The sequence below is a fragment of the Blennius ocellaris genome (genome assembly GCF_963422515.1).
Source record: "Blennius ocellaris genome assembly, chromosome: 21".
Classification (NCBI taxonomy): Eukaryota; Metazoa; Chordata; class Actinopteri; order Blenniiformes; family Blenniidae; genus Blennius; species Blennius ocellaris.
The window spans coordinates 13,374,899-13,519,077 of NC_137670.1; the positions used below are offsets into that span (position 1 = coordinate 13,374,899).

Genomic DNA, 144,179 nt, shown 5'->3' on the forward strand with positions numbered 1-144,179 from the left:
CGAGGATATTCAATTGCTAGAAAGAAGAATAATTTACATATTTGACCCTCTTTTAGGGTGGCACATTAAAATATTAATTTCAAAAGTCCCCTCAATGAGTCACAGTGGAAAAACTAAAATGATCTATCTCTGTTACTGTTTGTGAAACCCCCACTGGCTTTAAAAAGAATATAATACTTGATTGACCATAAAATGGTCATAAAAGAAGATTATATTATGAGTTCACATTTGTTTTGGCCCGAGCGTTGCAGTTATTGCCTTTTAGTGGTTTATAGAGATGTTTGTGAAATCACAAGAGAAACAATCACAGTGAAAGCGAAAGCAAGAGGGAGGCAAAAAATACAACATTGAAAGGATTCAACGAGAATATTTATTCATCGGAGGATATGCGATCATCTGTTGCAGAGATCGGTGCTGCAGCAATCAGCAGATGACACACCAGGCCGGTTCATCATGAAGCAGTCTGCTGCCGACATGCAACTCTTGAAGAAGCGAACGGCTGTGAAAAGGCAAAATATAGGGAGTAAACTCCTCTTTTCTTATTTTACAGCAGGCCATCTCAGCACACTGTGCAAATACTTACTGGATCCAGCAAAAATCATTACGCTGGCACAGACATCACTTGAGCCATAGCAGGTCACCACAGGAGTCGAACAATGTCTTATTCCCCCGCAGTTGCACTGTAAAGCTTCACCTGCAAGATTCAATCGAACTTGTCAACCTCTCTGATCAAGTAAAATAAATTATTGCATTTTGTTGGTGTTTGAAAAGTAGTAGGCTGCATAATTGCAGATGAACTCACTTTTGGGGACCGCCACCAACACCAGAAGAGCAAGTACCACAGTCTTCATGTTTCTTTTTCACTCAAAAGCTCTTAAGGTGCAAATTTGTGAGAAAAAACAGACATCATTTTAAGAATAATACACATACACACACTCACTCACCCTGAGAAGGAAAAATAAAGCATCTTACCTGATGACCAAGCTGTCCTACTTTAACTAATACCTTGGCTTTCCTTTTTATATTGTCCCATTGTGCAACTGTTACAGCTGCATGTTCAGTGTATTATTAACTCAGAATAAATCATCTGGGGTGTTTCCCAGTGACTTATCAAGGCCAGACACGGATGCAAGGAAACTGCAGGCTCACACAAATGACTCACTATAAAAAAGGCACTGTCAGGTATATTTCTAAATAAACCATAAATAACATTACAGGTGCTGAAACAAGACTTTTTGAGGAGCAGGCTAATCCCTGTTCTTTAATCATCAGATGTACAAGTTCATTAAATTTTTAAGAAAAAGGGCTGTTGTTATCGTGGCATTTAACCTATTTTTTGGTTGTTTTTTTTCTTATTTATAACTGAAGCTTCCACTGAGGGGGGTCAAAAAGTGATTTCTGAAGTTCATTAGTGAGTTATAAACTACTTAGCACTTTTAACCAAAATCACACACTGATTACAACGTGGACCCGCTGGAGGAATGATTCAGTCACTGGTGGCTCAAAGTATTGTGGAAGATGTGATTTACAACACTATAGATTAAGATTATGGCTTTAATGCCACCAGTCTGTTTGTTGTTGTAAATACATGATGTTGACAAAAGTGACCTGTAGGAAAACTCTGATGGAAAGCATTCAGAATAACCTGAGCATCAATGTGAACGATACTCTATTTTCCACTTATGTCACATTGAGAGTGAAAATAGCTAAAAAAGAAACTACTGGATTTAAAGACTCTATTGTACGGAGCCCCTCTGGTGACATTGGTGAAAAAAAAATTATTGCAATAATTTTTTTTTCACCAATGTCACCAGAGGGGCTCCGTAGCTTTTTCATTTTGATAGCGGAACAATACATTGCCTCTGTTTTCCTTGACGTGCAGTAATAAAATATCCCTTGTGAAGTTGAATAATTGATTCAGCATCCCCTCACAGCACTGCTCATTTCTCCTAAATCCAATTATTTATTTTATAGTTTGAGAGTGATCCCAGCTGACTACGGGCAAAGGCAGAAGCACGTCTCAGGCAAAATGGCTCCGCGGCGCCACCTGAAAACATGGAAAAATTCATATGACATCAATAGTTTCACACCAAAACGCCCCATGCCGACATAGGTGGGCATGCGAGGGCCCGTTCATCGCTGCTTGTAGTTTTAACTTCTTGTTTGGTGTAATACTTGTTTCATTAAAGTACTATTTTAGCGCCTGTTTGTAGTATTTGTTGCGCAGGTTTATACTGCTTGGTGGTAGTTCTGTAAACCGAGTGTGAAATCACCAGCAACAACTTGTCAAACGTCTTCCGACAGAGCTTTCATTAGTGGAAGGAATAGGGCAACACCATGATCTGCTTTTCAAATGACAATGAAACACCTCTGTTCCCAGCAGGAGAACATTTAACGATGTGGATAAATAGTCGTGGGTGTGACTCCACAGTAAAGTACACAACATTGTGTTTTTCAGAATATTTATTATGTCAGCCACGGAGAAATCATTCAAAAAGAATAAAGTTCCTGAATACTATAGAAGTATCTTGGTTCAATGTTTTTCCTCTGCGGCATTCGTATTTGGTAAATCGGGATAGAAATTTGGATATTTAACGGGGCCCGCTATATTTTCAGATCAATATGTATATTCCTTGATGGACTGCTGTGATGTGCGGTGTGGAGACAGTAGATGTAATGGACAGGGATGATTTGAAGATGGGGAGATAGCAGGAGGAGGAGATTATCTCATCTCGTGAAGGAGGACATGGAAAAAATGCAGGAGAGAGGGTGAGATGATACATATTTATGTTTCCCTTCATCAACAGCCCGTGTTGTGTTCATTATTCTTAAAGATTTTATAAATGCCTTGTTGAGGAAAAACTAAAGAATTCAATAAACGTTCCAATAAAAACTTCTTGATAGCGTTTAAACAAAACGGTCAATGGAAATATGACATATTATGTTCCATGTACTGCTTGGGTGAGCTTGAATGACAGGAGATGAATAACTGTGTTCACTTTAGAGAAAAAGAAGAGGTGAATATGAGAAAACATTCCATTAAAAACAACGTCTGAAAATCACATACATGCAAAGTGACGCATGTATCATGTTAGTTTTTCTGTGTATGAAAGCATCCAAAACACTGACCAGTCCTCCGTATAAATACAGTGTCTGCGTACACAATCGACAGGTTGTCATGTAGAATGCACACACAATAATCCGGGAAACCTTTTCCTTAGGAAAAAGAATAAACAACTTTACCATGCAAGGAGGTAACAGGTATCATCAACTGCAAATTGCTCTGAGGATGTTGGAGAAAATATACAGCGTAAAGTGGAAATGCACTTTTATAGAGCTCTTTGTAAAGACACACTTCAGTAAAGCCAAGGTAATGCACACATGACATGCTTTTGCATAGAGATTTCATAAATAATGCTGAGTCTGACAAACCAGAGATGACTTAAAGGGGGGAAACCGAGCACATGGTGACACAGGGTGTCTTTAAACACTGTATAAAGTGTCACGTGACGCTTCAGTCTGTGAGGTCCAGACACCATGACTGCTCTGTGCTCTGAGTCTGGACGCCAATACTGGAGCGACGAGACGACGCGCTCTCGCTGTCCCGGCTCTCCATGGAGCCCCTGTTCCCCAGTAAGCACTCCAGGCTGGTGTGTTCCTGGGCAGACGGGCTGCCCAGTGGGAGGTGGGGCTCAAGCACGCCTGACCGCGGCGATCCTGAATCCAGAGGGGAGGCGGAAGGCCGGCAGGGCAACACGGGCGACGACGCGGAGACGGGATGGCTCGGCGGGTGTGAATCCTTCGCGGGGAATATGGTAGAGTCCTCAGTCCGACTGTGAGGCGTCAGAACACAAACGGCCTCGTTGGAAGCCTTTGAAAGGTTCAGGTGGGACTCGGGCGTCGTGCAGAGATCGAAGAGCGAGCCGGGTGACGAGTCCAACAGACTCTGCGTGGAGGCGCCTGCAGGAGAGCTGGACAAAAAGCGAGGAAATTCATCAGTGTCAGCGGGGGGCTGCAGGCAGAGGGTGGGCTGGGACTGACTGATGGTGGAGGCGCCGGCTCTGAGAGGCCTGTTGCCAGAGTCTGCGTGCCCAGCATGGGGTTCAGAGGCGTCGGTCCACAGTTGAGTGACCTCGCTCTCTGAGCTCTGACGGGGGGCTGAGTTTGAGTCTGAGGGCGGACTGGAGGACTGAGGCCGGCGGAGGCTCTCCGCTTGGGTTTCAACAGATCCGCTGTAGCTCCAGTGGCCGGCGCCGACGCCGCCGTGGTAGCCGTGGCTCCCCGGGTCGTTGTGCAGCTGGCAGGCGGAGGGATTGAACGGCAGGCCGGCATTGGGGGCTGTCGGAGGAGTGGAGACCATCTGAACGCCGTATGAGTAGTAAGGGAACGAGGCGTTGCAGTGACGCACAGAGACGTGAGCCTGGAGGAGGTGCATCATGTGGTGCAGCCCCTTGGTGAGCTCCGACACTTCATGGTTTAACGCACCCATCTGAGGTGAGAGGGGCGTACAGTTCAGTTATGAGATTATAAAATCGGCAACATGTTCAGATACACAGGGAGAAAAGGAAGAAGGGGGGAAAAAAATCGTTTCCACTCCTGTTGAGCTTTTCGAATGACCTACAAAATCAGAAAACTGGGTTCAAGAGAGTGAATCGAGGGAAAAGGGGGGGGGGGGGGGGGGGGGAGTAGAGCCTGGGTGTCGTCAAACACTCTTTTCTTTTTTCTTAATATACATTGTCGAGTCAGCGCAACCAACAGTTCTCTGCATTGCAGAAGTGTCCTGCTGGTTAATTAATATTGACTTCAGACAGCACCTACCTGGGCCCATCTGGGTTCGGCTGCTGCACCTGCTTCCACTATTTACAGTCGGATTAAAAGTGCAGAGACAGACGAGCAGAAATTAACTCTGTTTGATCTGACTGAATGTTTGTCCTTCATCGATGCCAGCGAGGCTGAAATCAGACGAGATGCTAGAAATACATCTAAGACGTAAACTATTACTTTGTTGTGCAGCGAATACATGAGCCATTTAGAGGACAAGGATAATAAGTAGTGGCAAATTCAAAAATGTGTGTATAGTTCATTTTGAAGATGTAGATCAGGGGTTGGCAAATAGCCGACCGTGGGCCAATATTGCTGTGGGCCTTCATGCATTTTTTTTTCTTCATAAAGGGAATTTTCCCGACCAGAGGGACATGGAGCAAAGTCAGTTTCGCTCTCTGGGGAACTGAATCTTCAGTCTACATTATCTCCAGTCCAATAAATTTTAATGTTTGTTCGGGTGGCAGTGTCTCACCTGAAGGTTGAGCTGAGTGATGCTCTGCCTGACCTCCTCCGTCTCCAGCAGCAGAGCGGCGTTGGGCTGTGCGGCGTCTGCAGACACGTGGAGGAGAACGTCTGAATATCACAGTCGGGAGCAAACTACAGAGCAGGGTTTATCAATATATGATGAACCGAAAACATAATATATCAGCTGAACATTCAGAAATGGATGTGTGAATAGAGGCGTGCTTGTTTCTAATGTTGAGCCATTGCATTGGGGCAGTTTGTACAGAAAATCATCTTTCAATGCCCGGATTGCCATTCCAATCCTCCATTTCATCGTCTGGATGTGTCAAAGTGTCTTCAGGCAACCGCAACTTTGGAGCACAGCCATCAATATTAGTGTGTGAGTGTGAGAAAATGGTTGAACGATCGTGTAACCCGCTGAAGTGGGAAAATGTGCAATACAAGTAATAAGTTGGACAGCATTCAAAAAGATCTCGACTGATTTTTTTCAGAGTCTGTGTAAAGTCTGCATTGGCAGAACGCATCTTTTTGCACATTTACAACTGCATAGCCCCGGGAGTCAGAGGAGAGCGCAAAACACTCTGGTGTGAAAACAGAAACAGTTGTCTTTCATTAAAAGAATGTAAGAAAATCAATGTTATTTGTCATCTCTATAGCTATTTTTAGCTCGGCGGCCGTAGGTTTGAAGAGAACGCCTCAAAACACCGATACATTTTAGTTTTTCAGGCAAAAACTTGTCTCTCTCTACATCTGCTGCTAAAGCACTTTTCTCGAATGAAGTAACTTTGTTGAACCTGGACTGAACTGGACGGTCTCCCTGGAAGAACAGCGACTCTCAGCCCTGTTCTGACCTCACTTGTCCTTTAACATGTTCTCTGACTCCTTGCTCACCTGGCTGTCACTTCATTCTGCTGCGTTCTCATATTTCCCCAGAGGGCGGCAGACCTGCCTCATGGTATGGTGTTTTTTTTTTCTCCCTGCAGCCATCTGGCACCCAGGTGACCCTCGCAGCTGGGGGGGTGGGTGGGTGGTTTGACTTACCGTGGGCGCTGCCTCCTGCGCTGGCGTTGGGCCCGCTGTGCTCCACGCTGAAATGGAACGTGTGCCCGTTGTCTTCGATGCCGTCTACAACCCTGGCAGAGGGGGGGGGGGGGGGGGGGGGGGGGGGGGGGGGGGTGAAGTGAAGGGGGAGACGGGAGTTAATGTAACTGTAGAGCTTTTTCAATTATCACTGGAGCCAACGGAGGACTCCAGATCGTGCCATGAGAGCTGCCGCTGGCAGCGGCCGATGTTGCTTCCAACGCGAAGAGAGGAGCCCGGTCTGAAGGGGGGGACACTTGAGCCCGGTGATCCAACACATACCCATATCTAGAACCTACTGGATGACTTAGGGATACATTATGAATACAGACGGCTGGGGCAAGAGGATAAGGTTTGCTGGCGATAAAATGCAGTGGCATCTGTTGAAATATGCAATGCAAATACTCTCCATTTACATTCGGTACATGATGGAGGCTTTCTCAAGCAGTTCTATACTGCAACACCACACTTATACTCTCACATGATGTGGGACTATTAGATTCAGCCTCAATATACGGACATACGATGGTGAGAACACAAACATCATATGACACCACATGGCACCATATGACTTACAATCAGAACACATAAAGCTGAATCAGCATGAAACATTACCATTGTTTTGAATAGTACAACAATGAGTTTCATGTAGTGCATGTGCTTTAAGAGTCTTTGACTGTATATTTGCATTGGATAACAGGTTGCACAATACCTGGGGCTAAGATCTGGAGGTCCGAAACAAGTGACGGTGGGAATGAGCAGCTTCGAGGGCTTCTGCTCAGCTTCTGGCTCGTCCTGGGCTGAAGTTGAGGCCGAGGCAGGAGCTGAAGTGGGACTGCTGTGGTCTTTTTTTGAAGGTGGCTGTGGCGACGATGAGCTTTGTCCCCCGAGGAAGCCGCGGCTAAGGTTTGGTGAGCGGCACCGCCGCAGGGCGTTGAACTGCCGCAACTCGTCCCCGAGGAGGTTCCCCAGGGAGGTGCGGCGCACGGGGCTGGCAAAGTTTGGCAGCAGGAGGTTGCGGCGGGAGCGAGTGGCTGGAGAGAGGTGGGCCGAGTCGTCAAAGTCGTCACCCTTAGTTTCCACTATGGAGGGAAGCCTGGATTCCTGCATGGGAGAAAATAGTGACACGTGTCAAAAATGGACAAAATGTAGAGTCCAGGATGGTGTCGAAATAATAACAACAACAAAAAATAATAATAAGAAGAAGCCTGATTTCAATTTGTGTTAAATAAAACCCAAAACAAATCAAATACATAATGAGTTTAAAAAGCAGCATCTGAACAAGCATGTGTCTCATTTTGAAAAACAAACATTTATTATAACCTGAGGTGACAAGTCTATTCATGTGTTTAATGATTCTGATAAACCGCAGTCGCTCTGTTATCCTAATGAGTTACAGATAATTATATTTTAGTGACACAGCTTCAATCCTGTTAACAATCTGTTATGGTCCCAACACAATGTCACGAGGAATGTCTGTCATAACATACGAAGGGAGAACAGTGAACAGAATTTTGATGATCAATAATAAGAAGCAAACAGTTCATAGTGAATTGTTTAGCTAAAGAGGTTTTCCATCAGAACCGGTATTGACCCAGTTAGTGAGTCGACTCTTGGGACTCACTCTCTCTCGCTCGCTCTCTCTAAATGAGTTTTTCCTGTGGGGGAAGTCCTTGCACTGGCAGACACACCAGCATTTCAGTTTTTCCCCGAAACAAACAGGAAGCTCACCTCCAAACAGGTTTCACACCCATTTCTGAACAAGGTGTTACATCCCTGCTTACCAAACACTTAATAGCGCTGAATAATAGTCTTAATTGTTTCCATTAATTTCCATTGCACTCACATGATGGAGCCGAGGTGACCTTGAAAATCTTCTGAAGCCCTGCAGGTGCAAAGACACAACGGGGGATTACACAAAAAAGAAAAAAATAAATAAATACAGTAACGGGCATTATGCATTCATCAGTTTCACTTTTAAATCTCCATCCACCCTCGACACCAGGCCTTGGCAGTGGGCAGCCTGTAGGCCACATGCTGCCCTCTGGTCGTCTCTGACCAGCCCACATGAGGTCGATGAGAAAAAATACATTAATTAAATGAAAATAAGTGTACATGTTTGCATGCAATGTGACTGCTTTGCTTTTTTCCCTTTATTTAATTTATTATTACTGCAATAATTCTTGTTGGTGGAGGTTAACTGTTTGCTCTATGTCACCAGGCTAAAATATATGCTTATGTCGAAAGAAATGTATCATATAATGACAATGTTTAAGCACTTATTGAATGAAGTCAGAGGTACAGATGGACTTTTGAAATACAAATCAGTGTTTTACAATTTTAAACTGACAAGATATTGCCATTGTAGAACAGGAATATCTTGTCAATACAACATTTTTGCTTAAGTTAAAACATTTAAGATTTATTAATCCATCGTGGTCCGTGTAAAGTGGTGTACCACTGAGAACATGAACATTCCACACAGAAAGAAAGAGTCAAAGCAGGAAAATTCTTGAATTTGACAAAATTTAAATAAATCTGAGCCATGACGTCATTAGACAAATGATTTTGTGGAAAGACAACTGTACAGCTTTAACAAAAGGTTCACAATGATGCCAATCTTCTTTTTGCACTGGGTTGCATCAGAAATCCAGCAACAGTTGGACTGTCTGCCAGCATGTGGATACATTATTAGCAATTTAGCATACTGAGGAGGTGGGTGGCAAATAAAACTGCAATGCTGTGAAGGTTTCCCTCGTGTGAAAAATGTGCATCTGACAACAAGGCTGAATGTGACGGCACAAGCTCCATTCTCGAGCGCTTTGATGAAGGAAAACATTGAGGATATGCTATAAAATTAAGCCTCCGACGAAGCAAAACAGCGACTTTAAAGATCGTCGCCACTAAAAGGACGTGAAAACAGAGTGTGGCTGTGAATCTTTGCAAGTGCAGCTAATGTGAAAGGCTGAGGAGGAAAATCTGCGAGTCAATTCAAGACGGTGGCAGCGTCTCGTCATGAGGAAAACTCACCCAGGGCAAAAAGGAATGATTAACCATCCAGCGAGGAATATTGGTGCCAAATGACATTAAATGAGCATCAAATATCAATTAATGTGGCACTGATGCAACATGTGTCCCACATAGCAAAGTGAGTCTGTCGGGATCTAATTGTTGGGGAAAAGATTGACACCGATGAGTGACTGTAGACATCAATCATATAAACTGAGCTCAAACCGCAACTGAAACGTATGAGTGGAGAACTGTGTGTGACGATGCTTTATGGCATTTAATCATATGCTGTTGGTAAGCTTGTTTATTTTCTGTTTGAATCAGGTCACATGTATTCAATCCAATTGTATTTATATAGCCCCAGATAACAACAGTCATCTCCAGGTACTTTTTCAGAGCGATGATGGAAAGGAGAAAAAAAAACAAAAAAACACCTTTTATTATGAAAAAGCCTTTGTAGAACCAGACTCAGAGGTGGAGACGTTCTGCTCCTCTGGTTAGGGATAGGGGATATAAATATATTTATGAGTTGTTATATCCATAGTTCCACAGATTTGTTGATTTAAATGTTCAAATCGAGCATATTCTCTCAATGCTCATCGAGAGTTTAGAAAGGTGACTATACCATAAACAAAATCTTGAAATTGTTGCTGTGGGTTAAAATTTACAAGTGGGAATGTGCAAATGTTTGCTGCATGAATCGGCTCAAAAATAGATCAGCGGAGGACCTGGAGCAGTTTTGCAGTTCATACAGAATCAATGATCCAGCAAAGTGTAAGATAAACTCATGCCACTAATGCAATGCAGTCTGATTGTACAGTTACCACAGACCTCCTCTCCTACAACTAAATATTTACACCTCGTCCAATATGTCAAGAATTCCACGCTCATCTCTCTGACCGTTTACACTCCTATGAAAAGTTGCCTTTACCAAATTCTTCAACTTGTTTTGCTCGTAGACGACACGAAAGGGATTCCTCTAACCCTCCACTGACCAGCTTGCTCTTCATACTCCATGACTTGTGACTACTTAACTGTCCCTGTGGCGACATGGCCATTAAAAGACAACATTTGGAGACACTGCAGTGTCCCTGGTGCTGGGATGACCTACCCAATCCAGCCAGGACAACAAAGTCACTCCGTATCCCTCAAAACGCACCTCCTCAAACAAATGAGCATCACTCCTGTGTCGAACAATCGACCTTGAAGTCTTTGTTTGAGCTACTCCATGGGACCTGGTCAGAGCTGGGCTTCCATTAATGAGGAATATCTGAACTCTACTGTTATTTGTTGGGTCCCAAATACAAATATCTATAATCATCATTAAAAATCCAAAACATTTTACAGGTTTAAGCGGCTTCAGATGAGTCATCCAGCCACAGTTTTCTGAGTAAAGAAGCTTAAAAAATCTTACAGTCTTGACCAGAATCCAGTGAAAAAGATGTACTTTTTCAATACTGGAATGAAAGTTCAATGACATTTAATTACAAAGTTGACAAAAATCCCTCATTTTCCATCTGGCAGTGTGTTTTTTTTTTTTTTAAATCTCCGTTTAGTATTTTTGTAGTGAAAAGAAGATATAGTAGTCCCCTCTGGATACCTTATCCTATCATAGACATTTCTACAATCTGTTTCTTTGGCACTATTTCACAACAAATAAGTGATTGCTGTGCAGCCAGCATACAACCCTCTCATATCTCTGGAGTGTAAAAGGACCGACGATCCTTCAGCAACTCCCACCTAAAATGCTGATGAGTATAAAACTATGAATTTTCCTGTATGTGTGTGTATGTGTGTGTGTGTGTGTGAGTGTGTGAGGACTCGGTGGAGCTTGGCAGGCAGGTAGTTGATCATTCCTTCACCCTGCGCTCGAGCAGAAAGCCAGAGCAGATGGTGTGAGAGAGGTATTTTCTCTAGACCTCACAATACGCCAAACCTCAAAAAGGCCTCGAGGAATATTCCTTCATCTGTGGCGTCTCCATATCAAACGCACTTTGGTCAGAGAAGTTGGACAATAGTGACCTGTTTCCTGTTAAATTAGCTTTCTTAAAGCATTTATATAAGGTGGAAAATTCTGTTGATGTGCCTTTAGGAAATGAAACTCCTTTTTTTCTTTCTTTCTTTTTTAAAAAACCCTCATTATTGCAGCTCAAGTTGTGTTCGCTCAGCTTGACTGACATAAAGACACCCAGCAATTTACTCCACCAGCACAGATGTCCCCATTCATCGCGTTCGGAAACAAACAAAAACAGGGGGGAAAAAAGGAGTATAATTAATTAAACTAATTAGCAATAAAAACTTCAAATAAATTAAATGGTGAGTGGGAGCCATGAGGAACGCCCTGCTGGAGACTAACAAGAATGAAAATGGAAAGAAAGTCTCCGGGGGCTCTGCCAATTTAGTCAGTCAAAGATCAAACATACATTTGAGTTAAATTGTTTTGATTGTATGGTTGCCATATAAATCAGTGAATAAACTCTGTTATGTTTGTCGATATTATAAAAATACTTTTTCCTTTATACAAATTAAACCATCAAAACCAATGTAGGTAAAACCGGTGTGTTTGAATGGATTCAGATCAGTTTTTGTTAGATCTACAAATTGAATAAAGGTGTATTCTCTGAAAGATTTACTACATAACACAATAACTGAGACCCCTGCACACTATTACAGATATTTTACTACATTGTTTTGATCTATATGAATTTCACCAACTGCATGAATTTAGATATATGGTACACTTTTGATTAAATGTTAGCGACTGGACACATTGAACATTATATTAAATTGCAGCTACTTGTTGAGACTCTGTGTTAATTATCTCCTATCTTAAACAAGAAATATTGTTTCTTAATATTTCAGAGCCTGGAGCAAGATCTATTGAGCCATCAATAACTGAAATATAATCTTCAATGTGCATCAGTTTGGAGTGGATCTGGAAACTCCTGCGAGGAAGAGTAAAGAGGGCTTAAAATAGCAGGCCATAACGATGTTGCCCACAGATAGCGTGAAGGATGGCTGCAGGGTAAAGGAGACAACCCCAGAGGGAAAGCACAAAATCACACGCGAAATACAGAGATGATAAGAAGTCAGGTAGGAGCGAAACAGTGAGACAGTGATTGGGTATTGTGTCTGCAACAGAGGCGAGAGCCAGCCTGGGCATGTGAGACTGCACGACGTAACCTTATCTCTGCAGGGCAGATGGTTTTAACAACATCATGCAGCAGCCCGCTCGCAATTCTCTGCTGTTGAATTTGACAGCAATCAGTGAGAAATCCTCTTTCTTTTCCCCCAGCATTAAAACTTGTCAGGATCAGAAAACTCCCGGTTAAGACTTGCGGGGTCCTTTGCGTTCAGCCAGATGTTGCCTAGCAACACAAATGGTAGAGAATATGAAGGTCACAGACTGATGTTAAAAAAAGAAAGTAAGACCGAGTCGAACTCCTCGTGTAATTTCACGGCTGATATTTTTATTTTGACATGCAGCACTTGTGTGTTTTTACATTCCACCATTGTCAAAGTTTTTGTGTTGTCCGGTGGAACTACTGTACATGCAACGTGCTGGGTTGTATCCCTTACTTACGCAATGCCTTCTTCAATAACTGGCGAGGGAAACACACAGCACTGAGAGGAGGTCAGTGTCTGGGTGTAACGCCATCCTGCTGGGCTCTGGGGTGGTGAGTGGAACTGATAGGGGTGCTTGACAGTGGCGAGCGCGTATGGTAATTGGTGTGACAATCAAACCGCATGCAACCTTGTGGTCACAAAGGAGAACAAGAGTCAACGGGAGGAACAAAGGCAGCTAAGGGGCACAAATGGGTAGTTCAATTGGCTCTGCTTCACTACACTTTCATTTAGAAAGTAAAGTTAGTTTGCTAAGATGCTGTACTTTGTTCGGTGTTGTTTTCTATAATGCAGCATTTTAGGAATATGTTATGTTTGTCGTGTTGCTCTCTGTTCCTATTTCAGGCAGTGAATGACTGAATACCAGGAGAGTGGAGTTTTTAATTCAACCAAATTGACAAAAGAAAACACGACCGCTTACTTTGAAGTAATCCTTGTGGTAGTCAACGTTAGAAACATTAAAAATATACTGTAAGCTTACGTTTCCATTGAAATTACATACAGAGTGCCTTTCTATAAACATAACTGCCCCAAATATCACATCCCTTTCTCATCTAAAATAAAAAAAACCACTAAATGCTAGCGGGGGACTGCTTATAAACTGGTCTCTATGGTCCATAGAGTTAAAAAGGTTTAGCAAATTTTTATTTGCGCAATTCAGATACTCATCCCAAAGATGCATGCCACCTACAAATGCGGCACCATTTAAGACAAGCAAACAGGCGTTACCATAGTATACGACGAAGGAATAAGCGAACACAAATCCTTTCATTTGAAAGGATTTTTACATGAAACATAAGCAACATAAGCTCCTCCTGTAGATCAATAAATTACTCAAATTCTACTTGTGAGTTAGAACAAAAAAACACATATAATCCGCTTTAATGCGTCATGTAATGAGTGTGTTTAGTACCTCGTCTTGGCTGCCCTCGCGCAGGTTATAGGTGAGGTTGTTGTGGATGTCGGAGGCAAACACGCTGGCGTATTCAGGGTAGAGCTCCAGCACCTCCCTCAGGCCTCGCACGCTGATGTACTGGAGATCGCAGTAGGTGAGCGCCTTCACGTCGGCGTTGGTTTTGATCACCTGGTCGGCTCCGGGCAGGTCGGATCCAATCAGGTCCCCTTTGCCTAAAATTCAAGAGGGATGACTTTGGAGCTTCACGTTTCCTCCGCAGTGTACAAACATCCCCCAAAACACGATCTACTGACCCAATATCGCCAGGACCATGCTGTCCTTCAGCACCTCCAGAGATCCAGAGCAGACAAAGTAGTTGGCGTGCAGTGCATCACCCTGACGAATCAGGTACTCCCCGGGGACGCAGAAAGAGATCTTTATGTGTAGGGAGAGCGAGCGCAGACAGCCACGGCTGGCCCCCTTAAAGACCGGCAGCTGGAGGATGTCCTTATTCAGATGCATGGCGATGTCAGCCCGCAGCTCGTCAGGGAAGTCGTGCAGGAGCTGGGGACATGTGACAGATGCAATGAGGTGTGACACAGATTGGTAATTAGGGGATGGCCTGTGCTGCCAGCAGTTATCCTCGTTTGAATTTCAATAGGTTATCAATTGATGTCGCACAGCTGGCCATGTGTTGTGCGAAATCATAAACAATTACAGGTTTAAAGGGCTCGCGCTGGATTTCTAAAGAGGGTTCATTGTTCAAATGCCATGAAAACGGTGCCTTGACGCGCTACAGGAACAGATTGCGGCGCGTCCAAAGGTATTACATGACAGCCACAATGAAAGGGCTTCCTACCTCGTTGGCATCTATACCGTTGTTGACAGACCAGGTAGTCTGGAAGTACTCTAGCATGCGCTGCTTAAGCTGCTGGGGCAAACTGTGGACACGGATGAAGTCCTTCAGGTCCTTCATGCGCGTGTGGTAGAGAGAGCGGCGCGAGTACATGCGCTGGATGATGGCCGTCACGTTACCGAAGACCAGGGCGTGCATCAGAGCTGTGTGAGACGCAAAATACGAACAAATCACAGAGTAAAACTTCGCCAAGTCTTCACCAAGTCCAACCCAGACTTGAACCCAAGACATTTTTTACTATGAGGCTATAAGTGTTGATAACCACATAACTACAGTGCGACACTGTACAGAGCTTGCAATTGTACATTTTTGTGAAACGTATCTTTGACTTTAATGATCTTTCCTGAATTAATGTAAAATATAATTTGCTTCTTGATCCGCACAGTATCACCAATAAATTACAGCGTTGTTTACTTCGTCCTTCTCACAAAGCAGTAAAATAAACACATAATTATCCATTGGGGCTGTCGCACAAATAATTGCCATTTGAGCTCAAATCATCACTTTTTCTGGGATATAAATATGGCCACAAGCTGTGATTTATAGGTCAGCCAACCCGTTCAACCCACTTATGGCAGATTTGTTTTTGCACTGGTAGGAACCCAAGTGTCAGACATACCGCCGATGAGCATGGTGCAAATGGAAAAGATCTTCTCAGCGTCGGTGTTGGCGCAGACATTGCCGAAGCCCACACTGGTCAAGCTGCTGAGGGTGAAGTAGAGGGCAGCGATGTAGGAGCTGCGCACCGTCGGGCCGCCCACTGTGCTGTTAATGTAGGGCGTCTCCAGACGCTTGCCCAGCTCATGAAGCCACCCTTATAAGAAGAAGCAGAGCGCGAATATCGATAGCGCACAAGTTATGGGTGTTTGATAGTTTAACGTCTCTTTGCTCTTCTATCAGCTTTGTGTATTGCTGGAGGCAGCAGAGAACTGGTGCAATATCAAAAATACTAAATCGCACACGCGTGTGTGTGTGTGTCAGAGGAAACTGGCTGGCCTGGTCATGTGGGACAGGGCAGAATTAACCAGGCTTCCCCAGAGACGAATAAGAGCAAGTCTTAATTAGCAGGTGTGACCTAACGTCCCTACTGACACAATGCCCTCTCATAAGTAAGCACAGATCCAGGTGCCTAATTTTGTTGTGCCTTGCACTATGTCAAATTATGCTTTTCTTGGCTGTTTGAAAATATCTGAAGGCTGTTAAGCTGAGAGAGTAACTCAATGCTTGTTCGCGGCCTTTTCTTGGTTGTTGATGAAGCCATAAAATAGACAGATTCTTTGATCTGACATGGCAGCGTCAATAATGAGACACGTTTTCGGCTATTTCTCGCATAATTTAAAGAATAAAAAATACTAATGCTCGGCTTTTATTTGTTCTCCATTTTCAAACGGCGACACAAAGGAGACATTAGCATCCAGCTTGCCTGCCGGCCAGTTTTATGTGGGTTTTTGATTTGGTTTCAGATGGTTCTCATTAGCGCAGCGTGTGTCCGTCTCCGTAACGCCACTGCGCTGAGCTGAACACCCAATGTGTGAACCATCACTATTTATAGCCGAGTGGAGAAAAACCAAATATGCTCACTGGATGGGTAAAAAAAAAAAAAAGCGTAGTCTTAATTAATGTACGCTAGAAAACAGCTGAATAAGTAGAACAATTAATAAATAAATACAGTTTGGACAGTCTTAAATAATAAAAAAAAACACTTTAACACAATCTACCTCCAGTGGGGCTCGAACAGACTCACCGATGTCCCACGTCTCATTAGTCTCCATCTCCTTGCGTCCAATCATGTACCAAATACAGGCCATCCAGTGTGCCAGCAGGCCAAACACAGACATCAGCAGGGTCAACACCATGGCGCTGTACTGAGAGTAGCGGTCCAGCTTCTGGAGGAGACGGAGGAGGCGCAGGAGGCGTATCGTCTTAAACAGGTGGACCAAAGATGTCTGAAGAGGAGGCCCGGGTACAGAACGTAGAGTTTTAAAAAAAAAGAACAGAGAATCAGAAGTGTAAGGTTTCGTGTGGCCACAAACAGCAAGTCATTTCACTCAAAATGTAAGTAGAAATGTATTATTCATGGGTGACTTGGAATCTGGTTGGGAGTATTTGAATAAGTCTTCAGTTCAGTCATGTCAACTGTCGCACAGAGATGATGCTTCTCTTCCGTGGGAGCGCTCACCACGGTGATGTTGAAGACGTACAGCAGGTCGATGGGCAGGGCCGCCACCAAGTCCACGAAGAACCACGTGGTGGCATAGTGGATGCAGATGGAGCGAGCCTCGTACACCACCTGGCCCGACTGACTCACATAGGTGGTGCGAAAGTTGAGGATGATGTCTGCACACACACACACACAATGATGGAAAGAAATATAAGTATCACTAGACCACGTTCAAGTTAAGCTGTTGCAAAGCTGCTGATGAGGGTTCAAAAGAGGATTATAGATTTTAACAATAACCAAGTCAAAAGGCCTAGAATCTCGCCATCTTTATTTGGAAGAGCAATGTGAAAATAAATCACAGTGCCCCCCCCCCCCTTTTTTTTAAGGTGAATTATTCATTAAAAACTGGGAACAGCTCAAGAGAAACTCTCAGGCAAAGGTTTGAAACCTTGAGGACCAAAAGAGCCATTTTTTGTCACTTTGCATCAAATCAAATTTAAGTAGAGCTGTTATACATGTGTAACCTTCAAAATTAGGCTAAACCGCTTTGTAATGTTTCATATATATAAAAGTTTGACAAAAACTTTATCTCAATTTGTATTTGTGAACGTTTAAGTACAATTTTCAACTGTTTTGCATCAGATTTTAGTTGTTTCACCCTGCATTCATTATATCCAAGACTGGTTTAACGATTTTGACTCTTTTTACAGCAGTTTTGAATGTTGTATTTTCCATTTGGCTTTTTTCTTCAATCTTTTCTTTTTTTTTGTTTTAGTTATTGTGCCTTTTGTCAAAACTATGAAGAAAATTCAAAGTTGAATTTGGAGTAAGTTGTAGTGTGCAAAAGAAAACACTAATACCTGAGCTGAGAAATAAGTGACACAGCAGCTAATCAAAGACGTACATATCACATTAGTCTGAAAAGAAACAAGCTGCATTCACGAGTTGAGAGCAGATTTGCCAAAGTGAAACATGAATAGGATCTACAAATAGGAGAAATAATTTCTGGACATTTCACTGTATTTTATATTAATGAAAATAGAATGATGATGTTTTTTTTTCTTTAAACTTTTTTCAGGTGTGTGAAGAGATGTTTATTTGAATACAACATCCCTGCATTAATTGTTATTAATTGTTATGGTCTCTGCACAGTGTGGCTATAAAAACAATAAGTGCAAGGAAATGTCAGTCAATAGGAACCGAGATGATGGTGAAGCCACATTGAAAACACTTCAATAACAGTTTCTGTCCACGCCCACCGATAATGAAGAGCAACTCCACCGCGATGTCGCTGATGAAGGTGGAGCGTGCGGCTTTGATGATGTCGTCATGCGACGTGAAGCTTATGCTGTAGGGCACGGTGACGGCCACATAGAAGGTGGCCAGCAGGATGAGCCAGTCCCACAGGGCCTTGGACACGCTGTAGTGGAGCAGGATGAAGCGCGACTTGTGCACCGCTGCCACCTTGTACTCTGGTATCGACGGCTTGTCAACGATGCTCTGTGAGAGGAGAAAAAAGAACGACACGGCCTCTTAGACTTTAACCTCAAGTTGATAATTACCTGCAAAAAAAGCTGCATAAACATAGAACTTGATAAACAGATGCTCATAAAGAAAAAATGACGATGGAAATATAGAATCAGATGGACATAGCAGAGCCAAGATTTTTTTTTTTTTTTTTTTCACCGACACGGACAATATAAACGTCGGCGTCCTCTGCTGATTAGTTATCATGGTTCAGTGCGGCCAGTTATCTCCCCTTGACAGCCTCCTATTGACTGTGATAGGCCTTTCTAATGGCCGTGCAGCAACAATACAAAATGACAGTGATATAACTGTGGTCAGTGAGGGGGAAACTTAGGCTTATAACTACATTAACACTTGTTGATTTCATATGAAGCATGACCTTCGCTTGACTTTCACCCCCCCTCTGAAGGCAATTAGTGTATTCAGCGGCAGCGGTAAGAAAACTAAAAGAACGACAACGTTGAACATCCAAACACTATGATTGCTGCAATCTGACCTGATTCATTGTACTCTTCTCATTTTTAGTGAGAAAAATTCAATTGTAAAACGTATGAATTGCTATTGCCGATGAAGTGTGGAGTCCATTTTGCACATAATGAGACTGCGGCTCTCCAAATGGGGCCATGCACTTGCCACATAATAGCCTTAACCATGTTTATGGAGACAGGTGGAGAAGCTATTACATTTGACAAGGGGCAAGATGGAAACAGAAAGAAGAGATAAATGAGCAGTAATCCGTCTCAGAACAATGTGGCCACAGTGGAAACAGGTGAGCCCAGAAACAAGAAGCTGTGTATGAAGTCTTAACCCGGGATTTTCTGAAGCTGCCTGCAATTTCAGGGAAATTGGCCCATTCCTTTTTCAGTAATTGGGAAATAACCATCAGCCCATTCTTGTACCTGAAGGAGCCGTACAAGCGAGATGACACAGTCAAATGTTTGAACGCAGAAATGTAAGATGTCGAAACTGTTCCAAGTAAAATATATTGTGATTCTTTCATGGTGGAGGCTTCGAGGAAGTTTTGATGGAGCCCAGGGCTTAAGAAAACCACTGTCCAATTTCTAGAATAAAACTCTCAGTGACTGTCAACAACAGCTGTGGCCACTTTTTAATGACAGTTCAAGCAGCATCAGCAAAAGCCGGACTGTTTGTTCTTCTTGTTTTTGCCTTATGTCACAGAGGTCACGCTGCCCATCTGACCTGTGACACTCGGAGCTGCCAGCCAAACATGTCCGCGTGATTAGAAAAGAAAAGCCTTTGCACTGCAGGGACAGGGGGGAATACATGTCGCACAGCCACAGCTGGTATTCACACTTCATCAACTCAGAGCTGACTGTTTCGACTACATCTCCCAGCATGCTTTGGGCTTCGCTGTTCATGAGGGGCAGTTCCAGATGAGGAAAGACAGATGCATGGCGCAACATGTGACCACCAACGTCCCAGCAGTTATGGTGATGTTTCGATTGTGCCGTTCATGACCATTTTTCCACTACTGCGATGAGCCATTACAAACCAATAAAAAAAAACCCAACAACATGTAGGATGAAATCAACACCAATGATGGACAAAAAATATAAATTGTAGATTTCTCAGGATTTTAATGGCAGGATCTTGACCATATTATCCGTCTACTTCCATAATTGAACTTTTTAGCTGAACTTTTTCCTACATTTGTTTCTTTCCCAAAGGCATCAGTTGTTTATGTGGACAACATTGTATTTGTTGTTTTTGTGGACTGAAGTGGCCCAGAGAGCGACATTGCACAGTCAAATTGATTCTGTTATTTTCAAAAAGACTTTCCTGGTTAAAATGGTTAACAAGGCTACAAATTCCTAGAACAGCTAAAAACCAGGGGTAAAAAAAGGGATAAAATGGCTAAAATTGAGAACATGATGAGAAAAAAAAGGTCAAAATCAAATTGGCTAAAACAATCAAACCAGCTGAATCAGAGAAATCAGGCTAAAAAAAGTTAAATTCCTGAATTGTAGTCATGAAACATCATGAATGTACGTTTAGCAAAACTACATTAATGTGTTTAGAAGCGGTTGTGATATTTTATGATTAAAAAGTGTTTTGTGGCTCCAGAAGGATTTTATTTGGTGGAAAGCAACAGATCATTTCATTACACATGGAAATATGCTTATAATTGGAGTCACATCCGGAATGCATTTATACTGATCCATGTATTAGGATGTTTGTATAACAGTGAATAATCCAAGAGTACATTACTACATTGATATTTATATTAAAGCTGCATTGCAAGGATTTTTTTTTATTTTTTCAGTTTTCATAATTTTGGAATAGAGAGTAGGATCAAATACAATTTTCTTAAAATCTGCTCCTTTTCAAGCAGTTTATTTGTGTATGTATGTTTAATGACTTACTGTATGTATCACTTCACAACTGCTTTTAACATGTTTTAAATCAAGACAATATTGCAAGTTTCTACCTTTGCACTTAGTCTTGAAACAACGGTACACAAAATGCTGCAGATACAACTCGCACCTGTTAACAACGCCTTACCTCCTACTGCTTCTCTATTTTTATTTTTATTTGTAGCTCTAGTCCTTTTTCAACATCTATAAGCATGTCCACGTGTGTTTTTTTGTGTTCTTTAAAGAAAGGTATAACTCCCATCTTGTCTTTCTTGGCAGGCAGGCCACTGGACCACAAATAGAGAAGCAGCCAGTGTGGAGGCAGAGGAGGACGTTGTTAGCTAACCGCTCAGACAGCCGAGAAGTAAAACAGAATGGGAAATACATAATAATAGCCGTGGAAGTGGAGGCTCGCCCGCCTTAATAAAACTGCCAAAGCGAGAGTTAAATGAAACTCAGCAGGAGCGCAAAGTAGCGATTGGCAAAGGTCCACTTTACAGTCATCCTGTCAAGTGAACAACCAGAAGAATAACCGATATTTGACGACTTCTGTTTTCTTAGTGAAAGTTTCATGCTCACACGCCTCCAGTAACAATTCCCAACAGATGTTGATAAGTCTTGAATAGAGCACAGTGATATCGAGGATACATGGATCTATATGATGTGTTTCAAAGTAACTTTAATCCCTTTGAAAGAAATGTATTTCATTTCCCCTGAGTCGACAAAAATGAGGTATTTTGACCGCACGCCAACTCGCACCCTACTGTTATGATATAATAACAACTGTGATCTCATAGGAGCAATATGTTATAAACCCACAGGGACTAGAAGACACCCAGCTAACTATACAGCAAAGAAATGTAACTGTTGTTATGGAGGTCGGCTCAATATTGGAGCTGCGCTTGGAAGTAAAGAGAGAAGTGAAGAGATAAATTAAGAAGTTGGAAATGGGGGAAGTGACAGCATGGGGGAGACAGCAGGATGAAGCAGGAGAGTGATGAGGTTAGAGTGACAGATGGAGGAAGAGACAGAGGAGGGAGAGAAAGAGAGAGCGAGAGAGAGAGAGAGAGAGAGAGAGAGAGAGAGAGAGAGAGAGAGAGAGAGAGAGAGAGAGAGGTGAAGCTGATATCATTGGGCAAACATAAGGTTTGAAGGTTTGAAGGAGACATGGAAGAAAATCAGAGTTAAAGCTAAAAACATTTATGTATTTTAAAATACAAATATATTCACCACACCCTTTTCAATATCATGTATTATAGTTTCTGATGGTATTTGTATTGGTATTTATTCTGTATTGTGGGGGAGAAAAAGTACAATTGAAGACAGTGATATTTATCAATCCCTGAGGTATAAATGTTCCCATGCTCAGTTGTCAGTTAATTCTTTTTTCTTTTAACATTATTTCAACATTGTCAGTTATCATAATAGAGCAATGTTTATTTTTAAGCTTTTCCCCAGCAGATTACATAAAAACATCTTCAGAATTAAAATCATAATTAATCTCGTTCCGCACTCCCTGTTCACATTACTGTACAGTTTGAGATTTATTAGATTTTTATATTACAACAATCAACTTGAATCACAATATTTAGAAACAATTACAATTTCAGGGGGCCTCATAAAGCCACCATGGAGGCTTTTCTTAAACTTGCTTCAATTTAAAGTTTCCTGGTGAATAATTTTGCAATATTGCTAATTACTCCCCAAACAGGAATTTGCTCTCACGGCTGTGATGAATAATGAATTTCATACATTTGCGAGAGAAGTGTTGACACCTATGATTTATTTAGTGAGGGAGCGAGTTTCAACTACTTCTAAGAGTATTAAACCAAAAATGTAAAGACATGTGCATCATAAATAACGAACTGTTGCGCCAAATGATTGTTTATTCTTTGTGAGCTATGACAAAATTGCATGTGAATCCTAACTTATATAACCATATTAAAACATTACACAATCTTTATTACTGAGCAATGTCCATGTTTAATGGTTAAAAAAAACAACAACAAATATACTGAATAATCCCCTCCTGAATAACTATGCTATAAGCTCTCTTACTATTTAGCTTGCAGTTCCAGTGGCTTTGGATTGAATTGCATTATAATAATAGATTGTTCTCATAGCTGCTGCAATAACAGAATATCAGAAATGCCTTTCAACATAATGGACTCCAGTCCACCACCTCCACCACCTCCACCACCTCCACCACCTCCACCACCCACTGCAACCTCAATAACAAGCAGGCAGAAGAAACGCTGCCTTTTCAACAGTGGCAACAGCATGAATTGATAAACTAAGCCTTTTAAAGGTAAAACAATATTGCAGAGTTGTTGTGCTCGATTGCATTATTTACTGCAGTTAATAAATTGTCCTCAGATTGTTTGCATTGAGTACTTTTAAAGAAATCCACTAAAAGGCCTTAAGTGTAAGTTCTATTAATTTATCTTATTCATATAAGATGTGACACTCAAACGCCACATATATAGCAGAGACCTTCACCTTCAGCTCTAATCAGAGGCCACATAAATTCCTCTTTGATTTACATAATGACCTCTTTACAATGACTTCAAATTTATATCTTTGGTTTGTGCAAAAAATGTGCATGTAATAGGAACAATTTCACAATTGTTAGAACTAACATTTGCAAAAGCTTGGAGCTATTCAAACTGCATGTTTTGGGTTTTTTTTTGGTTTTTTTTATCCACAAACTTACTTTCTTTGATGCTACTGGGATTTTGCAGAGAGCTGCAGCTTTCACAGCAGGATCTTGCCTTAATTGCTGGTCCAGTTCTAGTTGTCAGTGTTGCCTTGTGATCATTTGAAAACAGTGCAACCTCTCAGGAAAGTAATTACGTTTATTTTACACAAAAAAAAAAATTGTTATTGTTTCCTTTTTCCTTTTTTAGAATCAACAATGTCGTACAGGAGTCGACCCTTGAGCAGGGTGGTTAAGTTTGACACCCCTTACTTTTGGCCACCTCATTGTGTCTCATGCATTGCGAGGTTAAAATATAAAATTTCTGTCAGATGTTTTGTAATTTCCAACTGGCTCTTTTTATATATAGCATTCACATTAATTCTAACTGCTTCTGCTATCCCTGGTGGCTCAAACAAAGACTCAATATAATCTGACGGAATGGCAGGTTGATGGAGCATATTTCAAAAGAGGAGGAGAAGAATAAAGAAATTATACTTTTGGAAATTATTTGCTGCATTTAACCCATCGAATACATAGTCCTTGCTCAGAGCTTCAACCAGCTAACTAACTAACTCCCTAACTTGAAGGCCACCAGAGTCTATTTAATCACATAATCATGACACAACATAAACAGTCGTACAAAATATGTTCACATTGATAAGAAATGGCCTGAGCACGAACTGAATGCTAAGATCTGAGGAAAAGCCTCTGAATCCAAGCAAACAATACATTTCATGTTGAGCCTGCTGCATATTATTATTATTATTCCCTCGAATGTCATCCTCCAGCAGACTGCAGTGCATCTGTTTAACACTGGTGACTTGTTGAGAGGCAAAGGTTTTTTTTTGTGTTTTTTTTTAAGTCTTTGATAGGAATGGAAGACACGGTCCAATGAGCTGCCAGCGGATCAGAGAAACAAAACAACCCCTCAAATATATTTGATTTGTATGCTATCCAGTTGATGTTTTCGTTTTGTGTCAGAAACTTGCAGTCGTATACATTTTAATGAGCCACTTTATCCCAAGCTCCTGAGAAATCACTATTTACGGTCACCCTGCATGTTATCAACACAGGTTACAAAAAAAATAAAATAAAGTGCGAGTGCTGTTTTGTGTGTGATTTCGGTCTAATAAATGCTCGATAATGATTTCCTTCTTACTCCGGTCACTGATGTGCTACTTGTTCTACCTAACATTTTGTTTTCTTGGTTTCTCTTTCGCCTTTTGTGTTATTGATTCTTTCTTAGCTTATTTTTTTTCCTTTAAAAAGATTCTCTCAGCACTGTTTACTTTGCCACATATTCTAATATAAACAAGTCTGATTTGTTGAACAGTTTTAAGTGGTTACTGTGGCGGTAGAGGAGGCGCAGTGCGATAGTGGAGGTTATGGAAAAGTGGAAAGAGAGAGAGCAGGCAGCAAACTCATTAAGTCTGATTGTTGAATTTCATATTCCCACATTATGTGTGAGGGCGACAGGGAAACAGTGTAAAAACACCGTCTCATGCTGAGAGAGTGCCGCCATAAAATCTGAATGATGAATACGCTGCATCTAATTCTGGGTGTGTTGATGTTTTGCATATGTCTCCCCTGCTCTCCTCGGAAGGGGCAAGTCATCACGCAGCGTCTGCCTTTGCTGATTAAGTGCGAATGTTTATGTGAAAGTGCATGCGCGATACAACACACGTCGGCGTGGCGCGCGCATGCATGGCGCCAGCGAGCGCTGCCATCTGTATGTAGGTGGGATTGTGAAGCGGGGCAGCAGGAGCAGCAGCAGCAGCAGCAGCAGGTTGGGCAGACAGGAGGGATGGGCAGCACACTTATTCCCCGCGAAGGCGTCTGCAGGCCGGGTCTGAGAGCTGCAGCACAGCTTACGACTCTGAAAATGTCGAGAAAATGCAGGCCAGCTGAATACGGCAGGTTGTTGTTCCAGTTGTTGCCCCAGTTCCGATGTGTTGTGAATTTGAAAATATGTTTAACAGCTGGACTTGGCCGACTGTGGGTCCAATTTATTCATTACAGTGATATGATGATGGGCTAATCGGAACATGCCTTACATGATAATAGTCTACTATGCTGCTCCTCTTTATACCACAGGTGGCCACATTAATGCAGCACTTGGTAAGTTTGCACTCTGGATGAAGAGGATTTGGCTGCTCTGAGGTTATGAGCCAAATGAAGCCAAAAACAAAGCACTTTTTAGAATCTATGCCAGGCCTAGGAATCTGCCCAATGCTTTAAATTGAAGGCTTGTTCTTTTATATGTTGGTGAGGGAGGCTGCGTCCACCAGCTTGGCTTTACTGTAAGGTTTTGGATATCAAGAGATTGTTGGAAGAGGGGGTCTGCAGTGCTTCTTCGAAGCAATACTGGGACTCCAGGAAAAAAAAACATGTTGAGATCCACCTTTCAAGAACTTATTTGTCTTTAAAAATTAGATACGTTTGAAAACGTGTGCTGCTGAATTGTGATGCTTTACCAGCCTACTCAGTTTTAGTATGAAGATGAAAAGTGCTTTAGTGTTTTGTGCTCAACAGGTGAAAATGCCATTAGAGCATGTCCTAACCCTTCTCTCTCTTTTTATATTTATCAATGACTTTCAAATGTGAGAGGCCAGACTCAACCACTGCTACCGCATAGGTTTTTGTCGTTCCAGTTTCTTCTCTTTTCCTTTTTTTTTTGTCACCTCAGAACATTTCTGACTTGCTTTCCCCTCTTGAGTCACATTGTGAAGGGCAGGTCTGACTCCAGACTCAGTTGGTAACTAAGCCTCTGCAGGGAAAAAGCGGGATTAAACTCAAAATGGTGCACCGCAAGAAAATCTGCTCCCATTTGAATTAGAGTGCAACGTGGGGGCGTATTCTCATGAATAACATTGCTTGGAGTAAAGCGCAACTTCATGACTTGAAATAAGACGGGCGACAACGAAGCAGCCCAGAGCTGGGGTCCATTACACCACAACAAATAGCCTCTCCGGGGGCACTTGAGACACACTTAGGAAAGGGACAGAGTCAATCACATGAGCCCAGTGACAAACTTATCTGAAAAGGGCTGGATATTGAATGTTTGTAGTGGATATTAAATATTTCACAATCCACTCAGACCTTGTTCCTACAGTGTGAGTGATAAACAGTCAAGCATTGGACAGAGCAGCTGAGGTAAAAACAATATGTGTGAAGGTACTGAAGACATAACAAACAAAACTTCTTCAGGTTTGGTGTTTGGATAATGACATTGATGCATCCAGCTGCTCCTTCAGCTAATGACAGGTCACCAGCAGAGTTGAGGAAATTGTGCTTCCAAGCGACCACTCAGAGACATTCCTATTTGACCGTTTAAACCCTCAAAAAACAACAGCATGCATGCAGAAGACGCTACAGCAAGAGCAAGATTAGAAACAAACCAAGAGACTTAAAATAGTAAAGCCATGTGATTATTATTGTTAGTATGATAAGCCTGGGACTCTAAATTAAAACTCTTGCATTATTGTTTCCCTAAAATAATAATAATAAAAAAAAAAACATCTAATAATCTAAACTCATGGATGAGTGGAAGTCAATCCAAAGGGTTCTTCCATAGGGGTTTATCTGAGAATGAAAGCACATCCAACCCAGCGAGAAGCACAAGTCGAGATAAACTCACTCCCCCCAGGTTGACCTCTCCTTTGCCTCCTCTGGAGAACTGGCTGGTCAGCTGGTACAACATGTTGCGCCCTCGTTTCCTGGCCTCACTGAAGTGGGAGCTGCTCTTCCTCCGGCGCCTCTTGTCTTCTGAAACTGACACAGTCACTCCGATCAGCACATGGTTGCAAGCTTCATTGACAATAAGTTTGTAATCAGATTAAGACAAAGGACGCTTAAAGAAATCATCAAGTTTGACAGTTTTGTTTTTCTTTTTGCCGAAACGTACTTGACTTCGACATGCATTAGAACCAAAGTGACAGGCCATTCCCCCTGACATAGTGCTCAAGTATTTCTGGAAGACTGTGTTCAGGTTCCACCTCAAGACACATGGCTGCTTAAATCAAACTCCCCATAGTCTGAGTTCAATGAACAAATGCCAGCCCAAAGAAAACTGCTTAGCGGGATGTGACAGTGATGAACAAGAGCACATGGAGAAAATGAAAGCTGGGGGCCAGAGGACAGCCTCCTTGTAAATCATCTTGAAAGTAAGCAAATAATGAGGTTTTTCTTTTCCTTTATGTAAACCGGGCTTGTGTCTTACCGTCCTTCCTGTTGTTGTGGAGGCCCTTTCCGTAGGTTTCGCTGAGGTCCTTGAACGAGAAGAGGAAGAGGACCATCTCGCCCTTTTCGTTCTTTATGGGCACGATGTCGAGTAAACACCAGAAAGCCACACCTGGAACGAAACCAGCAACGCTCAGCCACTGGATAGTTTTCTCTCCCAGCTGAAGGTTGAAGTCATGTATACAGAGAGGATCATTCTTTTTTTCATGAAGAAGATTTTATTATCTCAAATAATCAGCAGGATGAGATAAACCAACACAGCACGCAGGTCCCAGGTTAAAGTCAGGGCTGGGCTTCGGGGCCTTTCTGCAAAAAGTTTGCATGTTCTATCTGTGCATGCTCAGTTTTGGGGTCTTTCAGCCTGGCTAAAACCACAAGATGGTGCATTGAGTCACTGAAAGAGCCAGCAGTGGAATACAGTAGGTGACATCTTGGCTAGTACAAATAGATTTAGTCTCCAATCTAAGCGGGTACACAGCATTTACCCACTGGAAAAAAAAAAGCTGGAAAACTGCACCAATCAAAGAAGAACCAAATTTGTGGAAGTCAGCCTGGTCATAAACAAACAAACAAAAAAAGCCCACAAAAGCTGAGAGAGGGATTTTGTGTGTGTGTGTTGACTGGATTGTGTGCTTGCTTGTACTTTCAGTACCATTCAGTGACTCTTCATGGCAGCTCGTCTTGTATTGCCACGTCAGCAAGGGAACATGAGAAACCAAGGACTGAAGCATTAACCTTCCAGTTAGTGGGGACCTGCCGTACCACCTGAGCCACAGTCTGCTTGGTTGTCTGTTTGTCTTAGTAGTCACCGTTTGTCTCGTCCGTGTTTTGCATCTCCTTGCAATTGATGTGGGAACGTTTGGTCGACCTTCCAAGATCAGATGTCTGTCAGAGATGTAAGATTAGAACTGTCACCCGGATTGCCTCTGGTCTGGACTGTGCAGGGGCAATCAATTACAGCCATCCTTGCATAGCCGCCCCCTCTGGCCCCACCTCCATCAACGTATCTCCATAATGACTGCCGTTTTTCATGCCAGGGCCTTTGATTTCACAGCTCTCGCCATGTCTCAACTGTAAAGGTGTAGCGCATAGCCTTTCTAAAAATATAACCCAAATTAGATCTGGATCCTGTTCTGGACGATTGTGTGCAAAGTGAAAGAGCAAGCAAGGGGTTTTGGATATAACAAGTCAGAGACAATCAGCACCATAGATCCAAGACCTTACCATAACCCAGTATGCTCATTATCGACTCTGCTGAAACCGGGCTCTGTCTCCAAACAGATGTTTCACGTCTGCTATAGTGTCCCTAGTGAGCATGTGTGTGTGAGTAAGCCGTCGATGAGGGAAGAGGAGAGGGAAAACAATAAAGATAGTGGTCTTCCAGTGCAAAATTTGTGTTTGCGTTGCAAGGTGCCATAATGTTGCTGTAAAAAAAAAAAAAAACATATTAAAAGGAGATGAGAAGAAAAGGGATTTCACTGTCGTCTCATTCGGCAACCCATCAGCATAATTAGCAGTTCTAACACTGTGGGGCTGCAGGTTTGAGTTTCTCTTCAATAAACATAATCCCACGTGCCAATCAGAGAGGCTTAAACAGCCTCATGCATGACATCATATTTTCAGCACAAGACTTTGCCCGGAGGATTAACCAGACGTTAAGAGGAGAGAAGTAAATTCAAGATAGTATGTAAAGTACTTTGTACTTCCTGAAGAAAACATAATTAGCTTATACAGAGATGCTTGTTATTGTGGGAATGAAGCTTCAACCTGCTGCCGTCAAGCACCACTCACAATTACAGTGAACAAATCACATGAACAACCAACTGATTGTCACCTCAGCTGATTGTCTTGTTATAACAAATAAGGCTTAGCAAGTGCTATCTCAAAAAGGAAGGACGAACTACAGTTCTGAAAGGTTGCATTTAAAACTCTGCATTAATCATTTCATTACACCATCAGCTTTTGATCTTTTAATATGACGGTGATCTCCGTGACACTCAAGCAAATTAAAATCTCATAATGTAAATGTCATCAAGGCCGGTTGGAGTGTGAGGTGGACGTCCCCCGACGGAGTCTGGGGATGGCGGTGTCACCTTTACTAAAATTACTTTTTCCATGTGATTGTTTTGAAAAGAATTATGATTAAAATAATTAAGTTATATTCATCAAATTTCTAAAAAGATGTTATGGAGAAAGATTTTAAGACTTACTAGATATTTGAAATAAATGTACATCACTACTGCTGTGAACAATAATGTCACACGATTTCAAAAGCATCAGGGAGCCGGGAGTTAAAACCACCTGTGATGTTACCCAATGAACAGATTTGACCAGACTGCAATTTGACGTCAAGTCCCGCATAAATCACTCGAATTTTCAAACAAGCAGGCTCTTCTGCCCGGTGACCTCTCCGCCGTTGCACTCACCGTCCTTCTTGTAGAAGTGGACCTCGGCCTGGTACTCCTCTCGGCCCTCCAGAGCCTTTTCCATCTGCTGGGCCACATGCTCGCTGGTGTCCGCGCCGTACAGGAAGTGGCAGCTGCAGTTCTTCTGCATCACTTCAGTCCTGGTGAATCCAGTGAGCTCGCAGAAGCCATCCGAGCAGTAGACGATAGGGTAGCCGCGGTGGCCCTGACCGTTACCCAGCAGGAAATTACTGTCTGAACGGGGGAAAACGACAAAATAAAAGAGGTGTTAGAAGTAGATGTGGATTTTTTTTTTTTTTTTTTTCTGGCATCAAGCTTTCGCCTGTCTGAAATGCGAGCGAACAGAACCAGCCAGGTGCCCACATTTGGTTCTTGGCACCACACGCCACAGTTAAAGTGTGTTCAGGACTTTAAACTACTGTTGCAGCAGTTCAAAGTGAAAACATCAATCCGATTTGGATGAACTCATTTGGGAGCTAAACTAATTTACCCAGGCAATCATGTCCAGGTTTCTAAAGCGAGCTATGTTGTTGCCGGTGAGTCAGGATAGTTGTGAGCAGTTGAAAGAATTGTGCTGCAGGTGGTGAGATATACAGCAGCTGACTGGGGGTATTAAAAAGAGCACAAAGGTTACTGATTGATTTTCACGTTACCCTGGGTTCATATAATTGGATGATGTGACCCTTTGAATTTTTAAACTGATTGAATCATAAAAGGGATGAGAAAAATAAAGGAAAATGAGTAAGAGGGAAAATAAACAAACATATAAGACATTATGAGAAAAGCGATTTAGTGATAAGTGTAAGCGGATGAATGAAAATATATCCCATTCATATATACGTTAAGGTAAAAAAAAAAAATTCTAAATATTCCTACATTATTAATCCCATTTGTATGAATACATATTTATAGGATGCAGAGGTGCAGCCAGAGTACGGTGCTTGAAGGGGGTTAAGGGCCTCTTGCTCCTGAACCCACAGTGGTGAGACGTCAGTTGAGGGATTCAAACCTGCAAACTCCTGATTCCCAAGTCCACTTCTCTACCCTCTCGGCCACCAAAACCCCCAGGTATGGTGTGATATTAGACTTTACATATGACTCATATGTTATGAGGAATTAAACACCGTGAGCACCAAAACATATTTGCTCCGCAGAGTTTCGTCCTGCTTTCAGCACCACGGACAGTTCTCGCTACCGCTCCGCGTGTTCTTGCTGTGTTTTCCTCCGCCGTGTCTGCAGGACATGAAAACAGCGCCGGCCTCCTGTTCCAACATCTCGCTCCAGTAACTCAGCCCTTGCAGACATTTGTTCAGCGTACCTGCATATATTAATCCTGGTGATAGGTACAGCTTGACGTCACATGTTCCCCCAGCTGGTAGGAGCATGTGACCTTGATAAGCAGAAGCAGGCTTTTGCTGCAGAGTGGGTTTTCTTTGTTAGATGAACGTTTTGGCTTCTCTGTGAAGAACAACTGTTTACCACTTTTACAGTTTCTTAAAACATTTTTTAATAATAATTAAAAACAAAAAAGTTTACAACGTTTGCAGCGTTCAGGGAATTGCTTGTGGCTTCAACTATTTGAGGCGTTTGAAAGATGTTTCTCGCCACAGGGTGTGTTGATCTGTGAGTGCACAAGTGACAAGAGGATCATTGTTTATTTTTATCTCGTATCAGCAGGTTTGCCTGTCCAAGCTGCCCCCTGCCTTTTGCCCCCATGTAGTGTGGGATTGGCTCCAGCTCCCGGTGACCCAGGTCTGAATGGCACAGGTAGAAACGGAAGGATGGCAGAGGGATTTGTGGGTTTGGCAAAGTTTGCATTTATACCAAAAACAGACAAAAGATTGAAGACTCTCAGTTTTAGTTGTCTTATTCATTTTCGGATTTTTGCTAAATTGTCTACATTCACACGTAGAGCTGTCTGACTGTTATAGCAGGATGAGTATTAGTTATTGTTGTGGGAACGTGATGAGCGTCACCAGAATCACCTGGGTTCTCTTTTATTATTTAGCAGAATACAAAAGATAATTACTCGGAGATCTTATTATTACTGCATATGTAATTCAACTGGCCCACTACTTAAACATCACTGCATGTAAGATGATAAAAGAGCCCTACTTGATCTAGTCATAGGATTAGATGTGATTACAGATTTTAAGGAATACTAATCCACATCTTGTAAGTTTTTTTTTTCCTTTAGCTTCAGTCACAACAGGGATCAAACTTTGGAATAAAAATAACTAGCTTCTCTCTGCTTCTTAACTGAAACCATCAAACTCAAGATTTTCTGAATGCCAACGAAGACAGACAGAGCGGTGTGAATTCTCCCGACTCCGCTGAGAGCCAGCCTATGAAGGAGGAGTATTAAACAGCTGCTACCGCACTTTTCACAATCCAACACTTTAATTGGCCAGACTGAGCAGAAAGCAGTCCATAGGGGACGTCTTTTCTGAGCGGTGACAACCTTTCTTGGGTGTGCAGTGAGCAGCGACTAAACTGCCACCGTGGAATTAAAGCAAGAGACAGGCATTAGTCTGATCCATCAACGGGGAGAGGACTTTTTAAGCCTATAGCTTGCTTCAGTTGCAGCTCTCTACACTTCAACAGGGAAAGTGTGATATTTCAGCACTGCAGTGAGCTGCAAGTCTTTGGTGACATGGGGGGGAGTCCTATGTATTCATTATTATTCTATATGAGGCTTTTCACAAAGTCACATCTCTCCAAGCAAAATATTCTGCTTGAAAAAAAAAAAAGAAATGCCTTCTCAGGCACTGGCTAAATGCAAATCCTCCATCGAAATGAAAAAAAAAAAAAGAGTTTTCCCTGTTCTGTGTCTCCCTAAAACCCAAACTTTGTGAACTCGCAAGTGTTAAATCGTCGATGAGCATCCGGTAATCCGTCCATTTGAATACCGTAGGTCAGAGGGCAGGACTTTCTAATGATGCATTCACACTGATGAGCCGTGAACGAAAAACTTTTATGCCGAGTTTGGAGGAACAGCAAAGTTTGGTGTCTTGACACTGTGGATTTGACCAGTAACCAAAATCATCTGTGCATTTCAGACACATCTTTATTTAAGTTGGAAACTCTGAAACTTTGAGAGATTTGCCCTCGGAGAGCTGCAGGGGTGAGCTCTAAAACTCAGAAATGATGCAACTTTTTCACTCATATAGTTCCCTCTACTTGCATTTTATGGTTTGTTTTAAAAAAAAATTTGGGGGGGGGTGAAAAATATTCCTGAGACAAAGCCTAAATTTATTAAAAGGTTTGCAAATTATTGCCCCTATTTGACACATTATATTTATGAGAGAACATCCCTGAAGTAAGGTTTGAATTTTTTCCAAATTGTGGTTGCAGAATGACACTGCTGATCTTCAGTGATGTGATGATGTTACAATGAACACAGGCTTGTCCGCCCTCACAGTCACTCAGTGTTTATCCGCCCACTTCTGCACACAATTCTGGCCCAAACCTCACAACTTGCAGTTTTAGAACATCACAAGTTTAGGACTTTGATGTTATTTGACTCGTGTGGAGTGTTTTTAGCCATATATTATGGTGTCTTTACTGGAAGTGGACAAATTCCAAACTTGTGGTTTATGCTTTAAAAAGTGTTTGTGCAGTTGTGGTTAAAGATACAGACTTTCAATGCATAATTTTACTTGTTTTGTCTATGGATGAAAAGTCTCTTATTTGTCATTTATATGCTGTTGTTTGTGTGAATGCCTTGTTGGAAACTTACACAATAAGGAAGTGGCAATTCTTTAAGGAGAACACAATATTATATGCGATTATATGTAACATTTTTTGTTGGCAATCATGTTTATATTTAAAAATCCGATAAGATTTTAAGATAATTTTTCCGTACAAATCATATTGTTGCGATCAGCCCCCCTAAAATGATAGACAATCTTGTACCACCATATATCTGTGGTCTGCCATGCACAATGTGTCCTCTGCCCACGCTGTCCTCCAGTCATACTTTAAAGACGGTATATGATCCATGACAGCATCTACCTCTTATTACTGTTGGGAAGAAAAAAATCCCCCCCAAAATGGATAAAGCAGAAAAGAAAATGGATAGATTGTTGTTGGTTTTTCCAAAAGTTGGATGCCATCATTGATAATACTTTCATGATTGTAAAGTAAATGTGAGATTACAGCTGACAGTTTATTAACTTGGTATAAAGATGATGAGAAGGATTATTCTATCAGGCTTAAAGGAGGCATTGACTGCCTGGTTATGTTTAAAAATAAGTAAATAAACAAAATGCTATTCTCTGAATGTACCAGAGAACAGACTTACATTTTACTTTTCTGTTGCTTACAAAGTAAACGGAACTGCCTACCTGCTCTTTCCAGCTACACAAATATTTACTGTGCGGATATAAAAGTGTTCTCAGCTTTTTTCCTAGATATATATTTTCTAAGATGTGGCTTAGAAAACTAAAAAAGCGAGGGGAAAAACCCCCCCCCAGCACTCAGGGCATTCCTTTATTTACTTGAGCCTCACACTGCTGCATACTTATTTCTTCACTAATAACTTTGTAAACAAGCAATCCAGAAACCACTTCATAAACAGTTTATTTGAGGATGTGTGTGCGTGTGAGTGTGACAATGCCTCAATTCTTGGGCTGTAATCCTCTCAGGGATATTGCTTCGAATGGCCGCTCAGCTGCACCAGCTTCCTTAATTACACATCTGTGCTGACTCGCTACAACTGTAATCTGACATGATGACGCTATGTGCTACGGCGAGGAGCAAGCCACCCGCGTCGCGTCAACGCCGTACGAGTCCCTCGGTGTATAAAAGACAGATGAAGCTCTTGAGGCTCGGCCACTTCCTCAGCAGTTAATTAACATCCAGTAGCATGTAATTACTTATTGGGGCAGATGGGTGAGAGCACAAGGGGGAGTGGACTTCCAGGGCTCAAAGGTCACTGGTCCAGTAAAGAGGCACGAGGGGAAATCATCAGCCACTTGTTGCCTGCTCTCATATCAATGATAACAAGAGTTCAACGAGAAAAATAACATCCATGTGCATGGTTTTGGTAACTGAAGTAGCAGCGTTGTTGGGCTCTAAATCCTGCAAAAATCCTCCAGAACGACTGCGTTCATACAGCAGCCTTCATCCCCAGAACAGTGTAAAGTGCTTTACAAAGCCTCACACCCACTCACACCTAAATTCACACACGGGTGGAGGCGGAGCTGCCGTGTGAGGTGCAGACCTGCACATTTGAGGCAGATTTATTTCAGTGTCTTGCTCAAAAACACCAACACACTCAGTGCAACCAGGGAATTCAACCACTGACCTCACAATAAACCGAGCAGCCACTGTATCTGAGTATTGTTTTTTGTTTTTTTTCTCCCCCCCAAATCAAATGCACAGATCAGACTTTGCCACACAGAGAACCGACCGTCGGGGGGGAAAAAAAACAACTCGCTTCAGCAATCTGGCTTCTGTCTGGAGTGTGTTGGTGCTCATCAGCGAGGTAACAATGAGCTCAATAAGGTTCAGTCTGACAGTCATCACCCGTCTACCCCCTTTGGTTCTTTGCTTGCCTTTTCACAGAAAAGTATTTCGGGAGAAAATAAACCCGTTTCTTATCTTGGCCTGCAGCTGCCCCGTGGTTACGCTGCCCCACAGGGCGAGCTGCGCTGTCAATGTGAAGACGCTGTCGGTGAGATCGTGTAAGGAAGCTGGGACGAACGCGCAGCCACACGGCGAAGGGGTTCATGCCAGCAGGATACTGGAAGCGCTGGTTTTTTTCAGTGCCAACACACATCCACTCTCCTAATGTGCCCTGCAGCAAGACACGACTTCAGAGGTGACGCTCGGCAAAGTCACCCCGACTCACGACCTTCGACAATTTACCTCCGGGGATCGGAAGGCGATTGTCACAAGACACATGCGATTCCACGTCATCAGTTAACGCAATGCAACACACAAAGCCGCGAGCCACTGTGGGCAACAACAAACACACACAGAAGCACGCTGAACACATTTCCTTTGGGGAAACGGGCCTGCTGACTGTGCTGCGAGCCTCATATTGTGTGTGTGTGTGTGTGTGTGTGTGTGTGTGTGTGTGTGTGTGTGTGTGTGTGTGTGTGTGTGTGTGTGTGTGTGTGTGTGTGTGTGTGTGTGTGTGTGTGTGTGTGTGTGTGTGTCAAAGGTTATTGACTTAACCTTTTCTGACATTTTGCATCCAGTGGGGAGAGTGTATACATTTAGTCTGCATAATTTTTCTCCATCCAGAATCTTTTATATTTAAAAAAAGAAAGAAGAAAAAAAAAAAGCTTTCTGTGCGACAAATGTTTGTAAGGTCAAACAAAACAAGCAAAAATCACCCTGAAACTTCCCGATGGCATAAAGATCCACAGTTTAAAGCTTCCCAAAGGATTACGACTGTAAAACTGACTTTACGATTTCAAACTCAAAATTATGTATTATTTTGACCCCCAGTGTAAAATGTTTTGCTCATGGCCACAGTTTAGCAGAGGAGGTTTGAGTAATTGTGAAATTATTGTATATATTATTTAATAGTCAGTGTAGGAGAGGGATAAACTGGATCATTTTGGACATCGACGAAGTGGCTGCTCAGTGAGGAGTCAAATTGTCTTTAGTTTTGTTGATTGAAAGGCATTTTCATTTATTTAGCCAAGTAAAAGACAAAACAAGAAGCCTTTGCACAATTTTCCATTTGCTCACTGTGTATTAGTCAGACTGAATACGTCTTCTACTGAGTAATCTGAAATAAAGGGAAATAAATATCTGCAAAAACTAATTTGACCTCAAATTAGCATCCTCAACAAACTGTTTTGGATGCACGTGAGGGGAAAACAAAATTCCTTCACAATCACACTATTATCACAATACCAACAGAAACCTATTTAACAAATACACATTGAATCAGAGGTTTATTTTTTGCACACTTGTCTGAATTAATTTTCTTTTTTAACTTAATAGGAACTACTACAAAATCCACTGGACACTATCCAGTTGCTGTTGGTGTTACCCGGCAACCACCATTGATTTTCTCCAGCTATCAAGGCTAGCTATCAATGCAGGCTAACAAGGGGCTAACTGTATTTTGTTGATAAGTTGCTGCTGGCCATAGCGACCCTTGCACCGGTGTGTGTGATGGTGCAAATTACTCAGCCTGGCCAACACACAACCAAGACTTGACTGTTACAATAACTTTCCCTGTTTATGCAGCCCACACGCTCTGTGCTGTGGCAAAATGTTCAGGATGTCGGAAAGCTGGCGAACAAATTGTTGGTATTCCCCCTTTGGCAGATGGTAATTACTGCAAACAAGCATGTTGAAGTCTAAAAACTCCCACAAAGATGAGTTCACTCTTTTAATGCCATCATTGGACACTTGACTGGTGGAAACCCTTCCCAGGAGATGTTTGGAGTCGTAATGCGGGATTGAACCTCAGCTGCTCGTGCTATTGAGATATCATTATTTAATACCATAAATAGCATTTATATAACCTGGGAAACTAGAAACTGTTTGGAAAAATCAGTCCAGTCAAGGTATATTTTGTGTTATGAACATTGTTCTATTTCTATTCTGCAATGCAGATTATATAATGTCAATTCAATATTATTGTGATCAAAAATAAATAAATAAGTGTTGGTTATCGAAAGTTATCCTTTTTCAAACAAGCTAAACTAAAAACCCTTTTGAAATGATGTGTTTTCGATGATATGCAATATATGCTACTCAACTATGCATTCGAGGTTTTGGCACAGAATGCCTTGTCTGTGTCTGCTATTAATGCACAACATCCAAGCCTCTCTAAAACCTCGTCATTATGCATTTTAGTACAGATTTGCTTCAAAAAATGTGATTTTTGTTTGTGCTCTGTACCAGAGTGTGAGCTTTTAAGCAAGCTGGAGTGACATGAACCCTACTTGACAAAACCAGTGCACTTAACTGTGAAAACATGAGTTTAATAACAATGGAACGTTTTTGTGTCACCACCACAAATCTGGCCGGTGAACTTCTGACATCCACAAGTGAGGTTAAAAAAAAAATAAAAAATCCACTTCATTTATTACTCAAGAACCAAACACTTAACAGTAAAAAAAAAAAAAAAAGGAAAAGCACCTCTTGCTACGGCACTTTGAGGTGAAGAGAGACGGCAGCTGTGTGACCCACAAGGCCACTTTTCTTTCCTCAAAGATTCTCTTCTGAAACAAGAGACCAGCTGCTTTCAAAAAGTCTTTGACTGGAAGGAAGTTCAAGTGTTTTCTCTCTCTAACGGCCCATCCTTTCCTCAAAGGCCAAAGTGTTCAAGCATCATCCATGTCAAGTGAGCAGGACCCCGTCTCTGGGGCAACAGGAAGGAAGATATTTGGAGCCGTGGGCACTCTGCCGCAACGTCAAGGAGCCACGGCCCTATGGAAGCTGTGAGAGTGCAAAGATACTGTGGAACTAACATGCTGTTGTTGAATTTCTCTCTTAGCTTTTCATATGGGGGGGGGGGGGGGGGGCGCTTACAATAAGTGCTGCAGGACTAAAACAACACAAAATGTTGAAAGGGAAAGACTCCTGTGGTACTCCAGCTCTCACAGCAGCAACATTTGGTGAGGCAGGTGATGCAGTTTTTTTTTAATTGTTTGCATTTCCATTGATAAAAAAAACCCAATCTGTTTATCTCTGAAAGAGCCCCTGTTACAGACTTGAAACAACAATGTGCCTGGAAGGGAAATGTATTCTACGAGGTCAGAGAGGCGGTTCAACCAGAGAGCACACCCCTCTGGAGTTGGGAGGGAGTCCATTTTTTTTTTTTTTTTCTTTTTCTTAGCTCAAGGACGAGGACCCTTCAGCAGTGCAGATGTAACATCCAGGGCACAACCTGGTGGACCAGCTGACCTGTGCAGTGCCCACATTATCTCCAGACTCAGTTCTCATCTTCACAGCACACAATGTGTGACAACTGGAAGCGAGAACAATTCCTGACAGATGAGATCCTCCAGCACCTCATTAGGAAGCCCAGCTCACAGATTAGAGCTATAATTGCAGACGCCATACATCAGTTCCACAGTAATGTCGCTCATTTCACTGTGCTAATTCTCCCTAAGTGGAACCGAGAACCCGGCTCGCCGCTCATTCAGGCTGCCGCAACCAGCCGAGGGAGGACCGGCTGAATCGACTCGCGAGCAAACACAGACATCCCCGCGGCATTTGTTCACGAGGAGTTGGAGCCTCCCCGGGGGGGGCCCACAAGGTACAAAACAAGAGACACAAGCCGAGCGGCAGTGACGGCGCTGCCCAGCGGCAACTCTGAAGTCAAATGTGTGAATGTGTCAATGATTTGTGAAGGTGAATTTGATGCGTGTGTGTCCCTGTTAAAGTGCAAATAAAACTTTTTTTTTTTCTGCCAGTGGAAGGAGATGCAGGTTCAGTTAGTCAGGCAGTGGTGCTCTGAGAATATGAGAAACTTGCTCTCATGACACCAAAGCAGGGAAGGAAATTAAATACAGATTTTTTTTTTTAGGTAGTGGAATAAATATGCAATGTGCCTCACATTTTACTTGTTTACTAAAGCAACAAAATGTTTGTGGGTGATTGCACTGTACTCACGGGTGCCATCGAAGCGTGTGGCGATGGTGTCCAGGAAGGTGTTCTGCGGGGCCAGGAGGCCCTTCATCACCGGCATCTTGACCCAGATGTGGGGCGTCCAACAGCTGGCCGGAGGTCACACCATCCCACAGGCACAGTGGGTCGTTTCCAGGAGGTCTCAGCGGCCGCGGGACACTCTGGGGGTGACAGTCCGCCGCCCGTCGCGGGGACACACATCTACAGTGAAAGCAGCCACCTTTCTCCCGAGTGTTGCTCTCGCCCGGGAAGACAATAGTGCCGCCTGGCAGGACTGAAATAGCTCGCTCCCAACAACGCGGAGATCGGGGAGCAGCCTAGATAAGGAAGAAAATTAAGAGTAGCGATCACAAGCAGCTGCTCCGTCGCCGAGGTAGAGATCAAGTCCAGATGACGCCGAGATCCAAAGAGCTTCAGATCAGTCAGCCCAGCTGTTGCTTGTCTGCACCCCTCGGCCGTGGGGCTTCGTCTCGCAGTGATGTGAAGGAAGTTATCTGTTAAGTCCACTGTGCTTCTGATTCATAGTAAAAGCCACACAGCGGGATGAAAAAGACTGAGCATGTCTCTACACCACATCTCATCCCTTAGCTCATTGATCTGCCAGGTTGCTGTGGCACAGTAGTTACATCTTCTTGAGCTTTCTCTCCATCTCTCTCTCTCTCTCTCGCTCGCTCTCTCCCTCGCTCCCGCTCCCATCCACTCCTCTTTGTATCCCAGCCAATGAGATGCTGGCATCCTCTGTGGGGACCTGTTTTCATCTGTGGTGGAGGTTTACAGCGAGAGAGAGCGAGGGAAGGGAGAGGTGGAGGAGGAGCGGAGAGAGGATGCTTTTGGAGCGTCTGACAGCACCATTACACCCCACAGTGCTGCTATCAGCACATGGCTTTGTGTGCATGTCTGCAAATCAGGGAAAGATGGATTACCTGCATGTCGGTCAACGAAGACCATTGTATTCAAGTGGTCTCTGTGCTATTGTGCCATTTTGTTAGAAGCGAAGAGGGGACATTGTCAAAGCGGTGGGAAATAATTAATTTTTGCTTTACACATTTGAGAGTTTCCAAATGAAGCGGCTGCACGAGCCATGACAACTGCAGCCATCCAACGTAACCTACATTTTCCGTGCATACATCTTCTATAAAGCTTTATCTTGCGGATGCAAGCTGACGATAGGCGAGGACACCTGGGACAAGTCTCTAGTTCCTGGAGTAATGTTTATAAAAAAAAAAAAAAAAAAAAAAAATCTGTTCTGAAAAGAGCTGGTCACCGATGCCCTATCAGCCCCTACAATATTCTCATGAGAGAATTAAGGCTCCGGGATAAATGCGGCTAAGAGCGGATTACAAGGATAAGCCCGGAGATGTTTTTCATGAGGACTTGATGCTAAAACACAGCAAACTTATCTCACTTTAACCCAAGCAAACAGCAAGACGTAGCCAGCTCAGGAAATACAATTAGACAGTTCAGGCGCGTCACAGAAGAACACGTATCATATCTTCTCTATATTTAAAGAATTTCATCAGGGATCTCAAAGAAAGATGACCCCCCTACCCATTAATTAAATTAATGCATTTGCAATTAAATATTAAAGTGTGTGAACTATATTAAGAAACCTGATATTGGACTATTTGGCAGGGGTGATCTACCCTTTTGTCTTTGTATTTCAATGAACTAAGTTTGAGTAACAAATAAAAGCAGGCATATATTTATATTTATATAGCCGTTACAGTTGAATTTTTGCAGTTTGGAGGAAGTTTAAGAAAATACGCAGAACCCTGAGCTCACTCGGTCATATTTTCGAAAGCAGGTAGCGAGAGGGTTGCGGATGTCGTCGGGGTCTTTGGATTAGTCGAGGTGTTACTCAAGTGCGAAGCAGCAATTGTTCTTATTTTGTCACAATGATTTATGCCGAGCCGGAGGATGAAACTCACAATTACATGGAGACGCCCAGAAGCAGAATGAAACCCTTGAAGAAATCCTCTCGCAGCAATATATCATCATGAAATGTTTCACACCTTTCGGCACCGAGTACTACATATTCCAATTAGCAGTCAGGACAATTTCCTTCGCTGCCACGGAAAACCTTATGGGCGTGTGAATTGGAACCAGCTATCAAATAATAAATAAAAAATTCAGTTTGCGCAATATATTCCCCATCAAAATGAATTGAACGCAGCTTTATACAAACCCGGAGTGAAGTCAACAGAAATGATGAGAAAAGAAACAGAAATCCACAAGTTTCTTGTGAGGGTGTTTGGTAAGCTTGGGAGGCTTTGGGCAGATTCAGCAGCTGCGTGGGTGTTTCCTCAAGCCAGACGTGTCTAATCTTTATTCTGGAAAAACAACTGTAATATCTGTTCTGATCTTGACCAACAAGTGCAGGCAATCACATGCAGCCACCGTTATTTAGACTGGATGGCCTGGAAATATTTTGGGAGGTAATTAAACACAAATACAGTCAAAATGCACCTGTTGTCTTTTTAGTTTTTGTTTAACAAGATCCATGATACAGAATTGCTGATTTGAACAGAAAAAGAAAAATCCAGAGTAGAACACTCATTAACACACCATCAGTAAGAAAACACTGGATAGGAAATGTGATTAAAACATAGTATTAAATCAACTGGAGGGAAGCTGCAGTTCGAGCAGAAAAACAAAACAAAAAAAAAAGGCAGTGAAAGTAAAAGCCAGGCTCGCAGACGGTTTGGAGTATCGTTTCCTCTCTCGGATCCTTTTCAAGCCCTGGCAGCCATTCACCGCGCTCCATTTTTCATGGCCTCTCATTGTCCTTTCTTCTTGTAGTTCATCCGTCTCTACGTGTCACTAATAAAGGAGCTAATCCATTAAACATGCCCACTATCTACTCTGCAGTATAACCTAGCAGGGTGACGCACAGGTGTCCAGGTGACTCTATAACCCCACTACATTCCCCACCATTCTGTTATGCTCTTTAAACTCCTTTGTAGCTGGTATCTCCAAAATGCGCTAATTTTCTCGGTCAACTCGATGGTAAAACTGCTATTTATGCTTGTTTTAAAAACAAAAGATCTGTTGTTTTCCATATTAGAAGATAAATGAAAATCCACTAATCCCTACTTGGGACTACTGGGCAGATAAGCTGTACATCATTCACTGAACATCATCTCAGTTAAACAGATCCTCCTCTCGTCCGCAGGCCCATTGAGAAATCTGGTGTGTCGCTCTCTAATCGTGGTTGTTTACACTGAATCAACTTGCGGGCGAGCAGATGTGCGCGCACAGATCCCCGAGTGTTTGTGTGCCTGTAAAATCCACCCGGCACGTGACGGCGGCATACAGAAGGATAGCGGCATCGTCCATCTCAACGCCAACTGCAAACACGAGACAGTCTGTGACGACTGATCAGACACGGGAGGGTGCCACGAGTTCCGCTGCTCCGCCATGTTAACCTGCTATAGAAGTAAAACAATCCCTCCGAATTCGAGACCATCACAAATGCAGAATGTCACAGTTTAAGAAAGACTGCAAGTGATTGGATCAAAATGACACAGTGGGCGTAGAAGAGAGGACATGTCTGTCATACTGGTTTCTCTTAATAGCACCTTGTAAGATAAAGTAGAATTTCAAATTCTGCTTTTTATATATGAAGCTGTTGGTGCCATTTGTCAAATACGCTGCTTGTAGTAAGTGGAATGCGAGGAGAATGAGCCTGTAGCCAGGGTTCACTCGTCATCCTGGACCATTTCCTTAGTTCAGCTTCTATAAGTTTATACTTTTGAGAGACTTTCGACTCTCTTCACCCACACACACATTTAATTGTCAGCACATTATGTCAATACATTTGTCCCCTGTGGTCTAGAATCTTTACTTTCTAGTCTAAAGCATGACAAAATGGGTATAAGTGGTCAGTTATGAGACTGTGGATCATTCTGAGAGTCAACGACCAACATAATTCTCTCTGAGCAAACACTTCTTTACTGCACATTTTGATTCAGGAGAGGTTGAACTATTTCTAAAAGTCCTTTGTGCTGTATATATTTGTCAGCGTGGCAGAAGCCTATTTAACCTTTTTTAGCTTCGATTTGGACGGAAATCACATTGTGCAGCCAAAATAAAGTGAGAACAGTGTCAAACCTCGACCGATATGGGGCGTTACTAAAAATATTAGCCCACTTTGTGAACGGAGAGGCAGACGGGAGAAAAAGCATGCCATGCAACTCTAAACAGAGAGGGAGCTGTATGTGAGACTGTAGTCTTTTCTTTTGTCAGAGCTCAATGTTTCAAATACACGAGCCTGAGAAATGTAAAAAAAAAAGCACTATTGACATCCAAAACAAAAAAAAACTGTCTATAAAATGTATTTTGTGCAATGGCTTTTAATTAATGGGCATTTATTCAAACAACATAAAGAGAATACGTGCACTACTACAGCTTAGACATCTTGCTTACCGGTGCAGCTCCCCCTAGTGGCCACATTAAAGTATTGCGCACTAAAAGACGAGGGCAGTACACAAACTATGCAAATGGGGGAAGATATTGAAAGCCTCGTTCTCACAGGAATCCCCAAGCAAAGCCCACAGACTGTTATAAATCTTACCAACCATCAGCTCTCGGCACTCAAAGTAACCTGAACCTGGAGGATCGCTGCTGGAAATCCAGGAGGGAGAACTTGCTGAGATGAAGCAATTCTGGAAAGACAGCCGTAATGAGCAAGAGGGAAACTCACAATAACTTGGCAGTCAAAACCTCTTTTGCATCTTGTGACAGTGACTTCATGTCTATACTATTAAATACAGCTTATAGGTAAGAGCAGGCTCAGGTTATGGTTTCCTTTCTTTTTCACTAATCTTACATGTTTCTCCACTGGAGTCGGGGCACATCCTTTCTGTACCTTCCTGCAGGAAATCAAACATTGGAATTGAACGCCATCTGTGATTCATACATACCTCAGGTTTGCAGCATGTAGAGGACCTTGATACTTGTTTTCTTTATCTTTTGGACTCTTAAAACCTCCAGGTTGAAAGCTGCCACCTGTGAATCTGGATCGGCTGGAAATGTCTTCCACTGTCGCCTGGCTCCATATTGGATTGTTGGATTTTTCCAACCATATTTGAGTGTAAATACAAGAAAATGGGAGACAAACCCTAATTGAAGAGCCTGATGTCACACGATGAACGATAAGCTGTTATCATTATGCTCACCAACATGTAATAAGACGCCCCCGGAGGATGCACAGACAAAGAGAACACAATGCCACAATGTGCGAAAAACCATTTTGCTGCTTGTCTGATAATTTCTATTTTCATATTAAAGCGTCTGGGGCTGAATTGGAGAGTAAATAAATCCAGGTTATTTTCCCTCACAGTTTCACTGCGGCCTCACTTTACTCACAGGAGATGCTTATTTTTAGATGAAACTCTTTCCGATTGTTGCTGTAATCATCACAGGTGATCGCCCCTATGGGACAGAGAGAGACTACTAATGCCAGATGGTGTTCACAGAAAAGACTATTTTGTGAATCAGCAGCAATAAAAAAAATAAAATAAAAAAATTCAAACACAAGCGTCATGAATGCAAATAATTGTTTTGTTTCTTAATCATAAAAATATTCAAACAATGTTTCCGGCCGAATATCACCTGAGAAATTAGAAAGCATCAAGATGTAAAAGATAAAGAAATGACTTTACATTCTGGGTTTTTTTTTTTTTTTTTTTTTTATGGTTTTAGTTGTTCTGCAAACATTTAGAAACACAAACAACGATCCTTCGTTTATACGCACAATCATAAATAAGGCCAAACGATAAAACAGCAACATGTATATTTTTAAGTCAATAATTCACATATCTATTATTCTGTTCGTTCTTAAAAAGGTCCAAAGGCACAAGTCGCGATCATTTCAAATCCAACACGCTTCCTTATTCCTCCGATTCGAGTCCAAAAAAAACCGGCGCCGCATCTCAAGAGACAGTTTTCCCCAGAAGAAAGTCGGCGTATTCTTTCCTGCGCAGCACACGGTGCATTTTGAAAGTGTTGGTTGAGGTGTTGGAGACGGCCATCATCTGCTTACGGAGCTCCTGGAAAGCTCCTTCCGCCACCAGCTGCACCCTCATGGGTCCGATGCTGCCTTTGATACGGTACGACTTGTAGACGGCCGAGTCCTGCTGCAGACACGCGTCCAGCTGGCGGCGAGAGAAGGAGACGGCAGGGAGACAGAGTGGCTGACTGGGTTTGATTCACGAGAAAAATACTTGAGATGGGGAAAAAAAATCTTAATATCAGCAGCTGTTTTCTTACTTTATAACGTTGTTCCTCGGATAGTTTCCTCACGCCTTTCAGCTCGACGAACACCTGGTAATGAGGGTCCGACCCGCCGCTGGAGTCTCCTGAAAACACAGTAAACACAGTTAGAAGTCATTCGAGTTTATAAACAGAATCTGTTTATGGGGGATTCTCACTTAACTAAACATGTTTATGTTTTCTATCAAGAGAATTAAGTGTCTTTTGTTTTTTTTGATAATTTAAATTTTCATCATTATTTAATAAACTATAATGCAAATTCTCATTAACGAAATGTGTCCAGATTCATCTGGAGTCTTATTGTGTAGAAATGTCTGGATTTATGATTAAAAGTCACATTTAAACCTTTAACAAAATAGATTGTTATCAAAAATAGTTTTGTCCGACACTTATTTTCCACATTACTGTAATCTGATTACTTTGTCCTGTAATATCTGCAGCGTGTCTAAACTGACTGACTCTTCCCATAATGCATTGTGAATTTTTTTTTTATATTATTATTTGAAGGTCACTTGGACAGCCTTCATGAGAATAACCATTATAGAGTCACATAAGAACAAACTAACTATTTAATTAGATTTAATTAGAAGATTTAGCTCACTCTAAAATAATGCAAATGAGTTTGGGAATTAATTGAAAGTCACTTTTAGGTTTTCCTCAGATGAAGTTAAAAAAAAAGACCTAATTATTATCAATGTGATTTGAAAAGACTGAGAAGCATTGAAGATTCAATACAAGTACATTTATTTTTTTATATATAAAAAAAACCAGTTCAGATTCCAAATCCAACTTATTGAATTTTAAGGAAATTACCTTGATATTTAAAACCCCATTTCTCATTCTACTATTCTCATATTTTTCGAAACTTTGCTCATGTTGAAGTTTTGTTTGGTTCATTAATGGAAGGATGGAAGCAGATCCTTTTTGCTGTCGGATCGTTACGATTGTCAAACCGAATGTTTTCTGATCAAATTTAAATAATTGTATCTTTGCATTTTTGGTGGCTAACATTGCATCATGAGATTGTAAATAAATTAGAAGACATCCACCTCATTAATAAAGTACTTTCTATTCTATATGGTTGATTCCCAGAGACAAAGAGCGATTTCCTAATCAGAACTTTTTCCTATAAAAGTGACGCGTCGCTTGGTGTTTAACGTTTAAAACCTTGGACAATGAAGGAGAAAGAACTCTTTTGCTTGTTCCTTGTCTCGAGCTAAACGTGTTGATACGGTGACGGAGAAACTGAAACGACGAGACTCCAGGATGTGAGCAACGCATCTTACCCATGATGCCGCTCTCGGCACAGCAGTAATCCACCAGCTGAGCTCCGGGCCACTGAGCCACGGCTTTCTTCAAAACCTCCAGGAACAGGGCCTCAGACACTTTCTCCCCACGAACGTTCAGCATCTGACCCCGTCTGGCATGAGGAGATGAGTAGGTACACGTTGTTTTCGTTTTATTCATTTGGTGATAAAAATCAAAAAATGTCACAGTTCAGAATGTTTGCTTCCCCCCTATTTTTAAACAAATGGCAAAAATATTACAATCAAACTTGAGATTAATTTCTGATAATATACATTTTCCCGACATGCTCTTGTGTATAAACGTCACACAGTTCAATCACACCCTACCTGTACTGAAACTCCACAATGGGACACTGGTGATGGAATCCAACGATTTTCACGACGTCCCCGATGCGATATCTACGACGGAGCAAAGCGTCAAGCGAATGTTGGTTAGTTCGATCCGAGGTGAAGTTTTAATTGCGTATCACATCGCTCGATGGAGCGGCGGCGCAAATGGAGATTGAAGACTGAGTGCAGTCAAGTGAAACCACATCACAACACCAGTGACACAAAGCAATTATGGAGCCTTGTGTTTTGTTTTGTTTTGTTTGTCTAAGGTTGAGGGAAATCCGCTTGCTATGCAATTACCCTCCGACTGAACCACCGTTGGACCACGGAGGCCATACACAATGAAACTGAAAAACTGGAGAACCTCTCCCGAAAGACTCGGTCGAAGCTCTCTCCTGCCAATTCTGTTAAATATACGCTCGGTTTTTCGGTTCTGACCTGAACAGCCCTGAAGCGTTGGTGACGACCAGCTCGTAGCTTTCTCCCTCCCTCACCTCCTCCATCAGCAGGGTGCGAGGCGCCGCCTCCTCCAGGCTGCTCTCGGGAAGGAACTCGCAGAACATGGATCGAGGACAGAGCAGGTAATGTCTGCTTTGCTGCCGAGGCCACAGGTTCACCCCGATCAGACCTGCACACACAAACATGGAGACAAAAAAACAAAACAAACAAAAACCATCATCATAAATCTGGCTAATTTTACTAAGTTTTGTTGATATATTCTTAAGACGTGCCTTTTTTTTGTCGATCGATTATTTTACAGGTGCGTCTATAAAAAAACTAAGCAAAAGTAAACTATTTTGTTATTTAGTCAATTACGCCTCAAAAGTAAAAAAAACTGTTACAGCTTGAAATAAATCAAGATTTGTGTAATAAATGTAAAAACATGTGAACTCAACTAACTAACTTACATCGCAATTACATTTCCGGCACACACCTGCGGATAAAACGTTTGATTTCAGCCGTTATAATCGTTATGACAAAAAATGGTGTTCGGTCCTGCTTCTTGCCTTCAGTCGCAGCGTAGAAGGGTGAATAGAACGGCACGCCCTCGCAGTAGTTCTCCCTCAACATTTCCCCGTAGATCTGATTGGAGCCCGAGTCCACCGCCAGCACCAAGTGGAGGTGAGGCCAGAGGCGCCTGGCAATCCCCCTGAAGCCGTCCTGGAAGTGGGCCAGCAGCTGAGCTGCCCTCTCGGGGTCGGGCTTCATTAGAGCTTCCAGTTTGGTCCTCACTTCAGGCTGCAGACTCAGAGCGCTGCTGACTTTTCCTTGTTCGATGTCCTCGACCAGCTCCTGCCAACGCTCCTGTGGGACATTGAGCATATCGGGAAGAAATTACTTCCCCGTTACTTTATTCATGGAGCACATGGCAAGCCTTTTTTTTTTCTTTCTTTTCTCCAACTGATGAGATCTTGACACTTGACTTGAGAGGTCATACTACTTTACAAGAAAATGTCCCAGTGAGACAGAAACAAAGGCTTGTGTGAAGGATCCAGAATTAAAAGACCGATTAAAGAGCGTCTCTTTAAATTTCCCACCTTAAAGACTATAGATGACGGTGTGCAGAAATATTTCAGAATTTTTTATTTTTTTTTTATTTCAACTGATTCATCTTTCTCATTAGTAAGAAGTGCTACCAAATTCTAAAAAAGAAAAGAAGAAAACTTTCCCTCAGGGATCTATATAGAATTTCTATTCAATAAAATGTCCTCTCGGGGATTAATAAAGTATGATTAGTTTATGGCACTATATACTTTTCTTTCTACGGCTGCTTACACTATTAATGTAAACGCTTAATCTTAGTAGTTCTGTGAGATAAATACAATGTTATACCCCTTAAAATCAAGAGAACTTCATGATTCTACCCCCCCCCCCCCCCCCCCGATTGCAAATTTAAAGTCACAAAGTTTATAAAACTTCCAAATTAATAATCTTGCAAAACATACATTTTACAATAAGTACACAAGGAAAAAATGTTGAATTTACCACCGTCTGTGACTGACATAATGTTAATATTACTAGAAATGTTAAGGAAGTAAAAGTTGATTTGTAAAATGATTTCAAGGGGAAAAGTACCTGTAGAGCACTGAAAGCATAGAAAACCGTGGAAGCGAAGTTGGACTCCAGTGTTCCCACACTGGGATCCTTGAGAGCAAACAGAAGATGCAGGTACAGCGTGTCCTTCTCACTGGGAACCTGCAGCACAAGGAGAACAATGTACGAAAGCCTAAAACAGCAGAGGTGCGTAAATCAGGCGACTCTCTGGCCGAAGGCGTTGCGACGTCGTCACTCGCACCTCGAAGGCAGCAGCTGGAGTTGTGTAGAGGTTCAACATGTGGCGGGACGATGCCGGCGTGGACGAGTTCGGTCCGATGGGAATGCCGGCCTCCGACTGGCGAAAGGTCGGCGTGTAAAACAACTTGGTGGTGCGCTGAAGGTTATCGGTGTCTGGGAAAGCCTGTCGCATCGCATCTAAACACACGGCCACCCCCTGGTAGAAACAAAACAAGGCAGATGAGCAACATGTACGGCTTACAAAATGCTACGAGCATCGGAGAGAAAATAAAAAATTAAATAAAATGATGCCGGGTGAGCCGCTTCACCTGCAGGAAGAACTCCGAGTTGGTGTCTTTGGTGCTGAGCAGCATGGCGCTGGGGCCCGACGTGCCAGAGGTCATGGCCAGGATGAGTGGCTTCTCAGCAATGACGACGTTCTCCTCACCGGCTGCGATCCGGCTGATGAGCGCTCGATAGTGCTCGTATGAGGTGATGGGATGACGGGTACGGAAACCCTCGACGTCTGAAAGAGTTGCATTGACGCCATTTGAGACCGAAAAGTGGATCGATCTGCATCAAATCCACTTCCCATGATCATATTTCACCCCTAACTTTGTTTATAATTATTTATAAATGCAAATCAGCGACATATTACTCGTTCCACCATTGGCTTCACGCATTTCTATATGGAGTTTGCATGTTTTTCTTGTGCTTTTGGGCACATTCAATAATGGTGCATATGATGTAACTGTGTGACTCCAATGTTGCCTGTAGGTGTGAATGTCAGGCTCTTCTTTTTTAAACGAATACATTGAATTGTTTACAAATTGCCAACATGTCCTGTTTCTCCAGACTTCACTTAATCCACCAAACCTGCACACATGCATCTATTCAATGCAACTGGGATAACAGGTTTGCAGCTCTATTCAGATGAACGAATACATTTAAAATCCAATAACCAAGATAAAGAAAAGTGGTGCATCTGTTTCCTGTCCATACGTAACGTTACGTCACAGCACACGTGCAGACAAACCTGCATCACTGTTGTTTTTTCTCTGCAATATGTCCTGTTTTGCACATGAAGAACACTGTCCAATGCTGCTCACCTTTCACTGAGCTGAAGTCGTATTGTTTCCCATAGCACGTGTTGGCGTTTTTCCTCAGTCTTCTCAGTAAAGTCTCCTCCTGGGCTCGCTTCACCTTCACAGTATCCGCCTCCAGTGTCCTCCTCTGTCGTCTTCCCAGCCAGCCCACCGCCTTCACCGCCACGAACTGGCTGAGAAGACTCCCGAAGGACCGGTTGTCTCCTCGCCTCATGGAGCTCATGCTCCTCCACATGAGAGCCACCCCGGCCAGGGAGCACAGCCCCACGGCGGCGGGCAGCGCGGGCGGCATGGCTGCACAGACGGAGCCCGGGTTACAAAACGATCACACGCGCAAGGGGGTCGGTGTGCCGTGTGGGGGCGCTGTCAGCCAACGTTATACATCCCTACTACACGTCCAGTCATGATTCCACAGTGAAAAATAAAAACAGCAGCACACAGCTGGACCGGACGTGTCCTCCATTAAGAGCAGCCCACTCACCTGGACGGAGCACAGCCACTGCCACTGCCGCGGACAAAACAGCCACACACAGCGGGACTGCGAGACGAAGCCGTGACAAATCCATCAGGAACAAACTGGGAAAAACCTCGGTTTGTTGTTGCTCCGGGGGTTTGTTAAACTCCTGACATTCTGGCTGACTTCATGACTAAAACCAAAACTTTCTCCTCAGCTGCTGCTGTCTCCTCCACTTCCGTGTTTGGATCATTGTGGGTCGCTGATTGGCTGACTGAGTGATGACGTAATACAATAATACAATGAATATCAACATAGCAAACCACGCAATATTATTTTATAAAATATATTTATCTTTTTTAAATATATATCTTTTTGTTTTACTACCCTCGTTCTACTCTACTGTACTATAATAGTTTGCATCAAAATCATTTCATTGTCAACATATTTGTGTTTTCGTTCAGACAAGGCAAGACGACTTTATTTCTATAACGCCATTCAGACACAAGGTAAGTTACAGTGTAAACAAGGAAGTAAAGGAAATACATTAAAACAAAGTGCTTAAGGAATGCATAGAACATAGATTAATTAAGATAAAGATAATAAAATAAAATCTATTGTTTAATGCAAAGCCTGAGCAAATTGTACAGTTTTAAGACCTGACTTAACAAGATTGCAGCAGCAGTCCTCAGGTATTCAGGAAGTTTACTCTACAGTTGAGTGTAAGAAATAAAAGCTGCTTCAACTTGTTTGCTTCTGAATCTGGGAACACTTAATACATCTCTTCCTGTTAACATCAGGGGTCTGGATGCTTCATCTTCAGTAAATCTGAGATGTATTTAGGCAAAAGTCCATTCGAGGCTTTGTAAGAAGTAAGATTTTGAAGCCAATTGTTTAACACACACTGTCTGTGTTGTTGAGGACTCTAAATAAGCTGAGCTGTCAAACAGATTTTTCTTTTGTATGGGTCACAGTGCACATAGACTCAGAAACATTTTACATATACAGTACCTATTTATTTTTTACAAATACCTATATATGAATAATTACACTGTAAAAGTCATGCAAGTTACTAACTGGTGTTTGTGTGATTTAACCTCACCACCTAATGTACCGTAGCTGTAAGACTAACAGTATATTCTACAGATCATCCCTTTAATATTTCAGTTCATATAATAGTGCACAGTTTATTTCAATAACATACATTGCAAACACGACTTTAATAACTACAACTAAAGTGACAAAAACATATACAGTATAAGTGTCTTCTTGCGTCTGTCTGTATAATTAGACGACAGCCTTGCTTTCATCAGCTCTCCTGGACAGGACCTGAAGATGAGAGGAAAAACAACACAGACGCTTCACATGAAGAGCTCGGCAGGAAACGTTCAAAGAGAGAAATCTGCATTTTGCACACCTGTTTCATTTCCATGGTGACAGCTAAAAACAAAAGAGGATTCAAGATTAAATGCTGAAGGCAAAACAAAGTGTGATGTTTTAAGATATATTTATACTACATAGGGGGTGTTTTTTGGGACTGACCTGCCCAGTGTGGGGAGGGTAACACCAAAGCTCCATCCACTGACACGCCATAAACCAGCTCAGCCAGCCAAGACACCTCCGCTGGCGTGTCAACAAAAGCTTCTTCTGATTCATCCAACCACAGCTCAGCCTCTGACATCCAGGTTAAAACACACGAGATCCCGACTTTAAACAAAACTCAAGTTTGATTAAAACTCAACAACATTTAAGGCAGGTATGATTTCTTTTGATGTGTAAATGCAAATGAAGGAATATATTAGTGTCAACCTCCCTCAGCTGACCTGATGTTGAGCCATCGTTGTTGTCCTCCTCCTCTTCCCGTCTGGACCACACTGGGCTGGTTTCCACTGCAACGCTGCAGTCGGACGTGGAGGACGTGACGTTGAGGCACCGAAGCCTCTGTTTCAGGCTTGCTGTGTCGCAGATGTAGGCTTCTCTGTACGACCGACTGGCTGAATGAACACAGAAACAACAATCACCATCTCTCTGTATTCATCATTCATAGCATTTTTCTTTTCACTTGATATAATGATAATCAACCAGAGTGATGAACGTTCTCCAACTGTTGGACGTAGCTGACTGCTTCCCTGGTGTGGATGTGGAACCGGTGACTGTCAGTGAGATGCTTCAGGACGTGTTTGGAGTGGAAGGCAGAACGAGTGTAATACAGCAGCTTGGGGAGGCACAGGGAGCCCACGGCGGTGATTTGGAACCTTCTGCCCTGCAGTGTGAAAGAAAGACGTGGGTACAGATATAAAAGAAGAGCTGGTGTGTGAATGCTACGAACATCTGGGTTGACTTAAAGTTAATTGTCACAGTGCTTTATGGAGTTAAAATGAGTTTAGGGGGGAAAAAAACACCGATAAGGAAATAAAATATGTGGCCTGACATTGAAAAATAGACAACAAATGAAAGTAATCAGAAAATAAAAGAAGGTAAATGGGAGAATAATTCTATATTAAAGCCAGCCAGGATCATTTTTCAGAACATTAAAGTCTGGCTTTTTTCGTTGTTTTAGTCTCTGAAAACTGTAACCACACTATTTGAAGGACATGTTCAAAAAATAGATATTATTTCATAATACATACAGCTTTTGTACAAAGCAATAATTCTTGGCTTATCTTGGTACATTGGGACTAAAATCTGTGGTGTTGTGGATCTTTTCAGTTGAACTAAAGTTAAAAACCTGAAGTCCAGTTTCAAAGAACAGACGAGAACAAGTGACCAACCTGGAAAGTGAAACAATCAACATCGGTCCAGGAGAAGTCGTACAAAAAACACTGTTTTCCTTCCACCTCCTGAGGAATCGTCACAATTCACATTTGTAATCCATTTAGTTCAAAGGACAGAAATGAAACATTCAGAAATGATTCCTAAACATTTCTGTGTTCATAAAGTTACCCACCCGATAGATATGGACTCCTTTCAGGGTCACACCAATAAGGATTAAACTTCTGCGCTCCTTTTTCTCCTAAACATAAAAACAACAACAATTTGAATGAATCATTTTCCAATGACAGTCATAAACAGAAAATGTCCTTTGAAACGAAGGTTCAGGCAAAAAGACCAGAAATGGATGACATATGTACATATAATATGGGAAAATGGCCAATTTTATATATGTCACATATATTAAAAACCTATATCAAAACCTATACGTTTATATAGGTTCTTTCCATGTGGGATCTTTTGAGGCTTATGAGTGGTCACTTTAGAAAACCACATGAACCCCGTTTTGAATCACGTTTCATAATGTGTCACTTGCGCGGGGATCTTAAAGACGCGGAGATTTGGAGGGTTTCTGAACTCCGTCTGACCGGTCTCATCCTGTAGAAGGTGACCGCTCCGTCCTGCAGCCGGCTGGCTTCTCTGATGAACTGCAGCGTGGCCTGACCGTGGGACAGGCCTCTCAGCTCACCGTGCAGCGCTGGACTGTGTCGGAGCAGGAAGTCCCGTCCTCTGCGTTTTATCAGCTGTGAACACACACACGCACACACGCACGCACGCACGCACGCACGCACGCACACACACACACACACACACACACACACACACACACACACACACACACACACACACACACACACACACACACACACACACACACACACACACACACACACACACACACACACACACACACACACACACACACACACACACACACACACACACACACACACACACACACACACACTTTATTCACGTTAAGGTGATGGAGGCTGTCTCACAAATCTCCACACTGGTTAGGCTGAAGCACCATGTGAATACAATCAAACTCCACTTTAATTTTACCCAAGAGGGAAAGTAATCTTCAGGGAGAAAGTAGCGTTCATGTTTTCTCTGGTCTCTCTTGGCTCTCCTCCCCTCCCCGTCTCCATCGTCTGCCTGTTCCAGATCTCCCACTTCAGCTTGGAGCGCTGACGCTGCCAACTGGAAGAATAAATCCTCCTGATGGCGACTCTGCGACTGCAGCACCTTCTGCCTCAGCTCGGCGTAGTAGAGCCGCTGCACCCTGCTGCTCCTGCAACCAAACACAACATTCAAACACGTTTTCTTTGTTTTCACTTTGGGGAATTGCATTTGTGCTGTGTATTGTATTTCAAATGGATGTGAGGATTACTTTGATTTGGAGCAAACAATCAAAACTCCACTGAAACTCAAGAAGGAGAAGACAGTTTTCAGGAGGAGGTGATGGAGATTAAAGCAGATTGAAACGTACATTATAATGAGCCCACTCTCTACGTAATACTGGACTCTCAGGAACAAGATGAATGGCACCTGGAAAGAAACAAATATCTATATCAATACATCCTATGATTTTAACTTGAAGAAATCTATATTTAAAAATACATAAACCATTAAGTTGGGGGTAAGTATCGCTTCATTCAACACACACACAAAAAACTACCTACCTTTAAGGATCCACTGCTCCATCTTTTGTCAAAGTACTTGCTCAGCTTTTGGTCCAAATCAAGAAAGAGGTACTCATTATCTTAAGAGAGAGACACATGCAGTCACTTAATTGATCCACTGTTGATCCTTTGGTTCTGCCAGGTGGCTGTGTGACGACGAACAAGCATATATGTTCATAATATATCACAAACCTGGGTAATATGTGCAGATACTAATATATTATTTGTGTATTTATTTTTTAAAACCGAATTTCTTGGGAACTTCAATAGTTTTTTTTCCCTGCAATTGTAAGTTTTACAAAGCTTTGCACTGAGATATTTCTTTTCTCTTGTGTTCCTCCCTGTGTAAGCAGACAGTATGTGCTTTTGAGCTTTTATTAGACATTACTGGCTGAGCAATTTTACCTGTGTTGAATTGAATAAGTTTAATATGGTGCTGTATACTTATATCGAGAGTTTCTTTCTTCAACTATACAAGGATAATAGCTTTTTTAAATAAAATCAAAGTGTTGTTGTTTTGTTTTGCCTATGAGATCCTCGAAGGTCTTTCTTGATGGTCATACACTGGCTTTTATGGAGTGAACTGGGTGAACAGCGACACGGAGAAACACACAATCAAACCGCGACGGCAAGTCAGACTCCCGGAAGGGGGAGTGAAGAGAGTTTGCCTCCCTGAATCGCAACATTCCACATTAAATGAAGTGCAAACATTTCCTCCCGAGTTCCCACGCAGACGCTAAACGGACCGTTGAGAGCAGCCAGACCAAAGACTTGGAGGTCACCGACTCCCAGCTGCCTTAACACACTGTTCAGCACCTCCCGGCCTCTCGACCTCGCCTACACATCACACACAGGACAGGGAAAGATAATGGTAATCATGAATATTGACACTGGTTGTACATGGAAAGAACCTATATGAGGATATATGTGCATATATGAAACCTATAAGCAGCTTATATGCACATATATGCACATATATGCCAATATATATGCACATATATGCTGCATATATATACATATAGGCAAAATTGAGGTGCATATATGTGAACATACAGGCCATATAGGTCTCCTGTACTGCTTCTTTATTTACACACACACACACACACACACACACACACACACACACACACACACACACACACACACACACACACACACACACACACACACACACACACACACACACACACACACACACACACACACACACACACACACACACACACACACACACACACACACACACCTCCCATATCTCACTTTGGCAACTGTCATATATTATCAAGGCAATAACTAAGAACTAACTAAAAAACAATTATGCAAGAAGAACATATAGGTACATATATGCACACATATACACGTGCATATATGTACCTATATAGGTACCTGTATGCATGTATATATGTACACATATATGTACATTTAATATAGGAAAACGGCTAATTTTATACATGTCACATATATTAAAAACCTATATCAAAACCTATATGTTTATATAGGTTCTTTCCATTACTTATTTTTCATCAACTGGCGCATCTCATTGCAAAAATGCCCAAATATGCAAAATCATTCAATTTCATGAACATACTGACTCCAAAACATTTCATCTTCTCCAGGAAGAAATTAGAATCGGCAGATTTTTACAGAGAAAATGAAGAGAATGTCCTTTAAAAAAAAAAAAAAAAATTTGTTACACTTTGTTAGATCAAACACATTGATCAGTTAACTTCGAATGCCAGATAATAACAGGCTTCTGGGCTTGCAGTATGTAATAACCCCAGATGACACTCACCGTGACCGTACAGTCCAGCCGCTGCTTGTCGGGAAGGAGGACGCACACGTGGCGTTTCAGTGTCGTCCTCATTCTTCCAAAGGCTTCGGATCGACTGAGTCCGACATCAGATCCTCGCCTCCTGTCCTCTCAACACAGTCCAGCCCCCTTCCTCGTGACCTCAGTTCATATCATAGTCGCATCAAGTCTCCAACAAACGCGGCAAACGCTGATGACAGGAGTGTGAGAATCAATGGAATTTACTCCAGATATTATAAACTTTCAGCGATGATTAAAAATGCACAATGTTCATTTCAGTTAGTTGCAGCGTAACACCGATTGTTCAATGTTACAACAATGGACATGCAATATTCAGTATTTTGGTACTGTTAAAATTTAGAAAGTTGACTTGAATTTGAAAACTAACATTGTTATTATAGAAGATTTCAATGACTTTCTTTTCTTCCTTGACTGTCATTTAGAGTTGGAAATAATAAAAACAATTGTATGACATGCCATATATTTTTAAAATGGTTCTAAATTGAAGAAAAATAAGTGAGAAATGTCTATTTTGTTCACATTTGATACACTAGTAAGTGCCAATGTCCTTCAGCACAATGTACTATTTGCCACTAAATTGTCTAAATACATCTTTTTGGATACATTTCACATATGCTTGACTACTTTTAATGATTCGCAGTATATATCATTAAATGTGGGGCCAAATGGTCCAAATACAATAATGGCGTTTATGTCAAGAAAAGCAGAAGATTACTGCCCGAAACCTTCACTGTGACGTTCCCAGGAGCAAACAAGCAAACAAAAAGATCGAATCATCGTTAATCTATCATTAATTTATTGAAAAACAAATTCTAATAATGCCAATTGTGCTTCACTAGCAAGAACAGAAAAGTGACACTTGAATTTAGTAGCTGGTGATTCTTCTCATAATAACACATTCTTTCATTTGTGTAATTTTTTTTTTTTTTAAGTTACAATCTACAGTGTTCATTAGGATTTCACATGAAGTAACTGTAACATGCAAGAAAAAGAAAGAAAAAAAAACCACACAAAAAAATAAAACCCAAAACAAAACACTAGAGTGCATTAAAAAGGCACCTGCTCCCCAGACACAGGCAACGTTTTCTCTCTCTTTTGTTTGTTTGTTTGTTATTTTTTTTTAAACCTACAACATTACATAGATTAGTGGGATGTTGTTAATGCAGCTGAAGTAGCACATGGATGTCAACAACTCCCACGAGCAGTTCGTAAAAACTAGAATGTCATCATCAAGAGTTCATCAAGTATTCTACAATATCACATTGACCTTCTTCAGGGACACGAGATACATTCAAGAGGTAACAAAAAAAAAATCATCATCTCCTACACGTACAACTACATCTCTCTTCAGAATTATTCACACACACAGTTGAATGATGCTTGAAGGCGACTGGAGGGAACATGCAGTACAGTACGTGAAGTGGTTTTGAACTTGGCGGCTTCGTGGAGAGTTTCCGTATCAACACGTTTCCATTTCAGGAGCACGGCTCTCTGCTCGTCCACAAAAAAAAAAAAAAAAAAAACCTAACCTTGTTCATGTGAGGGGTCCTCAAAGCGTGGGAGGGACAGACTTTCTCATGTTTTTCACTTTGTTTGAAAGGTTTTTATATAAACTCTGGAACTGCTGTCACACTAATAGCTTTGCACTAACAGCTAGCAGTTCATTTGTTAGCATGTGTGATTTAATCAAATAACTCAGAATTTTACCCTCAAAATGTTGATTTTCTTCTCAAAAATGACTGAAATTTCAATTTCATCCCGCTTCACACTTTGAGAACCACAGATTCTAGAAATTGCATGAAAATATGCAGATTTATTACAATAAATAAAAAAAACGGTATGAACAGGAACAAAAACAAACAAACAAAAAAAGCATTCAAATGTATTTTAACAACATCGTCAACCATCGTCACAAAGACTTGCAGCATAAACATTTGTACAAATGCGTATCGCTTCACACCCCTCATAGTAAAAGCGTCGTCGCACGACGCGGCTCAGATTCATTCGACTTCCTTTAACCTGTCCGTACCTCCTCTCTGCTGTCTGACGTTCAAACACCTCGACGTTCACTTCCTGTGCTCTGAACATCTACAAAATAAACTTGCTGTTCGTCCCTCAAACGCACCGATGCAGCACAGTGTGGCTTTGCTTTTTCATTCAAGACAGAGACATTTTTGAGCAACTTTTACTGTGTATCTTATGGGATTAAAAAACAAACAAATAAAAAACCCTAGAATGAGGTTTCTTTACAAGAGACTCCATGAAAGTAAATTAATTAGTTCTGCAAACACATTTTCACATTTCGCTATAATGAAGCCCACATAACTAAATCATAAAAATAGTGTGAAGCTTCAGGATAATTGTATGAAGTGTGACGACACAAAAGGCTGTTTCTGGATTATTAAAAATTTTGATTTCAACATTAAAATGTGAAGAAGTTGAAATACAAAATGCAGAATAAGCTTGATTTTGTCATTTTTGGCTCGTTTTGTTTTTTTTCTTTCTTTTTTTTAAATCTTCTTGTTTTTTTGTGAGAATAAATGTGGACATACTGCAAGAAAATAAAAAAAAAAAGTGTGATGGGAGAATTTATAAAAAAAAAAAAAAAGAACTTGGGCATGTATGAATATAAAAGAAATGATAAAAAAGTAAAAAGTGAAACATTTAGAAAATTAAGAAAAGATGTTGATTATCTATGTTTAACAATTTGAGGCTTATTTGCATTTAATGAAAACTATCCTATAAATGTTACTGGAACCATTGTGTTCACATAAATAATCCTGTGAAGACGTGACCTTCTCAACCAGATTACAAAGTGGATATACGAGGTGTATTTTTACCACACTGTGCTGTACTTTCTGGCTTCAACACGCTCAGCAGCGGCGCTGCGAAGGAAAAAAGCCGCGATAATTCAAACGACTCAGCTTTCCCTGAAACGTCCGGAGCTTGTTGGTGAGCGACGTCTGAACACTCTCTGAAAAGTACAAGGAATTGAAATGGCTTTACGTCGGCGCTTGAAAGAAATGTCAGTGAACGCACTTAGATATCAGTAGTATGAACGCACTTAACTATGCATGTGTGTAATTTGAGACCACGTACATCTCACATCTGCTCAGGAGATATTTTTTGTCTGCTAAATGGTCACACATGTCAAATCAGCAACTGTACAGACTATCCGACCTTCACTTGCAGGAAGGAGGTCTTTTTTTTTTTTTTTTTTTCCTTTACTCCAAGAAAATTTGGATATGTACATATTTCTGGTAAGTGAGAAGTCATATAACTCTCGAGTGCCTGTTCCTAAACGCAGCCTCGAGGAGAAACGCTTGGTCACTTATGTACAGACATTTGTTTGCACAATGTCATCTAACTACAGTTTGACATGTTTACTTGTTTTTTGTATGATATTCATGAGTGCTAAAGAGAGGACGACTCTACACGGGAGCAGAAAGTGTTAACAGAAAAAAAAAAAAAAAAGGCTCTGTTGTTGTTTACAATTTGTTACTATGCATAATTTTCTCGTTGACTTGTATAGACGAAAGGCAGCTTGTTCTGTTCGGACTGCTGTAAAAGTGTTACATTTCTGACCTGCTTGAACATAGTTTCCTCAAAATTCAGTCAAATGAAAATCTTTTGACTTTTACTGGTGAAGCGCACACACGCGCACACACACACACGCACACACGCACGCACGCACACACGCACACACACAGAAGACGGGTGATTGTTGGAGGTACCTCAGCACAGATCGATATCATCTGGACGTGATATCGATTGTCAGCTGCACAGTTCAGAAAGTCAGAGGGTGGAACAAGAAAAACCAAAAAAAAGAGAGAAAGGAAGACTGGCTTCAAGTCTCTTCCAGCTAACGGCTAACAGCTAGCGGGTTTTTTTTTTTTTTTTCATAAGAAGGCACTTCCTGGTAAAGCTTTCCACAGAGTAGCACCTGGGATTGTTTAGAAGTAACCAGTAGAAGCCCTTGTTCATTGGAAGGAGCCTGTGGTGTGAAAGGAGTCCCGGTCACAGCAGGGTGAAGCCGAGGATGTACTGCAGGAGCTTGTTCCGATTGGCCTGAGGTAGAAAGGTGCTGCTTAACTCCACCGTCGTCACTTTGTTGTCTCTTCTTTCCTTCAGAACCTGCAGGTACAAACACAAGACGCGGCGGACAGGTTGACAACACACATGAAGGATTACAGTGTCCAACAATCAAACACTGTGCAGGTGCTGCGAGATTTAAAGGGACTCATCAGCACCTTTGTAGTTTAATGGAAGGTGTGTGTGTGTGTTGGAAAGAATCTGTGGATATAAAGAAACAATGTATAGAATAATATAGCAGCCAAACAAGGTAGAATTATAAACATGGGAGCTGTTTTTTTTTACGTTGGTGCTCCTCAGAAAATCCACCTAAATCCACACATTATGAGCGACTCAGAAAAAGAAGTCGTTTTTATCAAAGTGAGTCTATTTTCAGCCACAAGATGGCAGAGTAGCAGTCGGTCTTCGTTATTTCTTGCAAGAGAAGAATTGAGATGGAAACATAAGCAGCACTTCCATAATTAGCACACACTGTTTCCAAAACATCACAACACATTTAGATGCCATGAAGTTGATTTTTTTTTTTTAATGTATTTTTGTATTTATTTCACTTGGTCAGGTGGAGCTGCACATTTACTTGATTGTTTGTTTCTGAAACAATGACTCTATATTCTATTCTATTCTATTGTAAACCTGGACTTCACACTGATTACTCAGTTTGTAAGATCTAAGATGAGCTTGTTGGATGATGAGGATGAAGGGCCAATATCAGTTGAGATTATTTTGTCTGTGAAACAAGTTAAGTCTGCTCAAATTAAACATGGCGAGCCGATACTTCCTACTTCATGCACACTTACCCCGAGCTCTTTGAATGTCCTCACTGTATTCTTAACCAGGTAATGTGTTGCACTTTCACCTGCAAGAGAGCACAATAATGTACTCAGAGAGATAAAAATCACAGATAACTGAGATGTGCACATTCTTAAAAGTGAAGACGTGTTTGATTCTTGGCAATAAACCTATACCAGTGGAAAGCTTTAATGTTCCCCCTTGACATGCACTTTCTAGAAGAGCAGCGGAGCTGAGAATGTAGGCTGCGGTTATTAATCTCAGACAGCTTTTCTTTGCTGTTGCCTCTTGTTTGGTGTGTTTTGTGGATGAGATGAAGTCTGAAGACATACTGGAGGAGTCACAGGAGTGTGTGGTGGCCATTCGCCTCCTCACACACACACCATTCAGTTTAAAGGTTTACGTTGGGGATGTTCTCATTTTTAGTCTCGGTCTAACCTTCTTAGCTTGATGGTTAGCAGGACCTGATACTTTCCCGGTCCATTACTTACAAATGCGCTTGAATCTGATGAGGACATATTTGGCTTTCTCTAGATCTCATTCTTTAACCATCAATTGTTTCAAACTCAGGCGTGTGTATCGGGGCTGAGGTCTGGGCTGCCGGTGGGCGAACAGCACCAAGAGTCAATAGGAAGACGAGAGCATCGGGTAAATTTCTCACAAACTCAACTCTGCTGCTCATCCCACAAGTGCATGTTCTTTAAAAAAATATCTTACTATTTTATGTAGTTTAGTTCGTACTGAGAGATTTACTGTACATGCATCATTTCCAAAGTATCACAGTAGAATACACAAAGTACTGTCAACTACTTATAATCCATAAAAGTAAATGTTGAATTGCAGGTCATCTGTAGACATTAGAGTCAATGGAATAAGGCGTCATGTCTTACCGTAAGCAGCCACTTCTCTCTCGGTGCGAGTGAGCAGGTATCTGAAGAGCTTCTGGGTGTATTCGGACTCGGCCATGGGCTGACTCAAACTGTGGACGAAGATTGCAGCCCCGCTGTAGGCCTCCAGCACGGGGCTGAGCAGTCGCTGGAGGAAGACGAAGAACTCCTGGTGCTCTGCAGAAGTGCTGACCTGAGAGATGAACGCACGCAAACGAGAGCAAATCAATGAAATAATTCCCTTTTTGCGTGTCTCACGGCGGAGGAAACATTCTTTTCACGGAGTATTAACAATGTTAACCTTAAGGTAGCGATCTCTCTGCTCCTCCCCAAAGTCGCTATCTTCATCTTCTTCGTCACTTCTCCAAGAAAGTGGCTCAGAGAACTTCTTGGGCCAGGGTTCGTCTGTGGGGCTCGGACTCAGTTCCTCCTGGTCCTCCTGATTTATCCGCATTTAAACACACATAAATGACGTCATGTGACCTTCCTGCATTAGTTTCAATGGGTGCTGCCAGTTTGCCGGTGTTGTGTTCATTAGCTCACCTCTGCCACGTACAGAACTCCATACTGGATCAGCCGGGTCACTGCGTCGTGTAAAACCTGGTAAATGGTCTGACAGGGCTGTGTAACAGGGAGCACATTACCAGGATTTGTATTTAAAAAGAACAGGAAGAAATAAGTTCCAAGGTGTGCACAGTAGAACCAGTGTGCATGGAGACAGATAGGCCATAACATTATGACCACATGCCTAAAACGTGATGGACAACATGCAACATATTAGGAAGGTGGTTAAAATACTTTGACTTTATATGTTAAAAGGTTAAAACATGATTCTATATTTCAGCAGACTGACAGTGACAGAAGTCCTGTACTTGATGGACACACAGTGGCAGGGTTGTGGGACTTACTGGTGCTACAGCCACCTCATTGATGAGGAAGTGAGAGAGACCAGCAGCCTTACGGAGGAGTCGCTCCTGACTGAGAAGGAGACTACTGGGACCACCGGGCTGCTGATCACACTCTGACTCCAGGACCAACTCTCGCTGCAGGGACAAGATGCTACAGGCTGAAGGCAAAGAGAGGATATAAATTAACCTCACCTTGGACTGATGGTGCTGCTGAAATTAAATTCAGACTTGATCAACAGCAAATAACACTGCAGTTCAACAACATGATAATAATAGTAATTCAACCATCCATTTTCCTTTCTACATATAACTCAACTCGTCTCTGTTGGATCAACTTACCGATGATTACATCTGAAATAAAGACATGGAAAAGGCCATTGCTGTAGAAGTTGAGCTCAAACAGCGCGGGGACAGTTTGGCTGGGTGCGATGGTGAACTCCCCGTTGCGGTTGGAGCCGCTGGTCACGTTGACGCAGTTTTCCAGGAGGTGCAGAGCACGCATGACCACGTCCTCCGAGTTCCCGGAAAAACCCAGGTCAAAGTCACGAGCGAGGATTTCCTCCTTCATGTTGAAGAAGTCTTCCACGAGCTTGGACAGCACTACCCCCTGGGAAACGGAGAGACACCAGCTTGGAAATGTAAATTAAAGAAGCGGCGACTTCGCAAAGTCCTTACAGTTCAGATTCAGTCAGTCAAAATCATTAAATATAGCTTAACATTTTTCTTTGTGATCCCTTGACATAGATATCATTTCTTTTTTCACTGCTATGCAGTTCCACCAGTTTGCCTGTAGAGGGCAGGAGACCACCACTATAGCGCAGGAACATGTGCATTTGAAAGATTTCCAATATTACAAAGCAGATCTTTTTTTTTAATGAGATGGGATGTACAGGAGGTAAAAAAATATGACAAGGAGGAAAACATACCTGTCTGTGTCTGTACAGGAGCAGACAGGCCACGATGTGGGTGGACATGATCGCTGATGATTTGTTCGCCGCTGTGGATGGAAACACAGAAAGGATGTATAGAGCAATCGATTAAAAATAGAAATACAAGGTGACGCAAATGTAACTGACCGATATATTTATGGAGTTGTGTAATAAAATGTGCAATAGTCCAGTTCCATATCTAACTTCATCTATATCTATATCATAGATGAAGTTAGATTTATAGATGCACACTTCTAATTCTAAGTATGACTTCAAACCAGCAAAGAACTACTACATAGATTAAAAATGTATTTGTATTTGTGTGAAGCCTCAGGTTACTACAGGCCATCTCCACCACAGTAAAAGCTCAGAGGTGTCAAACACTAGTGAACACTAAAAACTGGTCCTGCATTCTTCTCCTCCTCTGCATGTCTATCCTCCCCGTCTCCCTATTGGCTAAAAACAACATGCCATCCATCTGGAGGCTCTCTGATTGGCTGTGGGGAGGAGGAGGAAAAAAAAAAAAAAGAAAAAAGAAAAGGGCTCAACTCAGTGAGCTGGGGAGAACCGGTTTGCAGAGTGCTACCCTGGGGCAAAACACCCTGAGTGATGTGGAGCAGACGGAGTGATGCTGCATGATGCTGTGGTGGATTTCAGTTACAAGAGGCAGCGTGATGGGTAGGATTTCATGAGCGCTGCTGTTCAAAGCGGGAGCACCTTTAACACTGGATGGAAAAGCGAGACTCCGCCACATTAAGAAAGATGAAAGAACCACAGTAGGAAACACTGGCTGGATGACACAGCAACGATTTGTCAGATTTGGATACAAATTGAAGAATGTCAAAACATCGGTTGATCTGTTAATTAAAGCTACTTTCCTGCGGTTTGCATTTGTGTGGTGGTGATTTCCTTACTGAAGAGAACGTGCTTGGCCAGGTTGGTAATGAGCTGTCGTCTGAAGATGTCATCAGGCAGCTCTCGGTTCATCTGCTCCTCCTCCTGCCCCTCGAACATCTGAGCATCAGGCCTGCAAACACACCAGTGACACGACACATGAGGTTTATTGTGTCTCACTGGTCGTATGGATGATTTAAGACTGTCTGCATGTTAAAACAAACACTGTGCCAGCTCACCGCCTCGGCTGTTCAGCAAGGGCCAAGGGCTTATATGGAATATATGACTGAGTGTTTCTATTTGAGTGCTTTTTTTTCCCTTTTTTTTTTTTTTTTTTACAATCGGTCAGCACAGCAAGTTATCGCAACTTGCGATGTGGACTTTGTTTGTTTCTGCTGGATGCCTTTCTTGTGCAAACCGGGTGAACCCGGGTCCTGCCCACTCAAGGTCAAAGAATTATAATGAATAATGCAGCACGAGGGAAGGGAGTTGTGAGTACACGTAGAACAATACAAATTCCTTTAAAAGTGCATTAAAAATACAAGAGAGAATAAAACAGAGTTGGGATGAAAACTACTATGAATACTTAAGACAGTACAATTCAAAATCTGCAGCATTATCGTGAGAAAAATCAGCTAATCTCCAGCATTTATTCTAGCTTTTATCTAAAGGGTTCGAAGTTCTGCACTTGTGACTGGGATCCATCTGGGATGGCCTGCATCTGCCTCTGTGAACTAAACAAAAGACACTGAACTGAAGTAACCCTTCAGTGTTTACAATGCTAACTGCTGTTCTCTGATGCCAAATAACAAACCGAGCCGTGGAGAAGCAGCAGGGGCTAAATATTTGGACATGGAGATTTCACGGGGTCTGGTGAAAACAAGCAATCTTGTTTGTGTACTGGACAGCTGGACAGCTGCGGAGGTTACAGAGGTGACGACATGGAGAAAGTGTGCGATTGCACCTACTGTGCAGAGATAATGGTGGGCATTAAGGTGTGCTCCAGGGACACCGGTGGTGGTATGTGCCGGTTCCTCTGGGTGTCCAGGTACTCCTGCATCGGACAAAGAAGAGGGTCAGTTTCAAGAGAGTGCTGATGAATAATAGAAATCCAACAATTCATTTTTCTATTCATAATGTATTGTGTTGACATCCCCAACCCGATCAGTCATAAGTGTTTACATGATGCAAAGTTGATCAGATTTATAAATGACCTTCAGAGAGAAGGGCTGGTTGAAATCGACACGGACGCAGCCGTAGTTCTTCCTCAGCATCCTGAACACTCCACATGCGATTCCCCACAAGCTCTCGTTCTTCTTCGGCTTGCCCTTTGCGAGACAGAGCAGTTTGAGTCAGTTCGTCTTGACAATCATCACAATTCACGACAAAACTGTCAGACAGGCTGAAACAAAGGTGTCAACTGTGTCAGAACCATCTGAAGTCACGAATTCTAAATCAACCAACACCATCTAAGAACTTACCAGCTGTTCACTGTTGTAGTTGCCCTCAATGATGCGGTCATAGGAGATGCCGACCGGCACCACTAACACGTCTGGGATGGCGCCTGTGCACAGCGTGTCGACCACGATGGACAGCATGCCCGCGCGCGCCGTCGACGGCTTGCCGCTGCGGGAGCGCGTGCCCTCCAGGTAGACCTCCAGAAACTGCTGCTGCCGCAATAACTCCTCCGTGTACTGGAGGGAGATTGATGAAACAGAGGGCGTGAGACGGATGAGACAAAGGTGTGTCGGGACTGCGACAAACGAGCCGACGGCGGACGGAAACGCTGTTCGGCTTTTTGGTGATAATTCAATTTGAGTGAAAATACCTCAGAAAACTGGCTTCATTAACAGGTTGAGAGTCAAAGTGAAGTCAAGGACGTGCTTGAGTACGAAGCCTGAATTCAGGTTTAACAATAAGCGGTGTCGATAACGGTTTGACCCTCGACGTACGCTGCAGGGAGTTCGGACACGTACTGAACTGGTCCTGCTGTGTAATGAAATACTGCTGACGACAGGACAGCTGTCTCTCGCTATGCAGACTTTTCAGAAGAGAGCGCCTGTCTGGAAATAGACTCTGTGGCGTGTGTGCGTGAAGCGGGCAGACGTCCAGCGTTGGCTTCATGAGGAATATAAAGCTACACGTGGCATTTTATAGCGCGTGCCTCCTTCAAAGGCACAAGCTATAGTCAGTGACATTGGCCTTTCAGATTAAAATCTAATCAACTGCATTACTAAATTACTTTGAGTGCTTTTCCCAACTGCACTGGTAAACTTGTATACGTTGTCTGGTCCAGTTATGTTGGGACAGCGGAATAAAATGTAGTTTATCTTTTCTACAGGCATGTTCCTGCATTCAACTGATAACCCTTATCTTGGGCTGACAATTCCAAGTCGTCTTACTGGCTCAACCCACAGCACGTTTTTCTCCTCAACTCTTTCCTCAGCTATAAACTAAAAATTATCACCTTAAAGAGTTTTAAGTTCAGACTCACCAAGCCATTATAAACTCACAAATATATAATCATTATATAAAGGTAGCCCTTTATAAACACAGAGCGACACCCAAAATAAAAATAGTTACCGACAGAGGCTGAGGAATGAAAAAAGGTCTAAGTATTCTATTTTAAAGCTGCCTAGTCAGCATTAAAATCACAATTCACAGCAGTAGGTTAATGAAATGAAATGCATAAAAATACACATTCAGCCATTTCTCAAAACTGTCTGAGTGTTCTACTTCTCTGAGCTAAGCCAGGAGAGCATTAAAAAAAATGCTGCTTCATGATTCTTTTTTACATTTTTTAGCTGTTTTGAACGATGAAGCATACCGACCAGTTTCCACATGACCAAATGTGATATTATCAGTGAAAAGAATGTGCCTTAATGGCTCTGAGGTCATGAAATCCACAAGGAGAGCAGAATTCATCCTCCCACCATCCATTTTACTCCTTGCTTTGTAGCAAGGTCTCAGATATTCATTACATGACCTCAATTAATTTGATTCCAAACATTTTTGATATTTTTTTTTCCATGTTCAGGTTTTAGAGTGTATTTGTTAGTACTTCTGCCTGTCTGAGCCTGGGCTGGAAGGCTTTTCTGTGTGGGGTGTTTGGGTTTAAGGTTAATTGACCTTAAATTGTCCGTGTGTGATTGTCTGTGTCTGGACTGATGAGCTGCACCCCACAAGCAGTTGTGAAAAGCAGTTGTGAAAAAAAAATATAAAAGACAGATGGATTGATGCGAAATTACAGCCCATCCACAATTAACTATTAATGAATTCACAGATTTGCCTTTTTGTCACTTAACTGTGACTTTTAGGTGAATTGAAACTATCAATTCTCAACTTAAAACATTTTAGTCATTTTGAGGTAAAACAAGCAATTTATTTACTGTCCCTTTAATTCTTTATATTTCCTTTCTTCCAAGCATCATATCTGAGCCAGATATCCACATATTACCGGTAAATGAATTAAATTATAGTTTTGTATCAGAAAACATTAAACAAGAATTATACAGAAATTATTAAGTTATTCATCACTCAAGGCAAAAAACAAAACAAAAAAAAAAAGACAAAAATGTTAAGGCAGTCTGTTCTTGCTGTAAGAATTAAAGCTGAAATGAACTTACTGCATGCAAAAGCGATCTGTACAAAATGTCTTTTTTCCCATCTCCAGTCTCCTCCATCCTCCTTCGGATGAAGAATCCTCCCAGTTTCCGGATCAGAGTGCTGAAAACACCAAACGTCTCATCAGGTGACTTCCAAACTGACATTTCTACCAAAGCAAGACTTGTATCAATATCACAGCCGTCTACTGTGGTTTTAGCGGTGCCACTGAATTAAATCACAAGTATCAAACATGCTGCCTGTGAGACAAAACCAGCTGGCAATCTACCCCCGAGTTTTCTTCACAAATATTGTAATCTGTGAGCACAAATATAAACAGAATCTGTTGATGTATAGCGAAAATTATACACATCTTAATTCCACTACTTTCTTAAGTGCTCATGTACATAAGATCAGACGAGACGGAAACAAGTTTGGAAAGTACAGTGCGGTTGGATGCCTGGAGTCTCGCTGCTGAGTTCAGCTTTCATTTCTCTTCTGAGCTTCCGGGGATTTTCTCTCACGTCTGATACTGCACTGATCTTTCCACTCACAAAGAGCAGCGAGCACGAGAGTGAACTTCACACGGGGCCTCGTTTACTTGTTTACCTGAGGATGGGGATGCTGAGGTTGTTTCCAGCAGCGATGTGCGGGGCTTTGATATTGTGACAGAAGAGAATCAGCGTGATGAGCAGGTAGTCGATGTGGGACTTGTGAACGGGGAGGAAAACCATCGGCGCGTTTTGCTGAAAGACAGAAGAAGAAAAGGCAACGACAGGTTACATAACAAGACAGCGTTTCACTAAACAAGCTGAAATCTGATCCTGGACAATAATATTTCTATTTATTGAATTTACAGTAAATGTATAAGAACAGACAGCACCATCAATCAACTGATCTTTATGTGTATAACATATTTCAGGCAGTACAATGTAACTCAAAGTGAAAATATTAAATAAACATAGACACATGAATATGTAGGCAGAGTGTTAAAACTGAATTCAAATCAAACAAGGAAAATATAGTTGGATGAAACAAAGTAAATCATAAACTACATTTTTCATTATTAATTATAAGAAAACCAATTAAACAAAAATGTCATTCATGTTTAAAAAAATACAGATTTTAATAAAACATACATTTATAAATATTGATCATTATAAACAGTAAAATTATCGTTAAAAAAACCTTCATAAAAAAGTGAAATACACCAAAAAAAATTATTAAAATGTGCCATTTAAATAAACTCGATTTATGGATTAGGATATAATGAAAAAACTAATAATTAGCATCATATAAAAAGACAATCCTTCACAAAAAGTATAGAAATTACACAACACTACATATTAGAGGTGAGATGTAGGTTCACTTTCCAAAATGTTCACAATATCACCTAAAATGTAGGTCATTGTTTCCATGATAAAACACTAGAATAGCTCATAGTTCATGTCTGGTGGCTGTTTGGACCGTGTGTCCGGCTGTGAGAAACCATGTCGTCTGACCTCTGTCGCGGCTTTTTTGACCATCTCCAGCTGTCCTTTGTGGATCTGGATGCTCCAGAAGAAGCCATTAAACAGCCTCAGCAGCACCCATCCAGTCAGCCTGAGCAAGAACGGGAAGTGAATTTGGAGAATAGAAACAAACCAAATCAAGCTGTGGCTAAATGCACTGTGGACACTACTGTACATAAAAAAAAAAAGAGGATGAGATCTGGGGTGCAAACAATGCCAGTACCTGATAAAAGCCGGGGAAATGTTGGCCACCATTTCTTGGAGGAAGGCCCTGGCTTTCTGCTTCACTTTACTGACAGCTTTGAGTTCTCTGGCAGACTGGCTGCCGGTGCCGTCCGAGTCTGTGGCGACTTTGACAATAGCAGTCTCCACCCTGCAATGGACGAAAAAAACAAAAATAAGAAACAGGAACATACAAACACAATCATTTAAAAACACTCACGTATGCTTGTTTTTTAGTGGGATTTGAATCACTGTTGTATCTCCAGGTACTATTACTAAAGACTTTCTTTTTTCTTCTTTTCCTGTATGTTTAACACATAATTTTAACGACAACTGCCTCACACGTCTCCGATCATGTTGGGACCTACTTGCTGTTGTTGAGCACGTTGTCCACCATGTTCCGGGTGAACATGTCTTTATGGACGTCTCGCTCCATGACGAACAGCACATAACTGAGCCTGCGAGCCAGCCAGCCTCGCTGTCTGCAAACACGGGCACACAAAGACGCATGCATTTAACAACATGGGTATAATGGAGCCCCATGTCAGATGTGGTGCATGCGCTGCAGATCAAATAAAACAACACGAGCGTGTGTTGAACTGATCAAATAAAACGTTTTCACTGATTCCCCATGTCTGATAACCAACACTGTACAGAAAGGATTAAAAATAGCTTTTGCAACGATGATAATGGGGAGAAGTGCAAAAACAATCATGAGGTGAGATGAAAAAAAGTGTGTAAAATAAAAAGTTTTATTGTATTTGAAGTAAAGTCATTTTAAAAGATATTTCAACAAAACAAAAAAACAATTCAGTTCGACAATAAAACGTTCTCATTTATACTCATAATGACATTTACACAGATCTCAACTCAACTCCTGAAACAAAAACCAACTCTCGTCTGGAGTGCAATTCCCATATTGATGTGGCACGTGTACTCTTATCATTCAGGCAGATGTAAAAGCCATTATAGAGCCTGTGTGTGCTGATACCACGGTGCACAACAATGTGTGAATCTAACAAGAAATCTGAAAAGAAAAAACGTCTTTTATGCATCAATGGTCAAAACTAATATCAGGTTTATGGGCGAACTCTTCAAACTTTCAGTTTTCTAAGCTGTGTTCAATTCAGCTTTCTTTGCTAAGTTAAATTGTGACAGAATAAAAGCTGATTATATTATTATTTATTTGATTAATTCCACTGTGACTGAAATGTCGACCAATCAGAGGTGGCCAGCAAGTATTTGCATTTAGTCAATGTACTTAAGTAGGTTTTTCAGACCTTTGTACCTCACTTGAGTATTTTTCTACTAATATTTTACTTAACATTTATGTACCGGTAAAACATCTTTACCTTCTTGTTCTTGGGATCTTCAAACTGGCAATTCAGAATTAAGAGTGAAATGGTGAAAGCAGCTACAGAAGTGGAATCTAAGAACGTTGAAGCTGCAGTAATAGTGGACGAAAGCTAAAACTTTGAAAATTTGAAATCCAAATTCAATTTGCAGTGTTTTCTATAAATGAAAGAGAGAACAATGTACTTCCTGACTCAAGAGTCCCGATACAAGTTGAACCATGACCAGTCATTGGTAACACTTAGGCTGGACATTGTAGTGAGCCTTTAAATATTTCTTTGTGTTGAGTTATTACGGCGTCCTGTTGTTTTTTTTTGCCTGCAGTCAGTGGAGTGTGCATGTATCCACACGTGTCCGGTGTCCACTGACAAACACTGTAAATTATTCAACCTGGCTATCTTTCCAAGGTTTCACAGATGGGTCCTTTTGAGTCAAGATGCATTTACAATGCACGGGTTGTAAACTATTGTAGCGCCCCGTCTGAACTGTACCGACTCCAGCACGCAGGAGGGTTCTTCAGGTTTCTGTGGGATGAGCCGTCCGACACCACAGCGACTTACGGAAAGTGCAACAGCTCGACACGCCCCAACATTTATAAAGCTATTTTGTAAAGGCTGCTCTGTGCAAACCTGTGCAAAAAAAATCAGGCTCAACTGCAGACGATATTTGCATGTGCTTACCTCGTGTGAGTCTCATTGATGTAGATGACATTGCGCAGTCCCAGAGAGGGAATACTCGGGTTAAATAATTTCTCCTGCAGACATGAAAACAGTACAAAGAAAAAACAGGACAAGTTACACAAAGTCGTTCAGTTTGCTTCACTTCATGACATCTTTATACAACTTTTACACACATAGGAAACTTTTAGGGGGGGAAAAAAAACCCAAACAACCTTGGATTTCTTGCCTATTGGATATTTTATCTTCAGTAAAAAGCAAAAAAAACCAACATATAATTACAGCTCAGCAAATTAAGTTAAAGTTAATTAGGCAGAATGTAACTTTACCCAGCTCTGTGGTGTGCAGGAGTGACAGCAGCGACCTACAAAAGGCCTCTTCCGGTTCAGCAGGCCCTCCTTCCATGTGCTGGCAACACAGCGAAGGACTGAAGGGCTGGTGCTGCGGTCCTGGAAACACACACGCACACGCACACACACACACACACACTTGAATTAGCATCTCAAACGTTCAACACATAAAAGCACCCATACTGATCTGACACGGCGCATGCGGCCTCACGAAGACGAGCGGCGGTCTGTGGCTCACCGAGTCGTCGTTGGGATGTTTCCAGCGGTTGCACCACTGCTCTCCATTGTTGACCTGCAGCAACAGGCCATCAGACAGCTCCATGTTCACAGCTGTCCTCTCAACTCCCACCAGATCTCACACACACCACTAGCTGGCAAGCTGGCCACAAAGAAAAAACAAAAAAAACCGAGCGTTTCAAAGGATGACAGTTAAACAGACCACACGTGGACCGCATGCAAAACTCAATAGATAAACAACAACAGATTTTCTAAAAATTGAGAATCAAGTGACTTTCCAACTTTTTCTTTCCATTAATAGTCAGGTCAAGACTGGGATTTAGTCTCAATGAGTTACAAACGCATAAAAATGATGTTTGGCATAACACAAAATACAAAAGTGTGAATTTGTATTTTGAGACACGACTCAGTTTTTGAAATGCACCAAATCAAAAACAACATACATCCAGACAGTATATTACAGCCATTTAAGTTATGGATTATCACTCAGTATTTGAATTGCTGTGGAAAAAAACGGTTAAATATGTTGTGAAGCACAATATGTCAACAGAGATCAGGTTTATGGAAAAAACAAAGATGGAATTGTTTTGTAGCATCGACCTTCATCTCAAGGTTGTTTTTTTCTTCTTCTTTTTTTTTTTTTAAGCAGAATGACTGAATTCTTCAGAAAGCATTGCATTTATTTGTACTAAACCCTGGATGTTGTGCTGCTAGTAATGGCCACAAGGTTTTAGGAAACTATAGTTTCAAGCATTTATAAAGATTTTGATTGTGATTAAGAAAAAAAAAAGGTAAAAAAAAATATTAAACAAACTTTATCTTCTAAAATATTGTAACATTGCAACATAATATGAAATAATATGTATCATCATTATTATCATTGTTGTGAAAAAATGATTTATTTCATTTGAAGGACTTCAAAACAAATCATAAAGAAGAAAACTAAAAAGGCTTAAGATATATTTCAGCGCGTGCAAAAATATTTGGAACTTTGGAATGTTTGCGATAAATCACGTCAATCGTCAGTGAATTGGTGACGTCAGCAGCTGGTGGGGCGAGTGAAGGATTGTCTGGTTCTCTGCCTCCAGTCATCTTGTATGCGCTCTAGTTCCACGCCAACCCGAGTTGAACCGGAGGAATAGAAGACGGATTAGCTCTTCCATTGTATGTTCATTTTTTTGTGATGAATCTGTAAAGCAAGACATCTCGCGGCACTTTTACTCAATGACTCACATTTTCCGCAGGTGGAGACGGCGTTTAACCCTCAAACCTTTGCATTGCGGGATGACCACAGCTGTCATGTTTGTGTTGTCCTGTTTGCTTGTCTGCATTGTCGCTACACTGTCTGTGATGATGAAGCTCCACCTGCATCATTTATTAACCTGAGATTGATTTATTGGAGACCAGGTTGCTCAGGTTTGACTGGCTTAACTCACCAAAGTCATCGGACAATAATCTAAAGCCAAATGTTTTGAGCATTCATCACAACAATGCAAGACTGAACAAATGGAAACCTGTAGTTCAGGGCTCAAGTTTGTCGCTTTAATCATTTATTTGACGTGATGTTTCATTTGTCTAATCCTAATAAGAAGCAGGCTATTTATGTGGCGGCACTTTGAAAACCAGCTGGTCCAAAAACTTGGTTGTATTACAAACCGCTAAAACATCTTCAGCCTCTCAAGAACACTACTCTCTGTGCAAACAAGCTTAAATAATCCATGATGGGCATGCATCATTATGACATGTTAATGCACCTGTCTCACTTTTTGCACATCAGCAATTTAACAAAAAAAAAAACAGAAGAAGAAGAGTGAGTGAAGATGTGGAGTCAGGCGGTCAGGAGACCAAGTTAATCAACTGAAAACACTGCGAGAGTTGGGGAAATGGGTTAGTGAGTCACTTTATGAATGAACGCTGTGCCACCAAACACTGTGTGTGTCAGCGCGGCTCCGTCTCTCCGTGAACCACAGGCCAGACATGCCGGCCTCTTGGCAAAACCTAATCCCGTCTCACTGATGTCCAACAACGAGCGAATGAACTCTGAGCCTTTGTCTCCTTGCGGCGTCTGGGGCGGAGCAGGTGATAACGCACACCAGATGAGGGGAAGCCGGGGTTTTCGACGGGGGTCAACGACCGGCAGTACTCCGGTTGGTGGGGTGACTTTGTTGGAAGCGACACAAAAAGAGGAGCCGGAGACCGAGGAGAGGGGGAGATTAGGTAACAAGTGAAGGGAGCCTTTGTGGGATTTAAGTTACAGAGCGAGAGAAATAATTCCATAAACATACAACGACCAACTTATACATAGATGTGTATGTATTTGTCCCTAATCATATGTATTCTATAATATAATATACAATATTACATGATGAATGATTCTGGTTGTTCACTAATTAAACAAACAAACAAAAAAAAGTACATCTGTATTGTGTTGTAGTTAAAACTAACAGCAAGTATATCCCTGCTTTGAGTGTAGGTGTGAATGTAAATGTGTGAGGTTGAGGGTAGACTGCCTTTTCACCTCAGAATTTTCCATTTTTTCCCTCCAAACTTCACATATAACTTATATAATGATGGATAGATGATAGTTTTTACTTAATGGTATTATATAAGTGGATTAAAACAAAATAAACACTGCCATGTTGAACATTATTGACAAGTTTGCTCTTGCAAAACGTCCCTTATTCATTGATGCATCCTGTAACTATCAGCATTGCATGGAGAAAACTACTACATGTGTAATTTTAATCATACTTTCAATAAGTCTAATAACACCTAGCACTGAGTAAAGTAGTACTCGTGGATGCATATGTATATGCAGTATTCAAAGGTGTCTGAAGTGTAAACTAAAGTAGACATGATTAAATATAGGCCTTTAAGTTTACATGTTCTCTTTTAATAGTATAACTGGCATGTAAAGATGTATCTATAGACTATGTCTGCTCTGCAAATAACCTTTAACGACACAAGAGAGAATTGTAATCGGATCGTGTGTGTTTCTCCAAGTATGAACCGACAGTGATTAAAGTAAAATGTCATTTATCTGGAAAAATTGAATTGTTTGGAATCTACTCACACAAACCACTGCAGAGAGACTGGTGAGCCACGTCACGAGGCACGGGGCACAATTCATGAATGAAAGTGTCATTTAAAAGGCGGGGCTTTTCCCACGTTACCATGTATCCTTTATGTTTTTTTTAAACAAGAAGAAAACATCTTTGTGTGTACACGCAGTGCATCACTGGGTTAATCCTCCCCAGACGCTGCCAGCCGCCTTCAGTAAGCAGGTCAAACAGGAGAAGTCTCTTTTGTGACAGATGGGCAGTGCGGATCACCAGCCCGGCAGACAACAATAGCACAACCCGGGCCAGCCTGCCGTCTGCCCGGCCACACTGTAGTGCACTGACCGTATTTGTTTTAGCTGCAGCTGACGTCGAAATGACATGTGCTTCAAGTCTCCGGTCGGTCCCCATGTGCGGTTATTCCGTTATTTAAACCCGCTCCTGTCCCAGTCCGCATGCAGGCACCACGGCACGCCGCCGAGCCTCGCGCTGCTGAGACTTGACAGGAGCTCGCGACGGGATCCGTCTCGTGGATGTCTGGACGATGCGTTGCTCATAAATGTACATGCGGGTTAATAGACGGGAAAGGCTGCAGAGCCACGGCGCGTGACGTTGCTCCTCCAGAACTCAATGTCAATGTAAAGTTAACCAGGCTAATATCGCGTTATCTACAGAAACAAGGGCCCGCATGCGACGCACCCCCCCGCCGGTAACAGTCCCCGGTGCGCGACGCCGTGCGGAGCAGCGTTAGCACGTTCACTGTTCCCATGACGGGAGTCGAAAGGCCGCGTTGATAACAGTAACTAACAGTTACTTCACCGTCGCTCCCGACGTGGCTGCTAGCATCCATTTAGCCTGCTAGCCCCGGTCCCCCCACGGCATCTCCCTTACCTTTAATGCTGGGTTACGCTGACTCATATCGGAAAAGAAATAAGTCCGTCAACAAAACAGCCAGCCGCCCAAGGATGTCAGCGTCCCGGAAAATCGGCGCACAGGCTCGGCTCTGCCCTCAGAGGACCGGTCGGCACGGCTCCGGCTCCTTCTCCTGCTCCAGCGGGGATGTGTGACAGGAGGCAGCGCCACTCACACTGTTGTGGTGCACACACGGCAGCCAATTACCGGCCTGCGGTTCTAAAAGCGACCAGCGGGGAGCGCTGTGGCGCTTAAATGTCACCACAAGTGGACACTGCGGTTTTAAAAAAAATAAAATAAAAGACCAGCAGAGGGCACTGCAGCACCGAGGCGATATGGGGGGGCTTCATTGTAGTTCTTTTCAAATGAACTAATTAATTAAAACTCCTGAAAAGGAAAACGATTCTACTCAGCAAAATGAAATGAACAAGACAAACATTTTAATTGAATAAAATATATTCACCTCAACTTTGCAAACGAAGTTATTTCTCTGGGTGCTTTTCTGTGAAGATCAATGTCAGCTCCGTATGGAATTTTAATTTTTGATGTTTATTGTGACAAGATGCTTGATTCTGCGTCGATGTTAGATTCGCTACAGATTGAGAGTTTTTATTATGATTTGTTAGGATTCGGTTTCCATCGAAGTATTTATCACAACATCATCTCTCAATGTATTGTCTTTTAATAGGAAAATAATTGTTTGCTTTCAGAATTCTTATAATAGCATCCTAAATGTAACGATTTTTTTTTTATTCTTCTTTTCCCAAAATTATGTGATTATATTAAGAATAATGAGGACCGAACACAATGGATTATTTGATTAAATCACAACCTGCATTTCGGAATAAACCAGATAAACATCTTACAATATAGATACATTATTTTCGGACAAATGTAATCCTGGTTTTATGGGATTGGTTATTTCACAAGTATTTCACATTTTTGTTTTATGACATAGGTTTTGATGGAAATAATTATGTTTATTCGTCTATCAACACTTCAATTCAAATATCTTAACAGAATGAAAATAGTCTTTTGAGTTTTTGTTTCTTAAAAATGTTATTTTTCTGCAAATTCCAAATATATAAAATATATTACATTTCAACGCACACTAGTAGACCGTACCACTATGGGAATATCATGACCAATACAGCAAAGTCAGTGAGACTTTGCAGAATTAAATAATACAAAATATAACAAAGGGGGTACTATTTATGAGGTATGATTTTAGAAAAATTTCATTAAATGCTCATTTATAACAGAAGTTTTGAGTTTATTTCTGCTCAGCCGCAGTTGGATCACCTATGACGATTCTGCAATGGTACGGTCTTAGTCAGTCTATTTTCGTCGTCTATCTCACTAACGGCAGCCATGAGGTAAGATTGCCGTCTGAAACTGCTTGAAGTTGGCTTTTAATCCTACCGAAGTGGCCGTAATGTGCTTTGTATCGTTCTCTAAGACCACGGGGAAGGCTATGATCCTGTTCAATTTTGAGTACAGGATTTGGTTTTATGCGGATGTATGTAATGGGCCTGCTTTGCTAAGCTAATCAAGCTATGCTAACCGGGACATGCCACAACACGGTACTGAAGCTGCAACAGTCCTCAACTGGAATAAATTGTTTTGTGTGTATTGTAAAGTATGTGAATGGCTTCCTGTATGTGGTTTTGGTTGTTAACTAAACTTGTAGATCAATACCATTCGTCTTATTAGCAACGTCGCGATTGTATTCTGTAATAACTACACCTGAATAACAACATACGTTTGCGATTCTGTTGACATGAATAATTGTCGTCAAAGTATCACAAGCAAAATGCCTTTTCAGGATACATTTATTGTAAAATGACCTAATGTACAAGATGACTGCAAAGAGACAAAACATGGTTCTCTAAAACACAAGACGAGTGTGACTTAAATGTCAAAAGGATGTTAAAGGTTGACCATAGAGACAAATGAGAAAGCTCCGAGTCATGCAAAATGGTTGCAAATTGACTGAAGACAATCACAACAAATTAGTAAATTATGGCTCCTTTTGTTAGGTTTGATGTATTTAGTCATCTAACCTAAAGGTGCCAAACCCAAGGACCATGATCTATGAATAGCCTACATAATGACCTAAAAAAGTGTTCCATCACTACAACATGTATATATCCTTCAAATAAAAGAACTTCAATATTGTAAGTTTTCAAAGTCCCAAAGGCTGAAGATCAGCGATGCACTCATGAAAGTTAACCAATTCTGATTGGCTCCAAAGCATTACTGTGAGCATGAAATTGTTCAAACTTGCATCCTGAAGAGGTCAGGTTCTATTAAAGTCTATTCTACCTGACGTGTCTCTCCTATTTCAGCATGCTCAGGCTCCAGAAGCGCTTGGCCTCCAGCGTCTTGCGCTGCGGCAAGAAGAAGGTGTGGTTGGACCCCAACGAAACCAATGAGATTGCCAATGCAAACTCTCGTGAGTAGCTTCCCCCTTGAATTGAAAAAGTTTCGGTCCATTTAGAGGTTGGAGTCATTTGGTCTTTGTTTTTTTTAATGTATGCCTTCATCAAATTGTTTGCACTACAGGTCAGCAGATCCGAAAACTGGTGAAGGATGGATTGATCATCAGGAAACCCGTTACTGTTCATTCCCGCGCTCGCTGCCGCAAGAACACACTGGCACGCCGCAAAGGACGTCACATGGGCTACGGTTAGTGATTTAACTTGTAGTGATCATTCAACTAGTTTTGCATTAAAACAAATTTTTTTGTGATTTACAAACTTCACTCTTAGCTTTAGATAATCACACCGAGGAGCTATGTTTTTAAAATTTTGGGTCCTTGCAGCAATCCGTTTTATTTTGAGATTAAATGCCGCTGTGTTTCTGTTCCAGGTAAGAGAAAGGGTACAGCCAATGCTCGTATGCCAGAGAAGCTTTCTTGGATGCGACGCATGAGAATCCTGCGTCGTCTGCTCCGCCGTTACAGGGAATCCAAGAAAATTGACAGGCACATGTAAGTGTGAATGTGCTCAGTCATGCTGATTAAGCCAGGGTAGTTTCAATTCCAACTTGAGGATGATGCGTGCTGAGGTATTATCTTTTGTCCCCAGGTACCACAGTCTTTACCTGAGGGCCAAGGGTAACGTCTTCAAAAACAAACGCATCCTGATGGAGCACATCCATAAGCTGAAGGCAGACAAGGCTCGCAGGAAGCTCCTGGCGTAAGTCATTTTACAGTTAATTTTTTTTTTAAAACAACACTTTCCTCTTACGGAGGTCTCAGGGCTTTGTTTTACCTTTTTATATAAATGTTATTCTCTGCTTCTTTTTAACCACTCAGTGACCAGGCTGAGGCTCGTCGCTCGAAGACCAAGGAGGCTCGCAAACGCAGAGAAGAGCGTCTCCTGGCCAAGAAAGAAGAGATGATGAAGATGCTGTCAAAGGAAGAGGAAACTGCAAAGAAATGAATCCAAAATATGTTTGTGTTGTCAGATTCGATGTTTTTGAAAGTAATAAATTTGGACAAAACAAATAGTTCTTTGTGGTTACTACACTCCCGTCCCCATTTAATGTTAACATCACACTTTTTTGATGGACTCTAAAATGGTACGTACATACATACATTTGTAGCTTGTTTATTTCCCTTAAAAATCATGTAAATGACAGTAACAAGTAATTTATGATAAACATATGTGCATTTCTGGTTTCCATTTAACTCACAGATGGAGGGATACTGTACTAAAACTGACCTACAGGTGGCAGCAGAGCACCAGGAGAAAAACATGGGATTAATTATTAAGGCATGAGTTGCAAGTAAAATTGAAAAAGATGCGCTGCCCACGCCTTGATTGAGTCCTGCTTTTTGTCATATTGATGTTAAAATGTACAGTTTTCTGAGTAAAGGTGAGAGCCTGTGTATGTGGTCATCAATCCGTGATTCCACAAGAAGGAAAAAAAAACCTGCACAAGGTGTTGAGTGTTATAAAGCCAGACTATAAGAATTCAGATTCTACACCAGTTTACCCAACTTGTACTCTTTAGGTTACCAGGCCATCAAAGTGCAAACGGTCACCTGCGTTTGAACATGGCACCTATTGGCCTCAAATGCATGCTTTTGTACTGTGATGAGTGACCAGACAAAACCTGCACGTACACGGGGAAGAAACTCAGAAATGCTCCCAGGGCCACAATCAAACCAGGCATGTTCTTGCTGGTCTGACAAAAAAGGATGAAGGTGAATTGTTAGAAATAGCTCAGTGTAAAGAGACTTCCTGTAGACTTGCAATTCACTGCAATATTCTTCTTTTGTCACTTGTAGTTGTTAGTTTTTGTGTCCTATTGTGCTCTAACAATAGTACATGCAAGCACAAACTCATACTTTGGTAGAGTCATATTTACGTTGGGTAGGTGGACTAAATGCCTGCACAGCACAATGCGTCTGCTTACCTTAATGCCCTGATTTAATTTAGATGCACAAAAACGTCATACTGTGTACTTTCACTAAAAATATCATTTAACAGTGTGCAGTCATTACCAAATGCATCTGCGGGGACTATTCACATAAATAAACGTGAGCGCTGCAGAAAGATGTTGCAGGAATTACTGAAGGAGAAACCAGCCTTTGTACAGCCAAGCCATTTTGTAGCGCCATTAATGTATTTCTTCATTACCAGGAGGCATTCCTATTTCCTGAAGCGTGAGGCTGAATGGGATTAGATAAGGAGAGGAATATGAGCTGAAACGAAGCAGCGCTCTTTATTACAGTTGGCCTTCAACCCAGGCAAACAAATGGAGCACGTTGAAGAGTTCAGAGGCTCTGTAATGACAATTGAAATGTGGAGATGAAGGCAATTAAAGGCAGATTATTTTTAAATGTAAAAACAGTTCTCTAATAAGTCAATGAATTACCCTGCTTTGGCCAGTTTAATTACTTGTATTTACAGAGTCTGGTGCTCTGATTTTTAAATGCTTTGTCATCACCTTTCAACATATTGTATACATGATTACCATTCTCTGTGATGGACTGGGTACCTGTTCAGCGTGTATCATGCCTTTGCTGAAAGACAGCCGTGATCAAATTCACCATGATCCTAAAGAGGATAATATCATAAGCATTTTGAATATTTAGGGTTCATTGCTATTCTGAGCATTCGTGACTATCGTGAGACCCTTTTTGATTCTTGTCAAATAGACACCAAGGGCACAGACTCATAAAGATTAGAAGCATTAACCTCATTTTCCTCTGTCAATCTTATCTCTACAGTTATTTCCTTTTCTCAATCCCGTCACCTTTTTAGATAATTGTCTTGATATAGGGGACGGAGGGCTCTCTCATGAACCCTTATTCAAGTCTCATGATTAAAGAAGGTTCACTGGTGCCCACTCGTACAAATTACACATCAATCAGATTTTAAATGTGTTGTTTGAAAATATACCATATCTGCTATGGGCGGCTGCCAACTTCGCCTCACTGCAGATAGGATGAGACAGATACACCAGGTATTGTGTTCTTGTGCAACGCTGCAAAACAGAGGCTCATCTATGTGCACTCAGTGCCCTGTGCTACAACAAATGCAACTATCAGGAAAATCACATGAGACACAGAGCAGTGATTGTTCTGGCTGAAGGAAGGTTGTCTCTAATGGTCCTGTGAAAGCGGACCTACAACCCACAAAGCACCTCGAATTCTGATGAAGCCGCTGCTCTTGAGAAGGGGCAGATTGAATCCTCCCCTCTACTGCAGTTTTCCAAGCTTGTGCGGTGATTAAAAGTGGCCACTTTCCAGACACATTTTCTTCCAATTTAGATGACTGCCATCATGTTTATCTTCTCTTCATGTATGCAATCAGAGTGTTTTAAAAGCAACCCTGCAGTCATGGAGAATTTGACAGAAGAATTTCGGTTCTTCTCTTACGAGTGTGGAGCTTCCATGTTATCCCTGAATATGCACAGGTGTTGTCCCATAGTCCAGACTGGTGTGAAAGTAAATGATTGTCAGGTCAGGATTTCTCATAAAAGTTTGCTATTTTTTGTGTATTTATAAGCCAGAAAGTCAAATCAGCAACACATTAAAGTCAGTTTTCACTTTTCTAGGTGAAAGAAGGACCTGCAAGTTTGTCCCCGTATGACAGGATGCAAATCAAACAACGTGCACACGGCAGATACTCCGACCTGAGATCATTAACGCATGATTTGTACACAAATCCTCTCTAATTAATTCAGAGGGTCTGGATTCTCGGTTTTGCACAATAAAGGACTTCTCGTTCCCTGTTTGACTAAAGGACACAGTGGCTTTAAAAACCTGAATAAATTACCGAGCCGGCCTCGTAAAAGACGGGTCCACTGCATTTCCTCCAGCGTCATCCTCGGTTAGAGGTCAGGTTGAATCACAACATGACTGAATTAAACTTCGATAAGAGATGAGAAACATCCCACAATGGAGAAACCTTAGGCGACATGATGTCTGGGGTTTTTTTTTTTTTTTTTTTTTTTTAATAAAAAGTTCTTAACATCGTAATTGTGGAAGTCTCACAAACATGTAATTGCCTCTTTAGGTTTTTCCGACGCATTGTGCTGTCAATTTGTCTTTATATTACATGTGGGAAAGTTTGATTCACAGTGTAATGAGGCTGCTTTCTCACATTCTGGTTTCTACTGGGACACATAGCCTACAATGTGCTGAATGTAGGGCGTCCTCCAAAATGTCTATAGCTCTTCACTCCGCCACTTCTTAGGAGTCTCATTAGAAGACATTAATGACAATCAAAGTGGCACAAATACAGCTGCCAATTACTATTTGGAAAATACAGCCACAGCTTAACTGCGAATCAACCAGAATTAATCAGTTCTGCTGTAAGCGGTGGTGTATACAGCAGTAAACTAAAGGCCTCATTTGATGACAAATGAGTCAGAGAAGCTCATTCATCAATAACTGATTAAAATGCCAAATGAAACTGTTTTCTGCAGCATGATGAGATGATTCATTTTCCCACATTTTGCAGGGAGTGTGTGAAATCTGATGTATTCTGTGTTTGGTTGGATAACACAGGGCAATTTCAATTGTTTACAAGGATTTATCCATTAATCTGCGCGACCAGGACAGTTTATATATGAATTTGGACCATCTATGGAGGAATACAACACGATCTACAGCACATACTATATTTCAGATGCAGTTTAAATATGAAACATGAGGATGGGAAGAAAAAAACAAGCTTCTCACAAGGGAAATGGAGGAAAGTGAGAGTTGAATAAAAGGCCAGGAGCTCAGCGTAAGATCAGCACAGATGAAGTTCAGAGGGAAGACGACGTACAGCTTCAAACATCATCATAACAGAAGATCGAACGCATCAAACACCAAAAGGCAGCAGTGGATGAGAAAAAAAACAGGTACAAAAAAGAAACCTGCACATATTATATGGTGGGGCAAAAGTTCATTGTTAATGGTGATTGTTTAATGCAAATGCAATCAAAAATAGCAATGGAAAACAATAACTTAAGATGTCTTCTTGTCACCAAGTTATCCAACTCGAATACGCAAGTTTGCATCAGAAAACTGTGTATGGAGTCTTTCAGAGACGCAACCCAAGGAATAGTTAATGCAACAATGGCTGAAGCAGTTGGTGGAGTGTACATAATATACCATTTACACACCAAACGCTCGCTTACTGTATTGAAATATGTATACCTTCCAATGTCCTTTTCGCTAATATCAGCTTTTTGTCAGCGCTCAGTTATAGAATGTGATTACAATCAGTCCGGTCTGAGGACACAGGCGTCTCGACACTCAATACCTTTTTTACATTTAAGCGTGAGAAGAAAAAAGGTACATATTTTGATTGTCATATAATATGCCTACATCATCAAAAAGGAGAAGATTATAGTTACATTCTAAAGAGGAAAGAGATCAGTGTGTTTCCACAATGTGTCTACAGATGGTTGCGTATAATATTCAAAGATTAAAAGGTCCATATTTCCAGATTAGTCTGATTTAGCACATTTTTCGACTGTGTTAAGAATACAGGGCGCAAATTCTACACAGTATCCAAACAGGAACTTAAGATTCTATCTAAGATCCTATAAGATTTAATCTAGACAGTTTGTTTTGCCCTGTATTCTACACTGTTTTCATCTTTCTGCTCTTTCTTCCTTTTCATTTGTCATGTGTGTTCGTCACTGCTTTGTCAGGCAGGCTTCCTCGCTCCCTGTTTTCAAATCCCTTTTAAAAACCCACTTTTATTCTTTGGCTTTTAGTACACCTTGACTTATTTTCATCTTGTTTGATATCATATAACTTGTAGTAAGCTTGTTTGTTTGTTTGTTTTACATGTTTCCTATGTTTTATGCCTTGTCTCTTCTGTGCTTTTTGAATTAACTTTGAATTATTTTATTTATTTTATTTGATGTTTTTGATGTACAGCACTTTGCTTACCTTTTGGTTTTTTTAAATGTGCTTTATAAATAAAGATTGATTGATTGATTGATTGATTGTCGCACTTTTCTTTATTTTTGTTGAATCGTCAATGTGCATGGTGGTTGTTTTCTTTTTTCCTTTTTCAACTTTCCATTTGTCATTGGAGTTGTTGACTTGGATGAAAAGAGAATGACTGTCAGCTTCAGCTGACAGCAAGCAAAGCATCCTGGCTTAAACAGAGCAGCTCCAAATATTCTCTAATCTCTGTGCCTCGGCAGCATGAAAACAAAATTCTGTGACACTCCCGACTGAGTAGATTATATCTGACCATCGTTTTGCGATCAGGACATCTGAGAGCCCTCTGTTAGGAGTAGCTGTAAAATGAGTTTCTGATGTGAAAGGGAATAAGAAAACAATAGACTGCAAAAATGTCCGATTTGTATATACATACAGTGAAAGGAAAGTGCAGAAGTATAAATGCATGCTAAAAAATTAATATCGTCCGAAGCACAAATGCACTGTGAGAGCTCGAAGAGAATCTGCCCGCTGTAATTCAAATTCTTTTCTTAGCAACTTAATGGATTTCAGAGTGCCTTCAAGATTTCAGTGCGTGTTGAATTTGGAAACAATTTAAAGGGTGAGATATGACACAAACCTGTGCCAACAAACCCGATGATTATGTAGGCCTGAGAAGACACATACAGCTGCATCTTGGGGTCCAAAGAGCGAGGATCATCCCAGTGATTACCCCAGAATTATTCTATACATCCCAGTAAGACTTTAGTAACAATCAATATTCACTACAGAAACAGGGCAGAGAAGTGACGCAGCACGGGCACAAATAGATGTAACACAATCACACTAAATAACAAAGTTCTAAAATTGCACAAAAGATATATTTTTAGATGAAATATGACATAGACAACTCATAATTAATAATATCGACCAACAACAAAGCTGTATTTATCACTAAAGTGACCTGGTTCACTCGAACACTTCGGTGAACTGAACCAACTAAATTATTTTTGGGGTTTTGTGAGTTACTTTGGGTACTGAGCAGCAGTCAGCCAGAGAATTAATGTGATCTGTGTTAATGGAGATCCCACGCTGTGAATTCTGTTTGATTATGAAAGTTTGAGACTTTAAGCAACAGTGATCAGGAGCTAACCCACTTCAGCGTGGGATCTGACCAGTAACATCTTGTTTTTAAAGGTCCTCATGACTAACCGGACAGAAATAAAGCTTAAATTAATAGCAGACCAACCAGCAAACAAAGATACAACAGAATAAACAGCCATTTATTTGCCAGGATTCCGACCAACCAGCCACACCGAAGGTCAAAAAGGTCGATCTACGTTGTGGCATATCACATTGTCTAGTTTGGGGAAAGACGATAGCTCACAGCAGATAAAAATCTTGTTATTGGTCCATTACAGCCGAGGAGCAGCTGTGCAACTCAAGCCGAGGCGTAGAGCTCAAATAAATTCCTGCAGTCATGTTTCATTTGACTGAAGTTTCATCCAATACAAAACTATGATGGATTTGGACATTTCACGTGTGCTGATATTCACTATAGCAACATTCAAGACACTTCACCGCTGTATCACTAGTAACAACTCTCTGGCTCAGTCTCACTGCGTAACTAACAGAGTTGTGGTCTTGTGTAGACCCAAATCCACCACCAACAGGCTTGCAGTCATTTGTTCACAAGCATGGACTAAAGCCAACGAACCCTTTTAAACCATCTTCATCAAAAGAAATGGACCAAGTTAAGCCAGAAAACATGAAGAAAAACATTCCCCTTCCCAGCCGAGAGCCATGTCCTCGTGTCCTTGTACATTAATTCTACGGCTTGACTTTCCTTCTTGCAGACAAGTCAAGGGGCCAACAATCACATCAAAGCTACATCACAAGCCAGAGGTTGAAGACGGAGGGAGGGGAGGAGGCGGGGTGGAGTGGTCATCGCTGATTGAAGACTACGCCGGGTGAAGAGCTGTGGAGTTTAATCTTATTGCAGTTTTGTTTTGGAGCGACGGTGTGGCAGCGAAGCACAGGGAGCAGGTGTGAAGGTGGGGTGGATCTGCAAAACCGGGGCGTCGGTTTGAGTTTTGGGAAGGTGTCGAGGGCTTAATTCACAAGAAAACATCTGTGGAAACCAAAGAGACAGCCATCTGGTAGACGGACTAACATCTTGTAGAGATATTCACTTGAGGAACAGTGGCGTTCGATCAACAAGGTGGTACTCGAGTAGAAATTAGGCATTTGAAACTTTTGCTTGTGTCGGTCGAAATATGTAGACTGTTAATTGTTTAAACATCTTAAAAAACATTTTAACATCTCTTTTCTGTATCCATCCATGCCTTTCCATTCCTCCAGCTCAGCCACCTTTCTATTAAACAGTGCCTTTTATTTTTACAAGATATATTACACTATATTTAGTGAGCGTTTTGTATCTTCTTACGAGTAACCTATATGTGTGTATTCATGTGTCTGTGTCTATACTTTATGTGACTGTGTGTCTGTATGCATTCAAGTGTGTGCCTCTGTGTGTGTTTGTACATATATGTGCACATTAACACACGATACAGGCAGTGGATGTATGTCCATTTGTACTTTTTTGTGTCTCAAAAACGTATTGCAAATCGCTCTTTGTAGTTCATTTAAGTGTTGGAAAGCTGCAATACAATTGCTTGATTATCTGCATCATACATTCACATATTGTGAAGCTCAGGCGGCGAGTTTTATTTTTTGATTATCGCTGCCACTACCTCTGAGCAAGACTCTTAAGTCCAAACCGCTCACACCTCTTGTTTTTATTATGCTTTTGGTGGTTTTATGAAGGTATTCGTCAAAACAAGCTTTATTGAATGGTTTTAATAGTATTCAAGAGAAAGAGCATCAAAATTCAAAACTATTTCATTTCATCTTATTCTATCGACTATGAGAATAAAGGCTCCCGAAGACTTCTCTGGAGTATTTATTCTACAGAAGCACATGTGGCTCCTCGAGTCTGCCATTCACAGTGCGGCATGCTTCAAAGACAGCTTTCATGTGTCACCCCCTCGGGCCTGAACCTCTCTGTCCTGTTCAGACTCTGAGATCCACTTGGAGGATATACGCTGATTTAGTGACACTTGAAGATCGTCTTTTACCTCTGGACTTTGCCACACCATGCTCATCCTGTCACATACAGCATGTTTTTTTTTTTGCAAGCGGCATCCTGAGAAAGCGGCATCCTGAGAAAGCGGCGGTAGCCTCAGTGGCAGGAGATGAGACCATGCATTAAACATGGAGTCCCCGTGTACCTCCTTCATATTTAATGGTCCAGTTGGCCAAGGGTCTGTAAGAATGTAAACATGACTGAAACCTGAAGGATGGTGGCAGCATAAGACAGGGAGGAGAACAGGCATCTCGGGAGTTTTATTTTTGATTAGAAGACATATTTTTGTTTTGCTTGCCTCAATTACTGGGAAGTTTTACCAAAATCTGACAGTAATTTGAACAGAAGCTTATGTTTTTGTCCTTGATTTCACTTTGAGGGTAGTTCTGTATCTGTTACTGTTTCTGTGATTTATTATTAAGAACAGTCAATCCCACCAAAACAATCCAAAATAACTCAGGAAAGCTGGTAATAAATCAAAAGTGCAAATCAATTTAAACAGGTGGACAAATACAGACATGGTGATCATCAAAGTCGAGATGATGAACAGATACACAGACAAACTGACCAAAGCAGAAAAACCTGAAAACAGCCAATAAATACATGCTGGGAGTAACGAGACAAAGCTGAAGACAATCAAGCCTAATCTGGAGTAACTGGGACGACGGCAAGGAGACCTGAGGACAGAGCTATGAGATCCTGAACTGAACACAGACCTGAACCAGATATGGACAATAAGCAGAAACTAAAAATAGAACAACATGAAACACAAGGAAACGAGGGAATAGAAGGGAAAACCAGTGCAGTGAAAACAAGGCAAAACATAAAATTACCACCAGGGCCATCCCAGCATTTCCACCGGAACAAATGTAATGTGTACACAATGCACACGGTTAATGATGATCCTGAAATATTCTGGAAACATCCAGCTTTGAATTCTGTTTGATTATTTATTTACTAACAGCACTGAAGCACCAGATGACAGTGGAAAATAAATATGCACCTTCTTTACAATAGGACATATATCACAACAATATGTAAATAGATGGTGGTTATAATTTGAGGGGAAATTGCAACTTTAATGCGAGTGCATTAAGAAGAATAACAAAAACAAATGTGTGTATTAGAGTTTATGATGTGAAATTGTGGAATAGACTGAGCATGTTGTAATTTATACTTTTAATGTTGCAAAGTAAATTGCATGATTAGTTTTCATCCTAAGTTAAATTACTGTACATTACTACTTTATTTCGGTAATGTGAGTAATTGTAAGTTCCATCCCTGGTTAGAAAAAAAACAAAGACTTCAGGATATAATTACTATGCATACACTTCTTCATATCCTGCCCATTAACACATCAGAACACTCTATGCATTGAAAGGGCATTCATGTGCCTTTTACCCACTGCAGCTCTCGTTCTTCTGCTACATTAATAACCGCTCATAAAATGTTTCATAAACCTGATCCCCAACTCAAGAATCCACCTGCAGGCTTGACATTTCCCTAAAGGGCCATTTATTATCGTCACTTTTCAGCCTGAGCTCGGCTGAGAGTTTTCGTACCTGCAGGCGGCGATGAGGGAAACTGCTCAGACCTCAGACATCACCTCTGTGCCTACGTGTGTTGACGCCATGAAACTGGATCACGTCAGCTGACCGGAAACAAGCTGTGATGCCACAGTAACCTAATCCATAAACTGAAGGCTGATTTCATCCCCTATGAATGTTAACATCCATACAGACTTGGAGGGTGTTATGCTTCACTTGTGTGCTGGATGCAGACACGTCTGCGTTTCTACAAAATTTGCATTGTTGCCTGTTTGCCACCTTTGTGCCGCGATCGTCACCCCGACTGTGAGACCGTCCAGCAGCAGCTGCTCACTTTCAAAAGAGGCCGAGAAAGGAGTGGCAACAAAATCGGATACGACACGATGGTGTAACAAATCACACAGTTAATGAGGCGTTTTATATCATTTTCTGGAGCCGGCATGACCGGCTCAGGAGCAGTGTCTTTGATACAGATGGTGTGGATTTGTTGCCACAAACTGAACACATCAAGAGTCTTGTTGTGATGTTGATGGATGTAGCGTGAAACAGGAGTGAAAATGATTTGTTAAAGCAGAAGCAGCTTTTCATTCTCCCCTCGTCGTTGCCGACCGAGCTCGGGAAAGAAAATGTCCAGGAGGGAGAGGGAGGATTTTGACTTCCTCTGCTTCCTGTGATGAAAGGAAGCAGCGCAGCTTTACGGTAAGTGGAGAGCACTGTTGAAGGGCCACACCATCTTCAGCACCGAAGTCAGCAATTTCATGAAATGTACGAGTGGCTTGATGTGCTGCCAGATGCACACATTTCTTCCTCCCTCTCTTAAGAAACGAAAATCACGTTTGATCCAGTTTGATAACAGAACTGGGTCATGATTTGAGAAATGTTCCTCGCACCACGGCAGACACACACACACACACACACACACACACACACACACACACACACACACACACACACACACACACACACACACACACACACACACACACACACACACACCACGTTCTCTGCCAGCTTAGTCTATGGCCTGCCAGCAGATCCTCGCTGCCAATTAATTTTATTTGGAGTTAATCATATTATTTATGGTCATTAAGAAGCAGCAGCCTTCTGAGGCGCTACACGGTCAACTCAAATGAGAGATCCCAGTGTGTACTTCAATGATGTGGCCTCGAAGGGCAACATTTTTGCTTTCTGATTAATAAAAAACATTTTAGGTGTGAAATGACTATAAGGATAAAGTGTAAATTTTAAAAATCAGAATAAACATTGTGTTATAGCGATTTCTTCATCATGGTTTTAACTTTTAAATGGTGTTTTGTGGGGGGGGGGGGGGGGGGGCATTGGGTTGATGACCAATATAGCTTTTCATTTACAAATATTGAAATGATGAATTGTGTATTTTATTCAGTATTACTCTTAAGCTGTAATGAAAGTAAAATACGACTGTATGCTGGCAACTCCAATTGGAAACCCTTTATTTGTGCAAAGACACAATCATGAAATAGCTTTCAATTAATTGCTTAAAAACAAACTAGAATTCATGGATAAGGCAGGTCTGTAAACGTGTACTCTGGAATATTCTATTATTCATTTTATATTAAATACATCAATATCAGATTCACATGCATTCTTACTTTCAATGGTGCACAATGCAGCCTACAAGGCCCAGAATTGAAGTATACATAGGTACTAGTTTGTTTAGCTGGCCTCTTTTACAACCTTCACCAAAAGGAGTAATTGCACCAGAGTTGGCTCATTATCACTGTGGATATCTTTCCTGCTGCAACTTTTATTTGACTTAATTTGATGCAAAACCAAGTTGGACAATGTAAGTACACCCATACCTAAATTAAGTAGATCAAACCAACAAAAGATGAAACAAAGGGGGCTTGTGAGTTCATTTGACTTTATTAGGGGATGTGGAGATCACAGGACAGCTAGCCATGCAAAGAACTAGCCTGGTAGTGTGCATTGAGGTGAGATGGGAGAGTCACCTGGTTGTACTGACCCTGAGCCAATCTTGGTTCTAGTCAGTGAGGACAATGTTCAGGAGGAGAATGGCGCAGATTGAAGACGGGCACTTTTTTTTCCCCCTCTTTGTAAAAGCTGGAGTCCAAATCCTTTGCAAAAAGCAATTTTTTTTACATGTGTGGCTACACTGGAAATAAGCTGAATACAAAATAAAGTGAGTGACTAGAACTTGTTGTGCATAGTATCTGAAACGATTTGTGCTGACAGGGTTAGGTGTTTATTGAGTACAGAGATGCATACATAGGCAAGTGAGATCATAAATAATAATTTTCTGTAAGTTATAACTGTGAACTTAATGCCCTGAGTTGGCTTGTGGATAGCTGCAAACCTCCTGGTCTGAATGCTATTCAGAGCCAACATATACAGTATCTTTATAAGGCTATGTACAAATACTGTCATGTTTGTATTTACAGTTATTGCCTCAACAAAGGCAGCTTTTCCACTGCTTTACTTATAATAATATGATTAATAAACCAAATTGTGTGAAGCGATTTTGCCTATTATCACCTTTAATCATCGCAGTCCCTCAGAACCAGAAATAATCATGTCATCTGAGGAAAAAAACTCAACAAAACATAGTTTGGTACACAATTTTCTCCAAGACTGAAAATTTGACAAAATTCACTCTCCCCCACCCCCGACAAACAACAACACTGAATTTGGTTTTAAATCAATCGTCCTGTATTATTTCTTTCCTCTCTGCTCTGAGAAGCAAGCGCAGGACAAAGTCAAGACACAACACCATTCTCACGCTGCAGTGCACAACCACACGACGGTGAATTTACTAAAGTTACATACACAGACAAAGTATCAGATTATAATGGAATGAAGCGGAGGCTCTTAGCTGATTTTTCGAGCTACATGGAACAGGGCAAGTTATAAAATCTGCTAGTGTGTAGAAGAGTGCGATTGAAGGGCATACTGGAAACTCCCAGAGGTACATGAAAAGCATTCGTCACATTGGAGCTGTGAAGAGCGCAAATGTAATGTTTTATAATCATCAGAGAGTAATCTGAAACACAGAAAACCCCCAGTGCATGTGTGCGTGTGTCTGTGTGTTATGACTTTGACTGGATCAGGATGTAGCAGAGAAGACTTTTTACATTATGTAATACCTGAATCAATTTCTAGTCAGACCGGAGGTGACATGTATGTACATGATGAATCCGCATCATAACAGCCAAACGTGCGCAATGTGAGCTGCAGTCTTTACACACGAAACTTGGACGACTATGGCTCAAACCCTCAGGGTAATCTGCTGGAGTGTTTGAAACATACAAGAAATCCAAAAAGTGCTTGCACAAGCAAATACAAGAAACGGTTTCTCCCCACCATCTTTGTCTACAAACAAGGACATAAGGACTGTTTGCTCACATGGTCCTCGAGGCTTCAACATGCCTTGACATCATAATAAAGTAGTCCTCTCTCCTTTTTGTTTTTTATTCGCATGGCCTATGGAGATGGCTATTGAGGTAGCCAGACTTCCTGCACATGTACCCACTTAATGCTACATTTTTTCTTGTGAGTGTTTATAAAACCACACAAAGTTGCAGTTGTGCTACAAGAAAAGTAGCTCTAAAAACTCTAGATAGACCCCCCCCCCCTGTCCTTTAAGAGTCACTCTTCAAAGTCATCTGCAGTAAAAAGCAAAGTTGCCTTTTGTCATCCACTGGAGTTGCTAATTTACTGCCACCTTTGCGAGGGGTGGAGGTGGGTGGTTGGTGGTCAGTGAGGTTCTTGGCTAAACACTCCTGAGTATTCCTCCCGCATCAAACTGAGGGTCAAAGAAGAGGTGAGCCGTCATCATATTTCCAGCAGATACTGCACAGGGACCAGGCCTCTCTTCTTCCCGCTGCTCAGCCGGAGAAAACCGTCGGCCTCTTCGTTCTTCCCCACACAGATCTGCAGGGGGAGAGTCGGTGGGAGATTGAAGGAGAGAGAGAGAGAGACAGAGAGAGAGAGAGAGAGAGAGAGAGAGGGAGAGGAGTATCGAAGCGTGAGGAGGGGCGAGTGACATTCAGTAATGTGAGCGAGTATTTGGACTGAGGCGAAAAAAGTGAGCTCCACTAAAAGCCATCACATGCTGTTCTCTGTAATCTCAGCAGTTTTCTGCATCCATTTGCATACATTTGAAACAGTTTGTGTGTGTGCGTGCGTGCACGGGTGTGTAGCGAGGGAAATTTTCTTTTTAATGCATTTTATGGTCGCTCACCTGGGCCTCTTTCACAGTCATCTGGCCTTTGTCTCGGTTGCCGTGGAAACCGGCGGTGACCTTCCACGCACGCTCACCAGGACGGACCCGCTGCACAAAGTTGGCTGGGAAATATCCCACCTTGTCTCTGCTTTTCCCCTGGTAAACACACGCAAACATGGACAAACATATCAGCCTCTGTATTCCCCCGTCCTTTTCCGGGCTGGATAGAATGGGGCGAAAGGTTATTAATTGCTTTCCGTATGAACATGTATTACAGTGGCTGGTTTGAGCCTCCGATTTGCCGCCACGTTTACAAAGGGAAATGACTGTTCGGTCTGCTTGTGTTTCTACATGAACCGCATCCACAACACTGCTTCCACTCCAGTCCTTCAGAGTCCTTGGCTGAGTGCGCGATAACCGTCTTCACGTACTCATTTTTGTTTACTCCACCAGCTGCCTGAATTTGCATTACATTTGTGTCACGGCCACAAAAGTGAATTCAAATGAACCATCACAATTAGCAAGAAAATGGAAATGAAAAGAGATTTCTGAGGTTTCTTGTTCTCTAATTAGCTGCATCGCCACCGCCAACACACTAAAATGCATTCGTGTTTGTGGAGCCCTAATCCCCAGTTTCTCTCCCTCTTTCTCTCGCTCGGTAGAGACTCTGGCACACAAGCGTGCAAAGCCCATGAGTGCCGGAGTCACATGACTGCAAATTTAGCCATTTTGCTTGTGTTGGCTCCTCACATGAGGCAAGAGCATGTTTACAGTGACATCGCAGACAATTTATGTGGAGCTGAAATATCCGTTTTGGGCTATTTATGCTTGTAGATTTCACTGCAACAACATCAGAATAGTTTGTGTCCTTGAAAGAAAAACACATTTTGCAAACACTAAATTAAGATCAATAAGTCCTTTCTGCTCTGCAGAAGTCAAGCTCTTATATGCTCTTCATCTGACTGATAATGGCGATTCAATCAGCACCTCTTCGACATGGCAAAAGTAAATGTAAACGAAATGCATAGTATTGCGCGTTGTGTGCGTCATTTAGAATGATGAAGCCCACAAGACTCATAAATCCCCGGTCTGTCCTTAAGGATCATTTTCCTAACTCATAAAGCCACCCCGAAGCATCATAACCACGGTGACTCTCTGTCATTCAGTAGAAATAAATACGCTGCTTATTTTTCTCTGCCGTTTTACTGATGTAACAACTCGTCTCTCCTGATAACGGCGAAGGTTAAAATCTCTCAACGTCTCATTAAACACCAACTGCAATCTGTCTTCTCCTCTTCAAACTAACTCGCTTTGCTCACACTCCCACCTGCTCTCCTTCAAGCACATCCACACGCTCTTCAGGCTGATTGTTTTTAAACAGCTGATTTGAATGAAGGGAGTCGAATTGTGTAATTGAAGGCCATATGTGCGGCTCTTAGTGTCGCACTCTTTGCAAGGCAACCTGGAGATTCACAGTGATGATATTTTATTCACGTAAGAACAGATTTAGTGAGAAGAAAGACAGGAAATCCGAGGTTTGTAAAATATTCATTGGATGGACGGCACTTCTGAGCGATTTTATTTCAAAGCCCACCTTCCACCAGTCCTCGTTGGAGTCGTCTGTAACTTGAACTCTGTCACCAGGCCTGCAGGGAAAAAAGAAAAAAAAGAAGATGATCAAACAAAATGCTCGAGGAGAGATTTTATACACTCATCAACATTCCCAAACAACACCATCTATAGCATTTTCCCCCAGACAGCCAACAGTAGTACTGGTGGTTAGAACGCACGCTTCAAAGTGAGATTCAGCCCAGATTGAGTCCAGGTTTAGGGGCTGGTCTGTGCAGAGTTTGCATGTTGGGATGGTTCTCTTGTGGTTCTGGGTTCAGAAGCAGCATTTAGAATTTCAAACTTTAAACACAGTGTTTGAACATGTTGGAAAATGTGCTTTTTTTGCCGATTTGAACTAAAAGTTGGTTCGAACTTCTGAGCTTTGTGGAAACTCATTCTCAGCTTCCTGTCATATAAAGCTACAATGATGATCCAATTATCATGTAAATGATGGACCACAAGTCACTGAACAACTATTTTGCATTGTTTTATTGAGTCAAGTCCTTTATTCGAATACATAAGCATCTCAGATATGGCCACTGATTTCTTTAGTCCTTATGATCATAAACTGAATATGTTTTAACTTTTGACTAAATATAAATAAATGTATTAGATTCATGAAAAACAAAACAGATTTATGTTCTTCTTCCAGTTTAAAGACTCAAGAAAATATCTACCTATCTACCTATATATGCCCTATCCTCAATATGTTTTCTATACTTCAAAGAAGAAAACCCTGAAAACGCATTATTTTCTTTGACATATGTCACATCGAAGATAAGTGGAAAGTCTAACGTATCATGAAGCCTTTGAACAGCATTTCTGAAGATTTGAAATAAATATTGGTTCATTTAATATTCACCTCCTAAAAGCTTGAAAATGATTTGCTGGTTGATGTGATGCAGGAAGAGCAACTCAAGTATTACATTTTTTTTCTGTTTGCAGTGCTTTAATTCACAATATACTAACACCATTCAAATACGATGTGTACAGGCCACACAGTGAGCATTATGAGGACTTTCATCTGGGTCTTGTTTGCGCATAAACTTGAAAAGATACTTTGTATAATCTTTTTCTCAGGAACAGTTTGAGAAGCCTCATATATTATTGGGTGAGAAGAATCGGCAACATTGGCCAAACTGCGCTCGTGGCTGCATGACTGACCCACATATGTCCTAACCTTTCTTCTTTTATGAATCGGATCTTAACACTGTGTTAAGTAACACTTACTGGCGCACAGATGTATCCTCCAGATTACTGGTGGGAGTCCTACCACACCCAGCAGTTTTTTTGTTTGTTTTTTTCGCCTACAAACAAACAAATCTCCCTTTTTTTTTTCCCCAGTCATGCACTCAATGCAGAGGTTTGTCCTTTGAAAGATCCCAGATGCAAACTTCTACAATCACCCCGCCGAGGAGGCAGATGGTGTGTGAATGTCAGTTCGAGTTTTGTCCAGGTACATTAGCCTTTCTCGCTCACCTGGCCACTGCAATCAACACACAAGCACAACCACAACAACAACAAAACAAAGAGGCCGGACTCACTGTAGTTCCAGGTCGTTCTTCTCCTGAGGCAGAAACTTGTAGAGCGCCACGTAGGTGTGGATGGAGTGAACCTCAACTCGCTTGGGCGTCTAAAGGTTTTGGAGGAAGATTAAGAGATTATCTGTAGAAGTTTGAAACTGCGTGAAATGGAAGGAGAGATTGACGGACTTTGACAAGAGTGCATTTGCAGCAAAAAAAATAAATAAAGGAAGAAAGAAACTGAAACAAGAGAGGACTGCTGACTACACACCTTCAGACTGACCCTGTCTTCTGAATCAGCCTTCTCGCTTTCAGGGGGAGTGAGCACTGGAAAGGTGGAAACGTTGAGATAGAGGAAAAAGAAAAGGAGTGAGGGGAATGATGAAATGCAAAAGGCAATGAAAGGTCACATGTGTGGTGGGGGGGAAAAAAAAGAGAAAAAGAAGAAGTGAGTGAGGAAAAGAAACGAGATAGAGAAGAAAGAGAGAGCTTGTCACTTTGCAGCAATCGAAGAGAAGGCAGAAGTGAAGGTCATTTACTGTAAAGTGGCAGCAGCACAAACACAGATGATCCCTTCTCCTGGGACGAATGACAAAGAGGGAAAAGTACTGCCTGGTCACACGCACACGTGCACACACACACACATGCACACGCACGTGCACACGCACACCCTCTACTGTACTGTATGTTAATGTAGTGCTTTTACTCTCTCACATGTATCTCTTTAATACACACATATGACAACATTTTAGGGACTTTTAACATTTAATCTATGTCCACACTGAAAATAAAGCTTTTCCAATGGTTGTGAACTGTGACTTTTTCCTATTTTTTAAAAGGAAATGTAAATGTAAATGTGAAGCTACAGCAGGCAGAAATTAGTTTAGCTGAGTTTAAAAAATGGCTCCAATTCAAGTTTTCAAGGACACCCAGGATATGCACTTTCTTGATCAGTCGAGATCCTTTCCCAAAGTGCATCTGAAGATGGGAAGACTTTTTAATTGTAATATTATTCAAACCAGTTGAAGAATTATTGATTCACAAGTTAAGAAGTTCAGAGAATGTAACATTTCTGAATTTGCCACAATTTCTGTGTCCTAATGGCCAGTAAAAGCATACACAGATTTATTTTCCTTTAAAAGGCCAAATGTGCGAATCATGGCATATTAAACCAAAAGTACTATGATTGTTGTTGTGCTTAAACCAAATCCAATCAACAGCCTTCAAGCTCAGAATTTACCATGTTGCATTTTATCCATTTCTTGCAAGATTCAATTCTCTGATTTACTTATTAATTATATATGGCACCTTTGAGGAAGGTGATTTTAATGGCGTTTCATCTCCCGTCCTGGAAAAGTCATGGTGATGGACACACCTCATTAAATCATAATCTCCTCCATTGAAGCAGAAATAAATGAAGATAGGTAATTTAAAAACCTCAAATTCACTCATACCCTCACACAGCTACCATGGAAGGTGCTGAATCTTCATTGGAAGGGTTCAGTGTCTTGCCCATGGACACTTTGGCACATGGAAAGGAAAGATGTGGGATTGAAACTATACACTTGGGACTGAAGTTGAGTCCCAGTAATAATAAGCCTTGAGTCATTTGTGTGCCTGAGACCAGAACAGGTTGCAGGTGTTTAGCAACGTAATCACTACATTTTACACCTGTAAACCTTTGAAGTGATCTGAACCCAACAATACATTTGTAAAACAAGAGCATGAGAAAATGTAGTATTTGGCTGGTGAAGTCTTCTCACAATAAAAAAAAAACATAACCTGACTCTGTAGCAGATGTTCATATTTCGAGGTCTAGCACTGATTCTCACAATTCAGCCAACAGGATTATGTCCCGTCAAAGAATCCTCTTCGGAGCTGTCAAGGTGATATAAGTCATTCAAGTGACTTGAGGAGAATAAATAAAAAGATGACATGACTTACTTCCTGGGATGTTTTCTTCCTCTGGTATCGGCTGGTTTTCTGGCTTCTCTTGCAGTTTTTCTTCCTGAGATCAAGACAAGGTTGCAGCCAGTAAAGTCAACAATATTCTCAGTATGATTCATGTCAACATGAATTCACATGAATGACAGGGGACGACGTTATATCTGTGTTTGTTTTTTTTTTTCTTCCTGTACCTCATGACAGGGTGATTCTGAGATACTGCCGAAACTGGAGCGACTCATCTGAGCCAGCGACGTCCCGTAGCGCAGTGCCTCATACACGGGGTCAACGACGCCGTTATCCGCCTCTGCAAGGAGCCAGATCGATTGAAACAGAGCAACATATGTGCAATTTTAAAAATGATTATTTCCTGACACACACACATAAACACAGCAGGCGGACAGGCATCAAGGACTGAAGGTCATTAGTCATCTAAGAATCCAGTTCATTTCATCACTTCCATCACTTACCCTGGGCAGCAGGAGCCTCTCGAACCACACCCAGAGTATCGCTGGTCAGCATAGGAGAACTGAAGTTCCTCTTAAAGGCTCCACTCTGACAGGAGAAAGGGGAAATGGACAGCAGAGGAAAGAGAAATGTTACCCGATGTGGTAAAAATAACAAACAGCAAAGCCTTTCTGTCAAGTCCGTCTGTCAAGTAACTATTCAAAGCAAGTTTTTTGTTTCTTTTTTCAAACAAAATAATAAAAAAAAAAATACTCCACAGTACATTTACAAATGTGAACGTAGTGTTGCTCACCATGTCTATCCCTTTACGAACACAATACACCATCGTATCATGGAAACCTCCAGCAGGATAACACACAGATCTCAAATATCCATCCATCAATCCATCTTATATACTGCTTTATTCTGCTCAGGGTCACGTGGGGCTTGCTCAGATCCCAGTTAACTGTCGGTGAGGGCAGGATACACCCTGAACAGGTCGCCACTGTCCATCTCGATTATCACAAATCGCAAATAATTTCACACTGGTTTCTTGAACTCGACCTCAAGTCCACTGTCCTCCAATGGCCTTCGCAGTCACCAGATCTCCATCCAAAAAAAGCACCTTTACTGTTGCAACAGGACATTTATATCATATATCATGCAGCTGACTAATTTGCAGTACCTGTGTGATGCCATTATGTCAACATGAGGTAAATCAGCCTATTATTGAATCTTAAAAGCAAAGGTAGGTTTAATCAGGGATTAGCAAGGTGTTCTTGGTCAAATGTGAAGTGAGTGTGAAGAAATCCTCCCTGTAATGTTTCATAGCATAGTGAAACCTTCTCAGTTTCTGTACCCATTAAATGTATGTGCATGGCAGTTCACAGTTATGAAAGTGTTCAAATTCAACAAAAGTATTCACAACACAAACGAGGGCCAAAAGTCCCCTTGGGACATTGAAAGTAACAAACATCTCCAAAACATTTGACCTTTCTCATGATTTCTTGTATAACTCAGCTACACATTGTGTCTATTCAGCTTCCACTTTTACACTTGTTGCCTTTAAAGCCATTGCAACTTGCAATGTAGACGTTGCTACGCTTTAACACTGAAAGTGATCCAGTTTCTTTGATGCTTCAGATGTGTTGTTTTATTTATTTATTTTTAAATAGGAACATGTTTTTTTTTCTTACTGCAAATTGCTTAAATTATTCCAACTCGTGCAAGATTTGATGGATTGTTCTTCTCATAATGAACAGACTAATTATTCATCAATTAAAACTGTATCAGCTCTGGTTCAATAAATTGCGAAATGATCCGATTCTGCAGAAAGTCTGAAAATGAGCCAAGTCATCACAATCAGGTGTGTCGGAGCCGAGAGATGCTGAAAGGTATGCGACCATCCAGGATCAGGATTTAATACCTCAGCTTTCACCCTTCAAAACACAAGTGGTTCGCAAACCACCCTCAATGTTAAACATGAAAGCACCGGTTTCAAGCTGCAACAAAAGCTATTGCCACAAATGCTCCTCTTTAATATGTCACAGACTAAAATCGACACTTTTAAACAATAACTGTCTCTACAATATGCAAATGTCTCGGGTAATCCGGTGAGTTGGGACCAGGGAGACATTTAAAACAGGTGGCAAAAGAAAAAAAGAAAAAAACGAAAGAGACAACAGCAACAAAGAAACAGATGGCTCACACATAAGCCAACATTTTTCTTGTGAAAAAAGTATTTGAACTCAGCTCTAATGATTCCACTCATGTTTGTCGATTATGTGTTTAAAACAGTGTAGTTTATAATATTTTCCAATAAATATTCTATCTTGTTTGCATATACTATTAGCGTTGAACACATTAATACCGAACAGAACCACGTTTTTTTCCATTTCAAGGCTCAAGTAGATGTTATATTGAGGACAAGGTGCCGAGCAGCATTCGATTGTATCAGAGAGTGGCAGCTTTGAGGGTTTAATATAAACCCAGGACATTTGTCAAAGACAAACACGAATGTCAACTTTATTTGTTGACCCATCCTCCTCTCTTCGGGGCTTTGAAGTAAATTACTGTTGTTGACACTTTCCTCATCTGAGCCCTTCAGTTTATGGCCTGCAGAAAGAACAAAAGTGCTCATGATAAATGAGCCGGCATTGCCTCAGTATTCCTCCCCCCCTTTTAATAACCTCTTGACGGAAACATAAACCTGACAGTAATGAGTTGACCGCCGCTCGCCTGACGGACACAAGAAAACGCTTTGAGCACCAAAATGAATCCCTTTGGTATATTTTACTGCCACGACACATTAAGGTGAGATCGGCCGTTGTGATGTATGACCAAATTACTGCGGTGGCGTTATCACTGCCCACTTCATGATGGAAATAACACCCGCATACCCTCAATAATTGCCCCCAATTGCTGCTGCGCTCCGAATGCAGCGCTGTCAAACGCTTCCCCACCTCTCAGATCGTCCACGCACGTGTACCGGTTCTATTAATTCCCCTCAAAGATTTGTCAAATTCAAAATCAACCTGATGAGATCTGCGTCTGTATGACTTTGATATCCGACTGCTTTCCTTATTTAGCCAGACAAACGTGTTTAACTGCAGTACATGAAGCAAACAGAGATAATATTACAAAGTGTTGCTGTTGACAGATGGGAGCTGTGAAGAGGATGCTCTCAGTCCCAAAATAGAAAGACTTGATAAAGATAGTATCTCAATTTTGCTTAGTGTCTTTTTTTTTATGCCAACTGATACATTGTGAAAAGTGCGATGCCACCAGGACGTCTTTTTTCAGCGCACAGTATCAGAGATGAATAAAAATGTATGTCGTGTCTTGGGGGTAGGCAGCTGACCAATGACACTGTTCAATAATCAATATATATATTATGGAAGTTTCACAATATACAACAGATATTACTGAGGAAGTCAGTGATCAAATTGATGTCGGCGCCACAAACCTGCTACCTTAAGTTTGACAAAGCGGTAGTGAAGACATATGAATATCTTAAATAGTTGCAAATAAAAATGTCCAGCATATGACATAGTTTTTTTTAATGTCATAACTGGGATTTTAATCCAGTATGGCAGTACGCTAATTGTGTTACAATGTCTCAACAACCATCAAAAATACGTAGATATTTAAAGGATCCTGTTTTTGACCACTAAAGTATGTTTGTTGCACCGATTTATCATTTATCAACATATTGTAGTCAACAATCCATTTGATTTTCACCCAGTGAACATTGAGAGTACTGAGACAGGCTTTTTCCTTATTAGCGCTTTAATTATCCCCGTTTCAATTTGTGTCTCGGTCTACTTTTCAAGAAAACACAGGGCACGATAATAAAATGGTTCTCTTTAAGTAGGGATATTGAATGCCTCATTTACCCTTGGTTCATGTTAAATAATGAGGGATAATTGAACTTTACGACACTGTCATTGCCAAAAACAAAGATGTACACACAACTGACAGGAGATGAAGCGATGCATCGGTATCACAAGTTTGGAAGCAAGAAAAAAATTTAAGTATTACAGGATGTCAGCAAGGGGATGTGCATCATCACTGGAGAGTCTGGATATTGAAATTTAAGAACGTAGAAAAGCTCAAGCTCTGTTCTGTTGAGATCAATTTTGGACCCTGAACACTGGAATATGACAGAAGAGACTCGCACTAAAATGAGGGATGATGAGTGTGTGTGTGTGTGTGTGTGTGTGTGTGTGTGTGTGTGTGTGTGTGTGTGTGTGTGTGTGTGTGTGTGTGTGTGTGTGTGTGTGTGTGTGTGTGTGTGTGTGTGTGTGTGTGTGTGTGTGTAGACAGTGTGCCGAGGCAATATTTTTGTGCAGTGCTCAGCAAGCCCAGTCTTTCAATAAAACTGTAATACATCTTTAAGTTTAATTAACATTGATTACCTAAATGTTGTCACCATTCCAAAGTCATTTAAAGCCGTTTGATTCTGGAGATATTTTGACGCCGTGTGCCATATATCAGTGGCCTCAGCAACTGTTCCCAGAATAAGCCAAAGGAAGCACAGCCATCAATATTAGTTTATCAGAATTAAAACGCAGCTAATTTAGATAAAAACTCACTTTTGGCCCATGAGTTTTCTAATTTTGTGTCGCCTCTTGTTAATGATGAGAAGTGGAAATGGATGATTAATAATGAATAACAAAACAAGTAACAAAGGTACTATGCAGGTCTTTTATTTCGTAATGTCTTGTGTAAAAGGACCCCTTGTGTGTGAAGAGTGGCCTTATTTAAAGTCTTTTGTGAACTGAGGTTCCTTTGAATTTCTCTGTTTGAACTGATTAAAAATGACTGAAGTAGTTATTTTCCCCAACCTCCACCAAATACTGCCTGAAGCCACAACATATCTCAAAAACTTAGAAAACACAGCTTAAAAACTTCCACATTTAGCACTGCCGATCACATAAAATATATATTTCTTGCATTCATGAAATTAAAAACCTCCTGATATTTCATTAGTTTATTCTCAGAAACTTTTCTTTGAAAAATACATGAAGAACTCAAATAGATACAAACCTGTGATACGATAAAGTGTGAAGGTGACATGGAAAATGACAAAACACAAAACATATGATTTAAGGAGGTGCTGATAGACAATTTCCTCACGTCCCATCATGTTGAACATTATAATTAAGTTATTCATTACAATCTGCTTAAATCAAATTTTATTGATGTAGCATTGCATCAACAGCTGCACTGTTGTAACGTCAATGACTGTAATTAAATAAATAATAAGAATCATTGAATTCCATTCTCATCTATTCATTCATGACCTACTAGACTATAAGTGATTTCATTAGGGGGGAAAAATGAATAAATGAAATGTTTGCATCAAAATAATATATTTCACAGCACTTAGCCATCCTCAGGAATTATTTACTTTATGCATTACTTGCAATGATCCATTCCAGATTAGTCACACTGAGCCAGCCTGCTTCTCCTGGTCTCTGTTGTTAATGGACACTGCCCCTGCAGCAATGAGCCTCTGTCTGGTCTCCACTCATCCCCAGAGTGTATCGAGCTGGCATTTCTGCTCAGAAAAGCAACTTCTTCCCACATTCTCTACAGCTCATTTCTCTCTACATTGTGCTGAACTCTCAGATTGTCATTTTTCTTTTTCTTTTTTTTTTGCTGCAAGTGTTGTGATTCAATTAGAATCCAAACAACATTTCACAAGTGATCTTTTTGTGTTGCGAACGCTATGGATGAATCACTTCGGTTGAGTCGGTGAACTCCGGACCTCAACATGCATCAACGTGGCCTCAGACTCCTTCCACTCCCAGTAAAAAGCCTAATCCTCGCTTTTGATGAGTGCGCAGTGATCGAAAAGGACACAGCCGAAGGCTTGGCGATAGCCTGCCGTGTCATATCCTCGAGGGATTGTGTGTGCCTCAAACACACTGAATTTCACACTGAATTAGCCAGACCAGCTGGTACAGAGAGATATTGATTTTCCAACAGAGTTGAGAGGGGAGGAAGGAAATGTAGCGGCCAGACGAGAGAGAGGAAGAGAGGAGGGCGTTGTGTGAGAAGAGCAGCACATGCAGGAGGAAGGACAAAAAGGCTGAGTGAAGAAATGTTGGGACCTGGCCCCACAAACTTTATCAGTATCATCCTCCTAGGATTTTTGTTTCTGCTGTGGTATTTAGGATATTTCTTTCCCTCCCCCCGTGGCTATCCTTTCACACGTTTCCAGCCTGTTTTGCAAAGCCATGGTCAATCCACATTCCAATTAAAGCCCCTACCTTTGTCTCTGCTGGTCTGGAAAAGGGCATTATCCTCTTTTAACAAGACGGGGGCTTTGAGGCTAAGCATATTACCAGAACGAAAGGCCATGCCAAGTGACTGAGAGGAACAATTACAGCATCCAGATGCTGTTTAATTCTGCTGACGCGATACATCCTTGGCTCGTCTCTGCCCAACGGAGAATATGCATATTCCCACTGAATTTTTACAAACAATTACACAAATATAAAAATGTAATTCACTATGGGACGAACATTGCTGGACACACAACACTGAGACTTTAGGTGAATGAGAAATTGTAAATTCTGTGTGACTGTCTGTCTCTCCGTTTGTCCTGTGATGGACTGGCAACCTCTTCACAGTGTACCCTGCCTTCAAATTAACATTTACCTACACACATAGTCTATTATCTTGAATGCAACTATCCTGTCTCTCTTTAAGTAGTATTTGTACAATGTTGAGCTGCTGTGATGAATAAATTATATCTTAATTATTTCACCTTATAAGTTGAAACTTGGACAAAGCGATACCAACGATGGAAAGAATTTAGCAAAACCTACTACTCTGATAGTAGGATGGGCCTGGATGCTGTCAAGGGTAAATACAACTTTTTAATATGTGTATTCAACTGGTGTGGACTGTAAATCCAGTTACGTACGGCCTCCGAAACAACTTGCATGCTCCCGAAAACAAAAGCTGGATGTTACTGCTGTGTCAGACACTTCCAGTGAATCTTTGTGTGGCTATTTATTTATAAGTGTGTGTGGTATCACTGATAAGAACGTAGAAAGCCTGGCAGGCAAACCTCCTCCTGAAGGCGTCTTACCTTTCCATTACAGGGCAGCTGGGAGAGCTCAGATGAACACCAGAGGTGGGCTGCCAGCTTACAAGCTTTACAACGTAACCCCTGCTTGGAGTTTCCTGCAATGACACCAAAGCCATTCAGTTTCACACAACTCCGTCCTGGGAAAGCAATTCTGTCATTGTTGGATAGTAATAGAAATCGTTAACACATATAGTAGAGTCTTTTCTGTCTAATGAACTTTAATCAGTTGAAAGATTTTCACATTTTTGTGCACTTCTTTGAAATTATCTGGCCTTTCTTGCTCTTTTTTGGATTTTCAAAGCACCAAATTCAAAGTGTTTTTTTTAGCAAAGAGAAAAATAAACTTGATGGAATTTAATGTGTGGACTTGCCCATCCAGCTCATATGTAACTTTCTTTACAGCTTAAACACTTGGGATAGGAGTTAGTATGGAGTCTATGTAGACCTATGAATCCAGAGAAATAAAGGTTGTGAAATAGTTATATAAAAGTAACACATTCAAGAAATAGCCTTTTCTGTATCAACTCGCACAGTTTAAAATACTCTAGAACCAAAATGGCTTACCATCTTCACACAAGCATGTCCGATGAGAGGAATGTTATTGGAAACAAGACTGGATCACTTGTAATCAATATTTTTAAATAGGACCAGTTACTGCTGAGCAAACAGTTTCACTGCAAATTGTCCGTGGATAAACTTCAGTCATAATCGTTAGGTTTTTAAGACTGATAAAAGTATGCAGATGATGCAGAGAGTCTCTGGTTAAAAATAAGCCAGATCTTAAATACTCAAATGCTTGTTTCTGCAATCTGTCACTGATAATCTGCAGACGCTGGGCCAACGTGGCCACATTGCTCGCGCAATGTCTTTGAAGCCAGTGGCTCCTCTTACCCACCTTGGATCATATGTTTGCATCGCTGGCAGCTGGCGGGCCGTCGGAAGACGTGCTCCTGGAAACAGTGGGTCTTAACGGGCTGCATGAGCTGGGCCTGAGACTTTAGCTGGTTCTTGGAGGTCACGGACAGACAAGGACTGATGGACGGGGAGTGTGACGACAACGAAGGGTTGGGGCTGACAGAGGGGGAGAGGGAGGGAGAGCGCTCGTAGGCTAAAGGGGACTCGGAGAAGGGTGGAGGAGATGGCGGGATCGGCGGTGTGGTGATGAGGGCAGATGGAGGGCGCGATTCGCCGTTGCTACGCTGGAAAAAGTTGTCCATGCTCTTGCTGCGGATGACGGACTTGAGGGAAAGGGAGCGCTTCAGTCGCTGCAGCTGCAAACAAAGAGGGAAAACAAAGTTGCTGAGGTGACCTTCTGTGGCAGAGAATGATTCAAAACGACAACAAGCTGCTTCAGGCTGGAGTTTTAGGGAGATTCACCCCTCAAAGAAAACGAGAGCTGAAGAAACCTGTGGGGAACGTCTGTCTCAGCATGTCACTGCCTGTAACACTTCAGTTTATTATGAAAATAGAGAAACTGTTGTTTCCTTCTCATTAAATACAAATATCAATAATATCAGATATAGGTTAAAAAAAAAAAAAAAAAACCCACTACAATTGAAACATGGAATCCTTTGACCTGACACTACATGTGACCTGATTATATTTCACAATGCTAAACAATTAAACGGACCTAAAACTAAACAATGCTAAACTCTTAAACGATATAAAATTAATATCTGAAAGCACTCTTGCAATCCATTTATAATGGTACAAAGATTGCACCCCCACCCCCCGCATTTTCTGCACCATGGTTTGGTCGATGCAACACACAAGCGAGTGAAGGGGAGGGTCACTTCAGGTTTCACTTAAAACAAGAGACACGTCAGACACTTTCAGTTATTCATTCTTTCAACAAAAAAGTGTCTTATCGGTCGTCTCCAGACAGAATTTCTATCACTTCACCACCTCGCGGTCAAATCTCCTGCTACAGGAGGTCAGCTTCGAATACTACAATTTACAGTATGTCTAGGAAACACAATACACACTTCATCAGCTCACCAGAAAAAGTCGGTTCCAAGTATATTTTGTGCCATAGTTAGGTCATTAAAAAACAACAACAACAAAAAAACATTCGGCCATCCGACCAAAACAGCAAGCCAATTGAAGAGAGGAATATGTAATGTAATCCATCCATCTCTGACAGCGTTTTATCCAGTTCAGGGTAAAAGCAATTTAACAAGATCTTTTGAAATGTCCTGGAGTGCACATGGGACCGTTTCATAGTTGTGTCATCTGGCGAGGGCAGCACAGCCAGACAGGTTCACAGTCTCAGGTAGTGTTTCTCAGTTTGTGTTTATTAGTGTTATGATGAAAAAAAGGGAGAAAAAAAATTCCCATCCTATTTAATTAACACCTTTTAGAAAGTAGAGATGACAGTGTTGTTAGTGTGTTGATTTGGAGCAGGACTGTTCTACATTCAGAGGGATAATTACTCCACTAGGCAAAAACAACCCCCAAATTTGATATACATTTCCATTTCAGTCATTCTTGGTCATGGAAATGTAACATTTAAATCCTTTATATAGCTTGACTGCCTAAATATAGTTATTATATTAAATTGGACTGATTTGAATTATTTCCTATTCCATTCATGTTATTCCAGGAAACACAAGGGCAACGGTTTTTTCCCTCCTCAAAATAGCTTTTTAAGAAATGTTTCTCTTGATTGTCTCACCCAATGAAACGACATTTCTGACCTTGTCCCTAATCTTGATTTGTGTCTAACTCAAGGAGATGTGGAGTGTTTGACAGATTCGTCTCTTTAGAAAGAGTCTGGAGAGTCCAGCCTATGAATGTCCTTGTCTTTCCACACCGTCTTCTGATCTTCCACCTACAGTTTTTACCCACTTCTCCTCTTAGATCCAAACTTGCCATCCCTTGTGAATTCAGCAGAGTCAATAGCTCTTAAAATTCACGTTTGATTAGCTTTATTGAGCGGCCTGCACCTTCGCATTTGATGCAGTCAGTGGAGCACGATAGACACTGTGTTTATTGTCGATTTTTGCGTCTCTCCACGTCCTGCACTCCTGCCATCCAGTGCTCTTGGCCACAATTAAAGAGGAACTGATAATGACAAACAATTACGGGGACTTAGGCGCGATGGGAACCAACATAGGAAAACAATAACTGCTTTGGACTCATCCATCAAGAGAATGGCCTGGAAAATGAGGGCAAGGACGTAATCGGTCCCTGAGACTGAAGAGTACCTCCTCGTTCTGCACAGAGCTCATTAGCTGTGTATGTGGCTGGGTTGAGGACACCACTTTGATCACTGGAGCCGTGCCTCAAACTTCAAAGTCATACTTTATTTATTATATTCTGGATTCACGCTGAGTCTGTGTGTTAATTTTTCAATCTGTTTTTCCGCAATGTAGCACAAGGTAAGATATTTCTCCAAAACGAGAAGAAGAGAAAAAGAAAAAAAAAAAAATCAAACAGCCACCGAACTGAAAAGAAGTTGGCTTTATATTGTTGTCTTCACGTATGTTCGAAGGTGCTGGCTTTCCCCGTCGTGCGTATTGCATCTTTGAGCTTAAAAACGCGCCACATCACACATCTGCACTCCTTCACAGAAAAGTGAATCAATAGCATTGAGCAGACTCCTTTTTTCCCCCTCATCTTTGAGCAACAGATTCGCAGATGCCAATTAGTTTGAGTGATGAAAAGAGTCCTCTCTGTTGACCCATTAGTGAGCTCCTCTCGTAAATGTTTCCTACAGAGAGCTGAGTCCATGCTTTTCTTAATGGCCTTTTCTTGGCTCGACTGGTGGCCCATTCAGTAATGGATGTTCTTCTCTATTAGGTTTCTTAACTTGTCCCGACTTTGTTAATCTCCGCTGTACTGGAGGACCGCCTTTATATTCCGCTTCCAAGAGAAAATGAACAACTTCTTCAAGCACAAACTAGACAACACATGTCCAATAATCACTGCCTTAATATATCTCCTTGGGCTTTTAAAAAGATTAAAAGAAAGACAAGAACGGGGACAAAGACAGGATGAAGCAAGGCAAGAGTGAAAGAAAAATAGCTTGTTAAATAAAGTGTTTTTAGCAGTCTTGGATGCTTGTGTAATCATGAAGATTAGACACAGGGTTTCTTTAGAAACCCATGTGTTGAATGGATTTGAGGGGTTGTCAGGTCTCCATAAATATGTGGAAAAGATGCAAAGAGCAATCATATTTTTCAATCTTATGGAAACCTTTCAGTGTTTTGAGGGTCAGAAACCCTTTCTAACCTTATCTAAAGAGCCACAGAGACATATAAGCAAAAGAGAAAATATACTTGCACAGTTCACATCAAATATTTAAATTGTCTTATTCTCAGTCACATAATTTCGACAAAATTAAAGGATCAAGTTTTGGGCGGCACAATATATCAAATATTTATCATCACAGCAATAACAACATTCCCAATATGAATACTGCAAATTAATGATGGAATAGAAACAAATGATGGTTCCATGCAGTTTGCATTCATGCATACAAGCAGATGGGGGTTTATTGCACTAGATTGCGCTCATGACGGCTTGTATTTCACTTCATTCTGTCAACAAAAACCATCACCCCGGCTTTCAGAAATGACCAAAAACAACAAAGTCAAATGGGACGGGATGAAAAAGAGCTGTAAGACTTATTTAGAAGTACAAAGAACAAAGAAATCAGCACATTCAGGTGTTTGCTTCTTTATCGGAAGTCAACCGCAACACGACACCACATTATCAGGTATGGCATGGTATCACACAACAGTAATCTAGATTATTGCTGAAATGCTATTTTGATCTCAAATCTGGTATTTCCACATAAGTGGAACTTTACACCACAGCACGTTGGTGCTATTCCTCCAAATAATTTCAAGACTGTCACCTGCTTCAATGTCCTGTAAAACAAGGCCCCTGGAGCCAAATAAAAGGACTTTGGCAATTTGGTGGAAGAAAAGTTGCCTGGCCTTACATCAATTCCATCAGTGAGAAACGATGTTGTCCATCGACCGTGGCAGCTTTCCCAACCATCCCAGAAGAGTGAAAGCAGTTACAGTAACACGGGAGGATTTATCTGACTTCGAATGTTTCTCATTCGGGACCCGGGTCGGCTCGATTTCACAATCACTCCTCCCTCCAGCGCGGCGTGCTGCAACTTCAGTTCAATGCATTGTTGCCACGCAGTCGCTGCCTGAGTAGTGTGCTGGTAGGATTACATTTTCAGTGTTGTGCCCCCAAGTAGAATGCCATTCCTACATCTGACAAAACAAAGTATTTTTGAGTACACCTTGACTGAGAACATCATGAATACACTGTACAAGCATTAGAACACAATGACAAACACATCCATCCTTCAGGACATAATGCTGCACACAAATCACCTATTCAACTATATTCTAGTCTTGTCATGGTTTTTATTACAGCTGCCGTTGACTGCCTGATGCTATGTTTCTTGCATCCTGTTTAAAAAAAAAAAAAAAAAAACACATCCACTGAAAACAGAGGAAAAGTCAAACGCTGACATCTAATGAATGCAAAGCTCTGCGCTTCTGCACGACACTCTCGCGTCTCTCTGTAAGGTTTGGAGAAGTCTATTTATGGATCACAGAACTGGAGACTCATCACACTCCGAACTACTGACAGCAATTAGTGCATCACGGAGCGAGTAGTGTAGCGTACCAGAGCAGACAGAGGTTTGAGGGCGACAGAGCAAAGAATAAAAGCAAGTGTATGCGGGCAGTCAAAGAAAGTGAAGAATACTGTATATTCCTGTTTCAGCCGCAGGAAGTAGGGGAAGGAGCGTAGCGAGAGGAGGGGATGAAAGAAATACAGCGCCACCATCAAGCGGTCTCGCACATGTTCTCCGGCCGCCTCAAAACGAGCACGGAGACGTTTGGCAGAGGCTTCTAAAAATAGGCTGTTGTGGAGAATGCTTGGATAAATTAATGATTAAGACGTGAGGTGGATGTTCAGAAAAGATGCCTGTGAAAGGCTAAAAGTCGGCGTGCTGCTACTGACATGGAGTTGTAGCTTCAGTGATTCGCCATTTATTTTTGCTGCATTAAAACTGAGGTAATTCAGGCTGGAGCCTATAAGACATCAACACCCTGAAATCATTAAGGGCATGTTGTATTTCCTCTGAACACTATGTTCTACATCTCCATGTTTGCAATTATAGTCTCTGCGCCGATGTACCAAGCACCATCTCTGAAGAATATTAAGTTCTTGACCTTGGCAAATGTGATTTCTAGTACTGCGAATGACTTAATTAACGAAATAAGATGGTAACATCATGACTGATCATTTACAGGGTAAGATCACACCTGGCAGTTTTAGAGATGTGGTAAAAAAAAAAAAAAAAAACATAAATACCAAGTGTCAGACATCAATATGAAAATAGAATAAAGTGTGTAAGGTGAGCAGCTAAAGTCAAACCTGCAGGAAAGCTGCAGAGGGTATACTCTTTACCTAGAGGCGGAGATATTGCATATTCATGGAATATATAACAAGTATTTCTCTGCATGTGTGCCTACAGATGGCTCGTCTCACCTTCTGCTTTGCTTCTTGTCAACGAGTCAGCTCAGGTTGAGCCTCGTGCGAACACATATAAGCCGGCGCTTTCAGTGTGGCTCTGATTTGCATAAACACTTGCTTCATAAAACTCCACGATCCCTGTTTAAATTAAAATAAAGGCTTGTTTTTTATCTTTCGTCTTACATTAAAACGAATGCTATAACAACACGCAGTTTGCTGTAAGCTCAAATAACTATTCATTACATCCATCCATCCGTCCGTCTTCAATGCTCCCTCATCTAATTACATTCATAGATTGCTCCGGGCAAACTCACATGTTATTGGACTGTGGGAGGAAACCCAGAAAGAGCCAAGGCATGCACAGATCGAACATGCAAACTCCACTGAGAAAGGCCCGGGTTGGATTTGAACCAACAAACCTCCTTGTTATAAGGCGACGGCACTCTTCAGTTATTTCATGAACCCAAATTCACTGCTTTAACGTTACATTATTAGTATAGTATGATGGAAAAACCGTGGTGTGGTGGTTCACGGTTTGAATCTAGTCTTTTCAGTGCAGAGTTTGCATGCTCTTTAGCTAGAAGATGGATGCATGGGTACAATATGTTTAATGCCGTGTATATATGACTAAAGAGGGCAGATGTCAGCATGTAGCTTTGTATTAAGTAATGTTTTTTCCTCCTGGTCTCGTGCCCTGCAGAAACCTTATCTGCAGTTGACACAGTGGAGCCGTTTATTCCCCAGAGTCGGTTTTGTTTCGGTATACAACAAGCCCACAGCAGTGTGTGTCTCAGGATATCTCTGGCTGCTTGTGATATTAAAAAAACATCTCGCTGGAGCCCGATCAAGTTTGGTGTGCTGCTTGTAGTGCCCCGTGCTTTGAATTAAAGGTGACCTCATTAGGAATTGTTCCAGCTGGACCTTGTTCGGTAAAAAGTGCTTCCACTGAAATGACCTTTTTTGCGAATGCAAAACTGTAGCGCCTCGCCGAACAGGCTGCACTCCCAATAATGCAGGTTAGAAGCTATTGACAACTCCGTGAACTGGTGTGACATTTCACTTTTTACATTGAGAAGATAGTGAGAGACTTCATCAACCCCGGTATGCAGAATTCTTAATTCATCTTCACTTTGCTCACCCTGCCGTCAATGTTCCCGTTTTACAGTCTCCCTCACCCTCAGGGTTACACATTCATTAGCAGTTTTGGAGCTGTACATGTCCCCGTCCCTCAAACTTCCTGTACTTTACACATGACCTTATCTTCACCTGTCCCTCAGGCTGGATGAGGAAACTCAAATCATTCACTCAATGACAAACCGCTGACTAATTTACGATGACTGCATCAGCAATATAAGCCTATCGGGTGACAGTAGAAGGGTCACAAAGTTAAAAGAGGAAAAATAAACAAACATGTTCCACAATTCAAACATGACTCTGCAGAGAAGCACTGGATGAGTTGAATTTTACAGAAATATCACGATAATGTCCCCATTAGGCATTACAAGCAATCAAGGTAAATTCTACCATCGCATCTTCCTGAAGGCATTCACATCTTTGTGTGTGGCATCAAAGCGTCGGGCTGATGTTTGAAGGACTGTTTCCTCATGCGTAGCAGCCACCAGCTCACCAGCTGCCAGCCAGAGCGTGCAGCAAAAGAAGCTTGCAGTTCCAAATCCGACCATTTAAAGGGCTTAACTGCACAAGGAGCTTTGACGGTTCGCATTAGGTGACAATCACAATGGTTCTTTGATGTCTGTACAAAAGGTAGAGGAACCAACTCACAGTCGGTTCCCTTTGATATCACCTCAAGCCTTAACAAGGGTGTTATTTTAGAGATAAAACTATGATCATGCCGGAGAAATCTGAAGGAAAAAAAAAAAAAAAACTTTTCTTAAACATCTGTCTCCACGGGAAGACAATTGACACAAGTCGTACCACGTTTTGCAATTCTGTACACATTAATGAGTCAGCACTTGTTTCACAGCGTCACACCAAACAAAGCCTTAATAACGCCTCAGAAACCAATCAGTTACATCTGATGGTGGCTTAATTGCGTAAACTTTTGAGGATGTTAAACAAAACAAGATGATTTTAATGGGTATCTCACATCAAATGTGCTTTTTAAGTGGTATTCATGATCAAGATGCCTTGAGATATTCAAACAAACAAGGAGAGAAACTCAAGATGAATCATATTTAAACCCAGTGTTACTGTTGACGAAAACTGAATTAAGCCGGTATTTTTTCAAGGATACACGATAGTGTGTAACGGCGTATGCTAATTGGCTACGCAACACAGAGGATGTGACAGAAATGGGAAAAATATGATTACGTATTGCTACTTTGGTTAAGTGCTGGCAAGCATAATTTCATTTGGGCGTTTAAAATGTAGTCAGCAATGAATTATGTTCACTATCAAACTGTCTCCACTTGACCACATCACATTTTGATACTCGGCACATATTCCAAACTGACTCCTCCCAACATTCAAACAAACAAGCAGCCAGCCAAGATCAGTCGCATTCAAAGGACGTTCCCCTTGATGACATAAAGTACGGTTTTTATTCTTTCAAGACCTTCAGCTGACTATCATACACTCGAGTTCACAGGCGAAGCTGCCGGCTGAGGCTGAAATGATGACTTGAGAAAATGACGACGTAAAAGGTTGTATTCAGTAACGCTTTCAAATTGAACAAACATGACATTTGTTATCCGACTGTCTGCTACGTTAACAACTTCACGTTGTTAAAAATGACGCACTCGATAAAGCAGCCGTATACGGTCAGCACTGAATAAAGTCCAGTTTTATTCCCAACCGGCTCCTCTGCACATGGGACTCTGCTGGATCAGCAACATTTCTGAACTCAATCAAGGACAGTAATTCATTGACCTCGTCATTAATCACGACGGAGCAAGGTCAACACTCCACAATGCAGGCAAGGTGAAGAATGATTTATAGAGATTTCCCTTTTTGTTGTGTATTCCTTTTTTTGTTGTTGTTGTAAACAACCTGCGCCTCCGAACTGATGATCTGCTTCTGAGTAAACTACAGTTTTCCACAAGTGAGCAGGACCGGTCCATCATTCTGGCAGGTCAAACACAAACACATCAACGTCTGTCAGAAGTCTGACGAGTGACTGATGTACCCCACTGTGCTTTTTTCTTTTTTTTTCCTCCATATTTTCCTCATAGTCATTCTCTTATCCCCAGCAGGATCTCAGCCTGGCTTTCCTATTCTTAAATCACCTTTATCCTTTGAGCGCTCAGGCAGCTACGCCAGCGAGTCACTCTGAGCTGTGGAGAAAGGGCTATTGAGATGTAAGAAAGCAGAGAGCTGTGGCAAAGGAGAGACGTAAAGAAGAAGCGGGGAGAGGTGGTATGAAGGGGAAAGGTTAATTTAAAACAATCCGATGAAGCGGGATAAGAGAAACAAAATGCACTTTGAGTGGGAAGCGAGACAGTATTTCAATGGAGAGGACCTGCTGATCCAGGTTTCGGGAGAGACGCTCTGACAAATGAATGAGAAAGGCAAAGTTGGACAGAAACTGCTGCCATCATTTCACCTCCATAAAAACGTCTTTGCGTGGGCTGAAAGTGCAGTAAACTTTATGAAGGTCCTACGGAGCAAGGCAACAACACCGCAATGTATAATCTAACAACCTCTATTCTGGTGGGTTTTACATATTTCTGCGCCGTCATTACACCTCCCATGAAACACATGAAGTACAAGGGTATTCATTTGTTTTTTGTATTCTATTTTGTGAGAGCGGTTATAAAATTAGGGACACATTGTAGTGCAGTGGTCAGCTCTGCCATCTCACACCCTGTGTGTGTCGTACGATTTCAGTGTGTGATATTCTAACCCGTGTTTGCCCCGGGATCAGAAGATACTCTGATTTTGTGCTTTAGCTCGGGTGCAGAGTATAAAGTGAACGTACAATATTTGATAATGCTGTTGAGTATTGCCATTAATCCATTTCCAAATAACAGTCCTCTTTCTCTTGCCCCGTATTTCCACCAGCTGTATCGATGCCCTGTTTATCTTCTTTTTTTTTGTGCTTCTTACTGTTGCACTGCGGCCAATGAGCCAAGAAATAATTAGGACACTTTTCTTTTATATTTGAAATTCTGTGATTTTGAATTAGCTCAGCATGAATGCCCACTGCAAGGAAACTTAATTAATTCATCATGTTTGATATGTGAATTACACATTGATATTTCAGCATTGATAAAACTTTTAATATACTGTATTCTGCAGCCCCAGTTTCAGACTGATGGAAACATTAAACTATGGTCAATCCATTGTTTTTAAGGACGAGTAAAGAGAGTCAGGGAATACAATAAGACAACAAAAGTCCTTGACTATGGAGTCAAAGCATGAACAGTGAACATGTCTCTACTTTCAACTTCCTTTTTGTCACACTTTTTGAAATACAGCAGTTGACTTATGCGAGATCAGAGGCCCTCTGGCTTTGTATTTGTTTTTTTCCATTTCACATTTTTTACGTGTTTTGATGAGCACAATTCCAAGTATTTAATAAAAATGTATTCCAAAATTTATGAATATCAATTTTTACTACTGTAGACAGTTGTTTTTCTTACTTACAGTAGTGGCTCATGTGTTGTGCTTTTTGCTATTTCCTTTGTTTTACCCACCAAATTCACACATTTTGCCAGACTTGGGGTTTTTTCTTTTTAAGTGTAATTGTAAGTCACGTTGCTGAATGTGGTTAGGGTTAGGGAGTACAGAGTACAGCAGTACAGACGTGAGAGTGGCGTTGATTCCCTCACATGATTCTTCGTAACAAGGAAAATAAAAGGGATGACTGAATGTCAGACACTTGAAAGTCACGGGCTACAAGTGATTCAAGTGGAATAAGATAATTTCAGGTGCAATCACCTTGCCTGTAGGTGGGGAAGATTGAAAGACTATTCATTCTTTGTCACTCCCTCTATTAGAGGGATTCTAGAAAGCTGGTGGGCCCACTTAGCGCTGTAATAAATACTCTGAGAGCCGAGAGAGGTAGAGGAGTGGGACATAAAGGAGGGCTGATGAAGAGATGAGAGAGACGGCACAGACAGGTGCTAAGAGAGGGAGAAGAGGGAAAGCAGGAGGTAGAAATTGCTTTGAAATGAGTAAAGCCAAGTGAGAAGATTGAGTGCGACGCAAAGAATCAAGTGAAGCTCTGGAGGTACCTTCGAGCAAACTCCTCTTAAAGAGCCCCCAGTTGTAACACACATTTAATCTCTCGCTCTTCTCCTCTCTCCACTCTCCTTCTGCGGGATGTGAAGCGGTCACGGCTGCCAGCAGAGGTCTTGGCAAACAATTGAGCTGCATGGCTGACACGGCGAGGAGGATTGTTGTCCTTCCCAGTTCTGTTTTGTCTGGACGACCATTTGTGTGAATTATGACCCAGCCCCGAGCGAGACACAGCAAACATCTGCTCGCTGATTGGCTCATAAATTCACGCAGCACCCCGATGCCCTCCATCCATTGTGCTGTCGGTAGACAAACAGCAAGAACACGAAGCCCGCCGTGCCAGGCTTGCTCCACGTCCCCATGGTGAAGACCAGCGATGAACAATCCTGACGTGATTTGTTGGTGTGATATCTCCAGCAATTAGGCTGGCTCTTGGAGCACATTTGTTAAAACAAGGCTAAATGTAGAGCAGTGACAAAGGCATGAATCCTCAGCGTTTTTACTAACATTATTTTTCTACTAAGATCATAAGACCTTGTAAGGAGCGGCTTTTGGCTGGTAGCCCCATCATTAAAGGAAACGTGCTGTAAACCCGAATCGGGGTTAAGAAAATTATTCTGAATCAAACTGAAACTGTCAGCAGTAAGTGGTTTGATCAAATTTAGATGAAATAGAATGAAATCAAATAAGAAGCAGGTATATTTGATGGGGTTATGTCTCTTTTGCAGACTTTTCCCAAGTCTCTCTTCATTGGTTGTGGCCATAAATGGTCATAATACTGAATATTTAATCAAATAACCAATAATAGAAGCAGATAAAAACTCGAGAGAGTCAAGAAAATAATTGGGTTATTACAGACTAAAGAGGGTTTTTTTTCTTCTTTTTGCTGTGCATGTTGTACTTCTTATGATGGTCCCAGTGGGACAGACCACTTCTCAGCTAGAACACTGTACTTGTAATGATGAATGCATCCACACAAGAAAAGGGATATTATAGAGCCTTATAGTTTTAAATAGCGCTGCATAATATCAAACATGTGATAATGTTGATGAGCATTTCAAAAATGATGTGATTTGCAATAAATACAAACACTTATGGGAATGTTTTAGCGCTTTGAATTTGTTTTTTCCATATTCTTGATAAGTTACACCATGTAGAAGGAAGCAAGTTTTTATTTTCCCATCACATGTGCATCTGTAAGACCCATCAAATAAGTTTAGGAAATGCTGCAGTGATTTTTTTAAATTGTTTTTTACTTGATTATTGTGCTTAAAACTGTAGTGAGGTTTATTTATTTATTTAGTTGATGTCACATTGAATAAACAGACCATGAGTGCATAGAGCATAGAAACACAGTTTATCAAATCTCTCTTTTTCAATATTAATATTGAAGCATTTTATTCACCTGACGTACAGGGACTACCGTTGCACCCATCCGACTGTAAATGTGTGTAAATGTAAAAAAAAAAAAAAAAAACGTGCACACCTCGGTGTAATCCCCGCTCTCTAACTTTAGAGTCAGGTTAGTTACGAGACTTAAAGCAGCTTAAAGTTGTTACGCAAGCCCTGCAGCCGCCACATCTCCAGCCTGGAGAGACGCAAAGCGCACGCACTTCTGCATCATTACAATGATGATTTGCTTTTTTTTGTGGTTTTTTTTCTTGCAGCCAAACCACGCAGTTAAACAAAACCACCATAGCAATAATAAAAAAAATAAAAAAAGCCCCTCCATTCTCTGGTTTGGTTTTAATTTCCATTTACACTCAGGTGTGTTACCTTTGATTCCTGCTGACTGGCCTGCGGTCGGTGCAGGTTTTGAGGTTCATTCTCCTTTTCGCTGATTTCCGTCATCTTGGGTCGGGAAATGTTCCTTCAACGGCAAAACTGAGCCCAAGTGACAAGTCCACGGCGAAAGATTGGGAAATTAAAATAAATTAAAAAAAAAAAACCCAACTAGACAAAAAGAGGTTTAAACCTCGATGCACAGTCTCATGAGAAGAGGCAGGGCGGTTTTTAAGACGCGCAACTCATCTTCCTGCTCCAACATCCATCCATCCATCCATCCATTCAGCGCAATGAAGCGTCCGGAAGGTGCGTCTCTTCTCCAATAGATGAATAAAAAAAAAAATGCTTTGTGGAGGAAAACGTCCCGGCCAGGCTGTTCATGCACGGCTCATTCCGCTGCCAGTTTTCTCTCCTCTCTCTCTCTCTCACACACACAGACACACAGACACACACACATACACACACACACACACAGGAGCGCTCCTACAACAACTTTGATTTCGCTGAGCCAAAGTGCTCCGCTCCTCCTGATTGGTCCACTACGCCAAAAATACACCAGAAGCGCCAGTGGGACTCATCTGATTGGCTGGTGGGTGATGACGCTGCCCGACAGGGGGGCGGTACAAGATCCAGGTGAGAGTTGCTGAATCCCTCCTCATACGTCTCTGTTGAAACTGCCAAAGAACCACCAACAGCCCACAATATGTGGCTTTGAATGATTAGAGAGGAACAGTGACAAGAAACTTGAACTGTGCCTCATATTCAGTTACTGAGCAGAATGAAACCCCTTTCTATAAAAAGACACAACTAAAGAAAAGCTTCACACATCACGCTTTAATATGCCTAAAATAATCTCAAATTCAACAAAGACAGAAATAATACTTACTCTATAGATCAAGTCCAACCACCTTCTTTTTAAAAAATATACTTATTTTGTATAAACTTCTAAATATCTACAGATTGTATAATATGAATGACAGAATAACTTTGTCGCTTTATACTATACACGAAACAAACACAAACACACAACAAACTTGCTCGTTTTTATAACGAATGGCAGTCCAGATTAAATCAAACAGTGGTCGATAATAAGGGTACATTCAGAAGAGACCACAGCTCAGAACTGCAGTCAGTTTCCACACTTGGTGGTGGTGTCGATGCCAGCCGGCGACAGATGAAGGCAGGTACATCCTGCACAGGTCACACTCCAGCACAGAGCAAACACAAAGAGACAGACGACATACAAACATACCCTCACATCTTCAGGATATTTAGCATGTGTGCATGTTCTTGGACCATGAGGGAAACCCATGTACGCACAGGACGTATATGCAAATAACACACAAAGCCCAGACTCAAACCATTCTGACTTAAAATACAGCTAATACACCACAATGCAGCTCTTCTGTTAATGGACACCTATAGTATGCAATGATGGTCTGAATAAGTTTCCTGTTGTGGACAATCCAGCTTTGATGAAATATATCAGACTGTTTTTCAATTGAATAATTTAAACTGTGAAGCAGCAGCGTCAGAGATAGTACTTGAACCAACATATTGTGGGCAGATTAGAAACAGTGCTGCTCTCAACGTTTGCTCTCTTTGTCTGTGAGCATCGAGGAGCCACTCACAAGGCAGTGAGTAGTCTGCACAAAGCCCGAGTCATTTTTATTACATGCTTCATAGTTCTTGAGAAAGAATGAGAGACTGACATTCCCTGTGCTTATTTTGTGAGAAGATGTTTTATCCTACTACATCCACAGTCCCTACTGTTTGCAGGCACATGTGCATTACAATAATTAATTTTCTTGAAGTGACGTTATACTTCCACTTCACTGCATTCGAGACAAATGTTTACAATGACAAGTACTGCAGTGAGACTGGAGGACACTAGTATATAGTATTATTACATGGAAAATACATTTCTGAGTTGATAATAACTCCAGATGTACCAGCCACACCTGTAGGCTGTTCCCACATTTGCAAGCATAATAAACCCCCAAAAAATAAAAATAAAAATACTTACAGACTATTCGCATTGCCATTTGTCTGTTTCTTATTGTTGAAACCAAACTTTGTCCATGACTGAGAGCATCTGTAACTTTTGAGTTATTGTCTTTTTCTGAGACATTATCCATCTGTAGATGTTGCTGTGATAATTTGATGATATATTCAGATGTAACAGTGTGGTCAGTGGTTAAGTTCAATATTATTCTTTAATGATGGTGGCTTTTTTTGTTTTACCCAGCCTTGGAGGCGATGCTCTCAGAGGCTACGTTTTAGTGCATGCATCTCTGGCAATAAAGGATAGTCTCCTGAGGCTGGGTTAAAAAAACAAAAACACATTGTCACATGCATGTCCGTCCAGTGTCGTATAAACATTTGAAGATGATTTTTGTTTTCTGCTTTGCCACATAAACTTTCAAGGATGCTTTACTTGAACCTGATATAAAACACAGCAACAAAATCAATCAACTTGCACACAAAAAAAAACAACTTTCAAAATCAAGATGAGGCAGACATTTACAAAGAATAGGACCACAATGAAGTCCACCTCAAGACATTATAAGATGTGTTACTTTGAATAGGGAGCACTGGGAGCCAAGCATGGGTGGCTGATTCAGCACCACGGACAGCTCCCCTCGCCTGCCTGTCAGCTTCCACTGATTATCAGCCCGTGTGAAACCACATTCATACCCACCGAACTCTGTTTGTTTTTAATAATAGAATTTCTTTTATCATGCAAAGTTGGTGCTGCTTGTCGCGGTAACAACCTGTGTAGTGTGTGTGTGTGTGTGTGTGTGTGTGTGTGTGTGTGTGTGTGTGTGTGTGTGTGTGTGTGTGTGTGTGTGTGTGTGTGTGTGTGTGTGTGTGTGTGTGTGTGTGTGTGCCATCACACGGAGCTAATTATAGAACAAAGCAGTGGCTCTGACTACTAATGGTTTTTGCAAATCGCAGCAGCAAATATGTGAATTTAACAGGACAATTGTGGCACGGTAATTAACAAAGCTATCTATCTATCTATCTATCTATCTATCTATCTATCTATCTATCTATCTATCTATCTATCTATCTATCTATCTATCTATCTATCTATCTATCTATCTATCTATCTATCTATCTATCTATCTATCTATCTATCTACCTACCTACCTATCTATCTATCTATCCTGGAGAACATTTCATTTTTCTTTCACAGTAAGAGGCAGAGTAGGTCTGAACACAATGTCCCAGTTTGGTTTGTCTTCCCCTCGTTGTCTGAAACAATCACAACTGGCCTTGAGCAGCTTGACAGTGCACTGACAGCCCTTGTCTTTTCTCCATCACCAAAGCAATATTATGTTGTTGGGAAGCAGGTAATTATGCAAATTGCCAAACATATTATTATTATTATTATTATATCTTATAGGTAAATGCATGAAAAAGCTGATCGGCGCTCTGAAAGGCTTTCACTTGTGAGTTTGTCTATGTGCCAGGGTGTCACACTCAGCTCTGAAATGTCACATACTGTGAGGATACGACCTCACTGCATCATACTTCATACAGTATATACTCTACAATACACTATACATATTTAATAAACCCCAATCATGCCTTGGATGGTGATAAGTTGTGTTTTTTTTGCTTACATACATTGTTTGATGTTGAGTTTCTTGCTGGATGCAAATGTCATCACACAACTACCAACCAAATGAAGTTCTGTTGTTTGTGTGTGTTTTCGTTGCAAAAGACGACCCGAGTGACTCAACAAGCTTCGACTGATAGAGGATATAGAAGTCAAATGAGAATGAGACACGTCGTCATATCGCTGGCTCCAGCATCATGCCAGAGCTCGTGCTGGTATTCATTTTGCAGCATCATCTTTTATTAACTGCTCGAGGGAACTTTTTCGCTCTACTTACAATATGCTACCCTGCATCCACTTGCTCTCATGCTGGTTGCTGTTTTTTTTTTTTTTTTCTTTTATTACAAAACAACCATAAAACACACACACTAAAACACAAGGAGTACATTTCATGTTCCATTTTTATTCTCTTTGAAAGACAGCACTCTAAAGGGAGCTTTGGAATTCAGTCTTGACTTACACATGAAAAATCTCACATGCAAAACATCATTACTGACCCCAGATGTATTTGAAAAAAAAAAAAAAGAAGAAGAAGAAAACTGAGCTATACTTGGCTTTGCCTGAATTGTCCCTCTGGTCTTTCTCTATTCCCTGCAGCTCCAGGTGTCTCACTGCATTCTCATAACTGTCATCTAAAATATACAGTGCAGTGTTCGCCACACAACACCTTCTGTAGAGGAATGTGTATTTGTGTGAGAGTGGTTTTAACCATGTGGGTGTAAACTGGAGCAGCATGAGGCAAGAAAGGGGGATTAGGGTCTCATCTCTGGAAGGCACACAACCTGATATGCTTCTGTGTAATCTCCCCATCCACTGAAATTAGCATAACCCTCTTCTCCCTTTGCTTCCCCTCCATCTATCCTCTCGACTTCGCCTCTCCCATTTTTTTGTCTACCACCCTGCACCCCCCCACCCCCCCACCCCTTCAATTGCTCATTATCACTCGTCATCTATGCCAACTTAGTTTTCTCATCTATTTCCAGAAGAGAAAGAGCCATCTCACAGCAGGAAGTGGAAGCTGACGTCAGCTGTTTTCCCAGCGCAGGGTGGCCAGAGACTTTTGTTTTTGCTCTAAAATGCTTTGGTGAGACTCTGCTTGGGCTGCTGAGTCTGACTGGTTCCCATGTGGTGCAGTTTGGCCACAATTCAGCACAAATCTTTTTTTTTTTTCTCTCAACAGCACTAACAGAGGATGAATTGGCTCCAGTGACTGTATGGCTGCAGATTTATCATGAAAATGCAAACACATCCAACCTCACTGCTTTTTTTTTTTTTTCCCCCCACCACTGTACACGTTAAAACACTCACCAGTATTAAAATCCATGATATGTAGGTAATTGCTGATTTGTTCTCTTGCTGCACCACACTTCAGATAAGCCTTGATAAGAATATTATACTGTGAAATGACCTTGATAATGTAAACGCCTTCTCTCTATCATCTAATCCTCATCTTCAAAAGAATGTGCAAGAAAGTAAATGGTGTATTTACACCTCCGGGGCTGGAGGACCTTCTCTGCATGGGATCAACGGATTTTAATAACTAAAATTATATCCACAATCCAGCTGGGTAACGTCAAGTTATAATGAAAGCATCAGTCAAAAGACCACCTTGTCAATACATAATGGTCTCTGAAGACAACGCATCTCAAAAGCGATAAAAAGAGATTTAGATGTGACAATTTAAAAATCTACTGATGCAAGTAATTAATTATCCGTTCTATTGTCCACATAAGAATATAAGAACTCGCTCAAAAGGCCAATCTAAACTAATTGTTGAGAGTATACATTTGTTTCCAAATATAAAAAGGGGCTTATATAAGAAGGATCGAAATAATAGAAATAACACTGATTATCTTCAGCCAATGTGCTCACATATAGATACCCACGAATTGCCGACACGGCAATCCATTTATTTCTCTTTGTGATTCATATTAATTCAAGACAACAATGGTAATTATGTTGGCTTTAAATACTGTTGTTGTGCAAGTATTTGCAGCAGGACACATCCTACACAACTACAACATCTCCAGTTTGAGCCCACTTTCGAAGATAGATGCCTAAATGTGTGAGTGGGCCCAGTGGGTGATAAAATTAAAATAATTTATTTGTGAAAGTTATACAAGTTGCATATCTTAAATTACATTTTTCAAAGGAGTTGCTATTTATTTATTTTTTTTTTTAATAATTTTGTGGATGATGAACAAACGTGACAGATTTGTTCCAATGGTGTCACAATAGGTTTGAGTTCATTTCTTGAAAATGTGTTGGCGATATAACAGTGTTTGAAAGACAAGGATTTACCCACCCATGAGCGCAAGACTGTGGACATTAATTCATGAAGAAGCAGATTTTCTTTGGGGATATGCACACTGACATTCATTTTGTCAAGTTGTTGCTGCGTCGTGGTTTTCACTCTTGCCTCATAGTGGGAAGTTCAACTCCATGTTCAGTGTATAGGTTACATGTTCCACCTCTTCTTATTTGCGTTTGCTCTGCATAATCCAGTTTCTTCCCACATAGCAAAGAAACGAAGATGTGAAGCAGAGTGTGTGTTGTTGACTGTCTCTTAGCTTCTCATTGACTGGCAACCTGGACAGCCTCCCCCACTTCCTTCCACTGTGATCGGCTGTAGCCCCCCCGCAGGCCTCTATAAGATTAATGGAAGGTGGTAAATACAATGTAGTTTGCCTTTTCACTCAGCCATTAACATTGTGAGTGCTACAGGAATATGCCAAGGCCGCTTGATCTTGTTAAGCACGAATGAACCGACTGTTGGCCATATGTGCCAGAGCACTCAGAGCCCTCGCAGTTTTATTTATGTAATAAGTACAAACACCCTAAACATACTGCAGCAGTCTCATGCAGCATGTGTTGTGTGGCGATCCCAAGTCTGCCTGATCAACTTACAATCGCACACCGGTCTGTGCAATATGAAACAGGTCACCATGGACAGTCACTGCGCTTTATCTTGTTGTGTGCAGCACACAGTGCAAATCCTCTGCCTGCCAACTGAGCCTGGAAGCAGGCAGAGCTTCATAATTTCAGTGTTGTCACTGAGATCGAGGCAAATCTCGGGGAGCCCTCAATTCTATCTGGTGTAACATATTTCGAGAAAGCCAGACAATGGAGAGTCTGCAGGACTGGAGAAAGCTGCCAGTACAGATGGAATACAAAAATGTAACATACTGGTGGAATGCTCCTCAACATAGTGGTGAATGTCACAGCTCAATAAGTTGAAAAGTCCAGCGTGTCTTTAGATTAGTATATGTTGACACAGAGAAAAAGAAGGGAACATATTTCTGTTGTCTCTCAATGACTTAAAAAAAAAGAAAAAAAGGCTTCTGGTTACTCAGCCTTCCCTGAAGCCACAATATAAGCCACACCAAGTCAGAACGTATGTTACTTTAAAGATCCTTTTCTTCTTGAAATGAGAAAGCTTAATTTAAACTCTTTGATGTAATGAACATCCACACATCCCGGCGGTATCTGGGTCAAACATTAACCTACTAATTCCTGATAGGAGACAAATCTCTTTCATGATGTAACAAGCAAACGTTTGCTCATGTGTGAAACAGCCTTGTTTTTTTATTTATCACTTTGAAGAGTTTTTCCACCATAAGCTTGATCCACGAGGAATACATGGCCCACTTTGTGTGTATATTTCTCATGTACACGTGTGGTTCTTTTTTTCTTTTTTTAGACGTACATGTCTGCTGCTCTATTTCCACAATGAGAGCCAGATTACACTGAGACGTAGCAAATGACAACATGAAAACATACCAACTGGTGTACAATCTGATGTTAGCGGCTTTTCATCAGGTTAGCCGTAAAATATGAAACGAAAGTGTGAGTGGATCGTATACAGAGCTGTAGAAGTGAGACATGAGGAGAAGCATGTATAAAACAGAGGATGAAAAAAAACCCAGAATAATTTTCTTATTTAAAATTATTGTGTGTGCAGTGTTGTTGTTATTATTATTATTATTATGATTATTGTTATTATTATTATTATTATTATTATTATTATTATTATTATTATTATTATTATTATTATTATATGAAAATGATTCTGACGCAATTCGAGTATGCGTCACCTCACACACTAACTAACATGGATCAACTCTGTACATGAAAGGAAAATATTCAGAGATTAACCTTGACACTCAGAGCTATTGCCTGAAATCCTCACCTGCAAATGTAAAGATATAAAGAAATGAACTGAACCTGAAGCAGCTCTGCTAGAAAATGATACAGGGCAGCCTGATCCAATGCTAACTCGAAGCTTTATTAAATAGAAAAGCTTTAACCTCGAAAGTAGAGACTGTGTTAACTGAGCTAACAGGAACTGGGAGCTGGTTCTACATTTGTGGAGCCTGATGGCTGAAACTGAATAATAATCAGCTTTTAGAAAACCAATAAATCTGAAGTAAGATTCACTCTGAGAGCTAATGTCGGAAGAGTAACATCAGACTAACAGCTCTTTAAGATATGATGGAGCCTGGTTGTTATAGGAGCTTTATAAGATTTAAAATTCTCTTTTAGATTCCATGTGAATGACTAGTATTAGTATTAGTCACAGTAATATTAGTTATCAGTCACGTTGTTTCAGTTGGAGCAATGATGGAAAAACTTGATGAGCCATGAATGTCTTTTCCCGTCCATCCATCCATCCATCCATCCAATAATCAACAAGTTGTGCTAAAAACTTTCCAAAAGTATCTAACTAGAGACTCTGATGAAACTGTCCGTCCCTCTGTGTGTCCCCTGTGACGAACGTTTCCTTCACCACAGTCAGTCTGGACCAACCACAGAACTGTTCCACCCTGACTTGGACAAAGCAATATCAAAGATGAATGGGTGAAACTGTGAACACAAAAAAAAATGAACACAACAAACAAGTTAAAATTAATGTGTAACAGATGTGATTGCTGAGTTTAGCTTCAGAGGCAGACCTACAGGGGGAAGGAGCATCTGTTCACACATTGTCGTCATGTCAATGTTTCTGCATAAAAATATGATTTGCCACAGAAGTTCACGATGCGTGTAGCTAAATTTAGGATTTAATAAATGCTCATAATTTTCCCACAACATGAGAAGCAGCTTAGTGTTTATGAAAGTGTTCATTCTTTATGTTTTTATGGTTTAAAGTTTACAGTCTCAACAGATTTGACAAGCATATAGTATGTTTTGTCTGATATGCTGTGTGTCAGTAAATAATCCCCTCAAACCTTTGTCTCATGGTTAATGGAATTTTTTTTTTTGCATGACTTGGATGCCTGACATACTCTGGCACACGCTCTCTGATATATTCTGGAAGCCGATGCTATGAGATAAAAATAATTTCAATATTGATTGGCTTCATTAAAAATTCATTGATTTGACTGTCTCCCAGTTGTCAAAGTACAATTTTAGGTTTGTCATTATCACCACATTCTTGTGGGAAGAAATTAGGGGACTTTTTTTGGTGGAGCGGAAGCTAAGGAAAACAGCTTGTAATTGAAGGTGAGTCGGTTTGAATCCCACTGCTTGGAGTCCCTGAGCAGAAAAGGCAACACAGTGCGCAGAAGAAACTCTCTCTCTCTCTCCTGTGGGAAGAAGGTGTCATTTTATTATGGAAATCATTTTCAAATCTACTAACATGAAGAATCCTCGACACATTTTTTTATTATTTTAGTTCCAATAATATCATCTGATTATTGTGGGGTGAAGGTGTATTTTTTAGGTTGTTTTTTTTATTCCTAAAACGAATGATCCTGCTGGCATTGGTGTGTTTAAAGAACACAACATTTAGATATTAGACAATTGTCACATTAAAAGTCGAGTCTCTTGATGATCTCTGTTTTTCTCCCTGTGGAATCTTCGTCTTCATCTTCCTGTAAAGTCTCTATGAACCACAATAAAACAGCACAGTCACAGAACTGCAGTCGCCCACAGGAATAATACAGTGGTAGATTTTCAAAGTGCCATTGGAGAAGATGGATGATGAGCTCCACTGATTCTGTGTGTGAGAAAGAGAGAGAGAGAGAGAGAGAGAGAGAGAGAGATAGAGATGGAGGAAAGAGACGAAATATGCAGGGAGAAGATGGGCAGCCGGCCAGAATGACATTGAGGTTTGTGCTCAACACGTCAACAGCGACTGGCACTGCCAATTGCTTACTCACTCCTGAGCGCCACTGAGATTATGAGGGACAATCGACTACAATGTCTTTATGATCACAGATCGCCGTGATGACACATACAGTGGCAGGCAAAGCAAGAGGGGTACACAGGTTGAGTGACCTGCTGCATCACCAGCCTTTCAATCTGAAGGACTCACAGTTATGTCGGGTTTGATTTGGTGTAAATGGTTCATGTAGCTGCTGAAAGATAAATACTGTATATACAGTATCTGCTTGTGTTTTATCAACCTACACATGAAGTGATAGTAATTTAAGAGATCAGAAATGCACATTTTCAATCGAGAAAAGTGTTGCAAGTCGATCATTAAAAACAAAATGGAAGCTTTCCTTTCACTAAAAGATCCATGGTCAGTCAACGATCGCCCACAACGACATCAAACACACACACACACACAAAAAACCTTTTGCAACCACTCCTCCTGAGAAATGTTGACAGATTTAAAAGGTAAAGAGATGTTAAAGCTCACAGTAAAAGGATCAGCAACACAGTGCTGCGCTGCAGTGGTGAGCACTCCCACCTCACAGTGACCACATCCTGGTTCATTTCCAAGCTTGGCAGCGTTTCTGTGTGCAGTTCGCAGGTTGGCAGCTCTCTCTGGGCGCGCACAGGCTTATTTCCCTCAGTACGAAAATGTTCTTCCCACTGCCGTACCACACGTGTGTATGAGGTTAAGTGTCCGTAGGTGTGAATGCGTGCATGAGTGATTGCTTTTGTCTTCCGGATGTAATTTGAATCTTATTTATTGCAGGAGTGTCAAAAGCATAGTCTGCTGGCCAAAACTGGCCATTGAGCCACAAAGAAGCAGCGTTTCCACGGTATTGAAAATGACAAGGAAAACATTGACTCTAAAAGTTTAACAAAAGTTAACTGGAGGCCACACTTAATAAGTCTGCAGGCTTAACGGACCACTGACATCAAGAGCAGCAGATGGTACCGTCACCCCGGTGTGAGGCATGAGGTGAAGACGACGGTTACCTTATTTTAGCTACGTATTTGCATCGAAGCCGTGCTGTGGTGGGGAATATTGTGAGAATACATTTTCTGCGAATGCAGAACTTGTGTACTCCATGCTTTTGCAGCCTTGAACAGATACAACAATGATTTATGGTTGTTTGATTTGCCAAATAAAGGAAAATGATTTTGGCCATTTGGTGATTTTTTTAACCAAATCCAAAGTGAATGGATGACAAATGGAAGACATTTCACTGTATTTTGCACTATTGGCTTTTAAAGACAATGTCATAAGGTTGGCATTGCACATATTTTTCTTGAACAATGTTGAGGATCTTTAGGTTTTGTAAAAAGAAAGTTCACTTCTTTCTAGTAAAACTTTGATCTGTATGAGATATATATCATTCAAAATCATTCATTTCTTATATCCAGTGTTATACTAACTATTACTATGCCTCTGAATGTTTCAGGATTTTTTTTCACAAACTGTTTTGGAGATTAGAATTCATAAGAGGCGAAACAACAATAAATGCCCCGTGCTGTAAAACACCACAGCCGTGAACTCAAATGTGCTCTCACTTCCTTCTGTTTTGCTGATGTTTCACAAGCATTACACTTTTACAACCGCTCACTTCAGTTTACCTCAGCATAACTCCAAAGGTTGATACAGCGAGAGAAACTTTCTTCGGCGCAGCAATTTATTTTTTCAAAGACCCTCCAAAGCCCAAGGACCATAAATTGCATGCGAGGTTACAGAGAACAAATGAGTGACTCCACTTTTGGATGCTTTCCCACTTGGGCGTGAATAATGATTTCATATTTCAACATTGAAAGATCTGTTGATAAACTTACAAAAGCAGTTAATTTCATCAGAGAAATACAGTAATCCTCAAACAATTAAACTCATTTTCGCAGTTCGGGAACTTCAAAATGTTGGGTTGGATTAAAATTCGGTCTCACATCACTCAGCTGCTGTTTCTCGATGCGATGATACAAATAACTGGCACAGTGACACCATTGCGAGTCAGTCACTGTTGAAAAATACCGAGAGCAGACTGCTGTACCCCTCTGAGGATGAGCCCGAGGTTTTTTTTTCTGTGGCTGTCATAGGATAATAATATCCTTAGTTAAGGATGCAGCACTCTCAGGCTGAAAATAAACCTACACTCTCTTCTCCTGCCTTCTTCTTTTATTCCCACTTCCTCTTCTCTCCCCCTCCTTTCCAGTCGCTGACTGTGTGCAGCTATAAAGCTTAACTAACTGGCAAATGACTACTGCCCCCCCCTCTTGCTTGCTTATCTACAGGATAAGCTGGGAGGTTATTTCCATGCTATACAGCTCATCAACAGTCATGAACTGCAGCCCTTCCTTATGTGCTGGAGGGAAAACGGCAATTTGCTGAACTCATCCTGCCGTCTGCGTCTTTAGAGCCTGTCATGCCTAAAGTTTCATGAACCTGTGTGTCACTGAGTGAATGGCTGGATAAGGTACTGTATATGAGGCAGACGAGTGCGGCTGCATCTGTTTTGCACCCATGAGACCAAAAAGGAGTTTAAAGCTTTGAGGCAGAATGGGAGCTGCCGATCACGAGACGTGAACATGGACATGAGACGCAGTCAGGCGGTGACAGACTCAAAGCACTTCAATAATCTCAGGGGGAGGTGGTTCGTTATGCAGGTTCTCATGTAAATGAAGATTAATTAATAAATAATGAAGAAACGTCCTATATATAATCAGAAGAGTAAATGCTCTGTGGTGGTTTTGTGAGGCTTGAGTCTCAGGCTTCAGTCCCAGCAGCTCGTGCTTCATGAGAACATTACAACATGATCATTCTTCATAATACCATGCAGTTTACACACTGCCCTGGTTCGTGCCATGATCTGTCTTCCATTCAGCTTTCATGGACCTGTGTTTTCCTTTAAGACTGAGAGCATACACTTTGCATTTGTGTGCTCATGCATTTGAGTCCTCTGTAGAGGCCTCATGACGGCCACGCTGTCTGAAACCGACGGAGATTCGACCTCCATCCCTGATCAGCTTGTTCAATTTACCAGTATCTGCTTGTGACCAGCGCAGAACATCAAACAAGAAAACCACTGGAACATGCATGATCTGACATATGTTGATATGTTCTTACCCTTCTTTTAGGAGTGTTTGTGATCCAGTTCAGTTTGTTCTCAATGAACTGAATGAATCCAAGTCCGCTTCTCCAACCTCTGGGCCTCCACGGCTCACTGCTGATCTTCTCCACGTTGAGCTGCAGCCGGCTCACTTCACGCCACGCCACGAGTTATGCATCACCGTCCTGTATTGCCACCTTGCTGATGCATCGAAGTAAAGCAGAGTCGTCAGAAAACTTCTGTTTTCTGGCGAGTCTGTGGCATCCAAGGTGAAGGGGAAGCGGGTCGAGACAGTCCCCCGGTGTTGCTCACCGCTGTGCCTGACACTCGCAGCAGCAGACGCTCATCCTGTGGTCTGCCAGTCAGGTGAGGAGAAGAAAGGCATTAACACATCAAGTGGAACAAAATGACCGTGGAATTAAAACTGAAATAGAATCTGAGCATAAAAAGGGAGAATCAATTGCATGTAAAATTTGTCTGCAACACTTTTATATTAGATCAGGGCAACTCCAAGTAGGACATATGACAATAAATACCTATAGCAGGATTGGTAATCTCATTTCAGTACAGGAGCTACATGCAGCCCCATTTGATCACATTTCAGTAGGACAAGAAGATGTGATTGAGTTTTTTCATGGTTTCAGTGATTGCATTTGGTCATAAAGGGGTGCAAATATGGATGTTGATATGTTTATGAAGTATATCTTTCTTAATGATATTTATTAACTATCTATATTTGTAGTGATGGCGATCTGGGATGTTACATTCTATCGAAGGTCTTTGTGTTGATTTTAGACATTGCAATGTTATCCCAGGGAGTGAATTTGACTGTCTTGGCAGGCTGGTTCCGGCACACAAACCAACTGTTCAAGACCCATGAATCATTGACAGTTGCTGTATTTATTGTGAAATATAATGAATTTTAAAAGTCTTTACAGGAGTCACAGCCGTTCCAGCAGCTCCATGAGGTCACAACGAGCCACGAAGTGTGCTTTAACTTACTGTAACCGAAATATTCTCGTAACACAACAATACTGCCAACATGCTTGTTTCACTACTGTAGCAATTTCGTCGGTTTACAGTTTTTATCCATATTGTTCTGCCTACAGCCCGTTTAAAGATGACTATTAACTTGTCCCGACATGTGTCTGGGTCTCAAATAGGAGGCTGGACGACACAGAGAAAACAAAAGCAAATGCAGATAGAACATATAAATAGGAGAGCCTCTCACTGTAATTCCATGTTCTTCCGCTGATGCCTATTTTCTCAAATGCAGCGTCAATAACAGGAGGAGAGGCGGAGCCCACAACATTTCTGCCAAAGTCCATCTGAAATTGGAGGATGTGTATAACAGGGCTGAATCAAATGTGAAGAGTATAGATTTTTTTTGTGTATGCAATATATAAATAAACCTTAAATTGATATGTAACAACCAAAAATGTAATACTTGACCAATAATGTCAATTTTTTTTATCAGTCACAGTCATTCATTGAGGATAATGAAACTCCTTCACTCTTTCTCTCAGTCATGTTGAACAAATATGTTGCTATTTTATTACATTATTGTCTAAAAATGAAGATGTGCTGGTTTGAAAGGGTTTTGCTCTGAGGTGACAGTTGTGATCACTGCAGCATCAAGCTACCTTAGTTAAATAAAGATTAAAGAAAAAATTTAATAGGTCAAAAATGGAGCTGCATAATGAGCCACAGGGTTTCTTGTCAGAGATTTATCTTCTGGGAAACTATGAAAATTTGAACAAAACATAAAGACAATCATAGATTGAGCACAGGTAAGAAAGTGATCATTCATGCTGACAAGAAAGCCACCAAACCAAAATGTCTGGAACAGTGGGCTGCCCGGTAACATCTCACAGACCTGCAGTCGGCTTTGGGCTCCTGTTTGAGGATTGATGACAGAATCCACAAAAGGTTGTGAAACGGTGGGAAGCGTGGATATATTTCAAATGGCAGGCTCATGTGTAACGGCAGGCAGAAAGCCTGAGTGGCAGGGTCAACAATAGAGAAATTAGCCACACAGCAGAAAAGAGCAGATCAGCAGTTTGAAAAGCTTGAGGGAGAATAGGGAGTCTGCAGAGAGGAGAGGCGATCGAGAGGGGCCTGCTCTCCCAGGCTTTCTTTCGTTCTCCTGACATTTGATAAATTGGGTGGCCCAGGAGAAATTAGTTCATTGATTGTAACAAAGTGCTGGATGATATCTGAGCAGGTGCTTGTTTGGAGGAAAGAAAATAGGACAAAATAAGGAGGATGTGGGCACTTAGTCACTGTGTGAAGGAAGCCTCTGTGACTTCCAGCTTTACTGTAAATTCACCGAATGTGGCTCGATGAAGCTGTGAAAATGATCCCAAGCCAAAACTCAAAACTGGTATTAGGCGTCTATATTATGCACAACTTTAAGAAATTGCATTAGAAAAATAGCAGTTGTGTGGTGAAGGACTCAATATATATCAGTGACTTACAGGAGGCATCTGAGACACAGGCTGTTCTGCAGCTCCATAGCTGGAAGGTACGCAGTTCCTTTAACACAAGGACAGATAAACTATAATGGCAGTGCTGACATTCAAGTAACCTCTTGTAGTGTATTTGTTCGGTATTTAGCTGAATATGACACTTCCATCGTTCGTACATATACAGTACAAAGGGTTAGAGGACCTCCCCCGGGGGGGGGGGGGGCACCAACAGGAAGCCAAGCCGCTGCCTATTTAAGTCCACATGGTTGATGACGCTCTTATGCAATTTGAGCTGAATTCCATTTTTTTTTCTTCTTCTTTACAAGCAACATTCTTCATAATAACAACAGGACTCCATCCCTTTGTGACAGCTAAGCAGTTTAGCTTGGGCCTCTGGGTATAACAAAACAGTCCAGTCAGCAGAGAGCCGGGAGAAAAGTGAGGCGATTGATCAGAAGATGAGCTGAGTGGAAGCCTGAAGCAATGTTTGGTTTTTTTACATGTTGTCATATAACTCATCATGAACGCATGCAAAGGTGAGGCTGCCTTTCATATTTTGCCTCGACGAGAATCTACTATCAAGTTTGATGCGGATGCAGCTAGAAATCATTTTCATCTTTTATAAGACAAGTTTATTTGGCATATATGACATTCCAATACATTTCTTTTCTTGTCCAGTGCAAGAGGCACTATGTCAGCTTCCAAATACATCACATCACATTACACTGGGGATTAGAGGACTCTGGGATGTGGAGACAATGTTTTACAGAAATCCAGAGAGAAATCAGTAGAATTTTTTTTAGTGAGAGCTGACGAATGTCTGCTCAGTTTTACACTGGCCAACAGATTTCTTCAAGAATAAGAGTCATAATGTCAAAAGTGAATAAAATCTCTCAATATGCTTTAACACTTCATGTTTCACTTGACTCTTGAACTGTGTCGTTTTGAAAACATGTTTCTAATTTAGGTTTCTGGCATCGTCACTGCATCACATTGCTCACGATATGAGCGACACCATGATACACTGAGCATCTGTTTTCACTGTTTTAAATTACCTTTATTCCTTAGTTTTGCATGTGAATGCACCATTCCATCTGCACAATGCATATTTGACTCTTATTTTCTTACAGGTTTTGCAATTAAATTTGGCTTTTAATTTCCTCCATCCCATCCACCCGTTATATCACACGTTCAACTGTAAATATGTGCAAATAGGTTTAACCTCTAAATATTTCCTCTGGGAACTCATAAGATTTAATAGACTTGTACACTGCTGCCCTCTAGTGCAGCTTTTATGGCCTGGCTGAATACACGTTAAAGAATACACACATCCATCAAAAGGATGAAGTTTGTTAAAAAAAAAAAAATACACTATCACATGATTCTTGCAGAAGTGAAACATTTATTTCAAGCTTCAAAAATGTGTACAAATAGAAAAGGTACCAGCATGTCTCCTTCTCCTTCATCATCAACGCCACAATCCGCTGCAGTGTTTATCTTTATCTAAACAAATTTACACATCAACAGTTTAAAATGTATCAAAATCTAAAAAGTCCTGTTGTATCTGAAAAAAACAAGGCAGCCGAACACTGAACCGGCCTTCCTTTACAATACTTTTTGTTTTGTTTTTTACAACATACAGTATACTGGCATTCTGGCATGTTTCTATAGAACATGCACACTGATAATGTATTGGATGAAGAGGGAAACGTAACATTTAGGGGCTGTAAAAATCCTTGGAAAATATACTGTTTGACATTTCGTTTGGCCATAAAGGAAGCTGATCATCTGAAGAGAATGAGTGTCAAGTCCACTCTCGTATAAAACGGAGGCTGCCATCCCAAAACATTATCCAATATTTATACAAGAAAACAGCTTTAAAATGTGAACTTTCACTCGGACAACTATATCCTTGTTAGATGAAGCTGCAATTTGTTGCTCGAGTAAAATCTAGACATTTGTATGTTGAAAGGCATGTCATGATAAATGGGGAAACTAAAAGGCCCGTCCCAATCAAATCAAAGGTTGCCTGTGAGGGCGGAGTCCATGAGGTCGTCATCCTCATTTCTCATGTACATTGGACTGGGCCGAGATGGACGATCGGCTCCCAGCATGGACAGCGACGAATCTGAGGCGGAGATGGGCGACCGCGACCAACTGTCCGTTTTGATCGGGTGCGACGACGCGCCCATCGACATGGAGGACTTCTTTTTCTCTTTGTCCCTGTCCCGTTCTCGGTCTCTGTCCCTCTCCCGCTCTTTCTCTTTCTGCTTCTTCTTCTCCTTTTTGTGCTTCTTGTGCTTCTCCCCCGAGCTGAGGGGGATGGAGCTCATGTAGTCTTGGGGGGGAAGGGGGCGCATGGTCTGGTCGTCGTCTGAGCTGGGGCTGTTCTGGTGGGACTTCTCCGCCACGGAGCTGCTGCCCGACTCGCTCTCGCTGTCATGGTTGAGTGGGGTGTATCCTGGCGAGCGGCTGTGGCTGGGGGAGGAGCGATCGTGTTTGGGAGTGGAGCCGCTGAAGAGAGGGGAAGCTTTGAGGCTGGAAATCTGGGGACGCATGGAGTCGCCGGATCCATCCCCTGCTTTCTGCAGGGTCACTTTCGCCTTGATGCTCGGAGAGCCGCCATCTGGTTTACTGATGATAATTTTGGCCAGAGTGTTCCCACCAACCCCACCTGTCTTTGGATCCATCAGTTTTTTATCCCCGCTGTTCCCCCCCGACACGGACACTTTAGCTTTCGCCTCTTTGTCCGATTTTTCCCGCTTGTACTCCCCACTCTGGGAGGACGAGGTGTGCTTGGAAGGGCCTATGTTTGAGGATCCACTGGGAACATTCCCGGGACCTCCACCAGGAGCGGATCCTGAACCAGCGCCTCCTCCTGGTGGCCCAACCTCACAGCCATCCTCACCCACTCCTCCACTGCCTACACTCTTCAGTTTGTCGATCACGGCAGTTAGAGAGGGTTTCTTGTTTCGACTGGGAGATTTCCCTTTAGCGTTGGGATTATTTGCATTGTTCTGTCCAGCCCCTCCTCCTGAGCCCCCTCCCCCTCCTCCTCCACCTCCACCACTTCCTCCACCACCTCCTCCTCCTCCTCCCCCGCCACTTCCCCCTCCACCACTCCCATACTGAGACTGGGACCCTCCGGAGAAGCCCATGGAACCAGATGAGGAAGAGGAGCTGGAGGATGATGAAGACGTGGACCCTGAAGAAGAGCCGCCACCCATGGGCTTCTGGGAGCCCATACCTCCACCCAAGGATGACTTGGACCCACCAGAGCCGCTTCCTCCTGAACCCATTGGGGATTTAGCCTTGGAGGAAGGAGGGGTCCCTGGAACCTGGGACTGCTGCATTTTCATTGGTGAGGAAAGTTTGTCACTGGAGCCACTGGAGCGAGAGTGGGAGGGAGAAATGTTGGGCTTTATGTTGGGGTTCATAAGAGACCCTGGAGGTTTGCCGCCTTGGGTTTTTATTTTATTGCCACTTCCCATTCCACCTCCACTGCCTCCAGGCCCAGACATCCCATGCTTGGTGATTGGTGAGGATCCAGGTTTGCCGACACCCATTCCTTGGGAGGAGCCTTTAGACTGCGACAGTCCACCTCCACCTCCTGCACTGCCTGGCTTGGAGCTGCTGCCTTGGGTCATGGAGCTTTCCTTGGACTTCATCTTTCCAGAGGAGGAGGAGTGTGAATGGTGACTTTTGCTGCTGCTTGTTCCTCCAGTTCCTCCTGTGCCGCTTGTGGCCGAGCTACTGGAAGTGTATCCACTATGGGAGGAAGTTTTCCCCCCTGTTATGGTCCCTTTTGGAATCTGAATTGTAATTTTGGGAATCGGAGGGGTTGCACCTCCGGGAGGAGTTTGTGAGCGTCCCGAACTACCAGGAGACTTTGAGCCTCCTCCACTTATGCTTCCCCCAGAGCCTGAGCCTCCACTAGGAGGTGTGTAAGGTCGTCCCCCTGAACTGTGAGACGGGGATTTCCCATCAGGATCCAACTTTTTGCGTTTAGGAGGCTTATCTTTAGATTTCCCCTCACTGGATGGAGTTCTGCTACGTTTGACCTGTTTGCCTTCGGTTGAACTTGTCCCCATTCCCATCCCAGTGCCGCTACCTGCACTGCCCCCACTGTCATCTTTTGGTCGCATGAGACCCTGTTGTTGTTTAACTTTGGGTTCGGCACTTTTAAAATCACTACATGCTGCGCCAAGTCCCATCATTATTGGACTCTGCGACCCTCCACCATGTGTGTCTCCCAGATCAGGAGCTTGCCCCAGAAGTGGTTTACCACTGCCACTGTTGCCACCAAAAACTATACCCATATCAAAGGGGTCTTTGAGCGATGGCTCAGGAGTGCTTTGTCCGTGTGGAGTGGGATTCTGAGGAGTTCCTGATGGGGTGTTCTGCTGGCTGCTTCCCCCAAATCCCTTGACCAGGTCCATGTCTCCATCAGCACTTGGAGAACTATCATCGAAGTAGCTTTGGGAAAAACCATGGCCTGAGGTCAGGAGGTCTGGGTTGAAGTCAGAAGCATCGGGAAAAAAGTTGGTGGAAGAGGAGTCGCTGGTGGGAGTTGCAGCAGTAGCAGCTGCCTCAGCAATAAGATCAGCAGCGTCCGTAAAGGGATTTTCATTGCTGTTGGTGTTGAAAATGTCTGCAGAGTCAAACACTGTGCTACCCTGGCCTGAACTGGAGGAGTCTCGGATGGGGGTCCCAAGGGCGCCTCCATCCTCTCCTCCACTGCCCATGGCGTGTTGCCCATGGCTCCCACCACTGCCTTTCCCAGTTTGCTCAGGTAAATCTGACAAGATTTCTGTAATATCAGGGCCGATACTATCAGAGCTCGACAGTCGAACCATACGTGGTGGAGCTGTACCCGGTGGCTGCTGCTGCTGAGACTGAACATGAGACTGTGAATAAGGCATATTGGGACCAGAGGGCGGCGTTCCACATTGGCTCGGTGCTGGAGTGATACTATGGGGCGTGTCGAGGCCATCGCCTGTCAAATTCACATCAAAGATAGAGTTTTGAGACGCGTCCACATCCATGGAGAGTAGTTCCCGGTGGAAATCATCCTCGTGAGTGACGGGATGGTGCTGGTGGTGCTGTGGCATGGACGACGCCTGTTGTGACTTCATGCCAATACCGCCACTTCCACCGCTTGCAGCTGTTCCGGGCAAAGCCCCTCCCTTTTCAGTCCCCCGTGGGCGCTTCTTCTTACTCTTTGCGTTACCTCCAGGGCAGGTCCCACTCATGCTTTCCGTCCGGGGAGAACCAGATGAAGAATTCTGCCTCTCTAATGGACTTGAACCGTACAGGGTGGCAAAATCTTGTGTGGGATTATCTTTCAACAAGTTCATCAACATGGGATGATTCTTCGTGTTGCTGGCAGGGGAGGATGTTGGGGGCGGGGTTTGATGGGGCGGCGGTGCATTCTGGGAGCTGGGACTGGAACCCACACTTCCAGTTATCTGCAACAGGCTCGTCAGTATGGGATTCTGGGTAACTTTGCTGTAGTCGTCCGAATGGCCTTGACCCTGTTGTTGTTGCTGATGTTGCTGCTGCTGGCCAGCCACTGCTCCAGGAGTTAGACACTCTCCCCCCTGGGCTGGTCGTTCTGTTCGCGAAATTCCAAACAACGAGGCGATCGGACCAGAATAATTAGGTCCCCCTGGTGGTCCTCCTCCAGTAGGTGTGTTGCCCCCCGTGAGTCCTGGCAGTCCCATTGGATTAGACCCGTCTGCTGCCATGTTGTACGTGGGACTACCAGAAGGGGGCAGGTTGTTCTTCACCATGATTTCCACTGTTTGTGCAATCAATGAGAGGGCTGGAGTGTCAGCCTGGATGGTCTCTGCTTTTCTCCGGATGGCTCGCATTGTTACAGGGATGGACATACACCTAAGCGAAAAGTGAAGAGTTATCTTAAAAGAACACACACACACACACACACACACTAACAAACATAGTCCAAACTTGTGCATTAAGTAGTAAATAAGAATCTTACCTCTGGACCACTTTTGTGATGAATTCGTCAGTGCAAATGAGAGCATCTGACAGTCCTTTATATAGTTTGCATGATACCTGTCTGGAGTCAATCACCTCCATCACCACTAGAGGGAAGAAAGAACAGCGCTGATTGTACTGTTTCATTAAAAATAATGGTCTGGAAAAAAAAAAAAAAAAATGGGTTTTTGTTTGCGAAAATAGGTCTGAAAAAGTAGATATTCCAGCTGCAGCTGTTTCACATTGTTGTTGACAAACCGTTGAAAAATCTTCAAAACGAAGCAAATGCAAATATCCAGCCTGGCTACAGAGAACAATATGGTATATAACATTTGGCTTTACACTTGATTTTTCATATATTAGTGAACAAAGCAGAAAAAACTACTTTTATTTCCAAAACCAATGTTTGTTTTTTTTAAACAGTCACATTTGTAGAATAATATTAAAGGAACAAAAAGACATGTAAAGTGCATGTTAACATTTTTTAGTGCAAGCATAACACTTTAACAGCGAGTACTCACCACAGACCAGGGACTCGTTTACTGGATGCTGGAAGGAGACACTGAAACTTGAGTCAGTCAGTGGACAGACTTCAAATTGCAGCAGGCCTGCAGCGTCTGAAAAAAAACAAAAACAAAAAAAGAGTGGATAATTTAACACATTATGGAAAAAAAAAAAAAAGAGCAAACTGTTGATTAATAAAATACAAGAAACCAGAAGTCAAGTTAAAAACCTTCTTTTACAGACGTCCGTTTCACGCAGCTACCAATCAAGGTGTTGTATGCTGCCTGGTGCCGGATGATATCCAGCAGGGGCGGGACTTGTGCTGGGTGGCGGAATGGGATCTTGGACACCAGCGCTCCTTGAAGGGAATGTCCATCTTGCACCGGGGCATCGCCGTTCATGAAGTAACAGTGCTGTTGATCTGGCAACACCTGCAAGTGCATGGAATAATATTCAATAAAAAATTGTTTTTGAATAATATAGACCCTATAGGTGTTCACATTTTCGGTGCTGTGCCGTGTCTCCACTTACAGAATAAAAGTGCATGTTGTGCGAGGTTGGCGGCAGGGAGCTGCCCTCCTCCAGCAGCTCCAGTTGGCTTCGGACAATTAACTGGTAGAGAGGCGAGAGACTGGGCGAAGTCTCAAACACTGGGATCGCTGAGGAAAAGCCAAACAGCCAAGAGAAACGAGCATTATTCGGACGGTACAATGGACCGACGGATTTTTCACCCCCCAGAGTAAACGTCACTCACAAGTAGCGCTGCCCATCCTCTGGATGAAGGAGAGTGAAAAAGGCATGGGGCGACTCATCTTGAGGAAGAAGCAAGCCGGGAGATCGACGCAGTTGGTGTTGGTCACGGTAGAAAACGATGGCGTTCTAAAAAAAAACAAAACAAAAAAAAAAAAAAACGCCCATATTCATTTCAGAGCACGACCGGATGCGTTTACCCACGAGGAAGAATTAGAAAAATGAGGATCATCTTCTTACCCTTTGATGTCCACAGGGTGGGATCCAGTGATGAGCGGAGCAATCGGGAGCTTGTAGACAGCAGAGGTTCCCTCGATGCTCACAGACACGCTGACGC

General features: G+C 41.7%; 7 protein-coding genes across 7 annotated transcripts in view; 1 reads left to right on the forward strand and 6 right to left on the reverse strand.

Annotated features, from left to right (window-relative positions):
* Positions 1–3,514: 3,514 nt before the first annotated feature.
* On the reverse strand, positions 3,515–39,906 carry LOC308145875 (voltage-gated delayed rectifier potassium channel KCNH4-like; the record flags this gene model as incomplete). Its single annotated transcript, XM_080517466.1, has 16 exons — positions 3,515–4,489; positions 5,297–5,373; positions 6,331–6,422; positions 7,082–7,473; positions 8,216–8,254; positions 13,916–14,130; positions 14,212–14,461; positions 14,757–14,956; positions 15,433–15,627; positions 16,558–16,759; positions 16,993–17,150; positions 18,234–18,474; positions 27,212–27,339; positions 27,794–27,925; positions 30,240–30,473; positions 39,831–39,906. 16 exons carry the CDS (start codon positions 39,904–39,906, stop codon positions 3,515–3,517), a joined length of 3,606 nt encoding a protein of 1,201 aa, XP_080373592.1.
* Positions 39,907–45,549: 5,643 nt separating this feature from the next.
* On the reverse strand, positions 45,550–51,810 carry ghdc (GH3 domain containing). The gene is made up of 11 exons (XM_080516656.1): positions 51,617–51,810; positions 51,139–51,429; positions 50,359–50,555; positions 50,052–50,246; positions 49,832–49,951; positions 48,763–49,060; positions 48,194–48,383; positions 47,753–47,824; positions 47,405–47,538; positions 46,116–46,204; positions 45,550–46,000 (listed from the first exon to the last, which is right to left on the reverse strand). The coding sequence occupies exons 1-11, from the start codon at positions 51,699–51,701 to the stop codon at positions 45,779–45,781; spliced, it is 1,893 nt and encodes a 630-aa protein (XP_080372782.1). The 5' UTR covers positions 51,702–51,810; the 3' UTR covers positions 45,550–45,778.
* A 996-nt stretch (positions 51,811–52,806) lies between these two features.
* On the reverse strand, positions 52,807–57,910 carry LOC308145282 (FERM domain-containing protein 6-like; the record flags this gene model as incomplete). The annotated part of the gene is made up of 13 exons (XM_080516663.1): positions 52,807–52,918; positions 53,007–53,029; positions 53,132–53,263; positions 53,413–53,583; positions 53,672–53,852; positions 54,361–54,429; positions 54,537–54,602; positions 54,949–55,104; positions 55,427–55,655; positions 55,854–55,912; positions 56,047–56,126; positions 56,793–56,883; positions 57,839–57,910. The coding sequence occupies 13 exons, from the start codon at positions 57,908–57,910 to the stop codon at positions 52,877–52,879; spliced, it is 1,371 nt and encodes a 456-aa protein (XP_080372789.1). The 3' UTR covers positions 52,807–52,876.
* A 754-nt stretch (positions 57,911–58,664) lies between these two features.
* gpam (glycerol-3-phosphate acyltransferase, mitochondrial) lies at positions 58,665–78,422 on the reverse strand. The gene is made up of 21 exons (XM_080516655.1): positions 78,280–78,422; positions 74,331–74,471; positions 74,072–74,191; positions 73,746–73,819; positions 72,081–72,194; positions 71,714–71,863; positions 71,482–71,581; positions 70,589–70,725; positions 70,003–70,102; positions 67,858–68,070; positions 67,591–67,704; positions 67,345–67,430; positions 66,397–66,509; positions 65,480–65,550; positions 64,893–65,160; positions 64,554–64,711; positions 64,189–64,266; positions 63,947–64,084; positions 63,649–63,838; positions 62,767–62,825; positions 58,665–62,011 (listed from the first exon to the last, which is right to left on the reverse strand). Exons 2-21 carry the CDS (start codon positions 74,412–74,414, stop codon positions 61,895–61,897), a joined length of 2,484 nt encoding a protein of 827 aa, XP_080372781.1. The 5' UTR covers positions 74,415–74,471; positions 78,280–78,422; the 3' UTR covers positions 58,665–61,894.
* Positions 78,423–79,628: 1,206 nt separating this feature from the next.
* LOC308145288 (large ribosomal subunit protein eL19-like) lies at positions 79,629–81,811 on the forward strand. Its single transcript, XM_080516669.1, has 6 exons — positions 79,629–79,676; positions 80,649–80,755; positions 80,866–80,988; positions 81,172–81,292; positions 81,390–81,500; positions 81,620–81,811. Exons 1-6 carry the CDS (start codon positions 79,672–79,674, stop codon positions 81,744–81,746), a joined length of 594 nt encoding a protein of 197 aa, XP_080372795.1. The 5' UTR covers positions 79,629–79,671; the 3' UTR covers positions 81,747–81,811.
* Positions 81,812–95,230: 13,419 nt separating this feature from the next.
* LOC308145283 (SH3 and cysteine-rich domain-containing protein 2-like) lies at positions 95,231–121,310 on the reverse strand (the record flags this gene model as incomplete). Its single annotated transcript, XM_080516664.1, has 11 exons — positions 95,231–95,329; positions 95,640–95,777; positions 97,216–97,267; positions 98,777–98,865; positions 99,027–99,082; positions 100,700–100,763; positions 100,894–101,006; positions 101,170–101,254; positions 107,751–107,845; positions 108,646–109,021; positions 121,236–121,310. 11 exons carry the CDS (start codon positions 121,308–121,310, stop codon positions 95,231–95,233), a joined length of 1,242 nt encoding a protein of 413 aa, XP_080372790.1.
* A 16,672-nt stretch (positions 121,311–137,982) lies between these two features.
* The window catches only part of med1 (mediator complex subunit 1), an 11,076-nt gene continuing 4,879 nt past the window's right edge, over positions 137,983–144,179 (reverse strand). The window contains exons 10-16 of the mRNA XM_080516646.1: positions 144,083–144,179; positions 143,847–143,971; positions 143,624–143,751; positions 143,322–143,523; positions 143,110–143,205; positions 142,590–142,695; positions 137,983–142,483 (exon numbers count right to left, since the gene is read on the reverse strand). The exon at positions 144,083–144,179 is cut by the window's right edge and continues 15 nt beyond it. Of these exons, the coding sequence (XP_080372772.1) occupies positions 138,607–142,483; positions 142,590–142,695; positions 143,110–143,205; positions 143,322–143,523; positions 143,624–143,751; positions 143,847–143,971; positions 144,083–144,179 (4,631 nt within the window). The 3' untranslated portion in view covers positions 137,983–138,606. The remainder of the gene's footprint in view (positions 142,484–142,589; positions 142,696–143,109; positions 143,206–143,321; positions 143,524–143,623; positions 143,752–143,846; positions 143,972–144,082) is intronic.

Excerpts from the sequence above, each read along its gene's own strand:
- ghdc (XM_080516656.1), bottom strand. The coding sequence starts at position 51,701 with ATGGATTTGTCACGGCTTCGTCTCGCAGTCCCGCTGTGTGTGGCTGTT. Across the intron at positions 50,247-50,358 it reads ACTCGGAGTTCTTCCTGCAG|GGGGTGGCCGTGTGTTTAGA; the intron begins GTGAAGCGGCTC and ends TGTTTCTACCAG. Across the intron at positions 46,205-47,404 it reads TGCCGAGAGCGGCATCATGG|GAGACTCCAGCGGCGGGTCG; the intron begins GTAAGATGCGTT and ends CTGTGTTTTCAG.
- gpam (XM_080516655.1), bottom strand. The coding sequence starts at position 74,414 with ATGGAGCTGTCTGATGGCCTGTTGCTGCAGGTCAACAATGGAGAGCAG. Across the intron at positions 74,192-74,330 it reads AACATCCCAACGACGACTCG|GACCGCAGCACCAGCCCTTC; the intron begins GTGAGCCACAGA and ends GTGTGTTTCCAG. Across the intron at positions 62,826-63,648 it reads GAGAGAAGTGGCTGCTTACG|GTGAAAGTGCAACACATTAC; the intron begins GTAAGACATGAC and ends GCTCTCTTGCAG.
- LOC308145288 (XM_080516669.1), top strand. Across the intron at positions 80,989-81,171 it reads AGGACGTCACATGGGCTACG|GTAAGAGAAAGGGTACAGCC; the intron begins GTTAGTGATTTA and ends TTTCTGTTCCAG. Across the intron at positions 81,501-81,619 it reads GCTCGCAGGAAGCTCCTGGC|TGACCAGGCTGAGGCTCGTC; the intron begins GTAAGTCATTTT and ends TTAACCACTCAG.